Source organism: Embiotoca jacksoni, unplaced genomic scaffold, assembly GCF_022577435.1.
Source record: "Embiotoca jacksoni isolate LCO1_2020_lvr unplaced genomic scaffold, fEmbJac1.0.p SCAF_13, whole genome shotgun sequence".
Lineage (NCBI taxonomy): Eukaryota > Metazoa > Chordata > Actinopteri > Embiotocidae > Embiotoca > Embiotoca jacksoni.
Window position 1 is genome coordinate 9,214,015 of NW_027185263.1, and position 109,594 is coordinate 9,323,608.

The window sequence follows — 109,594 nt, forward strand, 5'->3', positions numbered from 1 at the left end:
AAATCATCTTTGATAGCACGTCTAAAGAAAAATTATGCGGCCACATGCTGCTAACTTCAGCAGCTTTTATGATCATTTCATGATCAGCTGGATGACTAAAAGTCTCTTCAGCGCCACTTGAAATCCTCTGCTGACTTCACATGTGCGCTCCACATCGTATTGTAAACAGGACACTTAATGAACATGCCAGTCGCCACCAAATGACATTGATGGATACTCTCTAAGAGACCAGACCAGCCTTGATTGCTTTTGTTCATTACAGCTAATCAGAAATGCTGCTAATAGACTAATGCTCTCTTTGAAGTGTTTACATTGTGGAGAAAAACCCCACCCTCTTTTCAAAGAGTGTTTGACCTCACAGTGGTTCTTTAACACTCTGTACTCTGTTAGGATTCTTGATTGATGTATACATAATCCTGTGAAGCAGCCACACAAACAAACACACTTTTCTTTTCCATGTGGTTTTAGGTCATATTAGTGTTTAAATATTTTGACTGACCACAAAGCTACTAAATGCAGGGGGTTTAAATCTCCAGTAGCAACCAGAAATTTCCAAAAAGTCATTTTCATCTGTTCTGCATCAGGAGCAACAAAAACATTGGTTTCTGCCCTGAGGTGTGGGGGCTGCATCTGTAGCTGTGAGCAAGCCATTCAGGACACACTATAGGTAAATATTACACATCATTGCTGTTGAAGGTTTTCCTTTTCCTTGCAGGGTGTTGTGCTGCTGTTTTCATAAAGTGTGTGTTCAGCTATTGGCACAGGAGCTCTCAGCCGATTGACAGCCCACTGCATATTTACCCTATCAAAACAGTAACACAAAATTAGCATCACCAATTCAGTATCTAACCAAATGTGAAATCTCCCCTTCTGTTACTGAGTTATGGTGCTAATAATGGTCAAATGTATTTTTTTCAAAACATTGAAGTTGACCTTTTTGATATAAAATGTCACATTCATTTTATCCTACCAGGCATTTGTGTGAAAATTTTGTCATAATTAGCTAATTAATTCTTGCGTTGTGGCCACAAACGTGTTTTGTGAGGTCACAGGGACTTTTGATCACCAATTTCTAATCAGTTCATCCTTCAGTCCAAGTGAATGTTTATACCACATTTGAAGAAATTGCCTCAAGGCGTTTCCTGAGATATCACGAGAATCGGATAGGCAACCCGAAAACATAATACTGTTGTCGGCGCAGAGGCACCAAAATAATCAAGGTCCATTCCCAGGTTTATCCAGCGCTTTCAATCACATGTCATGGAGTCATGTGGTTACAGTGGAGATACAACAACTCAGCTGTCATCACATGGCCTAAGAATGAAAACTGTGCAAGCTCCATGACAACCTGAGCAAACCCAATCCACCGAGGTATGTTGTGAAATGCAATTGGAAAGAGGACCTGCATGTCAAAATTGCTGTTTTAGAATAAACTTTCACATGATATGTACTGTCAAATGTTTGTCCTAAACGTAAACTATTTTATGGCCTAATAACAGTCACCATAGTATCAACTAACTACAGTGATTCAGTCTAAGTCTCTCATGTGTCACAAATAACCATTACCCTGGTAACATTAGCCCATGTTTTACCTTTAAACATCAACTGGCGGTCTGATGGTAATGTTTCTTATCAGCCCTGATCCATTAAACATATGATAAGTATTAGTATTGATGCATGTTGAACATGATAGTGCTGCAGCTGTCTCTCCCACTGAAGAATTATAAATTCCAATGGAGGCTTTTGTAATGTTGGAAGCACTCAGTGTTTCAGTGTGTGCCAAAGATGTTATTAATGCTTCCTGAGTTTATTTTTGCTTTTGAAATCAGCTACCTGTACTTGGCAGAACACACCGTAGCTTGTTAAAAACCTCACAAATGTACAATGTACAATCACATAATGGAACACACACACAAACAGACACAGATGTGGCCAAATGAGCAAGCTGCGATCAGAAGTGTTTGTCTCAGTTGCCAAGTTTGGTGTTTTACAGCTGTATTTGTTCCTGAATCTGTGGGTTTATGATGCGCTCTAGGTCACGCACTACATCTAAACACTGCCAGAGTAAAATGGGGGCTCGTGTGCACCCCTTCACCTCCGCTCTGCCACACCCACCCACACACACACACACACACACACACACACACACACACACACACACACACACACACACACACACACACACACACACACACACACACACACACACGCAGGAGGAAGAGGCCTGCCCACACACACTAAGCAAGGCATGGCCCACATCAAAGCAAACACACTAATCCAGCCAGGAAACAGGGGATCCATACGTCTAATCATGAAAGGAGGAAAAAAAAGGCATATGAAATAAAAAATAAATAAGATCTATCTCCTAAACAGTTACGCCAGTTGTAGTTAATCAGCTGCTAATGAGAGTTAAGATTCTTTTCCAAGAGTTTATTTGTCCTGAGGTAACATTTTTTGGAGACTGTTAAGTTGATTTGCCCTCAAATAGAATTGTCCAATAATATCTGTATTAGTAAGCATGCCAAAATCACCCACTTTGACTATGTAGTATATCAAATTCAAAGCATAACTATATTTCATCTCAAGGTAAGCACTGGCTATGGTCCTGCAAAAACTAAATTGATCATATAAACTCAAGTTGAAACTGATACATTTTTACTGGTGCCAGGAACAAGCATGCACAATGTCTCTTTCTGAATCTGAAAACTGATCAAGGCTGTTTGACCAGGGTCATTGAAAATTAATCTTAAAAAATAATATGTCAATGTAGTGTTTAGGACCTCCAACATGTGTATTCTGAGAAATCCCTTTCAAATCAAGGAGCTTAAAGGCACTGCTTTGATTTTTTTTTTTTTGTATGCATTAGTGTTCTTTGAAACAGTTCTGATGAACCCATAATTTTTGCAGTGAGCCCAAAAGCCCCTCAGTGCCTTCAGGGAGTTTTTAGTACTATTGGACCACAGTGGGTTGGTTCACAGAGGAGATCCAGGCAGCCACCTGGTGGGGCTGTGGGAGAGGGGAAATGGACTGTAATCAAACAAGCTGCCACAGAAACACCAACCATTCACAGGCTTTATGAGGCAGTCATATCCAGTCAACCACTCACAATGTAAGAGGAAACACCTTTTTTTCCACACACATTCCTTGCTGTTCTTTGTCTTAAAATGTGTTTTACTGTTGGTGCCTTGTTATAAAACTACACAAAATTTTTTGCATTCATTTTGCTTCTCTGATTGGTGGCAGAAAATGAATAAACAGCCAATATAAATTCCACGGAATAGATAAGTTAAACTGCATTTTTGTGAAGGAGGCGTCAAAAGTTGTACATAAAGTCAGGGGGAGTTAACGCCACTAAGTAATTCACATCTATGGATTGTACGCTTTTGTAGCAATCAGCCTTGATCTAATATAATCAATTTATATGCACACTCTCTGACATTGGCCCTCTTGGTTTTGTCTGTGGTCTACATCTGAGCTCCTTGGTGACATGCACATTATAGTGTTATGACACCCAACAGGCAGACTGCACTGTGCATGGAGTCCAGTCTGGCTTGGAATGGAGCTTTCCATTACACTTGTCAGCAATACAAAAAAAATAAATAAAAAGGATACGGCCAATATGTATGAGCAATGGAAAAGATGGGGACTTAGAACTTTAAGCTCTTAGATCCCAAGTACAGTGTGAATCTTTCTGAATGATGTTTCAATCTTGGAGGCTTCCCAACACAAAGGACGTCAAATACATTACCTCAACAATACAAGGAGTAGCTCTGATGCCACAAAGGTGAATGATTAATACATTTTATTCCTGTGTGAGTAGTCAAAAGATATACTCTTGACTACTCACAAAAGATATACTCAATGTAACTACAATTAGTGCCAAATCCAAAGCTCTATAAAGTAAATGTGCCAAAGATGCCAAGAATGTGTCTGTTTACCAGGCAACGGCACAATATGAGCCTCACTGGAATATGTGTCTTAAAGAATAATATCCAAATTTATGTCAAACAAACCACTGACAGGCCCAATGTGTGTGTAGGTAACACAACATGGATACAACGGCATAGATACACATAAATAATGACTAGAAATCCTGCTTTTCTTCTGACAGACATAATGAAACACATAATATGTGCAACTAAATCGTCACAAATGTATAAGGTCTTCCGAAGGGCTGCACAAAAAATAAAGCAAGAAACTACAGATCAGATGAATCGTTAAAGTGGAAGACTTAATTTGTACCCTCTCCTCACCTCTTTCGCCCTTCCGTACTGCTGGCCATAGCGGCAGCGCAGTAGGCCAGATGTGCGAGACATAGAGGTGCAGAAAGATTCTATCCAGCCCCCCCAGGGATTCTCAAGTCCATTTGGTCCTCATGTTTCAGACTAAGCTGTCAACCCCAGTGCCAGGCCCCATGTGACAGAGGCCCGGTTGACAGACTGCAGTCACTGGTCATGCTCAGCAGCAGCTAGCATAAATGATTTAGGGGTTGATTTGTGTCCATGTATGCACATAATCTCTTTCTACCTATTTCATGTATTTTTTTTTTTTTTTTGTCTTGCTACAACATATTCCTTCTTTCAGTCACACACTTGCTGCACAAAATTCCTTTTCCTTTTTTTTTTTAGACCTTACTGCAGTGGTCTTAGCATTGAAATGATACTGTGAATATAAAAAGTATATTTATATACAGTTGATATCTATATTAAAAAAAAAAATCTCAATAGATTGATGTAAAGTAGCTGTATCAAATTAAACAGTTAATGCACACAGTCTGCTTATTGTTATGTTCAGTGATGAAAAGAATATACTGTTTACCTACGAATATTTCTTAAGACCAAGTACTGAAAGTTGTTTTGTTAATAAAACAAAATCCCTGACTTCTGAACTTTTGACGAGTCCATTAAAATGTAAACTGGTTCCATGGGACTTAATTAATATGGAGTATATCCCAGCTTAATGTCAATGTAATGGAAATTCCACTGTGATATTTACTTTAATAATGGTACTTTTCCATTTGTGCTGGGGCATAACTGTTGTGAGTTTGTGCAATCAGTCACAGGGCCGAATTGGTCCATTCCTCTTGGGCTTTCCCCTCCCTGAAATGCGCAGAGAGAAAGATAGATGCTTCCAGTCCTTTTAAGCCATTAAGAGGGTGAGCAAACATACCCTCGAAACCCTTTAAAATGACAAGACCATCTCCCCTTGTGCAAAAAAAGCAAATCATCGTCTCTGTACTATTTTGCTTTCCTCATCTTTCGTCCAGTCCTATTTATCCTCCTAATATCAGCTAGAAAGTCTTGGAGATGGTCATACATAAAGTGAAAGCCAGTTGCTGACCTCTGCCATTTAGCTGCTGTTGAAGGGATTTCAAAGACATAAACTGTTGCACTGACATTCATCTGCAGACTGGATGATTTGAAGTCATCCAGTCCAAAGAATCAACAACAGACCCACTATGAAGCTACACGAGACTATAGAGGACACACGAGCTCATCTGGGAGTGAATTCCTCAAGGGGGTTAATTTATAGAGCTTACAAGGATCTTGGTATGCAGGGGGTTGCAGCCACCCAAATATCCACTTCCTAAGCTTCTCTCCTGTGGGTAAGACAACTCATCAAAATGAACTTACTTGTCAAATCTACTAAAATAAGAGGCCAACAAAGGGCCAGACTAGTAAGTCACAAAACTTTGCTTCTACATTCCAGTGAATCTACACCTCCAAAATGCCCTCTGTGGATATGTCTGGGCCTATTTCTCTTTCTCTGTCACTTTTAGATACATTTCAGAGTCAGCTCATTTGTGGCCCTTCAGTCTATTTGGCACAGATGGCCGCCATTGTCCTGAAGTGAGTTTTACAGGTCAGATGAAAAGCTCATCCCACCTGCTTTCTGTCCCATTTTCTCAATTTTCTTCATTCTTGTTTTCCATCCAAACCCATTCCATGTTTTATTCCTTTTAAGAAAATGTGTGAAGGAGATCCAGAAAAGCTTCTAGTGGATGAGAAACTTGCATTTTTTTTGTGGTATTGTAAAATGGAGAAATTACAGTACAATGTCACTTTTCACTGAATCTTTTTCTGAGCACTCAGGCAGACACTAAGGATTTACCCTGGTGTTTTGTTTGGGAAAGTGATGCGCCATTAAAAATATCAAGTGAAGAAAAATGGAAATGAAGTAGACATTTTATTGTAGGCCTACATGGTGAAATCTGAGACATGCACAAGAGCCAGCTCTGCATGCATACCTCACTTTCACTGACGGAAATCAGCCAAATGGCCATAAGGGTACCATCACTTTATGTTGACATAAAAACAATAAACACATGATAAAATTCTGTACAATCTCACAAACCCTCTCGGAGATACTCACCAAAATATACATTTCTTAAGCCCTAACTTGGATCATCACAGTGACACTACCTAATTCAAGCCATCACCCCATCCTGAACAAAACATAATCCTATCTCTAACTGTAACCCTAACAGTGCTTTATGAAGAGATACAAATGTCAGAAAATATTTCCCCATTTTCAAACAATATCCTTACTCTCAAGGTCAAAAACTTGTGCAGGAGCACATGCAGACGCACACTCAGCTCCATTTGAGATCATAGATCATGAGACATAATGTCCTTATATGGTCCTGGAGCAATTTTTCTCACTGTGCTGCTGGCTGGACTAAATCTCAGTGTGTTTAAGCAGTTTATGAAAACCTGTAAACCTGGGTTAGCAGAAGACTTGGAGGGGCCGCTTTGCTCCTCCAAGTGATACTTTATTGTAGCTGCTGTGATGATCGCAAGCCTGTGTTGACTCGTTTTTGAACTCATGGTTTGATTTTCCCTCGAAACCTCGTTTACATTAGCAAGTGCAAACTCTGAGCCAATTTATATCATAAATTAGAGTTGTTTCCTGTCAGTTTAACAGAGATACCCATAACTAGAAAACCTCCCTTTTGGTATTGTGACTTTTGGTAGCTCAAGACCTTCGACTGTGAGTTAGAGCAGCTGAAAGGGTCTCAATCCGTCCAACCATTCTCTTCCACCTGCCACAAAGTTTTACCTGTGAACTGAATCGTGCTTGTTTATGTTACACTGTCCTGGTGAGGCCTTGTGGTAAGTGAGTGCATTGGTTTTCTTTTACAATCTTCTCAGCAATTACCATCCTCTGAAAATGGTACGTTCACTGAATCAGCTGTAGAAATTAAGCCAATCAAAACTAGACCCAAAACCAAAGTGATCCCCACATTCTCTTACAAATCCTGATCCTACTAAAGAAAAAAAAAGTTCAAGAAAGTGGGTCCAACTTTATTCTGAGCGAGAGCAGCTTATAACACCACTCATCATGGCTTCTCAGAGCCTTTCATTGTGGCTTACTGCTAAAGCTGCTCATGTTAGCTCTGCAATTGCTGTTGATATTACTGAGACATGTCCTTTACTATTAAGAAATATGCAGTTCAGTGTTTATTGTGCCCCCCAGTCACATCCACCCCATTTAAGAGAACATACAGTATATGGAGTATAAAACAGAAAAGGGTCTTACCATTTCTCTATCGTGGAAGCTTATGAACCAGTTTAATACCTTGGACTGCCTAAAGCTCAGCTAGGTTTAAACTGCCAATGTAGAGATTTTTTTTTCATCCTGAATTATAACCAGGATGTGCAAAGTAAACTTTAACGTCTTCTTTTCAAACCCCCTCTGTGAACTCTCTCTTACTAGCGCTATCTTCTCATACTCTTGAAAAATAGGTCAAATGGCCAAAAGGGGAAAATCTGAATACACTGTTCAAAATTGACTGTGTATGACCAATGACCATCAGCTGTGGCAAAGCTGTTTCAGATGAAAGCTTGTTGACTGTGAATGCTGTCACGTTCTTTCGTAAATAAAAGAATCTTTTGGCTTCCCACTTGTTTTTGCCAGCTCTCATCCATCCGGTGATATTTTTGAGTTGGAAACTTTGGGATGTTTATCCATTCTCCTTCCTCCGCTCTGGAGCTTGATAAATGCTTCATGTGGGACACAAGCACAGACACAATGTGACAAGTATTTGCAAAGTGTTTGGCAACATTTTGATGCATAAACAACAGCCGCTGCAACTTGTTCTTCCCAACGCAGTAAAATGCCATAAATTTTAAAAACAGGTTTTGTTTTGAGCCTTGTGAGTCAACCCTGGCAAAGAATTTCCATCCAAAAATAGATGCACACATTTCCTCTGAGTACCTTTTTTTGCTTTAAATGTGTGTCAGGATGGGCAGATTCGTTCACACAGGGGCATACACACACGTATAACACACACCAGAGGGATACTTATCATGTTTTACTATAACCATGATTTACACACTCCTGTCTGTGTGCCTGTGCAGTATATTGTGTACGTGTCTCTTCCTGCCAAGGTCCTCCTGCAAATGTGTTTTTTTGTTTCCCATTAAAAGGTAGAATTTGATCTGCAGAATGACAGGAGGCTAGTGTGTTTGGAAAAATACAGTCACATAGCAACAAAACATAATATGACTCAAACATTGTGTCAAAATGTGGATCAAATTCAGACATTATCTAAAGAGATGTGACTATTCTATTTGTTCTTATTAACTGTGGATAGTTACAAAGCAATTAGAAAATTGTTAATTTATTGTATGGAGAACCTGCTTGGTGCAGGATCTGGATTCAAATGTCAATGTGAATGTGAATCATGAGGTTGATATACTAGTGCAATATTTGTTATTTTCAGTCATGCTGCATTCTATACTTAGAGGTGATTAATGCTTTTTCTGACTTTTGGCACATTTTTACATAAATTACTTCCAAAAGGCATCAGGTTACCTGTTTAGTTTGTTTTCTTTTCTCTCATACAGTCAATCATCCTTGAAGCCTTTCTCACCGGTCTGAAGCACTTTGTACGTTGACCTTTAACCTCTGTACCCACATCATGTAGATCTTGTTCTCTGGGGGTTATGCCAAGACACAGACTGAAACACAAAACACAGCACGACAAACAGTTAAATGGAAAAGTGCCCCAGTGAACAAGTGGAACAGACGAAAAAGAAAGCATAAATCTTTCATTTACTACTTCGCTTGTACATTCATATTCATCATTTGTTACCTCATTCTATTTGTCTCTGTTTTTCAAAGGGGATTAAAGTATCTTTTCGATCTGACTTGGTTGGCCAAGGTTGTGCTAACTGTATCCAACTGAGAATCCCACAGAGAAATCACCCTCCCTCGCATGCCGCTAACATACACACAAGTAAATCAATAGATGAATAAATTGCCCTCTTCACCACAAGAGGACCCAAAGGAGAAATAAAGGATGGGCAAGTAAAAGGGCAAGTGTGCATCTTTTAAAAGAAAACTGGCCCCAAAACAAAGATACACCGGCTTTTTATTTTTTTGCTTTAATGAAGAGACTCTCTTCTGAATTCAAATAAGCAAGAGGCAGAGAGAAAGAAGGGGAAAGCAGTGAGAGAGAGAAGAATCACCTCAGACAAAAATATATCTGTATCTCATGACTTATTCATGTGCCCTCTGTGGCTGGTTAGAGTCCCATGGGAGGAATTAGATAGACGGGAGGCAGTGCTCTCAGCCTGTTGATGTCTCCTGCGCCATAAGGTCACTTGTGACCTCACGAGTGGGTAGAAGCTCTGTGAGCACAGTCTGCCCTCCTCTGCCTTTAACACCCAGCCTGATCATCAGTAAACAGATTTAGCTCCCGAATAAATGTACGGTAAATGTGGGACACCCAGTCAGCCTCAAATTAAGCATCATCACTTTCTCAGCAGATGTGTCCAGATCTGTAATTAATTTGATAAACTATTTGTATGGATCAAGAGGTCTTTGTTCAGTGCCCAACATCTCCAATCCCTCCTTTTGGTGTCTGTTATTTGCAAGTCAAGCAAACCTAACATCGAAAATGAAGAGTGTTTGTTTAGACAAACACAAACATGGGCCTATAGGGGCTATAGCACATGCCAGGGAAGTTGTGATTGCATTGGCTGCAGAGTGTGACAATCCAAACCATACCATGCAGAGAGAGGCAGCATGTTGGAATGACATTAGCAGATGGATATAATTCACTATGTCAGCGTTGAACACACAGACCCTTAAACATGGATTCAAATGGCTCTTGGTCTACCTCCAGCAGCACTCGAGCCGCAGCACTTTTTATTCCATTGAGAATTTAAGGAGACTCAAAGTTGTGGTGTTGACTCATTTAGGTTGCCCTGGCTTAGTGTGGTAACCATTCACTATGGACTGCACTCAACAGTTCTGTTTGTTGAACTGATTGGGAATATTTAATGCTGCTGTGCCGTTCTGTGGTTGTTTGTGCTGCTGGGAAGAGCACAAAGTTAAAAAGAAAGATGTCTTTGATAAATGTTGTCTCGTCCTCAGAGACGTGCCTTTTTTTTATGACGCAAACTCAGGCAAAAGTGAAGAGAATTACACTTTACTTAATCAAATTATGATCTTCAAAGCACATAAATCAAAGGATGGTAAATCATGCCTTTGTACCATAAAATATATTTGCTTTGTTGCCTGGGACTCAGACATCACAGACAGAAAACATGTCCCTTTATTGCCCCTTTTTTTCCATATCATATTTATCAAGTATTCAGTAGAAAGAGAGACAAAGTGACCACGATTACGAGAGTAAAACATGCATGCACTTTGTATAACACATGAAAATGGGCAAATGTTATTATTTACTGCAACTAATTACTGAAGAAGCCATTTCAGTGCATATACAAATGGCAGAGATGAAAGGATGAGAAGAAATGTGCTGAAATGTGAATTTTGTTTTATGATGAAGTGATTTTTAAAGACATTTTTATAGTTTTGTGCAGCCTGTTGGCATGGTTATTCTGGCAAAGTGCTGTATGTGAAGTCACAGTATTCCTGAACTCATGAGGTGTATTGATAATACATTTCTGATATCTATAAGAAGCCCCATAAATACTTACCCATAGCACCGCAGGGTCAGGCACATATGTAACTAAAGTCCGTCATTAGGTCATCAGATGAGCACCTATAACAACAAGAAGGCAGGGACAACATTTAAGAGCAGAAGGAAGTAAAAATCCTTTCAGTCCACATTAGTAAAAAAACAAATCCAAGTGTTGCGCACGAGATGGATCAGATTGGCCTTTACCAGGAACATTTTAACTCATAACGCCGCAGGACAGCTTTATACGCAACCGGAGAGAAAGGGGAGTACATGTAACCAGCTCACATTCAAGTCAACTCTCTAAAGCTCACACAAAGTAACAATAAAGAGAATCTGTGGTAGGAATACTAGATACAGAGAAAAAGGGGACAGAAAGAAGGATGGATAGAAGGAGAAGGGCAATAAAAGTGTTCAGGAGGGATCTTTATTTAGTTTAGACTCAGACTCTAAAGTGAAAGCAGATGGGACTTCAGTCTGGAATAGTTTCCACTTGAAGTATTGGACTCGTGTTTGCTCTGCTTGCTGGTTCTGAGCTCATTCCAGCTTTTCTTCAACCTGTGTTCTGGACCTTCAACAAGAGGTTTTGAACCACAGACAGGAACGCAAAACCTGCCTGCGCTTACAAGAATGCACATTTGTACACAGACATTAGAGAATTTGGTGCAAAGCGTACAAAGGCGTGCAGTGTGAGCAAAATGTCTGACATCCAAGCCAGCAATGTGAGGTCAGCTTAGTGGTATTGGAGAGACCCGCCACACTGACGGGGTGAGAGTGACACAAACCCCAAAAGCAAAAACAATGAGATGTCTTGCTGAACACAGCAGATAAACAATGCTGAGGTTCAAGAGAGGTCAGGAGACAGTGTTGTTGAATTGGCACACAATGAGGTCCAGTAACAGCTTACAATGCCTAGGCAGTTTATTTTGTTCCATGTAGAATGATGTTTTCAGCATGTACATCTGCAACGTGACCTTGAGAAGCAAAACCAGGCAAATAACCATCTTCACATGAATACACATGCTCTCACTCTTTGCAAAGCTTGATGCACAAAGATCTTAACTCATGTTACTGGAAACAACTATCCGTGATGTCTACTACATCTGCATCAGCCAAGCCAACCTGCCATTCATTAAACCAGCCAGAAATTGAAGAGTTGATGTCTCAGAGTTCAGTTTTGATTTGACTGTAAAAACATTTATACATATTATGTATTTATAGTCGCCTGTAAATAATGATGCAATCAGTGGCTGTTGAGTTCCCCAGACATACATGCATTGCTGTGACTGATAGTCCTGCACAACGGTTTTCCTCAGTGAAACACATTTACTATACGTACAGCCAGATGCACACACACACACACACACATACACACACACACACACACACACACACACACACACACACACATAAAGAAGGTAGTGATTAAACTGTTTTCACCATCGCCTGGCTGCACTCTCCAGAGAGTCACTGTTTTGGTCACCTTCTCCATCACTTAGATTTGTTGTGTCTGTGGACGTTTTATTTTTAGCTGGTGATTAATAGCACAGGCTGCTTTTTGTGAACAATCTCCAATTCAGCCATTATTCAGTGGAAAACAAGAGCATCCAAAGTAAAGTTATTCTGCCGCTGCATGTCTGGATTCATACAGAACCACTATTTTCACACAATCTTTCTTTCACATGACTTGGAATTAGATCAGGCACCATCCACAGGTATGTTTCACAGTCTGGAACAGAGATTCCACTGCCGGGGGGATTATATTGTTCTCCAACTTTAGTTGCTTTTTTACTGTGTTAAGGCCCTGAATTAAAGTGCAATCCCATATATATTCTCTGCAACCGTTGCCATTTTAAAAGATTCAGCATTCTGGCTTTGTAGTAGCAGAAGATATACAGCAGCTTTTTAGCAAAGGGAAGACGAGAAACAATAACTCATATCTAAATTTGTGTGTTGGCTAACATTTTAACTGCTACTTCTGGCTTCCATAGAACATGATTTGTTTAGTACATTTTAAGTGTAGTATAAATCTTTGCACGAGCAAGTTCAGTTACATTCAGGCATTTTAACCTTGCTGATTTTTAACCTTATACACGAATAATGAAACACTGAGCTGAAAGATGCTCTGTGAGATCGAGTTTTGATATAGTGATATACCTATAATGATGAATTGATGTCATTGCAGACATTTTAAACATTTTTACATAATAACCCAGGTACATAACATAGCAGGACATTCAAGTGACACCTTGAAAGTTTGATTCCTCAACTTTCAAAGCAGTCAGGAGATCACCAAAAGATAGTAATGTTTGAAATGTTAAATGTATTGCAAGAATCAAACATTCACTACACATTTTTACCAATCTAGGCAGTCCTTATCTTAGAGTGGGTGGGTCAGCGGCTCAGCTATCGGTATACAATAGTACATCTCAGTGGTACATTAAAGCACTGAAAATGCCTGATGGTGAAACACAGCTGCTGATTTAGACCTTTACCACCTGCAGATGTGTAAAAGAATTCATAGTAAGCAGAAAAATTGTTCATGCTAAAAAAAAGTATAGTTTACTCTAACTGGCTTCTGTAATGAAACGGAATTCTCACCTCATCCATCTTATTCCAACACACAATCTCTCGGGCTCATTTTTTCCACTCCTCCGTCATTCGTGGCACGCTGGCCTTGACATCCTACTGTTCCTCCAAGTGACATACCACACTGCCAGGAATCCAGTTCATCTGAGCTATGTACAACCACAAACCGTATCCTTTACAACCTGGACGGCTCACACAGTGGGGGCCAAGAGAACCGTGAGAAGGAGGTGGATGGAGGTTCAGGCCCAAGCTTGGGGTAAACTTGCCACCTGTCCAAATTACCCCTTGTAGCTCTTCTCAAATGTGAGGGACAATAGAGTTTTGTACTTACTAGTATATCTACAAAGGAAAACCTCACATGTCGGGTGTTGGTGCTCTGACTACTTTGCAGTGAGAGCCGGAAAGAGTTTGACAAAGCTGACACTGAAATTTGAATGTTTCTCTAAAGCTGGAAACACTGATTTGACCATATCATTGTTTTTTTTTAAGATAATGGGGCTACTCACCATGGACGATTTGTAAATATTATCTTCTATTTCACAGAAGTCTAAGATTTAAATCTCCAACCTCTTGACTTAACAACATATTTTTGCAGCTTTATAGACTATAACAATGACTGAGTCTTACCTTGTTAATGACCAAATTTGAACAATTTCCAACAGGATTGTGACAATAAATAAACATCCTGGTTAAACCTTTGAATAAATACCTGGGTGGGGTGTTATAAAAAAAAAAAAAAAAGTGTCTTGAGAATTTGTTTTCCTCATGAGAAAGAATTTGGTTCGTAAATATTGGTATTCTTCCAATTTTCTCCATGTCAGCCTGACCTAAAGAATGGTTTAATCAACTATAAAACAGATACATGGAACTCTCTGTACACACTCTCCTAGCACTAAGTCATGTTTATGCTTTTCTATTAATGTTTAAGCAAAGCCCACATCCAAATCTCCCCCGTCTTTCCCAGACTTTCCGTGCAGTCATCTTTCATACTGACACTGCTGGACTACAAACCTCGAAGCACTGATCAGTGCCATGTTTCACTGTGTGGAGACTTAAAAATAAAATATGGGTGAGATGGAACTACTGCATCAAATCAGAAGTAGATAAGAGTTGATCAAAACATCGCCAGCAGCAGTCACACTGACAATGACCTGCAAAAATACCATAATTCTTCTTGTTACATTTTTGTTTCGCCTTTCGTGTCGCCAGACTCCACCAGCACTTGTTTTTCCTCAATCAGCAAGCGTTTAAGCCTGTGTTTTTCCACACCAGATATAATTCAAAATGACAGCCACTGTAAGTATGAAAGAAAAGGGCTTTGGAAAGGTGCAACACCCCAATGCATTTATCTAAATCTCTATAACTCCCAGAGTTTTGGGGAGAGGTGAGGTAAAGGGAGTTAGCATGACAGGACACAGTAGGGGAGGTGGCAGTGATGAGAGTGAACTCTTACGCTGAGGTTATGGAGGGAGTTGACGAGGTGTCCCCCACGGCTCCCACATTTCCTGTCATGTCCAAAAAGTAGATATCCACAGCACCCCCCCAATAACTCTTCATCATTCACAGTTCACCATGCCTGATATCTCTATTATGTGGTCAGCAGGTTGTCATCGCTTAAGAAGCCAAACCAATTCTTCCAGAGTCCAACCATTCATTATAAGAAAACATTCTCATTCAAATGTGACTGTGCATCTACACCACCCACTTTGATTGGGACAATCCATTTGGTTATTTTGACCTTTCCAGCACGCAAATGGCTGCAGAATAAGCAACAGCAAAGTTTAACGCTGTTATAAATCAGTGTAAGTAATCCTGGATTTTGGCAGCCAGAAAATAAAAAAATTTGAAAGTAGCAAAACCAAAACCATGTAAATTTATATGATTTCACGTCGCCGCAGTACCACAGTTCTTCTCTCCTTTTCGTTCCTTTCCGTGCAAGAGAGAAGAAATGTGGTTTCATTACTCATGCTGGCCAAAACAGATTGTCCTTTCTTTCTCATTTTCTAAAAGAGATATCCTCGGACTGGGAGACATGTGGAGCCCTGAGACATAATCAAACACAGGAGCCACAGTATCCTGACTCAGCTTCTACTATACCAACAGCTGCGGTGACTCATGCTTTTCAAAGAAACACTTAGTGTTCATTTACAGTAATGATTTATAAAATAATGAGCATCCTGGATAGGTTTCTCTGCTGACTGCTCAAGTCTGAACCAGATTTCCCTGTCATCAGCCTCATCTTCATCGAATCCCGCTGACATAAAAACATGTTCAAACTGTGTGCTTTTTTATATTTCCTGGGTTTTTATCCAGATGAATTGTGACCACACCTATTGACCCACCTATTAACTGAATTGTGAACAAGGCGTCCAATGGGCAAGTTCATAATGTATGTTTGAATGAAAAAAATTCCACTGATGCTGCCAACGTACATTGTGACGAGCAAAACATATGACCGCAGCAATGCCGAAATGCTGTGATTTCAATTTAATTGTCTCTTGTGTTGAAATTGAAAAACAACAATACATTTATAAAAGACAAACCATAGGCAGTTTTAAAATGCTTGTTGATATAAGGGACCTTATAAATTCCACTCCTCAACTCTCTCTTTCCCTCTACATGCATTTATACACCACCATTGCATGTCAATAACTTCTGGTCTTCACTCTGGTTTGTGCTTTTTCCTCTCTGTCTTCCTTCCCTGTACCTTTTCTGTAGATATCGCTGGCTCCGGAGCTGCATGTTTCTGATCTGTGGGGACTGACCCTAACAACCTGCCCAGTGTTTATTGTTTGTTTTCTCTCTATGCTGTTCTTTTCTATCTCCCCTCTCCCCTCACCCCAACCAGTCGAGGCAAATGGCCATCAGTCTGGTTCTGTCTGAGGTTTCTTCCTGTTAAAAGGGAGTTTTTCCTTTCCACTGAAGCCAAACACTTGCTCAAATGGGAATTTTTTAAGGGTTTCAACCTTACAATGAAAAGTGCCCTGAGATGATTGATGTTGTGATTTGTCATTATATAAACAAAACTAAAATGAATTGAATGAAAGCATATGGATGTATTCAGACTTCCGTTATGATTGGTTTTATCCTGACCAATTCTGCAACGACAACCCTAAAACACAATGCCAACCTGGGTAGTTTTGAATTACGCATACAGTAACCACATAAATAATAATATATTCAAACTAGAAGAGAGAGTGAACATTTGCTTAGTCAATTAAAATTTAAATGTGATGCTTATATAATGTTGAGCTAGCATGTCACTGAGCCAGATCAGAGTCTCTCTTTGCTTCAAACTCAGTTGTTCTGCAGAGGAGCACGATGCTGCTGCTTCTAAGTGTGTCTGTCAAAAAAAACCCTGAGACTTGCAGTCAACTTTTCTAAGTGCAAATGGTGTGGATATAAGCCATGCTGCTTAGCAATACTTTTCCTCTCCAACTTAATCTAAACAAAGTGTTGAGCAAATTTTTCTGTGCCTAGAGTATTTAAGCGGTCCAAGGCTTTAAGCTGAAATGACAAGCAGTTGGCATGTCCCAATGATAAGCCTGATCCACGTCTCCTCTTGGCCCAAAAGCTCCATATAACTGATCTCCCTCTTGCTGTGACTACTCCTTAATTCTCTGTTTCACTTCTCCACTTTGGGCCGACTGAAGCTTAGTCTTGTCCGGACTGAAGAAAGAAACATGGAGCAGTTCTTCTCCTTTCAGCCACAAGAGGTTTGCTGAGATGTATACGCACAGGAAGGACACTTGTGAGCCAAATCTTCTTTTGAAAATTTACATTGCAAGATCACAGGATATATGTAATTATTTTGTCATTTCATTTTATACTACAATGGTTTATTTACAAACATACATTTTTAATTAGTTTTAAATCAATATAGAAATTCAAAAGTAAGTCAAGAGAAAGAAAAAAGGGTCTCAGTTCACCAAAATCACAATTAATGTTACTTTGTGAATAAAACCTAAACTGTGGTTGCTGTATCGTTAAAGTTAATGCAAACAAATGTAACGTAAAAGTCTCTCCAGTTTACCATGCTCGCTTGCTTTTTCTGGAATTAATATCACACTACTTCCTGCGCTGGCACTGACTGCTGCCATTAAACATAAAAATGCTGCTGCAGAATAACTGCATATAAATGTGATTCAGAGGAGACGTGGTTGGGAGAAAAACAGAGAAGTGAGGCAGAAATCATAAAGTGCAGAAAAAAATAAAGCAAGCAGGAGAGAAAACATCTCCAACAGAAAACATCTCCAACAGAAACCTAAAAAAAAGTAGCTGTGATTTTTAAGTAAATCTGAATGCAAATCGTCATAAACAGCAGACCATTCAATGAGATCACAGCCCTGTGGCTACAGACTGATTCTGAAAGAGTGGCGAGTCAAAGTTAATAAAAGTAAAGAACAGTACATTAATTGCACCATGCGTAGGTTGAAATTGCTACCTTTTATTATCATCTGTGCCTATTATGGTCTGTTATCAATAAATATTTATTACACTTTTGAATTATGATCTAAGGGTGAACTGTAGGCTCTGCAATCTAACTTTTGTTGCGTCTCTCTCTGAGCATTGTAATCCAAGCCATAAAAAAGCTCCACTCTGATTATTCTACTGGAGAGTCTGTAAGGTGATGGGTAAATGCCAGCCAGGCAGTTAATTTACATATTCAGGAGGACAGATGTTGTTTACAAATGCCAGCAAATGCATCAAATAATTAAGCAAAGAATCATGATAGAACTGAGCAAACAAAAGATGCCACAGAAGGACAAGCTGGTTCACAATGCTGGAAACTAATTATTCATGGCTTGAGTTTTTGAATAAATTATTGTCATAGAATAGTCATGGGGGATTAGAATAAAATGGAAAAATAATTAAAAGAGAACTTGCAGGGAACTCTGGAAAACAACTACTTTCTACAATTGTTTTTACGGCCAAAATGCCTAACAGTGAGATGCACTGACATCTGATGTCTCTTCTGATTTGCTCTGCTTTTATTGAATCCATTATGAGGGTTTAAAAGCGTGACATTTTGCTCAGGAGTGGGTATCAGATAAATAAGCAGGGTGGAATGATATTTTTTGCCCTGCAAGTAAAGCTTGTTGTTATTTTGTTATTTGAAAAATCTGCAGAGGATAATACCTAGCTTTTCCTTGACAGTGAAGGGGGTCAGTGATCTACACCTCCTTACAGAGCTTCGGGATATGCTCCACACACAGAAGAAATACATAAGGTGTACACATGAAGTATAGAGTCACGGTGTTTTAAAATGCTTGAAATGCCCGGTGCAGGGTGCAGCATAGACTGAAATCAGCATAAATGGCTCGTAATGCAAAACATATTTTGCCTCCACCTCCATCAGAATTTTTCCCTTTTTCAGGCTTGGTGTTGCCATTTGTTTTTGTTAGAAGAACCAAAAAGAAGTGGTGTTGTTGTCCGTTTGCTTTCCCTCATGGCCAGTGATGTTGATTTAACCTTCCTGATTGAGGACCGAGAGTGTTTTCTTAAGTTCTGTATCTTGGTCCGACTTTTGGCTGACATCTTGCACCCAAACAAAGAGGGCAGAGAATAAGTGATGCTGGGAGAAAACAAGAGATTCAGAAGGTATTGTGACAGGATAGATAGAGGAGAAGTAGATGAAGTGGTGAGGCTTCATAACTACAACTGAACCCAAGAAAAAAAAAAAAAAAAGTAAACTGAAGAGAAGAAAAAGGTACATTACGGGTCTGAACTTTACTGTGAAGACAGAGTAAGCTGCTGCTGACATTATGACAGTCCTAACAGGCTGAGAGCAGTTATACCAAGCCCAGCTCTCCTGCTGCAGTTACATACTGTTGAAATATGCAGCGAAGGAGACAGAGACAGAAGAGAGAGCATACAGTGACGAGATGAAGGAGCGAGAGAGGTATGGAGTCCATTAGGGTTTTTGCAGAGTGGAGAAGACTGAATAATCCTGGCATTCGCTCACTCAACTTCCCTCCCTTTTCCTCTCTGCATTCCAACTGGGTGCCATCCACATGACCTTTGAACCCAGTCTACGCCACCATGGCCCATAACTCATGCAAATGAAGAATTACTAACCAGAAAGGTACCCCACCCAATAATGTGTTGGCTGGCGATGCCATAACCAGTGCAGGGCTGAATGGTCCATTCAGGCTCAGAGTTCGAGATCATGAATAAATGCTCTTCATTCTTCCCTATAAGTAAAAGCAGCGGATGGCTACAGCATTGTATAATATCGACAGATAAATATATTTGGGGTTCTGCTGTCTAGTGAGGTGGGTATCACTAACATTACTCCCGTGATCTCCAATGATCTTATTCCCTACCTGTAAAATCAGTGCTGCTGCTGGCCATTGAGATGCCCCTATGGGGTGTATATTTGCTTTGTTGTTCTGTGCTGAAAGAACAGCTGGTTGTGTGCTATATATCATGTTTACCTGAACTTCTGGTGGATGGTTGATGATCAGTATTGTCCTTTTGGCCCTGGGTTCATCCATGCACAAATTTCAGAATTGATCCTGCTTGAATTTAGACATACAGGGGGAGGACTTAGCATATATGTAGAGCTAAATATGTTTCCAATACACTCAAACTTCAGGGATTAATTAAACATGGGGAAAGTGATGGTTTAAAGATTTAAAAATAGAACAAACCTTAAAATACACACACTCAAACAATAATGCGTGTTTATTATAATCCAAACCTGCAAAAACATTTACATTTACATTCATACCTGAAATGAAAACAATTAATAAGCTACAACTTAACCAAATACTTTAAATTCCTTTATCTAATTAAATACATGAATTTAAAATGCATAAAGAAAGTTATGAAGACAGCATTTCAACTGTCTTTTAAATAACTAATGGCAGTTATGACTTGATTTCACCAGCAGATGTCAACCTTACTATAAATCAAAAGCTTGTATACTGTATGGCTGCACCGTGTATAAAAGGCTACAGGGTTTTTAATTTGAAATGAGGGCTTTTAATTTTAGATGGTTACAGGAAGTAAAGGCCTTCAGCCGACAAGTGACTTCATCTGTGAGTCATGCGGCATTCGGTCTACCACTGGTGCGACTTCAGTCGTGAGAGACATTTGAGTTAATAGGTCTTGCCCCACTGCTGCAGCACAGCAAAAAAGAAAACTGCGTTACACAACCAGTTCACAATCTCAAGCACCAGCATGCTAACATCATCTAGTTCGCTAAAGATGTTTCTGTGAATGTTATTCATGCATGGGCTACATGGTTTGAGAAAATGTTTTCAGTATTTTAAGAATGAACATTTTTAAACATACCTGCAAGCAATGCTGAAGAGCCACCCTGCAATTTCTTCTTTTTTCTACCCTCTGACACCAACTTCTGTTCCCTTCAGCCCATAGTTTCATTTTCTTTTTGTAGTCAGGCTTCAGCTTCACAGGGGCAAAACATGCAGAGATGTGAGGGCATCATGATTCATTTTATTATTGGGAACAAATATGTACATCTTGTATAGCCTATATTGGTCTCATTCGGCCAACTGTAGCTGTGCTTCCATCTTAAATAGAAATAATTTATAATTAGTATTATTGTGATGATTGCTAGTCTATTTTGGTGTCCACTTTGGGACTTGTTGTATGTGGCAAGTACAATGAGGAAACCTTCTGGGTTTCCTTATTTGGGTTAGTATCCCTAGATTATTTATAATGATACCAGTTGATAAAAAATAATGAAAGTCAGATTTTCATCAGATCATGGAATCTGTAAGTGGCTGATAGCTAATAATTTATTTAGGTTCTTTATCTGAACGTCACCAATAAATTATCTTCCCATTTTGTAGAAGACTTGGTGCTCAGATTTAGTTTCATCAACACATTGTTTGTTCAGCATGTTTTTCATTAGAACTGTCATTTCGAACAAAATCTGATCGTTGACTTTGGTTGTGCATTTGTGACTAATATGTGGTAGAAATGTGTGAAAGTATAAAAAGGATTTCTGGATCCTGGGAATTGTCTCTGAAGTCTGTGTGCTTATCATACTGACAAACACAAAAAGCAGAAAACAACAAAATGTTAGGTGCTGCTGAGTCTCAGCATAAACTTAAGACATTAAGTTCTTGGAACAGTTTGACAATTCATATTTCATGTCTTGGACAAGGTGCTTTCAGTATCCTCAGTGCCAACATTTTGACTGACTGGCCAAGAACGGAAATGTTTGACATCTGCACCCCCTCACAAGGAAACATTCCAGGAGTTGTGCACACTGTATTTTTCATATATTCATACTTTGCTTTGCTGACTGATTGCTCTGCACTGCAATTGGGGAAAAGTTTATTTATTTAGAATTAAAAAAAACTGATCAATTGTGCTATTTTTAACAATATACAAACAAAGTGTGTTAAACAGTCACTGAAAAGGTCATTTAGAAAGGCAAAAACTGCAGCAAACTCTCTGTGGAATTATTCCCTTGTTTGTGTAATTTCTCACTAATTAAAAGTGCAGCAGAGTTCAAACACCAGGCGGTTATTTTGGCTCTGTAACACAAAATCTGATTCCATATTTAAGTCCAGGCAGGTAACATGGTGTTTTGTTTTTTTCTTTTTTCGACTGTGTTTAGCTATTTTTTTTCTTGTTAGTCTTTCTTGTCATCTCTTGCTGCTCGCTTTCCTCTCCACCATCTCACTCCCCTTTCTCCTGCAGTGTGAAGTGTGACTGACACTAGTGAGGGAGTCCTGTAACACAAGGTCAGCACAAATGAGAACCAGCCTCACACTGACTCAGCTGGCTCCTTTCTCCTGTCATTTTTCCTCTGCTTGACGCCAAAGAAAAAAAAAAGTGGAAACTCACTAAAAATAGCAATTCAGAGGCCAAGAGCCAAATAGCCTCACTGACTGTTTTTCCTCCATGAATCCTGTTAGGCATGCAAGTGGCACAGCATGAAAAGGAGGCAAAAATTAACACCATGTTGGTTTTGGAAATAACTTGAATTCAGGTAACTTTGCAGTTTACCTTTGCTCTTTGGGATTCAGAGGTAGGCGACTAATGAACACCAGACGATCACTTGTAGATCATGGCTGTTTCTTAGAAGTGGATATTTGAAAGTCTACCACATGACAGTATTAATGTGCAAACAGACAGACGAACTGGAAGGCACACAACTTGACGACAAACTGTTTGTGCAGAACTCACAACCACAGAACTCGCTAACAGCAGTGAAAAGCTTTCCCCTCGCCAGCCGAGATAACAACTGATAAACAGCATGAAACTGGATCTTGGCCCCAGAAGTACTCTGGAGAGCCTTTGAATTTCACGGAATGTAGAGATGTATGTGTTCATGGTAATTTCCTGGGGAGGGAGATGCCAGATTCACTGGAGCCCGCCTGACTTTGGAGCAAAAGTTGATTTAGCCAATGTCCACAAGACCCCTTCGTCATACTGGGAATCCATTCAAAGAGATTTCTGGGTGAATTGGACACTATCAATGGATTTATGAATTGAGTTATTCTTGTCTATCCTTACATGGGAATAATACATCGCTGACACAATTTAGTGCAGTGCAGAATGATGAACAATGTCCTGATATTACTGAATGCAGAAACTCCACTTTAAACTGATACTTTTGATTTAATAAAATATCATTTTAAAAGGGCATTCCAGTGAAAAGCACAGGCCTTGATATCAAGACATTTAGTTCTAAGTTTATATCAAGCGGCAAAAATAGTTCCCATAACACACCCCTAAATGCACACTGGAGTTACAGGGTTTGCTTGTTATGTCTAGTTTGTAAAAGTCCAAGTATGTGGTCCAAGCTGAGAAAATAAAATATTTTGCATTAAATTGCTCAACAGTGCTCGTCCAGAGCCACAGAAGAAAACACACCTACAAATGTTTTTATATTCTCTTTGTGACAAGTAAATAATTGGTGATGTTGATTATTTGTATGTTCATTAATTTTCAATAGCCTACATACTAACTCAAAAATATTTTGTCCCAAAATATGTGATTTGACCATCATGAGAAAGTAAGAAAATACAGCAGGTGTTAGCAGATCCAGAAGAGTGAATCAGTGTGGCAGGCATTTGATTTTCATGAGGGAGCAGACAAAATCACCAAGGTAACCCTTCTTTGTCCCCGAACAGGAAAAGCATGTAGGCTATTGAAAATTAATGAACATACAAATAATCAACGTCACCAAAAACAGCAACTTGGAGAGGACACAGTATATATAAAGATAGTCCCCTTACCCTCTATGCCGGTCCTTGAGCTTTATAAAGCAGAGGATGGCATTTACCTGCAGAATTGAATCTCCTCAGCACATGGTCTTCCCACTTCCCGCTGCATTTCAAGGGTGGATTTTTTTCTGAATCAGGTGAGCTTTGCACTCGTGAAACATACTCTTTCTGTGCTCACTGAAAATGTTTTTTCAATGCAGATAAAGAGTCCTCACAGTTGCCAGTGGAGGCTCCAAATGTTGACACAGACTTCAATGCCATTTGCTGCGGTCTTATCATTGAAGTAGCTGCACTGTTTGCTAATTACACTCGCCAGAATTCAAAACTCGTGTCAAGTGGGACATTATTGAAAGCGTTGCATCAATGGTCGAGTCTCAGCCTGTGACAGGTTCAAAAATTACGTAAATCACAAACAGGTGAGGGCGGGGCGTGGCCACCGTCAGCGATACAGCGGGCAAAGAGTTCAAAGCCAAATGAGCGGGTACAACTCGGCCTTGCCCGCCCCCAAAGCCGGCCCAAGGAGTTCTACTATATCCTATGGCATAATCAATTTTTTTTCTGTTCGTACTGATATTATGTGAATTATAAAGTGTGAGTGAGAAATCAGTGGGCCATGAAAACTTGAAGTTAAGAGGAATTCAGCGGCACAACGATTTATATATTTCCCATGCTTCAGTCTTATTTACATATTCAAATACATATTACTGTAGTTGGGCAACAGACACCACATTTGGGTCTTATTTTTCATGAATACGTCTTACTGGAAACATTTCTGTCTCTGACAAGCACAGTTCAAAAATCCCTGCAGGACCTCGAGCTCAGTTAAAAGTTGCAATAAAGATTGTTACTTTCAGAGCTTCTATTTCTGTTCTATTTTTTTTCCCTTTTGCTCTCTCTTTCCCTCTATACTGACCTACATTCATGAGTACTGTATCTGCTGGAGTGCATTCATAGTTTTCCCTGATATACAGTGTACAAATACTTCATACTTAACAGCGTAGGTTTGCTTTTTAGTCGCTGTACATTTATGTACATGTACTGATTTATCATTTAATAAAGTTTGACTGATCAAAGTCAGAATGAAAGAACACCTGGACACCATGGTGTGGGCCAACTCTAATGTGATGTTTACAGGCTTGATTTCCAAAGCGCACAGCTGCAGATTACCCAGACCCACTGGAAGGAAAACAGCCTTTAACAGAGTAGGTCTTCTTGGAATGTTACATTTGTCGAGAATACAATCTATTAAAGTTCCTGTTCCTTTGCACTTGGGGTGCCTTTTCTGGCAATTAAATTCCAAAAGCTGTCAGTAATAGTGATACTTTCTCAACAATTGAACGTTACAATGAAAATCTCCATTTGCATTCCACAGTGAAAATGGAAACAGAAATTTAAATGCAACTCGGGTTATTTGTTGATAAGACTTTAATTCATTTCATCTAGTTCAAGGGATTTTTAATAGATTGTAAATGATCATTACTTCAAGGATGAATAGGATGTATGTTACTTTATTGTGCCTTTCTAACATCACCACTGTCTCACAGACTTGGAATACTTCATAACAAAACGCAGACACAAATATCATACTGCACCAAGGATTTCATGTTCGGCTTACATCTTCTCCGGGGGATAGACTTCTGCTCCAGACAGATTTCTCCCAGATTTTGCAACTAAAAAAACCTGCCAAGTATGTGCCTGTAGGAGCTGGACCCGGGCCAATATCAGCTGGGGAGATTGTTGTGGGCCATGAGTATCATTGTGTAGTAGCCTCCAAGCATTGGTGTGTGTGTGTGGTTGTGATTATTTGAAGTTGCGTGGGGTTAGTGAAGGAGTAGGCTGCAAAAGTGGTCTTGGGACAGCAGGCTGTAAACACAGCTGTGTGTGGAGGTGAACATGTAAGCCAGGGCAGCAAGGGTTTTTCTTTTGTTTTTGTTTTTTTGCAGGAGAGACTATAGTTTAGGTAATGTGTTTTTATTGTAAATAATCCAGATGAGGTTCAGTTGTCTGTGCTATATACTGTAGATTGAATATGTTCATGTGTTATCATCCTTCTGACTTGTACAATGGATCCTTAGCTGACTAAAATTGTAACATTTGTGAAATTCATCATCACCTCTCTTTTCAAAGATGTCTTGCATTTCTCACTTACGCTACAGGAGATTCTGTCTCTGTCTCTTTCTCTTGCACCTTGTCAGAATCCATGTCCAGCTCCTTCTGTACACAACAATAACAGAGAAACACTGCACGACTGTGTGTGATGACCAAATGAGGCAGAAATCTCCAGCAGCTTTGTAAACATGTCTATGCTCCATATGAAATAAACATTTAGTAATTATTCAGCTTTATCAACATCATATGCCTTTCTATGAGCTGGAGGAACTGAGTGGAACTTGACTAGAGTTAAGGTTTCTATGACACTACGGTTAGCATTAAGTTGTGTGATGCTGTAACTTGTGATAAAAAATTACATGGGTGCAAGATGTTTCCAGCATCCTCCCTCATTAAAATCTTCACTTGGATTTATAAATGAACTATATATACAATGTATCAACCTATAAAAGATGTAGGGATACTGTTCAGTTTAATCTTCAGGTTGTGATTCTTCCCAAAGCCTAGACTGCCCCTGCCTTTAATAACAGCCTTCTCATAAATGACTGAATATAACTCATACTCTTCAGATAACTGGAACACTGTTCAACTTTAACTGCTTCTCAGTCTCTCTCTTTAAATCTTGATTTTAATTCTGAAAAACACAAAGTCTGACTCCAGTTTGTCAAAAGAGATCAGTAGGAATTTATTATTTGCTTAAATACATGTACAGCTCCTTTTTTCCACCATTGCTACACTGATCAGTCACTGCATGGCAGTCTTCTCCAACTGAACTCCAAATAAAGGTTGTCCGACACAGAATGTTTCTGAGAAAGCATGAAAATGAGTCCAGAGTATGTTGTGCTGGAGCTCGGCTCACGGCATGAGTAACTTTTAGCTGAACCAGTGCCAGTCATGCATGAGGCGATTTGTGGGGTTATGTTGAACACAGAACAGAGGTAGAAGCCATTTCTTGAAAATAAGAGGACATCCAATCACTGCAATTACCCAAAAAGGATTAAAAACAGGCCACAATGATAAATACACATGGAAGAAAGACAAGGACACTCTTAAAGCCTTTTGGCTCTTACTGCACTAACAGATTGCCAAAACTGAATCTGAACAAAGAGGGAAAAGAAAGAAGGTGCAGATGAGTTAAACATATGGAACTTGAAATCACCTCATCATGTCGCTGATGTATGAATCACAGAAATAAAATGCACAAATCGGAGAGTTAACACGGGACATAAATACTGCACTGGTTGCTAAATCCTTGTACATTCATCAGGGCTCATGCATTCAGGCTTCTGCTCCCCAGTTGTCTGGCTCATGTGCTACATGTCTCCAAGTTTTGCCACTTTCCAATGAGGATCTGGTCATTGCATGTTAGTTCCATCTGCTGAGATGAACAACTTCACAGTAAAATGCAGTTAAGTTAATGACAGATGTAACTGACTTTAGGAAGCACTTTCTTTCAAAGACACAGAGGTGATCAGCAAATTGAGTTGCCCTGAATAACAAAGGGAATGTGCTGTTGTGCATAAGTGCACACCACAACAGAGTGCTGAACTGCTGGAGAAGCAGGAATTTAGATTGATCACAGACTTTCATCCAGTTACTGGTTTGGATTTGGGATGATCAACAATTTGACAAAAAAGAAAAAAAAAAGAAAAAAAAACAACCTTAAGGTAACTACACAGTGAGCTGTGTTTGGTTTCCTATTGTCAAACTGTGGCAGAAAGTCATTTTTTCATATAAATAAGGCTAAAAACACACAAGTCTCCCTCCCACTCACATCAGAACTGTCACAAGAGTCTCTACAAATCTAGGGAGACACATACATTACATAACATAGCCTGCATACATACAAATATACATATATGCAAATGAACAAAAACAAAAACCTCTCAATGTGGAATAATGGATCTGAAATCATAAATTCATATAAAAATATAAAAATAAAAGTAAAATCAAATGAAGTGTCATGAAAATTGGTGAGAAAAAGAAAAATCTCCATTGCTCTTCCACTGTGTGATGCATTGACAAGTCAATGAATCAGTGTCTTTGTGAACACACAATGTCTGTCTGCCCATGGGAATCACAAACATGTCCAGAGGCCATTTCAAAAGCAGCCATTAGATGAGTTTAATACTAGAGTGTAAAAATGTCCACAGACACAAAGAGAGGGACAAGGTCCTTTGCTCTCTGGCCAGCCAGCGAGGTAACAGGAAAACTACACACTTATCTATCTACACACTAAGGGATCTCTGACTGCAGGGCAAGGTAAGTGCACATTCCCGTGAATAGGTCAGTTTATCTCTTGGCACTGATCAGTTCATGGAGACCTGCGTCACTGTGAAAATGGAAGTGTAGGCTGGTACTGTCAGACCAGGCACTTGTTCCACTTCTGTGTATTCCTGCAACGCTGCTGACCAACAGAAGTTCTAATCCAAATATTCTACCAGGAGAAGGTTAAGTATGTTTTTGAGGGTGTGTTTTATCGCCAAAAATCACATGGTCAGACACTTGGAACAAATGTCCCTATCTGGGCATTTGTGAAACCTTCATTCTTATGATGAAGCTATGACAGTACAACTGACACCCTCTCGCTCTCTTTTGTTCCATGAAAAAGGAGACCCAATGGTATGGTCCATCATGCTTTGTTCAGGTTGTTTGTCTTAAGGTTTGTCCTTCAACAGTTTTGTAATTTTTCAATCATATTCTCATCTCGTGATCAGGACTCTGGTCTAGTGAGGGCTCCCTGGTGCTGATCATGGATGCTGAGGGCCCTTGGTTGACTCCAAATGGAGAAACAGCTGGAGATCGAGCTGCCAAAGGGGAAAGAGATGGGGAGAAGCTTGGCGACATTGCTGCTGATGAAATGGATCCCTCATGGCTGATAGGGGATCTACGGAGTGAGGCCAAGTGAGGGAATGTCCGACCAATCACAGGGACTTTGGGGGGAACTGACATGGCCCCTGGGTGGGCCACTGATGTGATGAGTGGTGGAGGGTCAATTCTGGGTTTGGGATCCATTTTGGGCTTGGGCTGGAAAGGTTGGCGAGGGTTCTGACTCTGTTGAGCAGTTTCATCTTTCAGCCTAGCAATTTCTGTGAAGACATTAGCGAGAGGTTGAAACTGAGGGCACCAGTTGAGTAAGTAATCCCAGTTATAGCTTCCACGAAGCTCCTCATCACTGGCAACGATAGCTGTGAGGGAACCATCCACCAAAGGTTTACCATCCTCAGGGAAGGGGTAATCCTTGGGGAGGGAAATGTTGAGACCACGGCCAACTCCCAGGTAGCCACCTCCCTCGTCCCTGTAGACGGGGAGCTGGCCAGAGAGCAAGGTCCCAGTAAGACTGCCTCCCAGTTTCTTTCCTTTGAACCAGGTGCTGCCCTCCAAAGCTGCAGGCTCACAAGAGATATCAGACAGCTGGTCAGCGTCCTGTTGGATTCCAGAGTCTGGTCCCCTGGCCGAGATGTGCTCCTGCATGGACGAGGTGATGGAGGCGACACGGGGATACTCATTTATCATCCTGATCTCATCATCCTCTGCTGCCTCAGCTGATCCTCTCCCGCTGGAGTGAGAGGGATCCAAAGAGCCCCCTCTAGTGTAGGGACCTCCACCAGCCCCACCCTGATCTCCAGCATAGCCTGGCAAGGCCTGGTGGTAGATTCTTTCTCCTCCTGGTCCTGAGTTGCAATCGTCCAGTTTCTTCAAGGCAGTTCCCGAGGCAACAGTTCTGTTTCCTGTATCTTGAGCTTTCTTCCTCCTTCGTGACTTGACCAAGAACACCACCACGGCCATGACCACAAGCAATATGATAAAACCAAGAGACACAGCAATTATGCTGATAAGAAGGATGTTGACGTCGGTGACCAGGCCAAAGTTGGTGTTTGTGACATCAATAGAGACCTGTGCTGTAGTAGTGCGAGATGTATCTAGAGGACTGTGAGCTCTCACATCCACATTCATCAATCTGGTTTCCCGTTTAGCCCGGCCTGAGCCACTGCTACTACTGCTGCCGGAGCTGTCCAACTTGAGGAAAATCACCCCAGTGGTTTTGTTTACGTCAAAATATGGAGAGCTGGCGGTAAGAGAATAGAGAACAATACCATCCACCCCTCCATCCTCATCATTTGCTTGCACCTGGCCGATGCTCTGGCCTTTCTTGGCTCCCTCTGGGACTTCAAGGGAAAACTCAGAGGATGTGAAGAGTGGGTCATACTCATCCTCACCTGTGACAAACACCTGGATGGTCACAGTGGCTGAATGGTTTCCTGAATCTACTGCCAATGCTACAAAATTAAAGGAGTTGACCTTCTCAAAGTCAAAAGGAGTTTTGCTTCGGATTTCTCCGGAATTCTGGTCCACAGCAAAGCTGTCTTTTCCTGCCCCGGACCGCTCCACCATGTAATACTTGAGCTGGCCAAAAAACCCTGTGTCATGGTCTATGGCGTGTAGGACAGTCACAGCAGAGTTTGCAGGTTGGTTTTCCCTGATACTGGCTGTGAGGACTTCCACAGGGAAAAAGGGATGATTGTCATTTACATCTTTGACCTCAACAATGACTGGAGCTAGCGCGAAGTGACCCCGTCCATCTGTGGCTTGAACAATGATGATGTGTGTGGACTGGTGCTCACGATCAAGTGCTTGCTGAAGCCGCAAGGCTCCAGTCCACTGGTCCATAGTGAATAAGTTCACTTCATCACCAGAGCTGATAGTATACTGGACTTCACCATTGGGAGTTGAGTCTGGGTCTGGAAAAAAAGACAACAGAGTACAATTAGGTGACAAAAGTAAGAAAGGAACAGTAGGAAAGGAAGGGAAAATTACAGACAACTGGATCGAGACGGAAGATTTGCCCACCTGTAGCAGTCAGTCGTATGATCTCAGTCCCAGCAGCAGCTCCCTCGCTCAGTGACACAGTATATTCTGCTCTGCTGAACACTGGAGGATTATCATTCACATCACCAATGGTTATTACTGCAGCAACACTGGAGCTCCTCTGGGGCACACCACGGTCTGACACCACCACAATGAGGTTGTAAAGTGGCTTGGTTTCAAAGTCAAGCCCCTCAGCCAACAATAGGGTCCCAACTGTCTGAAATCCCCGTCCCTCCAGGTACCGCACGCTGCTCTCGATCTGGAAGGCATTTCCTTCATTCCCGTCGGCGATAGCAAAGTCGAAGCCACAGTTTTCTCGTGATAGGTCGCTGTCAAAGGCCTCAAAAGTCAGAACTGTTGACCCTGGGATGGTGTCCTCAGAAACTGTAGCCCTGCAAAAAGAACATTACATATGTGAGGACAGCTGTTGAGGTTACACCAGGATACATTCAAATATTAATGAATGTAGACTGACCTGTACTCTGACTGATGAAACACAGGAGCATTGTCATTGACGTCAGAGATTTGAACCTGGACTGTGGTTAGCGAGGAGAGTGAAGGCGAGCCTCCATCACGCGCTTCGATGACAATACTGACTGACGGACGTTCAGGGTCAAACTCAACTCTGTGATTAATAAACAGGGTTCCTGGTATGCAAAAGAAAATGAGATGGATTCAGTCATTGAGCTGAAAACGTTCCTTTCAAAATTTATTTAGCTCTTACTTTCAATTAAAACTGGAAACAGATGCCGCGAGCTAAAATATATCGTAAAGAAGCCAAGGTTGTGTACCATTGCTGGGATCGATGTGGAAGCCCTCTTGGGTTGATGACATCACTCTGTAGGTGATCTTTCCATTCTCTCCAGAGTCCCTGTCAGTTGCTGTTACTGTGATAACTGAACTTCCTGGTGGTGTGTGCTCAGGCAGAGTAATCTGGAGTGAAAAAAAAGATTTATAACAACATTTGAGCATCAGGACAAAAAAAAAACAAAAAAACGAATACACTATTAACTGAACAAATAAATACTGTGACAAAGTTCTGAACCTTATGAGGAGATCACCAGGCACCACACTCACAGAGGGGGAAATTGCATTGTATATTGTAGTTCCTGCTTTTCCTAAGCGTGAGCTAATGCTGAGGTCATTTCCTGAGACATAGTAGTAAATATTATACAAGCTCATCTCTACAATCTTTCCCCAGTCAATATTAGGCAGCTAACTTTTATCACCCCCACTGTGTGTAAGTTGGGAATGTATATGTGTGTGTGTGTGTGTGTTTTTTACAGTGTGTGTCATGGCTACGAGTGCCATTTTAAAGTAGTCTGGTATAAAGAAACTATTTCTTAAGTAAATTTATTTTGCCTTCAAACTTAATTAGTTGTGAATACATCAGAAATTTAAACAAACATTCTGTGTATTTCCTCTCGTGTATTCATTGGAAGTTTAAGACTTTTTTCTATACTGTATTTATAGTGTACATTAAAACAAAGTGAACAAACAAACAAGTACTAGGGATGACAATAAAGGTCTTTTAAGGTGCATGTATGATTTCTAGAATAAATGTACATGTGTTAAAATAAAATAATATTGTCCTGATTTATTGTATAGGCTATCATACCTGATAGAGATCATGGGTGAATGCAGGTGCATTGTCATTAATATCCTCCACCAATATTGTAATGTTAGCCTCAGTTTGGTGCTGGCTGTCTGTGGCTCTGACGGTCAGGGTGTACCACGTCTTCTCCTCGAAGTCTAGAGCGGCAGTGAGTGACACCCCTCCACTGTAGCGGTGAATCCCAAACTTGCCCAAAGCTGTTGGGTCCAGCTGCAAAGAGTAGGAGAGGGCAGGACTGGAGTCGACGTCATTACCGGTCACAAGAGTGATCTCTGTTCCTATCAAGGTATCTGACAGAAAAAGAAATTGAACAAAAGGCTGTTAGTTGCATTCAGTGTTCTATACTGCACTGCTGTGATGCCCAGCAACAGTTACCTTAGTATATATTGCCATACTTGAAACACATAACCATATAGTTAAATTAAAACACTTACTCTCTGGGATGCGGACTTCTTGGGGCAAGGGAATAGTGGGACTGTTGTCATTCTGGTCAACAATGATCACTGTCAGTGTGGCTGAACCAGCCAATCGTGGGCTTCCTCTATCAGTTGCTGTAACTACGAGCCTGAAAGTGGACAGAAAATCTTCTGAGCACATTTGCAGTTTTTTTTTTATGTTGTGATCATAGAAAGAACATAAAAGGATAACAATCCTTGTTAAAAAAAAATGCGAGGAACATATTTTAGGAAACAGGATTGTTTTATACTCACTTGGTCTGGGTGAAAATCTCACGGTCCATGATGGCTGCTGTGGTAATGCTTCCTGTCACAGGGTCGATCTTGAACAGGCCACTCATGCTGGATGACTGGATGGAGTAGGTCACCTGACCATTTTGGCCCTGATCCACATCCTCAGCAACAACCTGGGAAAAGGTGGAGGAGAGGCAAAAAAAGGATAGGAATGTATTTTTACTCTGAGCAGATATAAATTCCAGTCGACTGTTATCATTTTTATATTTGTAGGCACCTGTATGATTGGCATTTCATATCCTTGTGCTTCTTTCATGTAGGCCACATAGTTCTGCAGCTGGAAGCGAGGAAGGTTGTCATTGATATCCTGCAGGATCAAGTTAATAGCCATGAAGGATGTGGAGGACACTGTTTCAGCCTTCACGACAAGACGAAGTCTCGGGGTGTCTTCAAAGTCGAGTCCCTTTGAGCTCTGCACCAAGATTTCACCTGTAGGACATATAGATTCTCATTCTATTTTTGTGTATGCAGCTTTTTCAGATCTAGATCTACGTTGTAATTACCAATCTGAATTCATATAGGAAGTGTTACTTTAGGAAACATTTACAATGTGAGTTTCACCTGATAAGGAGCTGATGCTGAAGGCTTGCTTTCTGTTCCCGCTGAAGAGACTGTAGCTGATACCTTTACGTGTGCCATCTGGATGTTGAGCCTGAGCCTGCGCTACAGCTGTGCCTGAATTTTTGAATCAGAGCAGAGAAAATATTCCTGAGCTGTGACAGCAGAGAAATTGAATTGACAAGTGATACACAGGAACTAAATAACTGATGCAATTCCTCTAATTTCCAATAGTCCCAACCTTTTGATGCATTCTCCTGTATGCTGACGTCTCTAGCATTCCTCGAGAAACGAATGCCGCTGTACTCCACCTCTTTCACGTAAATCACCACCACCCCCTGTGCAGACTGAGCTGGGCTGCCTTGGTCCATGGCCTCCACGATCAGGGTCCGTTGAGCCTGGGTCAGATCTCCCAGTGGCTCAGTGGCCTGGATCTCCCCAGTCAGGGAGTTGATGCTGAAACCCTTCACTGGGGTGGCAAAACGGTAAAACACAGAACCATTGGCTCCAAAGTCCTTGTCCTCAGCCTTCATGGCGGCTAAAACCCGCTGGGAACGCCTGCTGGACACTTCGATGACCAACGGATCTTGGATGAAGAAGGGAGTGTTGTCGTTGACGTCTAGGATGGTGACTGTCACCTGTAACGTAGAGGTCATGTGGGTCAAATGAAAAAATCTATTGTTCAAATAATCAGAAATACAAAAATAATCCTAAATTTAACACCCAAGTTGTAAATTCCAGGCAATTAATCAACTGAATACCCTCGACACCTAACCACATATTTACCTGAGCAGAGATGTTCCTGGGTGCAGCAGGTGAAAGGTCAACAGCAAACACCTGTAAGCTGTATGACGCCCATTTTTCCCGGTCCAGAGGGGCGGATGTGGTGATACGACCAGTGTTCTCATCCACAGTGAACGCTCCGTGTGCCTCTCGGCTGAGGAAATATAAAACCTTCCCATTGAGGTCATCATCAACATCTGTGGCTGACACCTGGAAATAGACAAAAAACAGGATCGATGTTGGTGGGATGTTTGAAAAAAGCGTGTATGTATTTTGTGGATCACCTTAAATTCCATTTATACTTACCTCCAGAACTAGGGATCCCTCTGCAGCATCCTCTGACACTTCCACCGAGTAGCTACTTTTGGTAAAGACAGGGCTGTTGTCATTGACATCAAGCACTTTGACTTCCACTGTGACGGTGGCGCTGAGAGCAGGGCTGCCTTGGTCTGTGGCCACCACTTCCAGAATATATTCTGCCTTTGCCTCCCTGTCAAGCCCACGTGAGGTAGACAAGGCTCCTGTGCTGGCGTGGAGATGAAAATCTCCGTCAGGGTTGCCCGCTACAGGAAGAAAAATGAGAACATTTTTATCTTTCAAGCATTTTCTGTGAATCAAGTGTTAAGAGAAGTCAAGAAATCTGTGTCAACTGTGGTCCAGAGGGGTAGATGGAGTATACTATATTTACACAAGACAATCAGTTAAAAGCAATACTCCTACTCCATCACTACTATTAGGTAAGACTCAATTCTGTACACTATCAGTACAAACTTAGATATAAACTAAAATATTTCCAGGAGTCAATTGCAGTAATCTGTCACGAATCTTTAAATTTGTACTTGATCTTTTTCAGCCTCATAAACAACAAAAATGACAAAAATTCAATGTTTATTGCAGGATATTGTAAATTTTGAAATACACACCCCAAAAAAGCAATTATAGCAATTGTGGTGAGCTAAATCACTCTTTAAAACCAGTCTAATAAAATACTTTGGTTTCTCACCAGAGATTCTGTACTTCAGCTCTCCACCAGGACCTGAGTCCGGGTCTGTGGCCTTGAGGAAGCAAAGCTCTACAGGGGCCTGGTTCTCCGGCACGTCGAGGCCATACCATGACTTTGCAAAGACCGGAGCGTTGTCATTCACATCCTGCACTTCCACACGGACGACAGCCTTGGCAAAATTTGGAGGCAGCCCTCCATCCCTGGCATACACTGGTAAGAGATGGAAGTTATTAAGCTGATAAAGTGTTGAATCATGTACAAAATTTTACTGGAGAAGTGAGTGTTAGTGTACAACAAGTTGCATAAGACAATGCGTATTTTATTACCAGTGAGTGTGTAGTGATCCTGCAGCTCTGCGTCCAGCTCCTTTGTGGTGGTGATGACTCCCGTCACAGGGTTGATGATGAAGCCTTCCTCTGTCACACCTCCATATGTTATATGACCATTAGAGCCTGCATTGAAACACAAAACAGACACAAATACAAATAAAAGACGGGCCACATTATGAACTTGGCAAAAAAGCAAAGAGGCTACATTAAATGTAATAAGGCAGGGATATTAATGAACCCAAAGCAGCATGGTGCCGGTAGCAAATCCGAATGAAAGCTCCAGAAATACAAGCCTCTGGACGATGACTGTAACCACACATTTTCATTAGCATGTGCTTGTGGTTTCGTTTAAAGAGCTTTGGTTTCTCAAAGCCTTCATGTCTCTCTATTGTTTGGTTCCACAGCCTTCTGACTGCTCAGCTCTACCTTTTTACCCATTCTTCCTATTTATAACTTTTCTTCTATTTATGCTTTCATATCTTGACATGCATCCTGTTCTGCTCACTGGCTGTACTTATTCTATACTGTATATTGAAATAAAATACTTAAACCAACCTAGGTCCCGGTCAGTGGCAGTTACTGTCAGTACTGTGGTGCCTGGTCCTTGGTTTTCCATCACCTGGGTCTCAAACTCTGCCCGCTGGAAAACTGGAGCTTCGTCATTTACGTCAATCACATGCACACACAGCACCTGAGAAGTGGAGAGCTGAGGTATCCCATGATCCTCTGCTATAATAGTCAGATTGAACACTTCTTGTTCCTCCCGGTCTAAGGCTTTGAGGATTGAGAGTGAGCCTACAAGAGAGAGAAAACAAAATCAGTGATCAGCGAATAAGAACTTTTAAAAAAACGTTCCCAGATTGCGTCACTTAAAACCTTGTATATTGTGATTTGGATTTTGTTGGTCTTTAACTGTGTGTCTCTGTGTTTTTGTGTCTAAGTGTGTGTTTAGATGAGTTTTGTGAACTTGTAATTTGCTGTACCTGAGAGAGGCAGTATTTGTATGCCTGAAGGAATAGTAAAAACAAAAACCCGTACAGCTTTGCTTTATGAGATTTTCCACAGTAAGACCACAGTTACTTTGTACCAGTTATTCAATTCTGGCAATCTGAACATTTCACTTTAGATCTGTGTGCTGCAGTGCTATATTACTCTGCATGTATGATTATAAAGCAGGCACGCAGTCAAACACACACAGAAGCCACACTACTGCGTGGAGCTGTATCGTTGCCATCTCAAATCAACTTAGCTTATGGTTATTGTTTTTTCCCCTTTCTCCGTGCAACACCACAGTATCTGTTTGCCTTTAAATCTGTAAGGCATTATCTGGTATGTGTATATGTGTATCTTATGTAAATAATGCTAGTTCACCGAGGGTCTGTGAACGGGACCTCCACTGCACAGACTCTGGCTTCATTTACTCTCCTACCTTTTACTTCTACATCCCACAGCCCTGTCGTCACCCCGACTACATGGAGGATCAGCCAAAGTGAGAGGAAATGTGTGTGTGTGTGTGTGTGTGTGTGTGTGTGTGTGTGTGTGTGTGTGTGTGTGTGTGTGTGTGTGTGTGTGTGTGTGTGTGTGTGTGCACTTTTCTCAGCAGTGTGCAGATTTGGCTGGCATGCAGTGCCTAAGAGACATGTATAATTTATAAATGCCACTGCATGCCAAACATACATTGTGTGTTGCCTGTTTTGTGAGGCTGGGGCTCTGATGTTTCTGTGAGGTCTCGCTAGTTCCACTGTTTCAGCTAAAAGCAGACACATGCAAAGCATTTACTGTACTATTTCACCGTGCCCTTGAGTCAACTCAGTTTTACAGATACAGGTTCAGCCATGTGATAAAGTTCCTGCTGCAAGCCTTTATCATCATATGCCAAAATGAACTACAAAAAAATGTGTACAATAAAATGTACATGACTGGCAGATAATTTGATTTGAAGTTCCACCTTAAGAAAGGTATGTAGGATGTGATAATTTAACTTATTAGACTTATATGCTTAAATTATGCTCCAACCAAGCAGGGACAGAATATATTAGGCAGTTAATAAAATGTAAATCTACTTTTCAAGATACCTGAGAATAAATGAAGGGACTTAGAGGAAACATTAGCTTTCAAGTGGTTCATAAAAAGCAGTAATGCAACTGTAATGTGCAATAACAGAAAGTTGGCAGAGCAGACATATAATTTATAAGCAGTAATCACTACTAATGATTACCCCCAATATTCACCAGGCAGTTTGGTAAACGTCTTCGCGATACATGCTAATCTGCTATTACAGCTATTATAAACCAAAAGCTTCACGCCACACAGTCTCAGAGACAAACCAGAAGTGAAATCAACCCCTGTTAATATACCAGACACTTGACAGTAATGACGTAAAGACTTTCTTCCATCTGGAAGCTGCATTAAGTGTCTGTTTTATGGTTCTTAATCCCATTCTAGCCAAAGCTGGGCATGCCTACACCACCCAGCTCCAACGATAAAGAGATTACACATGGGCATATATAAGATAACAAGGGCGGTCCACGACCCCGGCCCAAATGAAGATCTGCTCCCATGAACAAATCCGTGAAGAAAAGAACTCCAAACCTTTATATTCCAGTGAAATATTGCTTTAAGGCATTGAAATGTCCTCTAGTAAAGAAGGCTATGAGGGTTATGAGTGTTTTAGCAGTTAAGATCCTTTAGACGCAGAATTTCAGTGCATAAGTATGATCTTCTGGAAAGTTTTGTTCACCCAGATGGCTTCAGTGGGATGGGATAGGGATTATGTATCAATCATGGAAAAAAGCCACATACTGGCCCTGCTGTGTTAAATAATTCAAAGGAGAACTGTAAACAAATTATGTAGCGAATTTTACTCCAATCATCCCTTGATGGAGTGTAAATTGGATATTTATGGGGAATTCTCTGTGTCCTTATATATTATTTTAACATTATGATATTTTTAGATGGTCTGTCTCACCCTTGACATAAGCTTACCAGTGTTGGGGTTCAGACTGAAGCGACCAGCACTGTTGCCTGCCTGGATTTTGTATGATACTCTGCCATTTTCTCCTTCATCTTCATCTCGAGCCATCACGTACAAAATCACAAACCTGTTAATAAAGACACAAACAAATGTTATATTATAATAGATATGTCAGCAATTTTAAGGCTTGAGGCCATGAAAGCCAATTAACTAGATTATCATTTTAACAGGCTTCTTAGATGTTCCTCTTCTTTGTGGTCCGATGACTACAGACTACAGTCGACAGACTAACCTACGTGACACTCACCCTACAGGTTGATCCTCCATGACGCTGACCGCAGACGGAGAGCTGAAGACCGGAGCATTGTCATTTTCGTCTGTCACAAACACCCGAGCAGTGACTGATCCCCAGCGCCTCTGAGAAAGATCCTCTGCCTGGTCTGTGGCTCGCACCACAAGGTAGAGGGAGGGTGTGGACTCACGATCTAACTTCTGGCCAAGGGACAGGACTCCGTTGGAAGGATCGAGGGTCAGGAGGTCAGGGGTGTCGGGCCAGTGGTGCTCGATGGAGTAACGTAGCTCACTGTTGGGTCCACTGCCATCCTAAAAATAAATAGAGGGCAAATGAATTAGACAGAAAGGGATTTTTAATGCCTTTCAATCTAGGTAAATGATTTGATTAAAATGTTAAATGTTTATGATTACTCAATCCATAAGTATCTTCAACAATTTTGATTAACAACTAATCTTTACATTAAACCTTCTGAATTTTTCTGATTCAGCTTCTCATCTGCTTCATTTCTGCGTTGTAAATTCAACATTTAACTGGTGGTCAAACACATAACAGTCCAAACATGTGACCTTCAGCTCTGGCATGATGTAGTGGGCTTTTCTGATATTTAAGGATTAACAAATATTCAACAGAAAATGATCATTATAATTGATGAAAATAACATAAGTGACCAAACATAACTCAAATGTATGGTTGGTTGTAAGTATATCCATTTTATACAATGACTACAAGTATCAGGGACTGTTTAACATTATAACTCTGTTTAGTAGAGAATAACATCACTTTCCCACCTGATCCACAGCCTGGAACGTATATATGGAAGCCCCTGGCTCTATATTCTCTGGTATCACAATAGTAACAGGGTCCTCTGTGAATTGGGGGGCGTGGTCATTGCTGTCCTGTACGTTGATATCCAGTTTCACCAGGTGGCTGCTGGGAAATGCCTGGGAGAAGTCAGACACCTCGATGTGCAGCGTGTACCTCGACCCCTTCTCGTAGTCCAGCTCGCGTACCAGGTACACATCGCCCTTTAAACGGTCCACCATGAAAGTCCCATCGCGGTCTGTACCCCCCACGACCAGGTAGGTCACCTGGCCTTCCAATACAGCAGATTCATGCTGGTCAAGTGGGCGGACTGAACCAATGATGGAGCCCGGAGCAGCCCCTTCGACTGTGTTCAGGGTCATAGAGAGAATGTTGGGCTTGGGGATGGACCTGGAGGAGCTGAGAACCTAAGGGAAAGGAAACTTGGGTCAAGTAGACACATTTCCGGAGTATTTGTTGTAGCTTTCAGCCTCTAACAACAGTGATTGAGATCCCAATCACAGTGAAATTCTTTTCTGTAATCATCTGTGGCTCTGTCCCAAAATAGAGTGAAACAAACTGTGAAAACTTGTATTATTTCACTAACGTGTAGGAGAAAGGCATAAAGAGCTGTTCTTTGTATGTTGCAGATTTCTTTTGATAATCTGCAGACAGAGCAGCTATCTGGCTCTCACCCCAACCCATCCCTAAACATAGCCTTGGGCTGTAGTCTGTTTCTGTTTTGCTGTTATTACTATAATAACCCTCAAAAGCATTCTCAGTGTGCATGAAGACATTTAGTGTAATCCCTCCAGTAAATATCTTTACACATCGGCATTCTGGCTTCAACATGAGAGTCAGGGTTTGTCACCTGTGACAAAATAATGAAGGTTATGACAGTGAAAGGGAAACTGTAAATATTCCAGTTCAAATAATGCAGAGCAGTAAGCAGCCTCCATATGCCACAGTCTGGTCTGAAGGGAAACAAATACATGCCAGGGGGGGTTTTGACACTTTGAACAGCTTCAGGGTCTGACACAGATCAAAGAGCTCTGAAGACAGCAAACATAAGCAGATTTGAACTAGCTCTGGTTTCATCATAAAAAAAAAAAATCCATATACACACCAGCCCTCGCTTTCATTACCGAGATCAGTTGCAATGAATTGCATTTTTAGGACTCTTTATTGAGCACGAAATGATAAAACCTAGAGGTGATGTGAATAATGTGCACAGGTGTGTACATTTTTTCAGCTAAAATGCACAACAAACCACATGTCTAAGGGACACCTGTTTCTAACTCCTTTTGAGAATGTTTTTTTAAAGGTAGAAAATAGAACTATGTTCTACGTTTTCTTCTGTGTTTTATTGTAGTGTTGCAACAAGGAATAATGCAATAATGCAATAAAAATGTATTAAATTGAAGTTTGTGGTTTGCTTAGGCTGCAAATATTTACACATAGGGTGACAGGAGTGTAAGTAGAGAAAGTATTTTTTTAAAGTCATACATCACAGCAATTTCAATTACTGTGAAAAACTGTACTGTTTGTACTTTTTTTTTTTGTACCCCTAATGCTTTTTGCCTATGAGCAGGCTAGCATGTGTACTGTTGTACCTGTAGTGTACAACAATATCCCTGTGTCTGACTCTACCCACAGATATGTAAAATGTTATCTCAAAATCATTATCTGGAAATGTTACCTCATGCAAGTGTTTGAATGTGTTATTAAGTTGCAGTGTGTCTGTGTGTGTTGGTGTGTGTGTGTACTGCTACCGTACAGTGGTGCGTTCCCCTTCTCTCTGTGTGATTTGATGCAGCTGGCTCTCGTCAAATCTCATCTGGGAGCATTTGATTCCAAGGTGCCTGTTTTCCCTCTGTCTAATCTCAGTGTCACACAAGCAGCGCACAGGCGAAATCTAAGGCAAGCACTCCCACTGTAATTAACATCCTTTTCCTTTCTGAAATCACATCACACAAAAACACACAGCTCGAAGCCCCACAGTCAAAGCAAACCACCACCCTTCTCTGGCTAATTGCCTCGGTGGCAGATATTTCTTTTCCTGCTGTAAAATTCCTGATATTGTATGTTGATATGCAGGATTGACCCTCCTACAGAAAGTTCAGCCCAGGGTTTCTCACCATGGGTTTTGGTTACTCCACTGACTCTTGGATCAGGAAACACACACTAGATTGGATCGATGCTTTTGTTTATAAAGGCACAGGTTCAGTTTCTCTCCTTCTCAGATTCAGCTCCGTTTCCAATTCTTTTGACAGTTATACTGCTCACTCTGTGCGCAGACTGAGGAAATTACTCACAGTAAGTAATGCAAAAGGACAGAGGTAATGTGCAGATGTGACAGTTTTAGGTTTGGTCACCAGACTGGCCTTCATTTCCAGTCGCCAGATGCCTTACAAATATTTTGATACAACAAATGTGCAGGCATTTGTACATGTAGGTGGAGGATGGATGAGGATATATAAGTGTACAGATTGTGTTTACCTGTATCTGGAGCTGGCAAGTGGAGCTGAGGCCTGGTGTGCCGAGGTCAGCAGCAGTTACAGTGAAGGCGTACTCGGCTCGCTCCGCCCATCTTAGAGGGGACGTGGTTCTAAGCTCACCACTGTTCGGGTTGAGGGAGAAACGCTCTGCTCTGGAGCCTTAATGGATGCAATGGAGAACAGCTCAAGGTTAGGAAAAGTCGATGAAATAGTAAGTCAGTGTATGGTTACATGGACTGAATGGCAGGCAAATCAATGTTTAAATAAGCAGATTTAAGAAGATTTATGAGACTCACCTGATAAAGAGTAGAATATGGTGCCATTCTCTCCCTCGTCTGGGTCTTTAGCTGTGACTGTCCCCAAGACGGTCCCAGATAGAAGCCCCTCCATCACCTACAATAATTAATCATTATTATCATGTACATATATTAATATTAACGACTTTCCCCAGCATACCATACAGTAAATTCTTTATTCCTGTCTCTGATGTTGTCTTTTTTTTCCCGCACTACAGTTGTTTTGATATTAAATAATTGTTGGTAAGATATAATTTGATTAGACCAATCATCTTTCAAAAGTGAAAATAACTTTAAGAAACTGTTCCTTATTTTGCCAATATTTAATGAGGAAAGCATTCACAGTAAGGTTAGTCAACTGGAAATGAAGGTAATGAAACATATTGCTTCTGTCAAGCTGGGATAACAATTTTGTGGGATAGCATCCCTCTGCGGGTTAAAGTTACACCCCACTAATGACACCCGAACATGAACAGAGATCAAACTGAAACCAGCTAAATTATATTCACTGATACATAATATTTACTTCCCAATGCAGCTGATTTCATCTCTGATCTGCCTTAGTTCTTACCTGAAGCAGCAGCTCCCTGTCAGGCCTGGCATGAGTGAAACTGGGGGCGTGGTCATTTTCATCCAGCACTGTGATATGAGCGGTACCAGTCGCACTGCGAGGAGGCGTACCCCCGTCCTGCACGACCACAACGAGCTGATAGCTAGACTGTTGCTCTCTGTCCAGAGCAAGGCGGGTGCTGATTTCACCTAAAGCAAGAGCGGAGCACAAAGGGAGGGAAGTAATTACCATGTTTGTTGATTAAATTATAATTGACTAAGACCAAATTAGTAATAACTCAAGGGAAATTATGGTGCTAATATTGCTGCTTATTAAGTAACAACATTTCTTCCAGTGTAAGTGTTTAAAGTGTAGCATTACTTCTTATAAATTCAAATACAATACAATGGTTATGGTGTTTATTTTCACCTGTTTGAGAGTTGATCTGAAAGTGCCTGTCAGTGTGCAGCAGCCTGTAGGTGAGTCGAGCATTTAGTCCTGCATCTCTGTCCGTCGCAGACACCCTGCCAAAGCCTGTTCCGGCCAGCAGGTTCTCTCTGACAGCCAGGAACACCCTCTCCTGGCTCAGTCGTGGGGAATTGTCGTTCTCGTCAGTCACTGTCACCCTGACAGCGGCGCTGCCGGTCCTCCCCGCCCCTCCTGGGCCGGACGTGGCGAGGACGGTTAGTAGGTACATGTCTTTGACCTCTCGGTCCAGAGAGCTCCGAACAAACAGCCAACCACTATCTGGCATGATGCCAAAACCTGCAGCATCACCATCAGGCCTGAGGCGGTAGGAAATAGAGGAGGAGGAAGATGATGAAGAGGAGCTTGCACCATTCCCAGAGGCCTCTCTGTTGAGTGCTCGGACCTGGAGGAAACGCGTGTTGAGAGGTGTGTTTTCCCGAAGCTCCACGCGATAGGTCAGGGTGTCAAAGTTGGGGCCTTGTGCGTCATGTGCTTGGATGTGGACCACAAGGGTGAAGGTGGAGCTAAGCTGAGGCACTCCGCCATCCTTGGCAACCACCTGAAGGTCATAGCGTGGGACACTTTCATATGACAGGCTCCCAATCAGACGCACCTCCCCACTGCCACGGTCCACACCAAACGTCCTCTGTCCGCTGCTGCCTGCAGCCCCAGCGGAGACGAGGTCGAAACTTAGTTGACCGTTATGACCAGAGTCTTTGTCAGTGGCCTGAATACGGTAGATAACAGCTCCCATTTTGGTGATCTCAGGTAAAAGCAGGGACTCTGATGAGGAGGGGAGGAAGGTGGGGGCGTTGTCATTGATGTCTGAGATGGTAATGCGTACGCGACTGGTTCCATACGCTGGAGGGGAGCCGGAGCGTGCCTGGATCTCCAGGTCAAGACTGGAGCAGGTCTCGTGGTCCAGAGGAAGGGCTGTGCGAATGGTGCCAGAGGCGCTGTCCACTGTGAAGTAACCATCAGGATCTCCAGAAGAGATGGAGTAGAAGATACCCTTAGAGGCACCTGAAAAGAAGACAGAGAGGGAAATCAAAAGACAGAGAGAAAGGATAGAAAAAAAGACAATCACAAAAGGATTAGGGCTACAATATGTCAAGAAATAATGAAGACAGCATGCCAGACAGCATGAGCCAAAGGTGACGTCTTCAGAGTACTTGGCATTCAACTTACTATAATTTAAAACAGAAAATAGTAACTTTTCAAAAGATAAAAGCAGAAAGTATTTGAAACATTTAACTAACAGTTTCCCAACTAAAACAGGGCTGAAAGAATATACATATACTGTATATGACTGCTGATTACACTCTACCGTTTAGATAATTGAACACATACCCAGCACATTACAGATCTATATATACCTTTAGAAAAAAAGGGTGTGATGTGTGTACTTCAGCTTATATCTCATCTAAGTGTTAATGGAGGGTTGGATGACTTCATAGTGGGTGAGGGTCTTGATTCACTTGATTCATTTGTGTGCATCTGTCCACTATACGACTGATCATTGTGATTCACCACTCAAGAGTTTCAGCCACATCCAAATCATTAATAGTGAAAGAAAAATACAAGTCTGTATGCAGTGAAATTAATCCCCAGTAAAGCCCACGCTGTTTGATGGATATGATTTCTTAATGGAGTGTATTCTCTTGTAGAGTATTTGTAAGACATCATGCACTCTCAGCCCATTAGTGCAATTCTATCCTGGCGCTTGTCAGAAAGATGGAAACAGGTAAATCCCATAAATCAGGTTTCTATTGGTGAATGTTAAAAAAAAGAAGAAGCCTGAAGTACCAAAAGACAGAACAGATATACAGATACAATAAAGAGGAAATATGTCCTCACCTGTCTTGGTAGCAGCGCGGACCACTCCCACTGCCGTCCCCCTCAGGACGTCCTCGGACACAGTGAAAAAATACTGCGCCTGTTCAAAGACTGGAGACGCCACTGAGCCTCCCACCACGCTCACGTTCACTTTGGCATTGACTGGTGCCATCAGACCGCCGCCATCTTCGGCCGATATCACCATGGAGATTACCGTGTTGGCTTTGCCATGGAGCGAGCGGGAGAGAGAAATCACACCTGCAAAGGAATACAAAGGGAAAAACATAAATGGAGAAGACACATTTCTGTATATTCTTTGGTTTATAAACACGCCAAAAAAGACACCTTAATACTGCTTTAAAAGGGCAGTAAAGACTTCTTTTTTTTTTAGTATAAACAATTGTCACAGACTGAACAAAAAAAAACAAAAATCAAAAACAGTATACAGTTGATATACTGTTATCATACAGTCTGTGGCATATACACGTGCTTCTGTATGCTATAATAACACACACACACACACACACACACACACACACACACACACACACACACACACACACAAACCTGTGTCCTTGTTGAGCGTAAAGAACGTGGAGCCTCCTCCGGGTACTGTACGGTAGGTCACCCTGCCGTTATCTCCTGCGTCTGGGTCATTGGCTGTTACCTTGACAACAGAGGTTCCTGGGGCACTATGGGTACTGAGACTGACTGTGTACAGGACTGGATAAAAGGAGGGCCGGTTGTCATTGATGTCCACCACATAGACCCTCACACTGGCTACTGAGCTCAGACCACCCTGTAAAAAAATTATGGAAACTTTTGGTTTATATTACATTTTATTGAAGATTTTCTGCATCAAATATAATGTCAGCTGAGTAAGCATGGTTGGGTACCAGTGCTGTAATCATATAATAGACAAATGCTAACTAGTCTATTGAGATAAATAGATGCTAAATTATAAGAATAGCTGTTTTACTTCAGTCCTGTCCTCTGTCCTTTTCTGCAGTATATCCCCGAAGACAACATTCAATTTGTTTTCGGTCCCTTGGTAAAAAGTGACAGTCCATGACGTTTTATGTTATTAAACTCTGACAATAGATTTATGTCACACTGTAAAGATGAGCTGTTGTAAGGGAACACAGAAAGTTCTCTGTTGAAGATCTCTGAAATATGGAGCCAATCAAGCACTGTGTGCATTTGTCAGCGAGGAGAGGAGTTTGCACTCATTACACTGTATCTGCGGGCTTAGTTTTACGAGACCATTAAAAGCAGGGATAGTGGAGACAAAGGGAACAGACACCATCTGGATCGAGCTGGGAATCTGCAGGGAACGCTACCAACACGATGAGTAATAATAACACATTTTAACAATGGCTGGGTATCTATTTCTTTACGTAACCCAACCACACAGAAGGGAATGAATGCTTTATTGCACCTTATTTAGAGTTTACATGACTTTTTAGGTGCATCCATTGTGATTAATTGATACTTTAAATGATCTTAGAACAAAATGTGTAAATGTGGTGAAGTAAGGCATCACATTAACTTAAATGTATAGTAAACAGTTTTTTTAAATAGGCTGTTTAAATGGATCTGTTTTCCTACTTATTTAGTCCCTCCCTGCATTTCCTCTGTTATCCTCTGATTGCTTTGCCATGCTGTTGCGGTTCGCCTTGAATTTTGATGACACAGTGTGAGGGATAGGATGCTGTCTTCTTAAAACATGTGACCGTCACTTTGATCAGATTTATTTGAGTGTAGCTGTACACATCTTTAATTTGCTGTCAGCATGAGGCTTTGATCAGGAGGAGTATTAAATATGCGGCAGGCAATGTATTTGGTCGTGAAGCAACACAAATCAGTTAAAATATTCCTCCTCCAGCTACAGAACTACTGCTTTGACTTTGGTCTACTTTGACTTTTTGGTCTCTTCAGAAGTCTATTTCAGTTATAATTATTAAGGCTTTAATTGCAAAAAAATGTAAAGCATTAAAGCATTAGTTCAACATTTTACAAAATACGCCTATTTGCTTTTGTTGTCAAGAGTTACATGAGAAGAACGATGCCACTTGGTGTGATATCGCCCGGCACTTACATAATAGTAGTAATTTATGAAGCTACTGCCAGCATCTGGTTGCTCAGCTTAGCACAAAGAATGGAAACAGGCGAAACAGCCAGCATTACTTTCTCTGAAAGTAACAACATCTGTAAAGATAATCTTTAAAGCTTACTTACAAACATTACAATATATAAAATAAAGATGACACATTGTGGTTTTCAATGGTTAGGTTTGTGCCTTTGTGGGATGTTTTCCCATGTTTTTAGTCTTTGTGCTAACCTGTACTAATCTGCAGTGCTTAATATTTATCATACAGACATTAAAGAGGTATTGATTCTCTTATCGGCTGTAAACTCTGCAAGAAAGCTAATAACTGTATTTGTGAAAATATCAAGGTAATCCTTTGAAGATTTGTCTGATCAAATTTAAAGGTTATTACAACTATTAATCACTGTATCTCTTATAGTTTGGGGTAAATGTGTTCTTACTCCATCTGTTGCAGTGACAGTCAGGTCAAACTTGTCCAATCCCTCATCCCTGTCCAGTGCTGTGCTGGTGCAAAGCTGGCCAGTCTCCTTGTCAATGGTAAAGTGAGTTGGCACTGTGCCTCCGGAGCCCGACCCCAGGGTGTAGGCTATAGCGCCAAAGGAACCCCGGTCCTCATCTGTGGCTGACACCTGAGGGAAAAGAAACATGAGTTAAGACGTGGACGGTCCACCGGTGCCCAACAGCCCGTGAGACACGAGGTTTTCAAAAAGCTTCATGCCATCGCACCCAGCAGGATCCAAAATCTGCATGAAAGAAGGCCTACATGTGTCACGATTATTATATACGAGCTGAGGGCCTTTCTGTTATCACAATAATGTTCCATTATACAGTCACCTCATGGGCTCATACATCTGCTCTTGTCCAAATATCACACACCATAGCACTACTTGTTATGATTTCCAGAGTACTATAAAAATGAGCATCTGTGAGAGCAATTCACGTTTATAGATCAGAGATATATGGTACGTAAAAAAGGGGGATAGATCTCCCCTATGGTGCATTTGAAAAAGTGTCAAAAAGACAGGTGGTGCGGTGTAACCACGGATACAGAAGGAGGAAAGCGACAGGTAACCTTTAGATGAGGAGAGGAGAAAGTGTTGACAGAGGCTGTATGTCAGGTTGAGGTTGTATGTCAGATTCAGGGGTCGACAAAGGCACTTTAATGCATGTTGGAAGGTCAAGTAACAGAAACTCATGGTTTTCAAATGGCTTTTAAATATGATACAGACTGACACTCACAGCAGGGAGCCACTTAAACACATACCTGAAATATTAATCATTACTCCATTTTTTTTTTTTTGCAAAAGGACACAACCTTTGACCTCTTGGGTCTCACAAACATCCTTCTTTCTACAAGACAAACACAAAAGCGCCTCCACGTGAAACCAGATTGTATGCTCACACAAATCTACAAAAACACTCGAAAGCCCTATAAATACGACAAAGATTTCCTTGCAAAACACAAAAGGGAAATGTCCTGTGTGCTCAGAGGTCCTGCCCATGACTGAAGTTTTACACCGGTCCGCAACATTGTTTGGTGGCGTTTATGGTACTTGTTAAAAGTAGCATTCTTGCTCAGATGTTGAAGCCTTAAAGGCAAGCCAAGATCTAGGAGGCCTTATGATATCATTGTCGTACAGTCTCTTCTCATAAGGCCACCATACATTATCTGAATGATTTGATTACCTAGAAACTTAATTCATGGTGACAAAAGACATTTTGTTTTGGTGCAGTGATTATTTTTTTTCTGATAAAGGAAGCATGTATAATATACAATGTGAAACACAAATATTTTTCTGATTCCAGTTTTATTTTTATTGTTAGTTTCATATTTTGAGAAAAAAATATATTGTTTGGAAAAAATATCTCAAGAATTAAACGGTAATACTATAAAAAATGTTTTGGGAAATCATGACTGAATCTCATTTAACAACAATTATCTCTTATTAATATATTCTCCATGACTACAATGACAAATAGGATGAACATTTTTAGATTATTCTTAAAACCTATATATAAAACCTATCTATAGATGTACTGTATATCTGCTGGTGTTGCTATAAGATTTTTCACCCCAACCGACTTCTCAAAAAAAGCATTAAAACATAAAAATAGATAAGTTAAAGATGCGTTTCTTAAGCTTATTGTTTAATGATTTAATCACACGTCTGAATCCTACATTTGAACTTGCTCTGGCCCTGAACCCCACAGAGGACAGGACCACCATAGTAGACATCCAGTCAGGCAGTGGCCTTTCCTTCCATCCCACCAACCACATTACTTCATCATTACACTTACTTATTTGGTATAGACAGACAGGAACGCTATCACCTTGACTCATAGACTGTTGCTACTATAGGAAATTAAAACCTGGGAATATTAGACCATCTCCTTCAGGGTCTTTAGTCGTTGCATTACCATGGCTAGACATTTGTGGTTTTTGAGGGGTCAGACTGCACTTCTTCCTTTGGTCAGTGTTTACACCTGGGGGCTTTAGATCACCGCTGGGACTTCCTATAGAGTACAGTGACTAACACTATCTTTGGGATCTGGGCTCATTTCTGCGTGTTCATTGTCTCTTCCTGGCTGTCTGTGATGGATTAGCCACCTGTGGTGATGAGAACTGGACAACTGGTAACATGCTCAAACACACACGCTCGCACATATGATGACCCCATCCTTTTCACTAAATCTAATTAAGGAGATTTAAACACCCATGACCGCCCACCTGGTCATAGGGTGACTTCATCTTTACCACAAAAAGTCTGTCTCCAACACGGAGCAGAGAGAGGCTCTTCTGGACAGAATATATGGCTGTGTGTTAGGTTTATATGAAATTCACTTGTTAGTATACATGAATACACATGGACGTATTGTTAAATAGAGGTATGGACTGAAAAGAACCTGCATAGATGCTGGGAACAAGAAGAGCAAGACATTGATTCTCCACACGCTCTAAAATTTTAAAACCCGAGGCAGTATGGTATGGATTCTTCACGCTGAAAAAAAAAAAATGCAAGACAAACACAGAGTTATACCAGAAAACAGCTTGGCAAGCACACTTTCATGGAAGCCATGGGAGCTATAAAATAAAAGATGTGATGATTTGGGTTTTTCAGCTGTTACAGTACTATATACAGTGCAGTGTTGTGGTTATGTGGTTCCAGATTTGAAATGCCAAAGCAGAACATATTTAAGGCAGAGGAACAAAACAAAGATGGAGAGAAAATTTCAAGGCTGGAATATATAACAATAATGCCAAAGCACAACATTTTGAATTGTGTAGCAGAAGAAAATCACCTCCTGAAAAGACAGGAGCTAAGAAGAATAAGCTCTGTCATCACCACATTTTTCTCCTGTCAATCCATCTGACAGCGCAGCACCAATGTTCACTTTACACCACACAGGCCAGCCGGTTGGATCATATTAAAAACCAAAAACTCTCCTTCCAATTTGTAGCTGTATCCTGCATTTACAGCACGTCTCTCAACTTAAAAAAGTAGTGCTGCACTTTTAAAGCCAATAAGGTAATCTAGTAAACACACACTCTCGACATGTCTTCTTAAATCATGAGATCTGGTGGGCCAGATGAGGGTATTTGCCAGGGAGGAATCTCTCCCACACCGGAGACTGTTCTCTGATCCATGACCAGCCAGCCAGTCTCAGCTCTGCACGACTATTCCTCATCGTGCTCTCCAGAGGTATCCAGCCGCGATAAACATACAACTACACAGCAATACAAACACAGACATCAGTTCATACCTTTCAACGTCTAAATCTCTCGTGCTGTTAAGTGCATGGAGCCTGTCTCCATGATATTTTTGATTATACTGCCATATGAATCTTCTACATTTACACAGAGCTGGGGGTGTATGTTGCCAATGGCAGGGTGGTCTACTTGGTAGAGGGCCTGTTCAAAAACTGAAAGGTCCAAAGTTTGTTCTCCTTTTTTATGCAATGCTCTAAAGTTAGTCACGACTTGTTGTTAGCTATTTTGAATGATAAAGCATTTACAGATACAGAAACAAATACATCCTCTGGTTTTGCAAGTTGATTTTCCTATGTTGTTGACCCAAAGTGAGACTATTAACTGCCTGGAAGGTGGTAAATGTGGTTGACTTTGGATACCGGTCTACAGTATTGTTGCCCATAAACAATTTGAAGTTAACGAGCTAAAAACTTACAAAACCATCAATGTGGTTCCTTTATTTGTGAGCTCTGATTTCCCACCTAACTTTAGAAAATGCAGAAATGTGAAGAGAACTGATTTGATAAAGAAGCTGTTACTATGAAAAACACAATGTCTATGCTCAATTTGTAATAAAATGTAATAAAATCTTTCAGATGTGTGTACTAAAATTTGTAAAAAAAAAAAAATTAAAAAAAAAAAAGAATCTGCTTTTTCAGCACTTTTGATGTGACAGGAACATGTTTTGTGTATTAATGACAACTGACCTGCAGATCACACATAATCACTTCTAATATACATGATCTGAGATACCAGCTGTCCACCCTTCTTTTATACCTTAAACATATGCACAAGCCTTTCAGACCATTCAGCAGTGGAAAAATCATCAAAACGCTATCTGACTTCAAAAATCACTGCTTCAGTGAAGCATCTGTCAGCCATCTGAGCTTGTAATACATGAAACATAACTACAGTATAGAGCATAAAAGCAGTATTTTGATTTGCCAACTGTGCAGTTCATTGACTGACTACTATATATCTGTTTAAAAAGACACAGCCTGGGTCTCATACAGTCAACCTGGTGAGAACTATGTGAAAAACAGTCGGGAAGAGCGTGCCGAGTATCAAGTTCAGCCAGGACTCAGGCCTGGAGCTTTTTGTCCATAGAGAGCCATTCATACCTGGCTGGGACAGTAGAGGAGCAATTGCTCACTGGAGGATTAGTAAAGAGCCAGACCTCCTCATTCACTTGCCTCTCTCCTCTTCACAACCACAATCTTTGTCTCTACTTTTCCACTTAGCTTTTCCTTTATGCTCCCGCTGTCACTTTCACTCTCTTTCAGAAAGAGTGGATGTCTCACCAAGGGTCCATTTAGATCTCAGACACACGCCACCACACTTTCCTGTCTGCCACTCAACACAAACCATCAAGATTTGTCAGTGTTATTCCATGATGCAGAGAAGCAGTGGTCTCCTGTCTGGAAAGTGGAGCAGATTAACAGGTACTGCCTACACCATGAGAGGAACAGGCAATACATCCGCTGATGTGTTCCAGGTTTTATTTACTTCTATACTGGATCATGTTTTTCCTCTTTTCACCCCTTTCCCTTTCCGTCCTCCTCCCTTTCATTATACTCATGGCTTTATTACCCCTCTTGCCATACTCTATCTCTGTTCTCGTTTCCACTCCTCTGTTCTCATCTTCTCCAGATGTGGGCGCTGGTCCAGATAGATCCTGCTGTTCTCTGCAGTTTGTTTCTGTAAAACATCAGTTTATGTCAGGGGGAGTCTGCGCACGGCTTCTCGGACACAGCTGTGGTTCTGCTGCAGCTCAGGACTTTTACAGTTTCTCGTGAAGGAGGCAGGGAGGGGGGGCTTCCACAGGCTATCATAGTAAAACCTGTAAAACACAGAGTTGTCCCGACCTAATCTACTTCTTTTCTTCTGACTGGTGCCAGGCCTGAATGTTTATAAAGCCCTCATCTTCTCTAAAGTCAAATAAGCCAAGAGGAAGCCTTATATTAATGTTGTCCTACTATAATGTACTGAAAGGAAGACTGTTGTGCAGCTTTGGCCATCATTTCAGTCGGTTATAATGACATTGTACAGTTGCATTTAACTGGCTCTCATTCTTAGTCTTGTTTATTTTTTCACTGATCAGATATTTCCTCGTTTTTTATAAAAATGTACTTAATGAGCCCAAGCAAAAACTATAAAAGATTATGACCATGCTATCATAAATCTGCATTTTCTCTAAAGCAGCAGCAAAGACCACAAAAGAGCTTGATGGATCTAGAGCTTTTGTTTGAATGCACCATTGTTGGACACACGCTGAAGATATTTACAACAAACTGAAAGAGGAGTCTGGTTTTACAAGTTATAACTTAGTGATGCAGTGTCGGAGGGAGCTAAAGCATTCATTTAACTTTGCTGGTCTTTTTTCCACGGACACATTCCTCTAATCTCCAGTGAGTGGCATTACTCATATTAGGCATTCCCAAGTCTCCAAATCAATTTCTGCCTCTCTGTTGCCAATGAGTTGAGACACTACAGGTACAATTAAGATATATGGCAGGGAAGGAGAGAGGGGAGGGAAGGGGAAGGTGGGAGAGGAGAATGAATGGGGGGGGGGTAGTTTGGCAAAAGAACAAAAGGCAGGGCTAATGATAACGTGAGACCTTGAAATGGGAATGAGGAGGACCGAGGCCTCATCTCCCTTCTCGTTTAATCTCCATTCCTCCCTTGACCTCCCCTTTTCTTTTATAACATCTCCTTTCTGTCCTCTCTCTCACTCGTTCTTTCAGCACCCTATTACGGCAAGTGCTTGTTGTCTTTCATGTGGAGTTCACGGCTGGAAATGATTAGCAACATCAAACCACTGAAGGGAAGAGAAGGAGAGGGAGGTGAAAGAGACGGAGTGAGAGAGATTGATTTCTATATTTGGAAGAAAGAACGCTAATATTATTAATGAACATAATAAGGCATGATGGTCACCAAAAAGTCTCTCTCTGCTACCTTCAAATGTGCACACATGTATACAGTGGGACACATTCGTAGATGTTCAATACTCAAAGCTATACAATAAACTATTCTGTAAAGTTACAACCTTAGTCTGTGGAGTTGAACATTTTGACATGTGGTGTGTGTTAGGAAGTTTATCTTTGGGCTGCATCTCACGTGAAAGGACACAAGGCATGGTTTATCCATGTTGGTTTAACAACAGGCTGTCACTCCCTGCGCCTGCTTATACACAAAGCTGAGCAACAAACAAAAAGATGGGCCCGAGCAGCAGTCTGATACTCTGATTAGGCTACTTGCTTCAGCAGTTCTGTAGCAGTAAAATGATAGAAGTGTGCATGTTGCTTTGCAGAAATAAAATCAAACATAACTTAAAAAAAAAAAAAAAAAAAAAAATGAGGTCAGTCCAACACAGCGTTGGGATTCTGTTTCTATCATGTTGTACTAAAGTGAACACAAAAATAGATCAAGTCCATAACACAATAACCATAATACTCTGAGTCAAGGGAAATCAAGATCAAGCCTAAGATCAACAACATTTTTGTGGGCTTTTTTCCCCGAGACCAAGCATGAGCTATATGGATTACACAGATATAAAAGCAGTAATTTTTGCCATTTGAGAAGCTGGAACCAGTGACTGTTTAACCTAACACTATCAATTATAAAATTATTAGGAGTTCTCATCTGACTGATTAATTGACTAATTATTTCAGAGCTATATCTGGTGTTTTCTTTTAGTTTTACATGAGCCTCAACACACATTCAGAAGAATGTTTTAGATTCAAAAAGTCAATCTGAAAGCCCAGTTATTAGACCAAGCCTGCCACCAGCTGTCACCTCTTTTCTTAAAACAGGTAGGAACAGAAACGAGAACGAGTCAACTGTGAATGTAGGTTAAAAGTGAGGTCAGAGGGAGATAAAAAGCTGGTTAACGGGATGGACTGAGATAGAGTGCACGCAATGAGGGTTGACATTACTTTTCTGGACTCTCAGGAGTGATAAGAAACGCAGGAGATTTAGATGGCAGTGATGCTATCTTCTGCAAAGCCCTGCAATGTGGCTACTCTTGTGCCCTTCTACTGTGCTGTATGTGTGTGTCGGTGCTCCTTTAAAGATTGTTTTCAAAGTGAATCCTCTGGGCCTTGACTGACAGCTGGCCTAATCAGAGAACAAATCAGCCCTATTTTTTACTTATTGTTAAATATTTATAGCCGTTTAAACCCCAGTCTCTCTGTCTGTGACCGAGGCCCCAGCGAGACCCCCTCTGGCTGGTGTAGCAGCTGCAAGCAACAGATCTGCATATCTGTGAAATACCAGGGGTTTTATTGTCGCTATCTGCTAACATGGAAGCTAATGAGGAGCTTGAGGTCGGGTACCAACATTGAAGGAGGAATGACCCCGTTCACCACCCAGAGAGACAAAGTCACTTTAAATTCATGGTTGTGGTCATTAAAGGATCTTAAGTCTGCATGCAATAGAGGCACTATGGCCCACAATTATCAACATGAGAGTTGCTGTTTAAAGTATAATTAGGGAAATCAACATTGCACCCTTGTAAATGATCCTTGGCCAGCAATCAAATTCAGATATTGTTGATCTTAATGAGGCTCAGTGCTGTTAGTGCTCTGTTTTATGTATTCTCAAGATATCAAATTACTGCTACAGGAGAAAACAATGCATAAAGTAAAGTTTTCTCTGGGCCTTCATCTTTGATTTACACAGTGAGGTCTGTAATATAAAGCAAGTAGTGATTATCACTTATTGTCTTCCAGTTGTAATTTTGCTTCAGAGATGAAGAGAAAACAGTAATTAAGGAGTGAGAGCACAAAGACGGGCAGGAGTTGGACCTCAGACGGGGGACTGCCGTTTAAGACTGTCTGAGTTGTTGGGTTTTTGGATGAATGAGAGGATGAATGATTGAGAGCGAGTGGCCCACAGTTGCCTTGGGGACAACACTGGGTAATTTGAAATCCTCTAAAACAGCAGTGTGTGTTTAAGAGGATGCGTCTATGTTTCTGCTACAGCCTCTCTCCCAAAATGGCAGCAGGCGTGTGTGTATATATAAATTTTGAGCATTTCAGTGGTTTATGCAATAAAAACATGACAAAGAGAAGGAGAGAATGTGGAATTTTTTTTTTTTTTTCTTGAACTGCCACACCACAGGATTTTATTTTCTCTTTGACGAGTGTGTGGGACTCTCAGAGCACTTTTATAGAGTATATATCATTGGCGAGGGGAGGAAGGGGAAGGCTTAGCATCTTGTTGTTGGTTATTGTTGGTTATTTATCCCAATTTGTATTTTATGTTCAAAATATGTCTGCATGGAAAGACAGGAAGTAACGGCAGCAGTGTATCATAAACATCTGGGCCCCGTACGTATGTAGTCACAGATGGCACCCTTTACCCTTCTACTACATCCAGTATCATGTCATCTATTCAGCTAAAAGTAAAACGTATCACCCTGGTAAAGTAACATTTTTAAATTTAAGATGAAAACAATGTTTTGAAGTTTATTTCAGGCTTTGCAGAGGGTCATCTACATGTTGGGTCCTGTTTAGTTCCACTATGCCCTCACCACAATCCCCCTAAACAACTCCATCATCTATTCTGTTGGCCATTTCGTAGTCCGTGCTCTTTGCAAATTGGCAAATGTTGTGTTATGACACCCAATCTGTATGTACAGTATGTGTGTTGTGGGCAGACATAGAGCAGGTCTGATTATGTGTATTGATTAGTCCATCTGTGAGAGCAAAAGAGCACAGAAAAGAGGAGATCAATAGGTGTGATTTGAACAATCTATCATGAAGACAGCTGCTGGGGGTGTAGAGAAAGTGAATGTCAACTTCCTCCAGAGATCTCAAAGGTTCCAAAAAAAGACTCTGTCATAAGAAGTATTTATCAAAGGGGAGATTAAAATGCATGAAAAATGTCGCTTTGAACTGCAAGTGAGGCAAGTCCTGCTGAAAAAAAAAGTCTGTCATCTTGATGTTTACATCTGTGAGTGAGTTTTTCCTGATAACAATTATGTTTAGACACATTTTTCAGATCTGGGGCCAATGGGAGACCTTCTACCCTTTAAATAATATAGTTCAAGTTGATTTACAAATAGATACACGCAATACCTTCTAAACATGCTACACAAAGGTTCAGGCTAATCCCTGTTGATTGCACGGCTTCGTTGCACTAAACCAAAATAGTGTCTCTAAGCCTCTACAGCCCTCCGCCCATTTAGTCACGCTTCTTAGATGTGATCCATGAGGCCACGGGACGGTTTCATCATAGCCTCATCAGTCACCGCATCAATAGGGTGTGGCAATACTAAGGACGATGGAGATAAATTAATTAAAACCAGACCCTACCCAAATAATGCAAAACTTTGGTTATGAATAGTAGATTCTTCTAACAACCACAACAGGGCATTGTGGTGCAGACTTTGGGGGACGTCCAAGACAGGTTCGATATCCGAACTTCTGAGTAAAAAGATGTAAAAAAAAAAAAAGACGTCTTCAACATTCAACATTGACGCCTAAGTGATGGTAAACATTGAAAAGACGTTCAAAAAAGATGGTGTAAAATCTTTCATTCCAGCTACCCAGTGGATGCGATTTGAGCGTTCGGCAAAGACATCTCCCTGACATCTCCCTGACGTTGCGTCTTTGCGGGGTAGAGACAAACCACAACTCCTCTTGTGTGCTTTTGTGCACGCGTCATAGGTGCACTACACTTCAACAGCATCCCTGGTTTTGTCTGACAAAAAGCTTCCCCCCCAAAGCTCAAAACAAGGCAGATAAAAATGGCTGACCTCATACAAACACAGAGGTACACTCGAAAAATCGTTTGTCACTGCCACAGTGCTTCCTTGTTTCTTATGCCTACAGCACAGCCTTGGTTAGGGCATTGTCATATGTTGCCAGATGGAAGCCTTTAAGTTAACTTATTACATTATTTATCTGTTACTATCTATGCTCAAGGGCTAAGAATGCAATAAATCTAGCCAAACCTGAATTAAAGGATTCTATACTGACATGTTTCCAATTCAAACTAAATCACTGGTGTATGAAGGAAATCTGATGGAAACCAAGTCCCCCTCTGTGGAGCAGCAGGCTTCCAGGCTAGTTGAAGCCCAATTTTCTTCCTATAAACATTTATGTTCCAGTGTCATTTTATTTCTCAATCTATAAACCAACACGCAGCTATGTGGGAGGTTCACACTAATAAGGCGGAGTGTGTTTATCGTTATAAGTGAGCTGGGTTTATTGGGGACAGACTAAACTACCTTTATCTGCCCTCCGGAAATGGTCAAACAAAGACCCAATACTCATTTGACAATATTAGTTTCAGGAATGAGGGTCAGCACAAACTGTTTGTCTGTGTGCATGTGTGTGTGTGGCTTGTGTGTCTGTGCATAATCAAATCAATGAGAATCTTAAGGGTCAAAGGTGAGCCAAACTTCCAGCTGCACTTTTCTTTCCGCAACCCCTAGAGATGGGTTTGTGTGTGTGTGTGTGTGTGTGTGTGTGTGTGTGTGTGTGAATCCCTCGTCTACGTCTGTAGTTTCTCCATGTCGCCCCTTCTTTCTCTTGTTCTTCCTGAGGTCAGGCAGTTAGCGACCTCCACCTCAGGGAGGTGATAATAGTAAAAGATAGTAGGAGCACCCCCGAGCTTTGAGCTTACATCTGGTGTTGGGTTACTCTGATAGTTGTTGACTGCAGAGAGGCACAGCAGCTCTGAACCAGACAGTTCATGTGTGTGTATTTCTATACTATTTTCCTACACACTTCAAACGTTAAAGTAGAAAATATAGTGTGGGTCTGTGATAGTGCCTCTGCATCAGTGTAGTCAAATCTCTGGTAAGAATATACATACAAATATAAAATTAAATAAGTTTGAAACTCCAGGCCAGGATAGAGGACGTACACAAACATGCTTCTATATGACAACCACTGTAATAGCTCAGTCTCTCTCTGGTCCTGTCTTACACAAAAACACAATGTAAGTGTGCACATGCAACCACAGGTATATTTTATACACAAATGCAATGATTTTAAGACAAACTGAGAGCGCTATGAATGGAAAAACATGCCGTTTTAAATCCAAAACAGAGCTAATTCAATCAGTTGGCAAGGCAGCGACTTGGTTAGCAAGTTGGACATGTTCATGTTCATATTAAAATAACAGCCTGCGTACCATCAATGATATGAAAAACTTGTAACAACCATTTATAAAACTCTTTTGACTGGTTAAAATGTACAATAACATGTTGTCACTCAGTATGGAAAAACAAAAGCTGAGTTGTCAGCACTCTTGGAAACCATCAGCACATTGCAGTCACATACAATTGGCTTTTGTGAACTGCTGTGTGAAAGGTGTTCTGTAGCTGACATGTTAGTCAAATCTTTCATTGCACAGTGGAAACACTGATATATTCTGAAGGTGTCTTGCTTGAAAAAAGTCACTTTGGCCACTTTGGCCCTTGTCCATGCCGCATAGACTTTATACCTGAATACCTGAAAGTCCTACTTCAGCTTTCATTCATTATTGCTCCTCAACCTTCAATCAGAGATCACTGAGCTGCTGATGTCTCAGTAATGTTGGGTCCCTGCAGATCGGCTACATATGAGGGGTATTTGTTGAAGACAAGATCTTCAGCTAACGGTAAAATTATTTCTGTTACTGTACATGGTCTTGACCTTGTACAGTTTCTAGAGTCATGTGCATCAATACGGGTCAAACAAAAAGCTGCTTATATTGGACATCAGACGGACAATGGAGCTAAGTTGATTGTGCAGTTAGGAGTAACAGGCAGCTCCAATAACTGGATTAGCCTCTCATTGACCTGGACCTGAACCACGACCAGTCACACATGGGTCAGCCGTAGGTCACTATTTAGAGAAACATATAGTGGTTCTTCTGTCTGCGTTTAAATGCTCATTAGCATCCGGATCAACGGCAAGATGAAACTAAACATAGTTAGTAAATGTAATGTTGAAAAGGTTAAACTATTTGAATCCCATGCAAGACCCTGAAGGTCACAAAGTCCAGCTATAACACATCGGGCGTGTAGGCAATTTTAAGGCTTATAGACATGTTTAAAACACATAATCCTCGTTATCCAACACACACACACAAACACACTCTTATGCACAGTGTGCACCCATCCTGACACACAAACTGCTGAATGGTCTGCTTGCAGTCAAAGCTATTCCGTCTTAATGAATTGTATTGATTAACTTTATTCTGCTGATGGTCCAGGAGACAAACCCTTGTCTGCTCTACACTCGAACACTTACACACACACACACACACACACACACACACACACACACACACACGTACCTACAGTACAACTTAGTTCCGCTTAATTGATCTGCAGAGACACAAGAAGCCTCCATGTGTATGGGTGAAGGGAGGATATTAGACACTGCGATTACTGATTCATACACAGCCTAAGGGGGTGAGAAACTAGCTTATCCTCGTTAAAATTAATTTCCTGACTCTGAACATGTGAGGTGAATATGAGGAAGTGGTGAGAAACACAGCCCTGATTCCTAAATCACAGTTCGTGCAGGACCAAAGCCTGATCCTCAGAATTTCTACCACGCTTAGAAGAGGCTGCCAAGTTATTCTCACGATAAACTGTTCTGTCCAAAGGTACTTTAGCTGCTTAAATCATCTTTGTCCTCCTCTGTTGTTTTACCCTTTATTCGGTCCTCACGCTTTTCATCTGCCTTCATCAGTGTTTCGAGTGTGGTTTAAATTTAAATGTCTTTTGGGTCTGCAACTTTCTCTCTTATTTGTTTCTCTATCCGGCTGATTTCAGGACTAACAAAGGACAGCCACTGTAGACAGGGATGCCTCGGCCAAGCAGCAGGGGACCCAGCAGATTAAAGGAAAGCAACGGAGGCCTCATAAAAGCCAAAACACACTTGGTGAACCAGGTTGTCAGTGATGCCGAGCATCTATTAAAGAATGAGCACAGAGGTATACAAGAACACATGTGTGCACTCTTCCCCACCATTATCATCCCATCCTCCACGGCCAGCTCAGCCAGCTGGAATTTCCAAGAAAAACAGGTTGGCTATGCATGATGCAGCCCTGGGGTCAGAGATACAGCCAACTCCTGCAGGGAGGGAATCAGGCAGGGATAAAGAAAGGGGGAAAGAGGGAGAATGTGAAAGAAAACAAGAGAAGGGTGAGACGGGGTTAGCGCCATACACCTACAGACGTGTGGAAAGAAGACCTAAATCAGCTGCACGTCCGCACTTCATCAGTCAGCTCACCGGGAAATGACTTCTCAACACAAAGACCGAATGGAAGTAGCAAAGTAGTAGCCTCGAACCCAAACACTGCTGACATGAGCTGGGCAGACGGAGCCTGAGCCGCAGATTACTCCATTGTTTCCAATAAAGAACTATAAAAGCACACCACAGGTATTCAGAGGAATGTTGAATGCTTGCACAGTGACTTTATCTGAATGTTGGAAAACTGAACATTTTAATTGCTTGAACAGAGACAGAGATAAGATTGAATGAAGATTAATTTAAAGCAGAATAGCCTCCATATAGAGAGACTTTGGCTTCAGACAAAGAATTAATTAGACTCCAGTGGCTGATTAATTGAGTGGACTTTTCTATCGTCATCGCTCCATCTTTCCTGTTACTCATATCTCTGCTGCTTTCATTCGCTGTGCTGACTAAATTCCTCGACTTCTCTGACGTCATTATAGCAAAAATAAAACACACACTGCATTCATTACCTCATCTCTCATGCAGAAAGTTTTAGCTAATTTACCCTCAGAGGGGATACACTCTGAGGAACACTCCATTCCACAAGAAATGTAGAAAATGTTAACAGTTGGACAAACATGGGAGCAAAAGGAACCAGAAGCAACAGATGCAATGCGCTAACATTTATAACACATGGTCAGTTGCACTCTGCTGTGTAAATCATAATGGGCTCATCATAACTGTCCGAGAAAGGAAGAAAGAAGAAGGTGTAAACAGAAGTCAGGAGGGAAGGGGATGAAAGAGAGATTACACTTATGGGTGATACTGAGAGATGAGGTGATGATGCGCAGTGAAAGTGTCGAGTACAGTATGTGTTGGGGGGGAGTGGAAATTGTTCGGATAAGTGTGCGTGAGGAGAGCTGCATAGCGAGGGAGGGAGGGAGGGAAGGAGGGAAGGAGCTGAACTAATGTGGTGTTTTGGAGATCTGAAACAGGGGGTTAAGAAAGACAAAGCAGAGGGGAAAGAAAGATAGTCAAAAAGAACAGATGAGGATAGTATTTTAAAGTTGTTTATAGTTTTATCTGAAATGTGCATGGAGGCTACTCTTTAGATGCCAGTTGTCTATTTTGGTGTCATATTCAGCCATAAAGGAGGAGAGGACAGGCGATGAAGGTTATGAGGTTTAGGAAGTTAGGAGAGAGATTATCTTAAAGTCACGGGGTAAACAGACCTCCAACAGAGTAAGCCAAGGGGTTCAAGGTAGGAGGCACTGACTAAGATGCACTAAGCCGCACTGTAATGGGAAATGATGGGGTCCCAGCTATCACATGGCCGGTCACACCAAGGCTGCCTGGGAGTGGGATGACAGGGGGCAGTGAACTGAGGGTGGCACAGATTATTACCCAGATCAAAGCCACATTAGTGGAGATTTGGGTTTCAGAAATGGGGCGGAGAACAGGGGGAAGCCGTGAGATATGGGTTGGGGGTTAAAACAGTGTTTTAAAGAGGTTAAACTACCCTTTAATCATCACCCAAATTTTGTTCCCAATTTCTTGCAGTCATTCCTCACACATCCAATTAACAAAAAAAAAAAAAAAATGTATATAGGCTACTTTTCCTTTGTAACCAAATCCCTTACATGTGACATGCACCATTTCTTTCAACATGCACCTGCTATGACAGCTTTGCATCCCACTGTCTGCCCCCCCCCCCTTTTTCCCAACCCCCACTTCACTATACTGCCGCTAAAACCAGCTTCTGCCCATCCTTCCTCTCTGTTTGCTTACCCTTTAATGTATTTACTTGACCTCCAAAATGCATCCACATGATGATATTATTCTCCTCTCCCTAAACTCCCCCCACCACCACCAGCACAGCTCAGATAGCAGTAAGGTACCTTAGCCAGCAAAGCTCACCCTCACGAGGGTCACATTTAGCTCAGCTCAGCACTTACAAAGGAGAATGATAGAGGGACAACTGATACAACTGCAGAAGAAAGACAGCGGTGGGAGTGGGATAAGACACAGCGGCAGAAGGAAAAAGAGGGATGAAACTTACAGAGAAATAGAGGTACACTCAGCTGGGGGGGAGGGAGAGGAATAAAGAGGTCCTGGTTGTCTTTAAAGTCTTATTGGTTTTCTCTTTTATTATGCTGTATTAGAATCTGCACACTGGTTGCCTCCTGTGGATTCATTTCGTTGTATTTTTTACAATGACAATAAACTGCCTTATGTCCTTATGTCGTATTAACTACCATGGTTTGACCCACACATACATATAAGGAAGCATGAACTCATATGCATAATAAAACGTGAATTGTGGTGCATGTGCGAAACTGTACTACCTCTTTTCTGACATCATATAGAGCAGTAAATATATTGGCAATTACAAGAAGAGCAACACCAGTGTAAATGGGATGTTCCACTCAGCAGTAAACCTCAAGCATGCGGAGAGCTACCTCCATGTGACAAAAGGCTGTCTCCTACTGTATGAGCGAAGCATGAATGGAGACTAATTTCAGTGACGGAAATGACAGCAGCCGATTAAACTACGTAGGAACAACATGGACCCTGTAAATTTCTATTTCAAACACATTGCTCCCTGAGGGGCCAGTCAAAACAGGCCTGTCAAACCTGGTTAGAAAGTAGTTGTGGACGCACAATGGCACCTTGTGTATGGGGCCAACCAAAACCTCTCCCAGTTTCCCCCTTGTTGGCCCGTCTTTGCCTTGACAGCGTATTTCAATCTAAACCTGCTTCCCTTTTATACCTCCATTTCTCTTATCAGACCTCTTTTCGATCCTTGTCACTTCAATCTCATCCTCGTGGCCTCTTTCGGCCTCTGCCCCTGCTGTCTCCTGACTCTGTTTTATTGACTATTTGTCCCCAATGGATTGAGCTCTTAAGGCTACGTGTGCAATATTCTTTACTGAGAGTAAAACCCAGACAGCCTGGGTAATTGCCTGTTTAACCACAATAATTTCATCCGTTTTCCCCAATTTTTTTTATCTATTTTACTTAATTTGACTGCAGTCCATCTCTACTTTGGATTTGTGACCCTTCTGCCCATCTCCATCTTCCCTTCTGCATGTTTTTGGTATTTGTACATTTTAATGTGCATTTCTGTTTTCAGTTTTGGTCACAATTTACTGTCCCGTTACTTCACGGACAGGGTGTGTCGCATTCATTTCTGGATGTTTTTTTGCTACTGTCCACTCTCATTTTGGTTTTGACCAAGGAAGCGAACCCAAAAATATTTCTGTTGATTTTTATTTTATTTCAAGGGTTCAGTATGTTTCCACCACACTGCAGGAAGAGTAAGCCAATGAAACCTGAGAAAATGGGACAGATACATAACTAATCATCATCATCTTCACTGTCACTGTCTTCCCAGACATGTCTTCCCATGTTTTGTTCGTTTGTGAACCCACAGGTGAAATGTAATCTTAATAAACATTTAAATTAGTTATGTTTCTGAAATGCAACTTGCTCTTAAAGTGGAAATAGGATTGTGATGCGGTTTGTAAATGGACCACAAGCTAAAATTGACTCCAACTCCTGCTGTTCTGAAAAGAGAAAACACACAGGCCCCACACACACACATAGTAGACAAAGGATGTTATTGATAGAACAGATGGAAATTTTCATTTTCTTTGGTATTTTCCACATATTTCACTTTTATTGTTATGTCTTTTTCACAAAAATTCTACGGTAGCCTCAGTCTTGCAATTGAGAGCTAAAGTCTGAAAGCCTTAAATGATTTCAGGCTTGTATTTCATTCCCATGGAGACATATTTTCTTCTACTTCAGTCTATGAGACATTAACAAGGCTGTGAGAAGTTTTAGATTTACCTTAATGAGGCACACAACTGGTGAAGCTGATGACAACACTAATATGAATATTTGCATGTGACATCATTTGGCCCTATTGGACAAAAGGAGCTGCCAAAAAAAACCTTGAAAGCCGGAAAAACCCATTAAAGCGTTCAGTCCTTTTTCAGTCCTATCTCTGCCAGGTCTTTTTATCCCCACTGTTTTTAATCTTTGTTTTTCCTCTTTTGTCTTTTGCTTCCCACTCTCCTCCTCCTCTTTCCCTCTGTACTCCAGTCAGTGCCAGCCTCCGCTCCCTTTGTTCTCCACTAGGTGTGGCCAGTGACAGAAGGCTAGGGGGCAGTACGCTCAGGCATCGCTCTAACACTGCTTCACTGATTCGCTGCTTTGATGCTCTCGCTAATCTCCTCTACTCACTGTGGCACATACTGGCACAGGGTTGCACAGGCTGGAGCTACACATACGCACACGGACCTCCGAACATACAACTGCCACGAACAAAGGATACAAACGGATTTAGGTGACAACACGTACAGCGAAAGCAAATATAATCAGAAAGAAATACACAGAGGTCTAATAGGGGCATTTGCAAACATACATCAGAACAATTTCTGTGCAGAACAATGAAGACAAATCTGATCTTTCCATTGGCATACAGCATAATGAGAACTCATATTGGCTTACAACAGCAGAACAACAGCTACAGTGCGCCTTCCATCAAAGAACTTTCATCATTAGAAACTGTTTCTCTCGCCTGGTGTTTCACCAGAACAGCAAAGTGAGCAGTGTCAGGTTCAGAAAACAAAGAAAATAGAAAGGCTGAGTGGGGTCACACACACCCAGACGCAGCTGATTACTTCGTTTTAAGTTACTCATCATCATCATCACTGTCTCTGACTTGGCCATCTAATTGCAAAGCACATAAATGAGACAGAACAGTTGATTTTTCTCCCCCTGTACCCTGCACTGAACGACACAAGGACAAATCTGTACTAACAAAGTTCCATTACAAGGTGAGATATCTGCAAACTTGAAAATTCTGATAACCTTTTCACAAAACTATGAACAACGTTATCAATAATGGGACAATTCACAGCTATTTTATGAGCAGAATTGACCACAGCTGAAAGTCAAAAAAAAAAAAATCTGAAACAGAAACCATGAGCACATGTAGGATTCACTTTTCAGTACCAGTGGTCACAAAAAATTTCCCCATATTGCATCCTTAATTCAAGGCTCGATGCTCTGATTTGCTTTTTGGCACACAGCTGCAGGTAGACATGAACTTCTCTCCACAATCGTTGCAACAGCAGAATGTAAATCCTGTTTCTGGCTGGTTGTTCCTTTAAATTGAAGCCTAGTATAGTAATTCTTAAAGTCAAGAGAGCCCTAGTATAGTAATTCTTAAAGTCAAGAGAGCCCTAAGGTCTTTACTTACTCAACTGTCTTATTCTATTCTACAGAAACACAATATAATTCAAGTCATATGTATTTTGTCATCTGTCATACGGTACGAGCCATTTTGGTATCAGGCTTTTCACTTGATTCTGATGAGCCAATTCACGGTCAAGCCAAAATATTCTGAATACAGTGAAGTAATTCTGCTAGACTTTATGATTACTTATGATGGGGGCTAAAATGAGCCGGGAAGATTGCACTCAATCAGTGCATCATTGTTACATGGCACTACAGGAATGTTTCCATTAGATAGGCTCCCCAGGCCAGATGAAATGTATGACAAAAAGAAATTTCAGTACAGCAATAAGCAATTCCACTTTAACATAAAAGTCCTCGTCATTACCCCTTGGTTCAGTTCCCTCCGTATCCCTGGCATGGGAGCGAGTGCTGGATGAAGAGGAGGACTAGATTAACTTGTCAGCGGTGTGTTAGTTAGGCCTGTCCTGCCTGCATCATGTCCTGCAGCACAGTCTTTGCAGCCTTCATCGCAGTCTGCAGCTGCTGTAAACAAGGCTCGGAGCCAGGTGTATCAGGTAACTTCCCACTCAAACCCTACACAGAGGGATTCAGCCTTACTGGCATGACTTAATTCGACGATGATGAAACGCAGCTAAGTAGAGCGACATGGTTTTGCTATTGTTGAATATTCTCTGAATGCTTGCCTTACATGGGCTTTGAAATAAAACCATAGATGAAGGAGAAAGAAGCAAAATGTTAAGAGTTGCAGTAGAAGGTTATTGCTTTATTCTGGACAAACTAGACCACCCAACCACACGAACACACAGACAAACACACATAAGCAAGCACAATGCACGTCACAGAAGAGCAACCTCATCCAAAACTGTTACAGCTGTGAGATGAAAGGAGTGAGAGTATTATAATAATCCCTCTCATGAGTTCAGATGTTCAGGAATATCTAGTGACTAGTTTGCATGGGCTAGCATATTTGATGAGTATAGGTAATGTTAATATTGATATTATATTCTTGTATTGCTATATAACTAATCCTGAAACATGATGAAGTCATGCATTAAATACAACATCACCATAACTCCAATAACAACTATATATTGGAATAAAAGATGGTCGTTCCTCTCCCTATTTATCTGTTTGCCATAAATAGCTGACCTAAATAACTGAATTGCAACACTATTTGACTTTGCTACATTCCATTTAAATGTGAGATAGAGGGGAAATTGTTGCAGAACAAGTGTAACATTCAAATTTTATGGTAAGCCAGTGCCATGAAGATGACCAGATATGTTCCGACGGCTGAGTGTGCTGAATATAATGAAAAGAAGGGCATGAGTTCATGTTATTCTACAGTTTATTGGGGAGATGACAAATGATTTATGATGTATAAAATCACAAATTTCACTTGTAAAATCAAATTAGCTTTGCCTGATCCCTTAACTTTTACCCTGCCTTGTTGGGTTTAGGGTTGGATTTCCAGTTTGTTGGACCGGACACTGCAGTGTGAGACTGTATTAGAACTGAGACAGGAAATGATGCAATGAACCAGGAAGTTGCCACTATTGTTAGGACCAAAAACGGAAGCTCTGCTCAAGACGATATGCTCAAGAACAGAACTTCAGTGCAGTAATCACACAAGAAAGCGCATGGAGACACGACACAAAAACAAGACATAACACACTAGAACTTCAGCTGCATATTTGAGTACAAAGTCTGTGCATTTGAAGAAAGGAAAAGATCTGCTGTCACAAAGCAGAGTGCTTAACTGACATTCATCTGTAATGAAACAAGGTTAAAAAACTGTTAAGCATAAAAAAAAAAAAAAAATGAAAAAAAGAGACGGGGGATTACTGGGGAAGCAATAACACACAACAGAACTATTACAGAGCTATTTGAAAAAAAAAAAAAAGCATAATCTGTGGGTGGGCGAAAAACATTTTTCAACATTTTTCACTGACAGTGAAGCTAACTGTTGCTGCGGCTGTTTTGTGGATATCAAAGATGCTTTTGTAGATTTGATAGGAAAAGGAACAAGTTTATTGCCAAATTGGATTTCTCACAATCTCAACCTATGAGATAATTCTTAGAAGTGCACAGACACACAGAGCGTTGTTTATTTTGTTGAAAACCTCCAGATCTAAGACAATAACCCCGGCAGTTATTCTGGTCTGAGTCAACAATTGGAGTTTGCTGACATGCATTTCACACCTCTCCTCACAGATTCAATTAAACCTTTTTACAGCAGCGCCCCAGAAGAAACATGTGCATCCCTCTACTCTGATTCTCAACACATCCCTGCTCCTCTTATCCCTCCTGTTACACGCATAAAGCGATTGGTGACAGGATTTTTTTTCTCCAACGTCCAAGTCTCTACGTTGCGCAGCATTGATTTACACATCTAAGCTACGCTTAAACGCCTTACCAACACCCCAAATTCTCTCACACAGACAGAGACAGACATGTAGAAAATAGAACTGGCATACACAGCGTACAGCCTTCAAATGGCGTCAAGCAAACCGATGTTTAACTTCATTGAGCGTGCTCTCTGTGTGTGTCTTTCCCTTTTGCTCTCCTTGGCTCGAACTGATCTGCCAGGCAAACCTCATTATTACACAAAGACAAAGGGACGCTTGTCAATCACAACATGATGATTAAGCGTGAGTTTTGCATGTTACCAGAGCAACAGACAAACTGCGTGTGTACATGCGTCTCGAAGTATGCACGTAACGGAGTGCACAACTGTGACAGCCAGACTGTACGAGGCGTCGGGGATTAGGTATGAAAACCAATCTCGACCAGCCATAACCAAAGCTCTGTAAAATCATAAAGAAGAAAAGCTCTGCACACAGAGGCTGAGATGAAATGGACCTTTCATTGGTTCATTACGGGAGCAGACTCACAGGAGGGCACATCTGGATTACTCATACAGACTTAATCAAACAGCAAGCCGCGAGTACGACTCATTCAGGAGACTAGCAAGTTAATGTGTGTGTCAGTGTGTGTGTGTTTGCATTTGTGCTTGTGTGCATCTGGCTTCATACTTGTAACACACGTCGGTTACTTCCACAAGTTCCTTCAGCACAGAGACACATCCAACAGCGGAAATACTGGCAAATGTGTTTATTTTCACAACACAAGATTCTCTCAGTCCCACGTGCTCTCCTGCCGTGCCTCCGAGCACGCAGCCCGAAATCAGGTCTGCAGTCACGCTGCTGCTCTGCATCCCCAGGTGTGAGTGAGCACCCGGTGTGCTACTGCTGGTATATGTGGAGAGAGAGCCAATCAGTAATACCAAGCACCTGTGTTAATTAACTCTCTCCCAGGCACCGTTCCCTGAACCACTCCCCCAATCAGTCCCTCCTGCAGCTGACCCACAACCACACCCCGCTACCACAATACTGTAATGTAAAAACGAATGCTTTACACACTGTTTAAAGGGCATTAATGCCATAAACTGTTCATCTTGTACAACCAAACATGTACTGCAATATTATTAGCAACAAACATGGGCCCCGTTCCCAGTGCGTAAATAAATCTTTGCATCCTGATCAATGCAGCTGTTTTTTTTCCTCTGATCCCCCTTGTTCTTGTTATTCAAAGAAAGCATGGAAGTTGAATGGATAATATAAACCAAACGCAATGTTCGCTTGTATCCTTCACTTTCTATGAGATCCACATCCCCATCACAAAATGATTTGATGGCTCTGTTGATAAGACAAAGCATAATAAACAACAGCCTCTCCCTGTGTGTGATGTTCTTGGGCTCCTCAGTCATTTATTCAGGGAAACTGCAAGGTTGTTTGAGGACTGATCCTCCACAGCTTTGAAAATTTCTAATCAAAGACCCCCGATCAGCATGGAGCCTACAAGTGACGGAACGACACACACAGATCAAAACTTTGATTTCATCAGATCTGATTTTGAAGTTTGAAACAAACTATTCCGCCCAGGTAGAGACTGCACTCTGTTTCTGTGCCATCAATCTCTCAGGGCACAGTAAGGATGCTTAATTTTCCTGCCAGAAAACATTGAAAGTATACTTCCTCCTGCCAGCTTATAGGCAACACAAAGCCTGGAAGACACTACACTGGTTGACTTGTTATCAGAACTTAGCAGGGGAAAAATTATTTGAAGGAAGGGCAACTTCACATAATGATTTCCAGAGAGGTTAAGTTTAGAGAGATGGGGAATAATCCTGGTACTTGACTTGCCAAGGGTAGAGCTGGACTTATACACACTGTGATGTACATGAACTCTGAATAACACAGACAAAGCCCACAGCAGTCGGAGATATAATATAAACATCCAGTTCCGGTTCTTTGAGGCCTCCTGTCTAGTTTTTGGAGGGTGGTCTTCGAAACAGCTCCTTCATACCAGCACATGATCAATAGGCCTGTAAATGTTTTAGAACTGATGCTACAAGGGGCATAAAATATTGAAGCAACAGAGTGAAACCCAATCTTATAGGATAAAGGAAGGATTGTATGTGTGTGTGTGAGTGTATGTGTGTGGATGAGAAGGAGGAGGGGGGTAATGCTAGAGAGCCAGGCAGCATTATAAACTACTCTATCAGTCACTCTACACCAGTGTTTGTATGACGAGAGAAAGAGACACAGGGGAAGAGAGCCTGAAAATGTTTATTAGTGTTTAGTGATGTTTAACTCAATTGAATCCCTGATAACAAGATAAACTGCATTTCATTTTCAGCATCTCATCAATGTGGTGCGTCTTTCAGCGTCTCATCAATAATACTTGTCTCTGTCATAGGCAATCATTGGTTAAGTTATCTGTCCTCACAGGAGAAATACACGTAAACAGACTCCAGGAGATTATGTATAAATTGTTTACATATTACCATTACATAGCTCAAACTCTGACTAACTGCTGACATGAGAGATTACCTTGAACCACTCCTGTTCCCCCTTCTCCCACACACTTACAAACACTCCACTCACCTCGGGCTCTACATGATTTACTTAAGAGTATATACACCAAATGAAGTCAAAATCAAACACGCCTGCTCCTACACATGCTGTACGAACTGCACATCCATTTACTTCAGGTAAACGTATATGCAGCCATGTTGTGTAGCAGCAGAGCTGACCTCAGGTTACTACGGGTGTTAAATGACAACTGGGCATTAATGAATGGAAGTTGTACCCGAATGTGAGCCTAACTTTATGACAGGGGGTAACATGATATGCTGTGTTTATGACAAAGGAAACTGACCTGCACACAGCAGGAGGCCAGGTAGAGGAAAATCAGGAGATTCAAATTTTACTTTTTCAAGGAAACTTCTGGTTTATCACAACTTGGATCGTGTTTTGTTGTAGTTTTAGCCATCATTTCTGTTATGACATGTCATGTGATGAACAGTGATACACCAAAGACTAGCAATACAACTATGAACAAAACACCCAAATTGTACTAAACTAGAATTTTCATTTAATCTGGGGAGTTTGGGCCAAAATGACTGAATGAGTGGAGATGTGAGTGTCCATCCCATTTTGCTGCTCATGTCCGAGCCCTCACATTCCACATTTCCCGATCTATGGACGTTGCAACAACGCTCGTAACCTGCACGACCCTGTGACGACCTCCAGCAGGAACACAGAAACACAAGCACATGTTGTTAGTTTTCTCAAAGAACGTGAGACCCTTTGTCCAAAGTGACGAAAGCCCTGTTCTAGTTGTGAATTTACTTTCTCCTTTTTGCTCAATTTTTTCACTTTTTGCCCCATTAATTACTCAACGCCGCTGCGCTCGGTGTACCACAAGTTCATCTTATGCTTCATCACTCCGATGACGGACAAAAGCCAAATCCTTGTACCTTACAGTGTAAAACTTTCACTGATGTCAATGCACGACATCAACTACAAAATGAGTTAAGACAGGCATTTTGACCATGAAACCTAATCAGTGCATAAATTACTGTGTAATGTTTCAATCCAAGAAGTAGATCAATCTCGAGATTCAAACTTTTTTCCAGTAAATTGCAGCATTATGTAACAGGAGTTTGGTCCTGAGTTGCTTTCGCTTTCCTTCTGTATCTTTGTGTGTGCACCATGTGAGAGAGACAGGACTGACAGATGGCTTGAGGTCCCAACTCACCACCTCGTGTGAGTAGCGGACCTCAGACCCAGCTCTTACCCCAGTCGCTGCCCCTGGGCCCAGGCCTTAACCCAATCAGAAAGATGTGTAAACCAGACACACACGTGGATATTTACATACATCTGCTAAATCTATCCCTTAGGGGAGAGAAGATTGAGGGGATGAGACGGACAGACAAACATTGACATGAGGGGTGACACAAAGACCAAAGAAAGCAGGAGAATATTAATTTGCAAGCACTCTCTGGCTCAATTAGTTTTTCCATCAGAGTCCCCTCCTCTCCTCCTCTTTGTCCCTTCTTCTGTCCTCCAGGTCACTGCAGCAGTTAGTTGCTGCAAATTTAAACCAGCGATTAGACTAATTTCCTCACAGCTGACTCACCCTGGAGGCGGTTGGTATTAAACTGTATGCCAGATGGAGAATACGGTGCTACAGTGCTGAGATCATTGTTGATAATTCACTTTTTCCCACCACTCAATACACGAGCAGTAACACGGGGTGATGGAACATGTGGGAGTGTTCGTGTGGCTGTGTGATTGCTTCCAAGTGTGCAAAGCAAAAGAAAAGAATGACGAAGAGACGGCAAAAATCACTTTAAAAGGAAAACAAATCTCCTTGAAAAATAAGCCATTGATGCACAGAAAATGATCACAATTCAAAGGAGTGGAGTACCACCAGTGCCACTGCGGATATTCGGCACCTTTAGTTGATATGCAACCAGTGTTCAGCCACACTCCTGTCCAGGTCATCACAGAGAAATCAGGCAAGCAACTGTGCGACTGCCAACTTTACCGTGACCAAAAACGTTTTAGGAGATGAGGTGAGAAGGGAGTGTGGGGGTGTTGAAGAGGTGGGGCAACTCGTATGATTATAGTAGCTGTAACCGATCGGGACATTGGAGTAAAACTGAGAGGGGGACTGATGTTAAACACTGGGAGGGGTGGATTACATGAGATTCTGACCTTAACCTCAGAGACCCTTGGGGGAAATGCTACAGAAACCCATGTGTGTACACATGGACTCTGGGGTTTACTGCTTGTGTAAACACACCACACACTGTACTGTAAATGGTGGTTTCAGTATTGAACACTTGCACGCGCATGTCTGGCTTGATGCACAGGTCCAAAAAGACAAAGTGAAGAAGAGCAAAAAGAGGAAAAAGAACAGATCCGGAGACGCAGACAGGGAGCGTGGACTATTTGAGAGCCGTCCACAGTAAATCACAGTAATAGTTCCCTTTGAAAATTCCCATAAGAGAGGACCAGCAGAGGGACGCCGCCGGCCAATTTAATAGCGCAGATTAAATCTCCATAGCTGAACTATAAACGGACGTCTTCTCGTTTCCATAGGTCTTCTATAGCCTGCATCTCACATTACCTCTGTCCTGACTCTGTGGTCTGCTGGCTAACCAACCCTGACTCCTAACTCCTAAACCTGACTCCTGTCTCTTTCAGGTGCCGGTAAGCCTGGAGCAGTGGTTCCCAAACTGGGGATCAGACACCATAAAGTTGCTTGAATGGCCTAAAATCATATGTGGCCAGTCTCTAACCAGTCTAATAGGCCCTGGAAATTAGAATAATAACAGATTATATAAGAAGTATTTGTTTTTACAAACTGTTATCTCCTCTTCTGATTCCAAAGCTTCTACATTTGGTGTCCATGTGTAATGGGCTTAAACAACTTTTTCTCGGTGTGCACACAATAAGCCACCTTCATATATATGAGGATTAAGCCAGGGACCAAAACAACAATTGGGAAACAAATACAAAACCAGCCGTCAACCAAAGTAGTTTCACTGAACAGTAAAATCCATTCCACTTGTGATGACATGAAATGAATAGCCATATGTATAATATTAAAAAAAAAAATTCAATCTGGCTCCATCTCTTTACTGTATTTACTTGGATTGCTGCCTACCCTTACACACTGCAGGCGTTAAATCTCTAAATACTTTTCCATACAATGCCAATCCTAATATCTGATCAAATATCTAGCTAACTCTACTTCCATCTGATGTCAGCAGGATATCTTATATGCTACACCCTATTGGTCATAACCAATGCAAGACAGGTTTTGTGCTCCTTTGGATTGACCTGGCAACTGCATGTCACTCCAAACTTTTCTCTGCATTCCTTCAAATATTTCATACTGGAGAAAGTCCCTGTTTGTCCAACATGAATATGAATATGGGTGGAAGCTGAGGCTAAGCCCCAAGGATGGAACTGTCAGCTGTAATTCTGTCACAGGTGTTGAGACGTAAATGTGCCTTTGCCTCTCACACCTGAGAAACCCCAGTACATCTGACACAGCCATTTTGCCCAGCTCTGGCTTAGAGTAGGACACAGGGGGAAAAGCCCCTCCTCTACTGTTGGCTTCCAAAAAGTGCGAGACTGATGGCTAAACCAGCTAGTATGTTTACACCGCTGATCCAAGTCTCAGATACCTGGTCCTCCATCGTTCCACCCAACAATGGAATCCAGAGGAGCTGCCTCAGCCTGGGGACAACTCAGACCAACGAAGCAGCCTGAACTGTGGAGTCACTCCATAAGCCAGCTGTCAGCAATGAAATAATTGCGTGCGTGTTTGTTTTATGCGTGCAAACTCCAGCCAAGGTGACCTCTGAATGAGCGTGATTATACAATCCTCTACATTTGTAAGCCTGCTTGCACATGTGTATCTGTATGTGTATAAATGTGTATATAGAGGTCAGCAGTGACCGGGGTAGAGGGAGAGGGTGCACAGTGAGAGCATACATACAAAAATGAGTGAATGACTGATTTATTAGGTGTGTAATTGCCACAGCTCTCCTCTATCTTGGCTGGAGATCTCTGTTGGATGTCCAGTGTGTGTGTGTGTGTGTGTGTGTGTGTGTGTGTGTGTGTGTGTGTGTGTGTGTGTGTGTGTGTGTGTGTGTGTGTGTGTGTGTTGGAGTGGGCAACGTGCAGCAGCGCAGGATTAATGGAACACTCAGCACGCTAACTCCATGCAGACCACCAGCACTGCGTTAACCTCGTATCCGGAGATATTGAGACAGAAAAGCCATGAAATCGTGTGTGTATAGCTGAAAATGAGCCTGTTTGCCGGGCCATCTGCATGCCTGTCCATCTGATTTTGGTCTCTCAGTCTTCCTTTCTTTCTCTATTTTGTGTGTGTAAGTGTAGGCTTTTCATCCTGGTTGAATATTTTAAAACCTCAAAGTTAGACTTTCCACTTGAAGAGGATCAGAATTCCAGCCTCTTTTTTGTAACACTCCTCCTGAAGAGACTCAGGCATCATTTTATCTGCTACCCTGGCGACTCAATGCATCTTGTTTAGAATTTCAGCCAAAAATGTGCTCTCTGGTGTATATCATGCCACGGTGATGTAAGTCAAATGAGAGCGAAGCAAAGCTCACTCACACACGTGCATCCTCAGACGCCCAGAGAGCCGTGCCAGAAGACGTCTTATTCATCAAATCTGACCTTGTGAAAATGAAGACCTGAGTGTAGCCCTCTAAATCAAATGAAATGACAGCACGGAAGAAGAAGCCAACTCACTTTATTACACACAGGCTGAGTGGAGTTGGAGCCTTGGCTGAAACCAAAAAGAGATGATGTAAATAAGGGTGTTTAAGAAAATGGAAATCGTTCCTCCAAAAATAAGAAAACCTGTTTTGTTTTTAGTATAAATGAAGGCTATGGTTCACTCATCTATGACATATATCCATTTTAATTCAAGATTGTCTTTAACACCGTCCAAAATCGTTCCCATTGAGAACACCTGTGTCAGAAATACTAAATAAGCCACTGATTGGACTTCAAGCCAAGGTTCAAGTCCTCGCTCTTTTGAATCCTAAACCAATAAAGACAGTTCTGAATTTGGAGCCTTAATTATGTGTCTTCAGGGCCTTGAAGCGGGGGGGGGGCATTAATTAAGCTAAGTGATCCTTCCTCCCCAAAATATTTCGCAGCATTCATCAAGGGAACAAGCAAGAGAATTGTTCCTGCGGCGTGAAATATAGGTGTGCATTGTATGAAGCAGTGGGCAGCCTGGACAAAGCTACAGGGTCCACATCCACTCCAATATGAAAGAGAGGCAGCTGGGAGAAAGGCCAGACTAATGTGTAAAATGGAGGATGCGTGATTGGACCGAGAACAGGGCGTTCGCTGGGCAAATAAATATAAAAGAATAATCGCCCACAGAAAAAAAAAGAAAGAAAAGAAAGAGTCCACTCTATTCCATGTTGTAGTTTTCCATCTTGGAAGCTGCTCCCTCCTCCTCCTTCATATTTCACAGACACGCTTGGGATGGATGGGGCTTTTCTAGTAGCACTCTGGGAGTAGAAACACACACATAAACACACACACACACACACACACACACACACACACACACACACACACACACACACACACACACACACACGCGTACACATGCTTGTCCTAACATCTACATGTTCACGAGTACTACACATGCTTAGACACACACAGGCAAGATACTGAGGCAGCCTGTGCGGTGATTGTTACCAGATGAGGGGGTCGTCCATCCAGCCTCACTCTGTGACAGACAAAAGATTGCACCGAGTTTTCCTCATCCTCTCCTCATTGGAAGTGTGTGGATGCACTATGTGTGTGTGCGAAAAGAGAGACTTTTCTAGCATGTTCAAGTAGTTTTAGGGGGGAAGGGGGCTCGTGTAGTTAATGAATGAGGGATAAACACCCCCCTTTTTTCATTGGATGAGCTGGCAGCTGGCATATGTATGTCCCATTCAGAAAGAGTGACATGTTTAATTTGACAATTAAGAAAACAAAGGGGTCCATTAAGAGCCACAGTTGGAAGCTGTGTATACTGGATGTGTGTGTGTGTGTGTGTGTGTGTGTGTGTGTGTGTGTGTGTGTGTGTGTGTGTGTGTGTGTGTGTGTGTGTGTGTGTGTGTGTGTGTGTGTGCTTATCAGGCTTCTTTACTGAATTGAAAGAGACAGAACTGGAAGTATTGTGGATGCAGAAGCGTGAAAATCTGGAGTAAACCTGAGCTGTCAGTTTAGATAAGCAAGAAAATAAAAGAAGCTGTGAATAATAGCAGGCAAGAACAGAATGAACTTAAATTTACTTTTCTGCTAATTCAAACCATTAGACCTGTGCTACTGCTGTGCCAGTCAATCTGGCTCACGCATGGAGTACTTACAGTTGTGGAAAACAGGCTACGCATTACTTCAGTTTACTTCAAAGCAGCAACAGACCACAGGGATTTAAAGGTGATGCAAATAAACCCGGTGCGCTGCGTTTCTTTTCAGCTGGCTGAGGATCATTAACCTCGCATTATGTTACACTTCAGGTGTTGGAAAAGCAAGCTGAGCGCTGACTCATACACATACACACTATCTGTCGAGCAAGTGTGCATGAAATTATGCACACACATCCACACAAAACATTTCCTACATGAGGAAAGCAGTGCCAGATTAAAGCCTGTTTGGTAAGAGGTAAAAAAAAAAAAGAAGTTTATAGTTCTTCTGGCCTGAATAATCCAGTTGTGTAGCCCACTTATAGGGTCCTACAGGAGCAGTTAAAGAAAGTTTGGCTATTTCTGAAACAACTGCATTTAATTCTAATGTAGGTACTGACTGGGGCACATTTTTGCATGTTTGAAGGTACGGAAAACTGCAAACTAATCTGTAGTGACTTCTTTTATCTTTACGTGTGTTAGATACAACTGGCAACCAACCATGACAACACCCATTGAACTGCCTTTGTGAGGCCTTGAATTCGGATGTTGGTCTTCACCATCTTGCTAGTTCAAAACGTTTTGGAGCCAGAAGTGGCCATATTTGGGTGAGCTGGGGTGGAGCAAGCGGTGGATCCGACTGGATTGGATCGGGAACCTGACGACACTTTTCCCCGCCCACTGATGGCTGAAACCTGACTGCACCATAGACCTGTCAGTCAAACAGACACGCCCCAAAAAACGTGGCTTTCTGAAGCTTATTTTCTAATTAATGATGGGAATATATCCAGATGGACTGCCAGAAAACTAATAAGAAGGAGTGACTTTAACGAATGACACCAAAATGAAAAAAAAAAAAAATTCATTGTTCATTGACTTTGTATCAATTAATTATCAGTCTTTGTGAAGTCTTTCATCATGTGGCCAGATAAATAAAACCTGATTCAATTTCTTTCCCAGTTTGGTTCGATAAGGACAAAATCTCCATCAAAGCTTATCATGAGATACAGACGCCAACCCCACTCCCCATAATTCCTTCTATCCCCCCTCTCTCCCTTTCCTCCCCTCTCTTTATTCCCTATGGTCCAGAGAGTCCTGTTACCATGGTTACCACTGAACGATGGCTCCAACCCTTTGAAAACCATCACGCTTCCCCCCACCACACGCATACACATGCTATCAGTATGAAGTAATGGCAGTCATCCTTCACGTGGGTGAGTGTTCAAATGTAGACTGTCTGCCTGCTCCTCTCTGTGCCCAGTTACAATAACATGACCCCACTCTCCCCCTGACAGCAATGAAAAATATCTTTGGGTGGAAGATTCCTCCCTACAAACACACACACACACACACACACACTCACACACAAAGTCCAATCTGCACTCATTCTCATCTAATTTGCAAAGACAGATACAGTCCTCATTGCAGCTATCATCGTCTAATCAATAGCATGTAGTGCAGCCTTGTGGCATCTTGTGATACCATTTGCAGTCTGCATTTGTAGAAAACAATCATATAAACACTGAAGAGAGTGACAGGCTGTTTGAATGTCAACAAGACCATGAAGGAAATAATTGTCTTCTTTTACTCCCTTTGTTGTGTTGAACAACTGCCTCGGCTGGTGTGCCCAGTCTGCTCCACATCCAATTCTCCACTGCACTGCTCTACTTTATTTTATTTATTTATTTTATAAATAGGCACTTAAATGTGTGTGAGAGCAAGGTAAGCAGGAGAGAAATAGCCTGTTTCAAGGGCGAACTCAAACAGATAGAGGTGAAGCCATGCACACAAACGCTCGTACGCTTACACACTTATATACACACACACACACACACACACACACACACACACACACACACACACACACACACACACACACACGAGAAATGGTGATGAATTGGCTCAGCCCCACCTCTCCTGTCCCCCCTCTACGTCTCTCATTGTCATGGTAACCATCAGCACCTCGGCTGCATCCTGCATTCATGCTTTCACACCAGCCATCCTTTTCATCAGTCTTTTTTGTACCCTCACTCGCTGCCTAAAATTTGCTGAGCTGTGGTCTTTGCCGAGCCCTTCATTTCCTCGCAGTGAATCATCTGTATATTCAGCACCTTCAGCTCTTCATTATGATATATTAAGGTATTCACGCAAGACCATTAAATTCCTTGTACATTTTAAAAAGTAACATAGATCCACAAAGTCCAGAGGGATTTTTTTTTAATGTGATTATGAATATTTGGACTAACTAGGTCCGCGTGGTGGAAGAAACCCTTCAGGAAACCTCTTAATGGTCTGCCATAGCACCTCTTGGTATACTGACCTCAGTTTCCTGCAGCATCAATCTATATTCAGTGTGAATGTGCTGTAATTACAATGTGACCTATAATTCCAATACATAGCACAATATATAGGACTTTTTACATCTACTATATCATTCAAACAAGTGAGGAAACTGTGGGCTAATTAAAATAAATGATGTGGAGCAAGAGAATATAAAAGCTGCATATATGTTTGTTTTTTTTCAACTATATGAACATGAAATTACCCGTCAGCTGCAGTCCATGTCATGTACAAAAGCTTTCTGTTCACTTGTGTACGTTTTTTTTACTGCCACATATAACTTCACAGGGATCATCTGATCATTGCATGCAATTAATATGATGGTATTACATGGTAAAGCAGTCATGATTTGTATCAGTCAAAATCAGACTCTTGCAAGCAATTACCGGCATTGCACACTTCATTGCAGTGTAAAGTGCATATTTCGTTACATGTATGTTATTCACGGACTAAGCAGTATCATCTGTTCTGCACTTTCTGTGATCTTAGTTTCCCCATCTGCACGACTTGAAAGAACCGTTCTTCAGATAAGAAACAAAGGGCTTGAGAGGAGAAAATACCCGTCGATGGATTCACATTAGCCGTTGTATCCGGTATTAGAGCAGCTGATCTGGCGCTCCGAGATCCTTGCAATCAAGCAGCTCCTCTGTAATCGTCCCCTGGAGCGGGGCACAAAATACTCTCTGCAGCCTGCCAGCGGTGTGGGTGTTTGCACGTGTCCGTGTTTGCCGGGAAGCATGTATGCACGGGTGTAAACGTGTGCATGTGTCTGTATGTGTGTTTGAGTGTGAACACAACTTGACAGCATCAGCAATCAATTCCAGCTTTCTAAATTGATATGCCCCAACAGAGAGTGGGAAGGTCAGCCAACTCACCAGTATCTGCGCCTACAGAGACAAACTGCATCACCAATACATCCATTAAGAGTCCAGTCTGGAGAAAAATGGTTTATATAATCATGTAGAAATGCAACTACAGTTTGGGTGTTTCTTGTGCATAGTTTGTGCCTCAACCATTGCATTCAATAGCTCTAGATAATGTAGGTCTTTGGAAGGTATTTGCTGCATGAATTTTGCAAACAAAATATACACTAACTGGCTCGTCTGGCTCCTTCCTGACGACCAAAACCATTTGTCTTCCTTTCAGTGCGAAAATAGATGAGTGGGACATCAGATTAAATACAAAAAATGTATCCCTTTTTTTATCCTCCAACCAACCAACTGCTCCCGCTTGCCACAACAGTCCCGCTCTGCTGAGCCGTGATGTGAAAACATTAAGCTGTGGTGAGTGACAGCAGCTAGGACACCAGATGTTGACATTAAACGACGGCGGGTGCAGCTCCCTGCTTCTTTTCCTGTTGTCATTTCCTTTGATCCTTTTCACAGGAACAGAGCAGCGTCTTCAAGCAACGGGTCTTTTACAGTAGTTTGTGTGTGCCTGGAAATGTGCACCTCTTTTGCCTTTTTCCTCTTACGATAGTGCACCTTGACATGAACAGATCAGCTGGTAGAATTTTTACAGCTAAATTCTTCAAGACGGACATGTTATTTCAAAACTGAGAGATTTATTCCAAGCAGTATAAAGAACTTCCTAAACTGCACACCAGGGTGTGTTTGGCCACAATAAATCTGATCCAAAACCACAAGACTGAATTTGGGCCCTATGCACCAGAAATGTTGGTTCTCCTAAATTGACATTAAATCTGACACATCCTTACTGTAAAATTTAAATCACTTACAGCAGCAAGACAAAACACAGGCCAAATCAGAGGATTTACCTAACCTCAGCTGGCACCTATCACCAAAGCCAAATGCCTGTAAATGTACTCAGTGTGAGGTTAAAACATCGCATAGCAACTACTGTTTCATGTCAGAGTGATTCATCTTGGAGTCGTCACACAACTCCAAGACTATCTCCTATCTACGTGAGCTGACTTCTGTCATAGACCTTGTACGAGCTGGACTGTGTATGGATTGCAGGACGAGGATACTGAAAGGTACAGTAACAGGAGAGATGAAGAATCCCTTTTCCGTAATAACAAGTTACGGTATGGTCGGTTGATATAAAAAAGGCAGACCACCCTGAAGCAGCTGCAATGTGGCTTGAAACTAAATTTACAATTATGTCTTGGTGAACATGTTGAAATTCAAGTTTTTAATCTAAACCATTATTGATGAATGGTAAACTGAAGTATATGAATTTATAGGTATATTATTAGTGTTGATGTCTGTGAAAATTGTTATATTGAGTGTTTATTGTAAACAATATGATGGCTATTTGTGCTGAAATTATCGATAAATTAGACTGTAGCCCAACAGGTATGAATTTAGAGATAAACAAGACTGCATTAAGCACAATGAGAACTCTATAAAAGCCCAATCCACACTGTGCTAGATGTTCATTTAACAGGAAAAAATACATTCAGCTTTATTTCTCATGTCCAGGCTGCTTTTTAAATTAGTATTATTTTTGTCCCACATTGATGGGTTCACTGAGTCCAGAAGGCAAAGCTGCAGTGGAACTTTAAGACCCGAGTCTAAACACGGGACTTCTGCTGCTGATGGAAAACAATTCAAAAATCTAACTTTATAAATCAAATTTTCTTGTGTTTATTGATTTTCTGTTCCAACCTTTTTATCCCTCTCTGATCCTCTCTCCATTAGTTGTCATCACTCTTTCATTCATTTTCGTCCCATCACCCTTGCAGTCAAAGATTTGTATAGTTCATCGAAACAAATCACAGCAGTTGCCCATGCAAACAGTCGAGTTATTTCCACTCCTGTAGGCCTTCCAACCCCGTCCGACAGACCGCAGCCAGCAACCACAAACACACATGCATGCTCACATGTACGGAGGCCCACAGTGGAAATAAGTCTCCTACTTACTGTGGTGTCTTTCCTTAAAGCACATGCACCACGGCTTTATTATGTGCTTCTTTTCATGTCTGTATGTGCATTTATTTCAGTTTAAACATCAATATCTGGTATTATCTAATCACAAATATCAGTACAATGTGTGCGTATAGTGGAGTATCCCACTTCAGTACTCCAGTACACCAGACAGAAACCCCCAAAAAGTGGGAGGAAAAAGGCAGCAGCAGAGGTTAGAGTGGGCAGGTGAGAAGTAGTAAAAGATCTCTTGTAAAAGATTCCACTATAGGGGAGTGGAAACTTTCTTTCCCTCTTTTTGATGTTGCTCTAACCTTTAATAGACATCTCACGGTGAGAACTATCCTTATAAAAGCTGAAGTCCAAAGAAAAGACAATATGAGGTGCACGCATGACAGAAATGCATCTGGGAAATGTAAAGAAAGCGCGAGACGTGATGTGGACCATATTGAACATAAAATACCTTTTACTGGTCACTGCCATTTTTGTGATCTCATACAGACAGAGCAAAATCAGTCAGGTTGTTTAATATTGTGTCTTTTGGCACCATTAACGCAACACCAGATCAGGAACACTAATGTCCCCCCTCCCCTCCACTCTCAGCATCTTTCACATTCGAGTTCCTGAAGTGAGTAGGAAGTAGGAGGGGACAAGTGAAATGATTAAATGGATGATTCATTTGAGAAAACAAATATCTGTCGCTGGACTGTCATTGACCTCCGAGAGGAAAATAAATAGTGTGGAGAGAGCTGGGACACAGACACAACACTAGATGAGCAGAGTCAGGGAGATAACAGCGACGAGGCTGCTGCTACGACACAAACACACACAAACAACAACTTCAAGTCATGTCAGACGACATTTTTTTTTTTTAAACAACTTCAATCATTCATATCTTTCACCACACTGAGACACAAACTCAGCCGTCACAGAGAGGAATCACGGTCACACCCAACTGTGACTTCAAATCTAAAATCTATCCCTCTGTAAAGCCGAAATGACTGAAACTGATACACTGGGAAACAAGCGCTTACGCCGCCCTTCACCCTTAAGTTTTTGACCACCTGCTGTCCCAAACTGCAGAACCCCTCCCAAAGCAAATACAGCATAGAGAAATACAGGAAGCATGCTAATTTACACCTACTTAACTCCGTGTGTCATGAAATTAGATTAATGTGACCTAATGAACTGCAGAGAGCCTCAGGATCACCTGCTGCTCGCGTGCAGTGTGTACGTGCTTATTTTGTGTGTGTGTAAGTGTGTGTGCGTCTGTGTGTATGACAGTGACTCTGTGTATGTATGTTTGTTCCTTCCACTCTCTGACTTTGGTGTAGGAGAGAGATGGAGAATAGTAGTGATAAGAGATGAGACAGTGACACAATGGATGCTCAGACAGAGCTAGAGGACGTCTGGGCAGCAGATACGTTTGAAAAGAAACACAAAGCAAAAGCCATCCAGGAGAGCTGGAAGAGAGAGATATGCAGGAAAGAGACAGAAGATGTGTGTATGTGTGTGATGCTACAGTTGTGTCGTGCACTCTGTTTGGAGGAGTCTGTGTCTGCAGCTGTTTGATATCGGTGTGTTCCACCAACAAGGAGAGCTATCTCGACTGTTTTCTTGCTAAAGCTGAAAGTGTCCACATTGTCAATTTCAGACAGAGTGCACTAAAGAAGAGCTTTGCATTTCACTAATTCATTACCTTTCCCCAGTTATCCATTTCTGAGTTGAGAAATCTGTGGATATTCAGGAATTTGGGGCTCGGATGTTCAAGATCAGCTGAAAACCAAATAGTGTTTCTCGGTCAGATCTACAGTTGTCCCAAAAGTTTGTGTTAAATCACAGCTGAAAACCACTATTCCACAATTGTCATAATCAATTAATCATGTAAGTCATTTATCAATCCAAAATGTCAAACATTTGGTGGACAAGACTTGCTGCTTTACTTTTTATCAGAGAAACTGCTTGATCAATACTAAAAAATAACTGTCAGTTTCAGCCCAACTTTTCCTTTAGAAGGACAAGTGGAGTGATGCATGAATGCATTTAGATCATTTTTGGGCCCGTTTGATTATAATCATATTTTACTTTCAGAATAAAATCCATGCTTAAGTGCTTATAGCTCTAGTGTTGTGCAACAGGACAGCAGCAGAGTCCAAGGAAGAAATATTTTCCATACTTGATAGAACAGCCATGAGGGTAAAAGCCCATGAGACATGAAGTAAAAACAAAAGAAAAAAAGAATGGAAAGTGAGATACTCAATACCAGATGAGATGAAGAAATGGAAGAGAAGGCAGTCAGACTGGAGAGAGACAGAAAAAAGGGAGTGAAAGAAGAAAAGCCCTCACTGCCATATGGTACAGAGTATTGGGCTTAATGAGGCATGAGGCCAACCCCTCCACAGAGGCATCGGCTAGTCGGATCGCACATGAATGAACACTCTGATAGGTTTAAAACACAGCATATGCCAACACCTTGTGATATGGAACCAAACTAATGCTTTTGAAAAAAAAAAAAAAAAACACCAAAGAGCTGAAAAATGTTCAAAATGAAAGCTCTCTGATAAGAGCGGAACATTTTGAAGCTGATGCAGTGAAACTATTCTGGCGGAGAGAGTGTTATTGTTAAAATCAGGCTCTGAACTGGTGCCTCCATCAAAGAAATAAAGACTCATAGGTTATACTCTTGGTAGTTTTGTGCTGGAGGTAACGGCATGTGTTTTATTTATTTAGATCCAAGAGTTCTGTTCCAACATTCATATCAACCATTGGGCGCAGCAAATACAGCTTGAGAGGCTCCTCAGTCATAAACACAACAGAAGAAGAGCAACGGATCTGTTTGCAGCTCAGCCTATGGATGTACTTTGTAGGGACAACTGAATAACACACTCAAAGATGGCGCCTACTACCTAAAATTGCCTGCCAGCTACATGAGCAAATCAAGTTTTCTAGATTACGGGTTTGCTTCTGCATGGACATTAGCTGGAGTTGAAATGGGCTGGAGCTCACCAGAGCTGAGATACACCTCCTGACGTCAACATCTCACCCAGCTGGAGCTCAGCTTCATCTATCTCAGTATTGCAGCATTTCCGATTTGCATACAACTGTCTCATGCTGAATAAGCAAACATATAAAATTGTTCCTTTTAATTGACTTTACTAAACAGCTGTAACATCACACTGATGCAGGATCAATACTGTCTCTAAATTGAGAGAGGTGCTGTGTGCAATTTACACAGATGACGGAGAGTTAATTCGAGACACTTTAGTTATAGCCGATATATATATAAAAAAAAAAAAAATCAGGAGATCACCAAACTTATTATGATTGGTCCAACGGGGCACATGAATGTGTAGAATCACATTTCATGGTCTATCCTATAGTTGTTGAGACATTTAAAGTAACAAATGTCAATCTCACAGTGGCTCTAAATAAAAACCCAGGGGCTCTCCGAAATCAGAAGGACTGATCCTCCAGAGAAGTTTCATGACGATTCATCCGGTATGAATATATTTCAGTCTATAGCTTCTAAAGTTCTAAATAAAGCCCACCTCATTATGTATAAACTTTATGAGCACAAGCACAAAACCAAAGGGGATTTTCTTCATGGCATCTGAGCTTCCAGTAGCAAACAGGTGATGAATTTGGAGTGGGCGCTGATGGATGTTATGAGAATAGTTCGCATAGCAAACACACCATCCTGATCCCTTGTCACACACATCCTGTCAACATCACCAGCAGCTGAGACGTGTAATTTGGTGAGAGAGAGCAGAAGAAAGACAGAAATACTGTCCCAGAGAGAGAGAGTAAGCATGTCAGAACAGGAGCCAGCTGTTAACAGCATGAAACGATTCGCCGAATTTTTCAATCTCGCTGGTGTCTGTCGGTGTGTGAACCCAACCATTTGTTATCGCTTATCACCTGTTGGATGCAACTAAGGCTTGTGGTGACAGCCATCGCTTTAACATATAGCCTTTCTTCACTCACCCATTGATCCGGGCAAATTAAACACACTGACAGATTAATTAAAACACCCAAGACAAAGTTTCAACAGCGCCGGACCGTATTAAAGCACAGCTGCCACTGTACGAGAGGACGCAAGAAAAAAGACATCAGGCGGACAATAAATTTTATATTCCTGCCACTTTTTCAAGCTTAATAAAAGCTAAAGTGTGTGTTGTGAGTCTGGGCTGGAGAGGAGTGTGTGAGCTCCAAGTGGAAGCTGTGGTTTGTTCTGGCTCTGGTTTCCATGGGGGCCAGATTCAGCACGACACCAGCAGGAGACTGGTTCGATGTTACAGGAAGCTTAAGTTGAATACCTTCCTGCTTTCAGTGTGTAACCATATGTCTCCTGCTCTGTTGCTATTGGTTTAACAAATGCGATTAGTCTCAGTGTGCATGCATGTGTATGTTTTGAATATGATTAGTATTTCCTTATAGAGGCCGTATAGACTTCAGCCTTGGGGTCTTGACTTTGGACTTCACACCAAAAGGGGCTCTGACAGCTCTGATTGCTCTGACAGACAGACATGCTGTGTTTGTCTAAGCACTTTTGCGAGGTTCAGGAGGACATAACTCCACCTGTCAAAAGAAACCTGTCTCCTTCCTGTATGTTTTTACTCTATTTCAGTCACCTTCACACCATGCCCACATGCTCTTGTGTGACTTTCCCATACTGTCAGCAAGGCTTCCGCAGTAAGTAAGTAAGTCTGTCAGTCAAGAGAAAGATATGGCCACATGCAACTGGTGGGAGTGAAATGAAATCACCTCCATCATGTCAATATTTCCCCATGACCAGCAGTTTGGTGCATGACAAAGTTATGCAATCTGTAAGGAGGGTCATGGTCCCCAAACCTGGGGCTCTAATCTGATAAGCACATCAATGCTCCCCAGAGGTTAAACCATTTCTATTTTGGATGCACCGGTCTTGAACCAGGTCAGAATATTTTTATATCACATTTTATCCTTATAGTCCTTATATCCTTGTAGCTGGTGATAGCAAAATCATCTGTCTCACTCTGGGGCATAAAGACATGCATCTTTTATGGGCGGCTTGCATATCTTCCAGGTTGTACTCATTTCAACTTATTTACCTCCCTTTTTTTCTTTCCGATTCTGAATATTACTCTCTTTTAAAGCCCTCAAATTTTACATTCTACCAACAGACATTGCGGTACTGTTGTACTGTTAAACTACAGCTGCAACAAGCCTTTCCACATCTCTTTGTACATCTCCCAGATGAGCACATCTGCGTGTCTGTCGAGATGATTGAGTGTTGTTAAACAGGCTTGACCAGGAAACCACATGCTGAACATCACAAGAGAGATGCATCACCTGCTGAAAGTGAGGTCTTGGCTTTAACAGTATACACAAGTAGACAAACACAGATGTATGACAGACAGGCATGCACAGGCACATATACGCACGCATGAAAACCCGGACGTCCACAACTATCTACACTTTTATGTCTACTTTAATTTCATTTGGACTGATTTTGATTTATTCTTTAATCAATGTTTCAGCTAGCTTTGCATCTGCTGGTGCTGCATTTCAACCTTGATCACAGGGTGCGTGTCACTGCTCGTGAGATTAGCAGTGAGTTCCCAGCAGTCAGGTTATGCTGAAAGTCAGCATGTCATTGGATTTGACAGACTCTGCAAGGCACAACCCACACAGGAGGAAAAAAATGCTTCGACTATGAAAAACACTGACTATGACCAAGAAAAGGAGCAAGAGATCTGACAGTAATTAGATCAATTCAATAGCAGTAGCAGTCACTCTGATAGGACACACATGGATCACATGATTTCAGTAACCTTCACATGCAAATTAAAGTGTTTAAAACGATGTTCAGGCACCACTCTGAATATGCTTGTAACTTTCCAGCCATAATCCTCAACATTCTCATGACCTTTACCTTCTCAGGTTATAAACCTGATTCCGATGGATATGCACGCCATACACACCCACACACACGCAGACATACACACAAACACGCACACACACACACACGCCCTATAACCTCTCATGCCTGGGAAATACTTTAAGGAAGTAGGGGAAGAGGAAAGCAGGGAAACCAAGAAATAAATAACTCCTTTGTGTCGTGGCTACATAAACAGTACAGCACATTACAGATTACTACAGTGGCCAAACTGATAAGACGCTTCCTACACATTACATGTACTGTATATGTGTGTCTACGTGGAAGTGAAACGTGAGAGACAGCAAAAGAGAGTTACATAGAATGGGACAGAGCAAATAGGGAAGAAAAACTGACATAAAATAGGTGAAAAAGAAAAAAGAAATGACAGAAAGGAAACCTGGAACTTAGGGAAGATTGGTTTGAGCGAAACTGCGTATATGTCCCTCATACATTTCTTCTGATAACACATTTCCTTGTTTAGATATTAAATGTTGGCTGATTTCCCTCAGTTTTACACAAGTGTCCAAAATCCTAGCCAGCCAGTCCAGTATAATAATTCCAAAATCCAAATAGTGATTGCTATCTATTGTAAATATTGGTACAATTCTGAGAACATTCTGCCTTTGTCTCGACTCTGTCAGGAACGTGACAAAAATCTCACAACCGGATCATTCAGTGGCAAATAACATCACACTAAAATATAAACTAAGTCCAACTGGACCAGCTGACCCATTTCTTCAATTCACAGAGTAAGATTGGTCCACAATCTCTTCAGTAGGTTGGCAGTTGAAGGGAGAATACAGAACAAATCTGGAACAAGATCCACTGCTATGATGTCAGGTCTAACACATTTGCGTGCGTGTGTGTCTTATCTGAGTGGCCATGTATTCCAACAGCCAGGAAGAAAAAGTTTACACCAACTACCATTAAACTGAAGATCACAAATCTTGTGGGGAGACTCGTGCCTGCAGAATCTTGGCTCGGTCGAAGCGAGCCTCGAGGAACGTGCCGGAATGAGCAAATCAAACCTTATTCACTCAGTCTGGCATACTGGAAAACCACCCGTGATGTCTGGCATGGGATTATGCCTGCACCTAGTGCCAGAATAACTGCCGGCAAGGATTAGAAAAACGAGTGAACAGTTGATTACTGTTGCAACAACTGGAATGGAGGTCCAGAGGGTTCATTTAGTTGGTTGAGAGATATAATAATAATTCAACAGAGCAGGCTAACTGGCAGAAAATTACAGATTTCAGACAGACAAGACAGGCCTCCCTCTTTTCTTTTCTCAATTCTTCCACAGGTCAATTCCTCGCTCTTTCTCTATTTGATTTCATTTGCATCTCATATCATTACTCTGAATTACTTTCCCGTACTTCCCTCGTCTCATGTTGTCCCTAAGGAGCAGGCCCATATGCCAGTTTCCACAGACTACCAACCAGCCATGATTTCCAAATACATGTTAAGTGAACCTGCAAGAATGTGAAATACAACTATTTATCTACTTCCAGAATGGTTTGGGGGTCCACAACTTTTTTATTGGAACTGAACTGCACTTTTTAGCTCTATGGCAGGAGGCTTTGTTAAAACACAGTGAGAAAGAGAAATGCTTCTTTTACTTCACTCTCCTCCACTTCACATCAGAGGGGTAAAACCAACCTGTAAAAACAGTTGTTCTAAGCTGTGTGTGATGCCAAGTTAAGACCTTTGCTGGAAGACGAACAGCCAGCTATCCTTTCTCATTTCTCAGGAGAGGTCCTCCTTATATATAAGACCTGTTGGAATCTAGATAAAATAAGACAGCCGAGCTGCAGCGAGATAGTGCGCCGATACCGAGGGCTCACCCTACGCTGCTGGCTTGGTTACCATGGCAACCCTCCGAGGTGAGAGAGAGGACATCCCAGAACGGAGTAAATCTCCTCGCAGTAGCTTCAGGAATTCAGGTGAAGTCTCCCTCCCTGCCTTTCTCTCTCAGTTTCTTTTTTTTTTTCTCTCAGCTTTAGAAATCTTTCCTCTCTAAATGAAGACACTGGATGGCTGCACTTTCCCACTCACAGCCCAGACTTTATGAATCATATCACAATGCGTCAGTTCTTCCAACTTCACCATCCTTTTCTGAAGTAGAATGAATGAGACAGATTTTCACATCAGATGTGACTTTGATTTCTAGACTGCTTTACACTGATGTATACATCAGGCTTTTGCCAAGGGAGTAATCAAAGAGGGCTTAAGGGGAGAGTGTGAGTAAAAAGAAAGAGTGAATAAAAAGATGAGAGGACAGGGGGGACAGTGAATACTTGGTTTTGGCTGCATAAGTAGGACAATAGTATTGTGGCCAACATGCAGCAAAAGACTTAGCACTATGAAAGATAAAAAGAGCAGTTCCCTTACAAATTTAAGACTAATAGAGTGAAAACAGAGAAAGATAAAAAAAAAAATAAGACTGAAAGAGGACCGGAAAGCCTGAGAGAACGCTTTCAATGTTGGGGTTTCTCTTACCTCTAAGAAGCAGGTCCCAGCTGGGGTGTTCTCTTTAATGGAGGCATTATAGAAGTTGCTGGAGAACACAGGGGTGTTGTCATTTACATCCTGCAGCACAATGTCCACCTTCGCCGTGGATGACAGAGGCGGACGGCCGCTATCCGTCGCGACCACAGTCACACTAGGAGCTGGCTCTGATTCAAAGTCCAGAGCAGTCGCAGTGGTAATGATACCTGTAACTGGGTCGATCAAAAACCAATCAGAGTGGGAGCTTTTGCCCTTTAGTAGGCTATATCGCACGTCCCCATTGGGGCCCTGGTCTTTGTCCCTGGCAGTGACCTGAAGAACGAAGGATCCAGGATACACAACCTCAGGTATGGTTTGTCTGTATGCCTGCTGGTCAAACAGAGGCGGGTTGTCATTGACATCAGTCACCTGGATGGTGAAAGAGGACTCTGCCCTGAGGGGAGGTGTGCCAGAGTCTGTGGCCATCACCCTGAGTTCATATGAATCCCGCTCCTCTCTGTCCAAGACCTCGTCAACATATATCAGGTAAATGATGCTGTCCTTGGTTGTCAGAGCAAACTTCCCATCACCCCCCTCAAGGGACACATTAACGTTGGCATACTCTCCATAATCGGGGTCAGTGACAGATATCCGAGCTACGTACTGGCCCGGCTGGGCTCCTTCTGAGATTTTTGGAGAGCCATCCTCACTGAGGAAGATGATGGTCATGGTGGGCTGGTTGTCATTGTAGTCACGGACATGAATGGTCACAAAGGCGTTGGTCACCTGGGAAAAAAATAATGGTGCAAGATTCATGTCAGACCTGGTGCTCTAGTCAATTTGTGCCACATTAGAGAACAACTTAATATTTTTAATAAATAGGCATAATGCCATTACCTCAGGGTGACTGGCATTATCCCTGGCCTGGACCACGAGTTCATGGACCCTCTTCAGCTCATAGTCCAGGGGTCTATTCAGGGTGATGACCCCTGACTTTACATCAATGACAAAGTAACGGTCAGGGTCACTCTGACGGCGGTTGATTTCATAAAGCACCAGACCATTATCGCCTTCATCCTCATCTGTCGCAAACACCTGCAAAGACAAGTCAAATACCGACTGGTAAATCTGGAGGCAAGAGGTAATGTTTTAGTAACAAGTTGATGCCCAAATACAGACAAGACTAACCTGCAAGATACTACTTCCTTGTGGGAGACTTTCAGAGATAATAGCGTGGTATCTGCTCTGATTAAAAACCGGGGCATGATCGTTGATGTCAGTCACTGTGACGTCCAGGGTCATGGAGCCCATCCTTCTAGGTGAGCCCCCATCAAAGGCCTCCAGGACCAGGGTGTATAATGAGCGTTTCTCTCTGTCCAGCAGTCCATTGACCACCAGGTCTAGATACAGCACCTTGTTAGCACCTCTCTTAGTCTCAAGTTTGAATATCTGGCCTACATTGCCCTCTCGAATAGCATAGCCTTGGGTGGTCAGCTGGTCCTTGTCTGCATCAGTCGCGGGCTCCAGGGAAAACCTTGTCCCCACCGCGGTGTGCTCAGGGATCTTGAGAGTAACTTTCTTTTTGGGGAACACGGGTGCGTGGTCATTGATGTCGTTGACAGTGATTGACACCTCAATAGTGATACCTGTCATTGTCACGGCGATGAAGCTGTAGTGGTCCCTCTGCTCGCGATCCAGACGGCGTGCGGTAGTAATGATGCCCGTGGTCTCCTCGATGTTGAGGTCGCTGCCAACACCTGTGCCCTCATGGTCAGAGATGAAGTAAAGACTAGCAGTTTCACCAGGCGGTAACCCGGCGCTGATGTCGCCAACAATGGTCCCTGCAGGTTGCTCTTCATCCAGCTGGAGTTCCAGTGCTCCAAGAACAGTTGTTGACTGAACCAGGACAAGGATGATGCAAAAATAAAAGAGCGGTTTCCGTGGCCAGAGACTTGAACACACACAGGATCCGTTGATCCAAGCCCTCCGTCTTGACCCTTTACTTGTTATCGGCATGGCTGGGTTCTGCTACACCTAAAAGAACAACAACAAAAGAGAAGAAGAAAAACATCAGCCGGAGAAAAGACGACCAAGTAGTACAGATATATTTTATGACGTGAATTGAGCAATTGAACAGCCTTTTCGTTCTCTGTTTGAAAACATCTTAAAAATTCACTTAGTGCACTTTGCACAAAATGAAAACAAAATGTAATTTTTTTTCCAAAATGGAGTATGTATCTAAAAATCCTTGCATGACAACGTGCTAACACTTTTACAGTCCAGAACTTATATTAAAGATAATGTCTGATGAACTTCAGCTTTTTCCTCATAAAATGGATATATATAACATTCTGGAAAGAACTATTCAACTGCATGAGGAAGCTTTGAAGGAGCATGAAAATGGAAGTCTGTCCAGGATCCACATGAGCTTAAACCACACTGAGGACAGAATCATAAACTATATTCATCTCCAGGATAACATTTTATATTCACAGGGTGAGAAAATCTTAAAGTGTCCAGAACATCACACTGAAACCCCAAGGGAAAATGCATTAAAGACACTGAAACAGGCATTAAGATCCTTTGTGCGATTTTTTTTTTTTATATATATCCACCGCCGATCACAATGGCAAATTCTTACACACACACACGCTTGCACAAACACATGGAATGCATGGGAAAGTAAGTCTATAGCAGCTTCAGCAGGGCCTTTATGGGGAAAGTCAGTCATTTAAGACTGTAAGCTTAGCCTTTATGTTCCCAAACTCTAAATCATATCCATAAAGATAATATCCTCCTCATGTTAATGATAAATCAGTCTTATCAGTCATATACTGGATATAACCATGAACAGATATATATATATTATGCGGCTGATATATATATATATTTTTTTTTTTTTTTTATATATATATATAATCTAATATATATGTAACTGTCCACAAATCCCTGCAGAAGAATCAAACATTTCTTGCTCAGATTTGTTTATGGTTTTCCTGGTGTGCCTGGATATGTGTCATTGTACGACACATTGACGGCAAGAAACTTAATCACAAGAGTTTTAAAGGCTATCTAAAACTCACATGACACTGTGAGTTAACCTGCAGCAAAAGCCACCATCTGGTACTTCCAGCAAGTTAAAACAAACACCAATAATTATTTGCAAATGGCAACTGACCCAGGTTTGACACGCATGCTTTCGCACACAACCATAAAATTCTGGAAATACTCTCATAACCGTTTTGGCAAGTTTAACCGAGCAAGTTTAACTGAACTCTCACGAGATAGATGCATATTGTACCCCTTGATGAGGTCTGCAAATATTTAGATTACTTTCAAAATGAGAGCAATTGTTTATGCATGTCCCTCGCTTATTTATAAGGGAAGATTTATTGAGCATATAACTCTTCAAAACATCCTGCAATGAGGAGAGCCATCCAGGCCAGACATAGCTCACTCATTTTGCTTTGAAACCCAGAGGGATGCTGCTTTAACAACCTTCTGCATTGATCTGAACATTAATACCTAAACTCTTTGGAATGTGAATGACTCCCGCCTCTGTTAGCTAGCGCTTCGTAGAGATTATAAAAAAAAACTATAAATGTGTGACACAGGCAGAAGGCCAGTAGCAGGCAGGAGGTGAGTTGTCAGTGGCGGGTGTTGGCCCTTGCTGGCCAGCCATATTCACCCAGACAATCACTCCCACAGTGCATGTATAATCTGGACAGTTAAGTTTAGGAATGTCCTCCACCTCTAGAGGAAAAGCCAGCCTGCTGCCGGCTGCTGTATTTGCACATACGGTAACTGAGGCCTTCATACAAAAAGACCATAGACTGACCTTCATGCAGGCCAGTGGAAAGACTGAGTCTTATCCCAAATACCATAAAAGGATGACAACCAGCTTCTTTCTGAAAGTTAATTAGTGTGAGGCTATTCACTGTATCAATCATCAAAATGGTGCCATGTAGATATGATGAAATACTCACTATTTTTACCATTTCTTTTCAATTTTAAACAAATTTCTTGATATACGAGACAACTTACTATCCACAAACAATTATATTGAGCATATACTACTGCTGTTAATTTCAGATTCACAATCTCCTCAAAGACTCTTCTGAGTATACATAATACACACAGAAAATGAAAAAAATAAGATTTTATATCTAATGAATCCTCCTGCTATCATTCACCCCACCAGTCTTCACTGACCCTGACCTCCTGCAGTAGTTTATGAGGCCTCTGTAGAGGAAAGATTAATAAAGGCTATTGCTCCACTGAGACAGAGAGAGGGACACTGATACTGGCCCCTCTGATGCGGTCACTGACCTCTACATCTGGTCCAGACGGCTGCTCTGGACAGTTGCTGCACGCCTACACAAAGAGGGAGAGCAGAGCTAAAGACTGAGCGCATGTCTGCATGCACACCCTTCTTTTGTTGTGAGTAGTTGTCAGTGTTTGTGTCTGTTGGACTGTTTGTCTTGAGCAAGACTGGGAAGAACAGAGAGAAAAAAGAGGAGTTGAAAGAAGAGTTCAGAGACCGACACAATTAAGGGGTGTGATGATGAAAAGCCTTTCAACTGCTGAGAGGGAAAATTCAAGTCAGAGCTTTAGCCTTTTGAGACCCGTTCTGATGAAATTAACCCACAGTATCATAATGGAGCCATTGAGAACACCATGGTGAACAAAAAAAAAATAAAAAATAGATTTAGGACACAATAGAAAAAGTTACATTTTGAGGAGTGATTGCAGTTTGCTTTGGCTTGACAGACTTATTGTCTTTAGGGATCGCTGAGCTGTATAAGCAAAACTAAAAGTCAGAAAGGATGTATTCCAAAGTGCGTGTGAGCACGCAAGTGCGTCTTTTTTACGTACTCTCTCCCTCATTGCTTGAGCTGAGTGTCAGTGAAAGGTTATATTGATGAACAGATCGCATGGCTACAATCTGTCACTGTCAATGAGCAGTCGGCCCATGACATCATCTCCCCTTTGACGTGTGCTGTAATACACTTGTGTTTACCCTAGAAATCACAAGCTGATGAGGAATGGAGAGAGCAAGGGCTAAAATATAGCTCATGCTGAAAGGATACTGGCATTAACAGATGGTCAGTGGAGTAAAAGATAACCACCTGATTCACTCCCTCTAGTGGCACTCTTTATAACTTTCTGCTAATGTGAATATTAATCTATGTGGGTTTTTAATTGAATCTAAAACACAAAAACATTTACATAAAAAGTTTCAACCTGTCTGTGTGAGTACATGGATGTTCGTGACACGTGTGTGTGTAAAACAGTGACATCATCTCTGTGCGACCACATTGACAGACAGGGCAGACCCAAAGGGCTCCATGCAGTCTCAGCCACATTATATCTGGCATTGCACCCCCATAATCTGCCTTTGCTGTGTGCAAGCCTCAAAGCCTCAAATGCATGGCCCTCCACTCTTTAAGTGCTGTTAACCAAATAATAGAAAACCATAGTGTTTTCTATATGTGACCATTTAAAGCAAAACAGTGTGTCCAAGGATGTGTTTATGTTATCGAATCTCAGTTGTGAGAAATAGCTTTTCTTCATGCAGTGCCATCTCATCTATCCATCATATGTTCACTCCTTCTCCTTCCTTCTGTCCATCCCCTCTAATGGATTTAGCAGACCTGGTTGGGCACGCCATAGCTACCGGCAGCCAAGCTAAACAGGGACCCAAAGTCACGAAATTCCAAGTAAAAAACGGCCACTCTATTCTACCTCTATCTCTGTCATGTTTCTGGTGCTTTGATGGAACGGCACAAGGTTGCATTAAGCTAGCTCCTCACCGGTTGAGAGGTCTGGCATTGCCTGTAGATATCTGGCAGGCACTCATTCAGTCCCGCAACTGCTTCTGTGTCACCCAAAACAAACACTGGCCGGACCGTGTGATTGACAGTGAAGTCAGACAGGGGACAGGATAAATGGAAAAGTTTCTAATGTTAAAAGTTTACATCAAAATATGACATGAGCCCCATCTCCCAAAATCTTATTTGTTGGTATTTCTTGCAGCAGCTCCCTCACACTCCATGCCATGCATGCATGTGTTAAGATACTGAATTGAGATAGTTTTGGTGTCATTTAAAAGTGTAAAAAAAAAAAAAATTTAAAATCGGTTTCTCAGAAAGTGTACAATCAAATGGCTAAGAATGAAAGGTTAGGTTAGGTTGTGGCAGTCTGCAGTGGTAATGAAGCTTTGTGAGAAGAGGGAGGGGGTTGTAGAGGAAGGAGGAATGCTTTGCATCTCAGTTTTCATGTTGTTTGGGTTGTGTGTGTGTTCAGGTGAACGACAACTATGACCTGTCTCCCCTTGAGTTGGCTTTCCCTGGATATCTGGATATAGACGTCCCATTTCTAACCCCAGCTGTCGCCAGCTGTGTTTTGAGTCCCAATCTATGCATATATAAGCGTTTCTTTTTCTCCATTTAAGAGTCTACACAAAAGGTGGATATCAGTTTCAATTTATTTCCACAACTGGCCCAAATGAAACAGAATTAATCTCATAAATCCAATGATTCTAAATTATTACAGCACCAGCCACTCAGACAGCCAGACGGCCAATGTCTGGACAGTTACACACATACTGAAATATACATGCATGTGCTGCACCAAAGCACAATCAATATTAATACTGCTACTCCTAGAGAGAGTTCATGAATGTGTCATACACCTGCTTTTCACCCAAGGGAAGCAGGGAGCCATAAAAGCTCTCACAACCTGTGAAACACAACCTATCTGGTTTGAGGAGACTAGTGGAGTCTAAGTAGGTTTGAATTAATTATGATGAATAGAGAACCAGTTCCTTGGCCGTTCTTCCTTGAAGCTGAAGTGGTTGATATGACATTAGTGACAACTCATCCATCCACGAATACTTATTGTAAAGGAGAAAGTGAAAGGTACGTTGCTAAAACTGATCTGAAGTTTGTCTCTTTCACTTAATCTAACATCACGTTTGACTTCATAATTTGTATCATCAAATTTCTCTCTTACATTTTCTTGGTACAAAATTCTTATTGTCTAATTCAGAATGATAACAGTAATTATGAATTCTGTTACCAAGGAACCATTAGATACACGTTTCATGTTAACCTCAACTCTGGGAAAGCTTTTGTTTTTAATTTTGTCCATGTAATGTTGCTCTAGAGCTTGACTTTATTGCTTACTTCCTTTATAAATGTCCATGTCAGTGACATCAGTGCGCTGTAGAGGGTGGGGATGGGGGACTAGTCAGTTCACAGTGAGAGTGATCCTCTGTGCCAGGAGCCTACTGAGACTCAAAGTCCTAACTCCTCTCTGTATTTTCATATTGCAGTTTTTGTTGTGTTGTTCAAAGTAGGAGATGTGAGACGAATTCTGTGATTGAAGAAATGAGTAGAGAATGCATTTGAAAAGTTTTTGTTGCAATCCAAAGGTATTTGGAAAGTGAGATATTTGTTCATGGTTTGGCTCCACTCTCTCATTTGGATGTGAAATCATGCGATGAAAATGAGGTTAAAGTGCTGACTCGCTGTTAAATTTTGTTTTATTCTCAGCCATTAAGAGATCAGCCATGGTTGTACAGTACGTGTCCTCATTTTGGGGTCAGTGCTATTTATTCAAAAAAATTATTTATGGCATGTTGCATCACGATCTTATATGAAAGAAAACCCCTAACAAGTTGTAAGTGCTTTTGGTCACTTTTTTAATTAGTCTGTATACAGAGCTACGGACTATATTTGACTAATTAATTTGTTAGTGTAACACAGTTACAACTCATGACTGTCTGAAGTTAATAAATCAGTCTCAATTCACAATGCTGCTGCTACATGGGCATGTTACTCTTGAATTGCTGCATCTCTCCTCTGAAATTCTTATTTGATTCCATGGGGATATTAGCTGAGTGAAAAACAACTGCAGAAGACTCTGAAACTCTGTAGCAGCAGCAGCATGACAATTCAAAGCTGCTGTGATGAGTCAGATTTGTTTATTGGCTGTCAAGCTAGAATACAGACACACACAGCTACAAACTGCACTAGGTCCCCTGCGACAAAACGTCCTAGATTTTACTGCCCAGCAGACCAGATGGAGAAAGAGAATGATACAGAGATGCAAGGAGGAGAGGGAGAATTGGAACTAGAGATGCACAAGGAAAGTCTGATTCTAAATAAGATTTCGTTAAAAAAAATAAATAAATAAAAAGTACTGGTGACAGAAACAGAAACAAGAAGTTAAACTTAGTCTATGTGCATGAATGCATCATGTGCACACACATAAATAATGTACCCTCTGGGCCATCAGTGAACCCATGGAGAAAGTGAAAACACAGGCGGGGGTGATTCAGTAACCTCTTAACCTTCAAGGCCATACTGCCAAGTGAATGTGCAGAGAGTTTTGCTGCTCTGATGAATATGAGTGTGTTTGTGTGTTGGGGTAAGACCATCTGCTTTTAAAAGGAAAATTGATTCAAAGAATGTGAAGGTAAGAAAGAGTGAGATTTTTTTTTTTTTTAAGATAAAAGTATAGAAGACAAGCAGAATAAAAAAAAAACAAATCTAAACAAAAGAAAGAGAATCACATGGCGGGATGTCCATGAAGGTGAAGCAGCAGCTGCCATCTACCATCACTCAACGCCCCTCCCCATCAGAGCATGTTTAATATCCCACAAGGGCAAGCTGTCAAGCTGAACCGCATCCATGACTCTGTCAAACGTTATTACATCACCGGTGAAAACTGAGATAAATACCCTTATAGTGAATAGAGAAAACGGGTTCTCCATTCATTATTTGCATTTTGAGTTCTAACTGTGAAGAGGACAATAGTTCTGTTTTCTCCAGTAAAAACTGGACCGGAAGCAATCAGGAAATAATCTTTGTTTTGAATGTGGAAGACATTCAAAAGAACACACAACTACTTAATGACTCCATTTGGTTCCATATTGTTCTAAAACACGCTGCATAGTAAGGTTAGTATTTTGGTATTTGTTATTAGACAGTGTGAGTGTGTGAGTGTGTGCTGATGTGTGTTGGATATAAAGTTGTATGCCAAATATGATGATGCGTGAGAATCCTTATATATATTGGATGTTAATATAATGGAAATTATCACCAATCACTCTCCAGTTGATTATACGTCAGTTAAAATTGAACTTGCAATTTGAGCCAAATCACTTGTTAGATTTACGTGTACAAGTGTATCACTGATCCCAACATACACTTGTAAGAACGATGCTTTGACTCACTTTCATTCCCCTGAGGTTTGTCCTATAATCTTAAATGCCTAAACCCAACCTTAACCCAGTCATAATTTTAAATCTAAAACTTAAATGAACGTGTAACCTTGAGAGGGTTGAATTTTTTTATTCCCATATGAGAAGCGAGTCCCCAGATGTGGCAGTACAAACAGAGTTTTGTGCCCATGTGTGATGAATACATTAAAACATGTAGACACAGTATTATATCTGAAGAATGACAGTATTAGTTAATTAACTAATAGAGGAAAAGTTAAAAGTCAAAACACACAGCTGATAGCCAAAACAGGGTCAGGACAAGTGAAACCACAGATCCATCTTGTAACTTAAACACAGCACAGGCAATCACACACTTTAATTCCTTTCTGCACTCCATCCAATGAAATAATCAGCGAGATGGCCGAACGGCAAACAGAATTGTATCGGGTCATATATTTGTTTCAGAAAACACATAAATGCTAATCAAAGTGATAAAATGTGTTGTTGAAGAGCTCGCCAGCTAACAGATAAATTTTTTAGGGTGAGAAAAGGTCAGTATCTTCTGATGAGTAATCCTATGGGCTACATTTCTCTGAGAGAGTCTGGGACTTTGACTCTTCTTTGGCCGACAGATCTAGGAAACTATCAAAACCTGCAATTACTCATCTCCAGCTCAGAATATGGGACAGTGACTTGGCTTATTAGTTATGAAATTCTCTGTCAACTCTCTGGTTGGTGGTGCGCCGACAGCTGCTCTCGAAGAAAATGCCTTTGTATCATGTTACTCCATTATATTTCTTGTGGTAAGTCGGGGAGTTAAGGCTGTCTGTCTTTGTATTAATTTGTTGTACGCTTTTGAACAGACGTCTGCACACATCAGTTAATAATAACAAAAAGATAGATATGTGATGGATGGGTCTGCGGCTTTAAATGGAAAATGTATGTCTGAACTTATCAGTAGTCCTTCTTTGTAGGACATAAATATCAGCAACAAACAACACAGAATAAAACTTTCGATTCTCCTAAAGGTCAATGCTTTCATGCTCTAAGTTACAGAGAAATCAAAAACTTTTTTCAAGCCAACTCTTTTCTTCCACACCACTCACACACATCCAGTCTCTGAATCCCTTAACTTGAATGACACGTTGCTTTACCTGAGCCCCGATGCCCTACACATCTCTCCACTCGCTGCAAGTGTTTGAAGTTACCAAAAGCTCAGATCATCTCACTTACTTCATTAAAAACATATGAGAAGCTGCACAGACAGGCTCTCTTCCTCTCTCTGCTCGGCTCGCTCGCCTCAGAGCTCAGACACCTCTCATCCATCAAGCACCCAGATGGGCAGCCATTACCACATTTCATTCTTACTTCGGCGCACATTTATCTCTTCGTGTGACCAATGAAATTAATACATCACTTCAATCGGACATATGTGAGCGTAAACGGCAGACATTTCTCGACTGTTCAATAAAAAGGTCCGAGCAGAAGTCTCTGCTGGTTTCTGAGGGAACAGACTCTGACACAGTGCTTATAGACAACTAATCAGTTAATGGATTAGTGGATAGACAGGAAATTATTCAGTTAAGACATGTGCAAGCAAAAATGTCAATCAATTTGCTGTTATATTGTACTTCTAGCAAGTTTGAGTTCTGGAGTGTTGGTCTGAAATTTTGGTCAGAGAAGCTTTTTCCACTGGTTTTTGGCAATCTACAGACCAAATGGTTATTCTGTTCGTCAAGAAAAATAACTGAGAGATTAACCACTGATGGAAACAGTCATTAGTTGCAACCCTAATGAGATATCTCCATCATTGAAGGCGTACATGCGTACATGCACAGAAACAGACATACTTGTTGCATCCAGCTCCTGCAAATAAAAAGAAACAGGCTTCCAATGACCTAGCCACACGTTGGCACTCAGAGGCCAGTGTCACAGGTCCAACCCACGGCGTAGAAGCACAGGATGGGGAAACTCGAGACAACAGCAGCCTTGAGAGGACTTCCATCTGCAGCTTCGCCCAGGAATATAAACACCCATTTCCAGCAGTCATTATCCTACATCCTAATCATGGGCCAGCTGAAGGTCTGTGGCTACACCGATCTGTTTGGATCAGTTTGCTGTCACATTTTAAGGATGACACTGTAGCAAGTTGAGACATATGGAAGGGCGGTGGAACTGATCCAAAAGCAGTGGGTGTGTTGCCTTGCAGACTGCACCTATGGTCCTGTGAAGATGTAATTTTTAAAAATTTGTCCAGTGTCTGTAATTCTTTCCATTAAGCTGATCATTGCACCAAAAGGATCCCTACTGCCCGGACAAAGACCATGAATGATGATGACGGCAGTTACATCAGAACTGGGCCTCAGAACAAACAAAAATGGAATTGCACCGTTGCAGAGCTCCAGCTAGTCAATCACTCTGCGTCCGACAGGAGAGCCCAGTCATTTCCTTTGATTGGTTCAGTCAGTCATACTGTAATATCTTCTCCAGAGCCACAGATAAATGGGTTTTCATACCATACATAGGAAGGTCAGACCTGTATTTCCCAAGGGGAAAGTCTACAGTGCACTTTCAGAAAGTAAGTTTCAGTCTGAGGTAATAGATGAGGTATGACTTTTGGTTAATTAACTATCAAGGTTTGATTAAATTTTCCATAAATAAATAGACTCCCATGACCACACACTTCTTGTACCCCATGACTCAAATGTTACCTTTGAAAGTTATAACAGCAAGAATAAAATTAAAAATATAAAAAATATATATATATATATATATAAAAAAAAAAGCCATGTCAGCTCTTCAGGTCATTTTAAAGGCTGTCAAGACAGAATAAGATTATGAAATTACAACTTTATGCTTTTATCTTAATTTCAATTTTGATACGTATTGAATAATTGCACTTAATGTGCCGATGTACTTAAAGCTGAAACCAACAAGTCACAATAGCATTTTAATCCCAGTGTGATTTTCTCTGGTTGTAAGCACTTACACAGAACACGATTTTACAACGGGTTTAATTAAATTTCATGATTATAATCATACCAATATGGCAGACTCTGTGATTGTAGCTGCCATGGCAACCAGGAGGCCCCCAGGGGTAAAGCTAAAGAAATGTGGAGCAATCAGCAAAGGGGACTCCTTATCAATGGGAATCTTATTTTCAAATTATACTAGTTAAGCTATTAATAAGTGTCTGGCCTTCCTGCGGATGGATGACGCAAACGAGAAGTGACTTCCCAAGAAACTGGAGCTTCTCCCTCACACAGTGCAGCAGCTTAACACTGGTTACAGTACACATGCTGCATATTGAATTAAAATGGCATTAAATTCCCTCAATATTGAGTCTTGGGTTTCTGTTATGTCTAAGATGGTGGTCCGAGAGGTAAATAAAAACACCAACACAGACCTCAGGCATCAGGAGCATGCAGGAAGTGAAAGATGGAGGGTAAATATTTCCACTAGCTACTTGTGGAGCCAAGGAAGAGGGAACTTTTTCTTTTGTTTATGTTTATGTTTGTGTATTGTTGGCCATCATCTGCTACCCATTCAGGACTGTGGTGAGTCTGTCTGCGGTATATTTCTATACATGAGAGGACTTATTGTTGTTTTATGTGTCTTCATTTTTAAGGTGGAGATTTAGTATTTGAAGGCTTGTGGTTTGTGCTGAGGAAGGGTCACTGCTAGTAATGTAATTAAATAAGGTAATGTTAGGCTTGTGTGTTTGTGTTTGTGCGGGAGTGGGATGAAGAAAGAGGGAGAGGGAGTCTGTGAGTCACTTTCCGATATTTGTACTCATATGCTGATTTCCCATGTTTTAAAAAACAAAACCCAGGAAAAAACATTTCTGGGACATAGTTAGACAGATTTTTGTCTGAGCTGCAACATTTGGATGAGAAGAGGCTTTCTGTTTTTCCCCTTTCTCTCTCTTTTTTCCCTCGTTGGCAGCCCGCTGTGATTTGAGATGATGAGCTGAAACAGATATTACACAAAAGCCTTCACTCGTTACAGTTTTCCCTGCAATATTTTGCATGCAGTGTCTTTGTATTCCTAATTAACAATTCTTACTTTGTATGAAAGGGGTTATCAGATAAAAATCATGCACATAATGAAACCTGGCTAAACGAGACATATTTTCCTTCTTATGTGGATTTTGTGGGAGCCACAAAGAGGACAATGGTGTGTACAGCACTAGTAGGATTTCAGTGTCCATGTGGGTGGCAAATGCGCAATTTGATTACAGTGTGTATCTCCAAGAGTTTAAAGTAAACTCTCAAGATTGCTTGAGATTTGAAAAAGAGTAAAGCCTCAACTTGGACATTCCCTAAATTAAAACCATTGGAATAAGCAAAATATATCCTTAAGGACTGTGGATGTTGGTATTATATTTGATCTCGAAACAAGGCAAAGTTGATGACAGTTTAAAACAAACAATGTTTGCCTGTACGTCAGCAGGATTCAGATGTAAGATTTCAAGATTCAAGTACGTTGCTGCCAACATGCACCTCAAATAATCTGATATACAACAAAGGGAGAGAGGGGGAGTGTGTACTACTCAGTAACTGTAATATTAAGTCATTTAGCAGATGCTGTTGTCTAAAAAGCGTGTGCGTGCGTGTGTGCATGCGTGTGTTTTGAGGATGACCCTGGTGAGAATTAAGCCCCTGAACCTGTCAGAGTTTTTTATCATGTTGGCACATGAAGTGCAAGGTAAACGTCGACTGTTTATGTTGTTGATAAGCTTTACAAAAAGACTTGACACAAAACCGAAGGACCAGACCTCTCAGCCTTGACAAGCTTGTTACGGACAGCATTAAAAAACACAGGTTGTAGTAATGTTTACTATCACAGCCCTTCTTGGCAAAGGCTAAATGAAGATGAATACATCTTTTGCAAGGAGGTCAGGGGTCAAGGAGGTCACCTGAGCTTTCCCACTCTAAAATCGCCCACTCCAGATCATATTAAAATGTAAACTTTGCTCCAAAATATTCCACTTTTCATTACCCTATTTTTCTAAAACTATTCATCATGAGTGCATGAATTCAAATAAAACTCTCTTGAAATTTCCTAATTTCCAGAATTGTGAGAATATTGTAGGTTTGTTTATAATCCTGCTCCTACAAAGCAGGACCTGTTTTTCTAAGCAGCTGATGTGACTAATTATAAGTTGTTTGTATAAAAATAAGCTCTACTCCACAACAACTAGGTATCCATATGGTTCTTGTTAGAAAATGTCTTGCTGCACGCCTCATCACTCTGCAACAAACCAAACTCTTACTGGTTTTATGCAGAGCAGAGGCTGAGGCCAGTCAAGCTGTAGTACACGGGGCCATGTAAGTGGATAGTGTAATAATGCAAAGATCTGTATCCTTCCTTACAGCAGAAAACCAGGAGCTGTGGATGCCAGTGGACACCAGATATGACAAGAATAACCATCATGGTTAGGTGCTTGAATATGCTCCTGGGTTCCGAGTTTTAGCTTTTGGCCATATAAACATATACAGACAGAAGTGGCTGCTGTAAATACACTTTCTGTTAGAAAAAAAACTATAACTGTGTCGAAATCTATTTGCTGGACACCAAAACTACCTGAAATCCTCAAGTTCCTGTATGTTTAAAGTATTATAGTCTCTGTTGGCTGCCGAGAAAGCCCCTCTGCGATCTTCGGTTCTGCTTTCATAATCATATAGAAGAGAGGAGAACCACACAGACATCAGCGAAGTGCCTTTCTCAAAGGCACCCAACAGTACTTCAAACTCTCTCCACTAGTGGCACCTTGCAGTCAGCCCTGCATTAATTGCCACATCAGTCGGTCTCTCTGGGAAATACTTCAACAAATGCTGGCCCACTTTGTGCATTTCATGGTGTTTCCCATTAAGCGGTTCTGTCTTCCCTCCAAAACAAAAAAGTGTTACTCTAAGCTGCCAACCCTGTGGAAGAAACCACTGACTTACTGTTATTAAATAGTTCCAGAAGGCATAATAAGCATATGTGGTATAGCCTACCAGACAGACCTCTTTTTTTTATGTTTAGCATTTATTTTAAACGGGGAACCTCTCTTTTCTGTTTCCAGCCTAGCTGCTTGGCTGCTTGGCTGGCTCGGCTGTGAATGGTGATCAATAATCAAAATGAGGCTTTACCTCATCACTGATCTTGTGCCACTTTTGTAGTTCCCCTTGTATAGTCACCCACATCACAGCAGCCTGACCAGATCCTACCAGCTCATGCATTGCAAGGTGCAGATGCAGGGTGCACCCCCTCTGTACAGAGGACCAGATGCCTCCACCCCACAACAGCTCATTCCCCTACCTTTATCCCTTCCTGATCAAATGTATTAGTGATCGTGAACACACAGTGTAGATGAGAATAAAAAAGGTGTCACTTACATTCATCGGACCCACTCTGCTGCTCTGGACTTGTGCTCTGGATATCCCCTCCAAATCCTGATTAGTATGCAAACGGGTTTCCAATCCCCCCCCAAACGACAGACAATCCGCCAGGACAAAATGTTGAATGGAACCGTGCTGGCCAGCTGGACTGAGCCTTTTTTCTTTTTACATAATATCCACAAAAATGACAGTTGTGCCAATCCCACAGATTTTATGTTCCGGTTGACCGGCAGGTTGGGTTACTCCAGCAGCGAAGGGTCTTTTTCCGTCGCCGTGTCAGGTGAGCGCGCTTGGATCAACTGGAAAGCTGGATCTTCGCTGTCTGCAGCAGAGAGAAGCCGCCTGTGGTGCTCCGTCTCCCGCTTATCTTAAATGTTCCTCTCCTCTCTTCCCTCTCTCAGCATCCAGTCACTCAGACACAGCGTGTGTGTGTGTGTGCGGAGACAAGAGCCACTTCAGGGCACCGTGCACCTCACCAAGTGAAAGCCGACTCCTCCGCCACAAGGCCCAGCCCCCTACCCTTCTCCATGCACCCTCCTCCGCCACTTCCTCCCTCCTACATCGACTTGGATTGCTAATTTATTCGGGTAGCTTGCTACACAAAAGGGGGGACAGAGGAGAGGCAGGCTGTGGAATACAGCAGGGAGAAAGCGTAGAGGAATTGGAGAGCAGACTTTGGTGCCCCCCAGCTCCGTTCAGTGGAAGTAGTCTTTGAAACAAAGGAGCCCACCATGCACCATCAAAGGTGGAAACATTAGGCAAGTCACTAAGCATTTAGCGAATCTTACATTTCAGTCAATCTCGTGAATTTATTTATGAAGAATATTTGTTTTAAAAATGGAATTATATGTTTTGGATGTGTGGTGTCCTTAATTATTTTTTTACCGATTGATATTCAGATTTGAAGTTAAATTAATACCAAAAATGAAACATAGGCCTATAACCCAATGTTGCATGCAGAGCTATAAAAGCCAACGTGGTTAGGCTATGCAAAATGTATAACACTGTACAAAATCCAAAAGGTTTGTCACTTTCACATTGGATAGGCTATGATTTTTTGTTTTTCACATGGGATATAATTTCTGTTCCATATTGACAACACATGCAGGCATATCAAAAATAATTAAAGTGACCTTGTTATCCTGACTATTGCAGTTGTATTCAAGGTGTTTGGTTTTGATGTAAAAGCTCAAATGTGAAAGCTTAAATATAACCTGAGAGAGGAAGCTGCAGTTCAGGCTGGGCTGAGCTTCAGACACACACACACACGCACAAACACACACACACACACACACACACCATTTGAACTGCTAGCATCAGCAAGATAGGAGTCATTCATCACCCCAGATTTTAGGTCAAGCCTCCACCTGCATCACTGAGGCAGAGCGAGGGAGTAGCTATGGAGAATGGTGTGGAGGTGGGATGTGTGAACACAGGGAGGGGTCTGTGGGTGGGTGTTGGAGGCAGTGGACAAGGACAGCAATCAATCCAACCCCTCTTGCGTTGGGGGTCCACGTGTTAAGATGAGTGTGTATACGTTGCAGTCAGTGGGGGGAAACGATACATTTCCACTTTCACTACTGTGTTTATCCACAGTCACTGTGGTGTGATGGTCAGACCCCATAGACTCAGGCTCATTGAACTCTGCAGGAGACCTGTTTTACACCAAAAACTGTTTGGTTAGTGGAGAATGCAGGCAGCAATGATGTATGAAACACAAACAAACTCAACATCTCTGTTCCCCATATTGTCACATTGGTCACTTGGGGATTGGACCATCAGTCATGGCAGCACTGTAGTGCAATCTGCTGCCATTGAAGTATAAAATGATATTCCACAGGAACAACAAGCAAGAGGTACACATTTTAAGGAACTCTGAAACATTTAGTCAAGTAATTTGCTTAATGGCTGTTTTGCAGCTTGTACTTAATTTGAGTATTTACATTTATGTAGCTATAAGAGATGAATCCATATTTATGATCCATGCAAGGAGCAATATTATATGCATAATATATTGATTCATTTGACTGCAGTGTTTTTACAGTGTTTTAGTTGTCATCTTGCTACTTTAACTACTTATTCCACCACTGTTGGTGGTAAGTTGCTGTTTTGCTAAGATTAAAAGGGTCAGCATACATTATATGATAATCTATTACTTTTCCTGTAATTGGGTTTTTCTGTTGCACTAGTGGAAATCCCTCCCTTTATGGAGCACAAAACATGCTCTGTTTTGTCATAAAATGTTGAGTCATTCAGTCACAAT

At 41.4% G+C, this 109,594-nt stretch overlaps 1 protein-coding gene across 1 annotated transcript; it reads right to left on the minus strand.

Moving 5' to 3' along the window:
* Positions 1-26,502: 26,502 nt before the first annotated feature.
* On the minus strand, positions 26,503-107,787 carry dchs1b (dachsous cadherin-related 1b). The gene is made up of 29 exons (XM_069146308.1): positions 107,329-107,787; positions 92,905-93,750; positions 92,614-92,811; positions 91,729-92,502; positions 48,017-48,205; positions 46,034-46,265; positions 45,488-45,724; positions 43,592-44,653; positions 43,184-43,371; positions 42,613-42,709; positions 42,318-42,475; positions 39,806-40,246; positions 39,030-39,325; positions 38,734-38,849; positions 36,304-36,543; positions 35,746-35,871; positions 35,420-35,629; positions 34,723-34,979; positions 34,420-34,626; positions 33,875-34,271; positions 33,637-33,750; positions 33,293-33,504; positions 33,037-33,188; positions 32,761-32,891; positions 32,330-32,616; positions 31,503-31,644; positions 31,187-31,358; positions 30,694-31,103; positions 26,503-30,584 (listed from the first exon to the last, which is right to left on the minus strand). Exons 2-29 carry the CDS (start codon positions 93,730-93,732, stop codon positions 28,537-28,539), a joined length of 9,921 nt encoding a protein of 3,306 aa, XP_069002409.1. The 5' UTR covers positions 93,733-93,750; positions 107,329-107,787; the 3' UTR covers positions 26,503-28,536.
* Between the last annotated feature and the right edge of the window lie 1,807 nt (positions 107,788-109,594).

What these genes read in the sequence shown, in the direction of transcription:
- dchs1b (XM_069146308.1), bottom strand. Translation starts at nt 93,732, where the DNA reads ATGCCGATAACAAGTAAAGGGTCAAGACGGAGGGCTTGGATCAACGGA. An exon ending in TGCCACTGACCGGGACCTAG is followed by an intron (nt 35,872 to 36,303) that starts GTTGGTTTAAGT and finishes GTTTCAATGCAG; the next exon opens with GCTCTAATGGTCATATAACA. An exon ending in GGATCACTACACACTCACTG is followed by an intron (nt 35,630 to 35,745) that starts GTAATAAAATAC and finishes ATCTCTTACCAG; the next exon opens with TGTATGCCAGGGATGGAGGG.